The following is a 144,179-nucleotide window of genomic DNA, read 5'->3' as shown; positions in this document are numbered from 1 at the left end:
TTTCAGGGGGTTATGCCTCTAAGTTACAGTGAGGGGTAGTGTTAATGCTACAGCATAACAATGTTAGAACGTTTGCTATGGGTTGACTTAAAAAAGAGTTTCCAATTATGGGTAAAAAGACTCTATGTTGCAACTTACTGGTATTGACTTTTGTGTCCTTTTGTGCCCCTCTGACCCAAAAGATGTTAAAAAACACACTGCCATACTCATGTATCCTATTTAATAATTCCATCATTATCTATGTTAATTTTCAACAAATTATAAACCATCTTTTATTTACTATAGTTGCCTCTCAACATGCCACTTTTACAAAATCAATGTCGCAGAGCTGTAAGCCGAGATGGTTAATAGTCTTAATTCTGAACTTTTCATGACTGTTTGTTTAAACAGATGAAATAATGCTTGGTCATCTTTCAAAACGCTGTTACAATTTTTTTCTGCTTGAGTTGCATTCAACGTCCGTAAGTCAAAATGCTTAAGAGCAAAACTTTTTTTGTACATGGATCATTTATTGATTGTTGCATCTTTGTGATATTCTTTTGTCTATTCTGGCACAAATTCAAAGAAATTCATACCAGAAAACTATCAAAACTATAACTACACCAGGCATCCATAAATCACTCTGACTGCTGGAATCTAGATTTAAGAAACCTTAAAGGAATGGTATAATGTCCTGGAAGCTTCACCAAAACCATGCATATTAAAGTACTTTATGAGTACTTACCTTTCACTTACCTTAGAAAGAAGCCCCATGGCACGACAATTATCTTGAAGCAGCCAACAAATGTCAGGAAAGCGCTACCAATGAAATAGATGGGAGCATTTTCTACGCATGCACACGACGCTCTCAATAGACCCCACCCCCACATGCAGCTTTTGCCGAGCCAGCGATGAAGTTGACCCGAGCTATGTATGCCACGTGGAAGGAGATGTTATCAACCAAACACATCTTCTGCACAGAAGGCAGTGGAGGCAGAAAAAAGGGTAAATGCATATGGGGTGTATCTGCAGAATGTATGTGTTAAAGTGCATTAGATGGTTTGAGTATCCCTTTAAAATCCAAAGCAAAAGGTTCTTGGAGTATAAATTAAAAGGCGTGGCCAACATTAAACAGTAATTAACATTGAATTAGTTGTTTTGGATATTTATTTATAGCACATTGGAAATTATAGAGCATCCAAATATTACATTACTTTTTATTTATAAAAATACTTACATTTTTTTTTATTTATAATTTCCATACCACTATGACAATAGAGGGAGAGTTCAAATTAACAATAATATTAACACATGTTAAGGCATTCTGGTACAAAGTAAAATGAGGGCTCTGTTCTTGCAGCTTACAATCTATTAACAGATTGAGGAAGAATACGACAGAACTTTGAGTGAAGATGATTTGATTGCAGCAGGAGTGATGTGGAGAAGTTGGTCGTGTGGAGATCTCGAAAGTGGTGAGAACATATACATTAATTCTGGATGCAGGTTGTGTGTATTAGAAGGATAGATTGTATGTCCCTCTGAATAGTGGAGTAGTCAGTCAGTAGGGTAAATAGAGAAGAGTCTAACAGAGCTGGACAGGAAATTGCATGGATTATGTGCTGCACAGATAAAATCCTGGATAAGTGGAAGTGATATCAATTGAAGAGAGATAAGGAAGGGGCAAGCATACTGGGGTAACAGATGAAAAGCGAACTAATAAGAAAATTACCCCGACAGAAGTATTAAGAATGGAACATAATAGGAAACATAATGGAACATAATACTATTTCAGTAGCATTCAGTAGAAAATGATAAATTGAGATATATTTTGCAGTGACAGGGTTTGATGAGTGACTGAATATGAGAGATTAAAGAAACGGTGGAGTAAAATGTAACACTAAAACAACAAACCTATTGTGTAGATAGTGTAATAACTAACAGCTCAGTCTTTTGGATTTTGAGCTTCCTGTAGTGAGATACTTTTCTGGATGCAATTCCAGAAAGACAAGTAGTAAGACAAGTAGAGAGGGCAAGAGGTCTGAAGAGAAGAGGCAACTTACTGTCTCATTGGCATAGAGGTGGCACTAGAACCCAAAGGAAGAGGGTAGTTAGAAGAGTAGAGGCTCCTGAGCCCTGATGTACACCAACAGAGAGTGATAGGCAGAGAAACAAGTGGCAGAGAAGGAAAAGTTAAAGATTTGGTCAGAGAAGTAGGATTTAAGCCACAAGACAGCTGTGTTACGGATGTCATAAGAATGAACGGTTCCTCCTTAGCAGTGATGAAATGTTGTTAATTTTGGTGAGGGCTTTCCCAGTACAGAGTTTGCTATATATCTGTTATATTAAAGCCATTTGATCTATGAAGACATTAGGAAAATTGAAATCAGGAAACTTAAATACTGACATTGGATTAACAAGGTCCGTGTTAGATTTTGAGGAATCATTTAATGGCAAGTGGGCTACTGGAGCAAACCATGCACCGATAAGAGAAGAGAACCTGGAACTGATGGACTGCTACTACAACAGCAGGCCTAATTAGAGGGGATATATGAAGCATATGAGACAACTACAAATCGATAGAAGACCTAAATCTACACTATGTGAGAAACAGCTATTTACCCAACATTTCAACGTGGTGAAGAGGAAGCTACTCTCACAGCTTGAGATCCTGACTGCCAGCACCGCAAAACAACTAATCCACTAGCTCGTAATCTCCCGTCTAGACTACTGCAACAACCTACTTACCAGCCTCCCTCTCTACCGACTATCCCCCCTCCAGTCTGCCCTCAATGTCTCTGCCAGACTAATCGCTCTGCAGCTGCCGCACCCCTCTGTGAGTCCCTCCACTGGCTCCCCATCCATTGCAGAATTAAATTCAAAATACTCACTCTATCCTACAAAGCTCTCACTAACACCACTCCTCTCTACCTATCCTCCCTCATTAGCAAATATACTCCAGCCCGCCCTCTAAGATCTAACAACGACATGCTACTTACATCCTCACTCATCACCTCCTCCCATGCCTGCCTACAGGACTTCTCTCACGCAGCACCAACCCTCTGGAACTCTCTTCCCCATGCTGTCCGACTCTCACCAACTCTATCTTCCTTCATTCCTCTTCTGTCTTTATGTCAATTGCTGTATTGTACTTGTCCTTATCTGTAAAATGTTCATCTTGTACAGCGCTGCGGAATCTGTTGGTGCTTTATAAATAAAGTATAATAATAATAGTCAACTAACCCCACAGTACAAGGAGACCTAGAAGAACAACAGACTGTGCAGCTGACACCAGATACCTCTAGGGGGTCTGGTGTGACTCCTTCTTCCTATCTTCTCGCATCGGTTCAGAATTCTTTAGAAAGGGCCCTTCCGGCCTAGACCACACCAATACAGGTCAGAAGGGCACTTTCTAAAATATTTTCAACCAGCATGGTGAGACAGGAGTGGAAATCTTCCGGCACTCAGCATTACAAGCCGGCACCGAGACCGAACAGGAAGACTCGCCGCAGAGGAGAGAGAGAGGGGCGCCGAGCGGGTACTGACAGCTTGGTAAGCGAAAACCACTCGGCGCCCCTTTCTCTCTCTTTCGCTTTTAAAAAAAAAAAAAAAGGGCTTGGGGCGGCAAAGTGCCGCCCCTTCAAAAGTGTCGCCTGGAGCGGTTGCCCCACCTGGCTCCATTGTCGGGCCGGCCCTGGGTGAGAGGTAAGTGGGGGCGGGAGGTATATATATATGTGTGTGTATATATATATATATATATATATATATATATACTTGTGTGTGTGAGCATGGATGTGTACTTGTGTGTATGTGAGCATGGGTGTGTACTCGTGTGTATGTGAGAGCATGGATGTGTAATTGTATATGTGAGAGCATGGATGTGTACTTGTGTGTGTGTGTGTAAGCATGGATGTGTACTTGTGTGTATTTGAGAGCATGGATGTGTAATTGTATATGTGAGAGCATGGGTGTGTACTTGTGTGTGTGAGCATGGATGTGTAATTGTATATGTGAGAGCATGGGCGTGTACTTGTGTGTGTGTAAGCATGGATGTGTAATTGTGTGTGTGTGAGCATGGATATGTAAGTGGGGTGAGGTAAAGTATGTGTTAGTGAGTATAAGTGTGTGTAATTTGTGTAAGTGTGTTTACATATGTTATATGTTGGAAGGGGGCAAGGTACAAAGAAGGCACATGGGGTAATGATGACACATACTAGCTGTTGAAGTTGGGGGGCCAGGACAGTTTTTCAAACCAGGGCCCAGTGGTTTCTAGTTACACCCCTGAATAATGTCATGGATGAAAACCAATGTGGATAAATAAAAATGTAAAGGGGGCAATAAATGGCAAAAAAAAGGCATTTAAGCTACTAAAACAGGAAGGCAGTGAGGAAGCACTAAAAAGCTATCGGGAAAAAAATAAAATATGTAAAAATCAGATAAAAGCAGCAAAATTGGAGACAGAAAGACTCATTGCCAAAGAGAGTAAAACAAACCCCAAAATGTTCTTTAACTATATAAATAGTAAAAAGGTTAACAATGAAAGCGTTGGCCCCTTAAAAAGTAATGAGGGAGAAGTTATAGACGGGGATCAGGAAAAAGCTAATCTATTAAATATATTCTTCTCTGCTGTATTCACAGAGGAAAATGAAATGCCAGGTAATATACAGCAGGATGAGATAAATGCCCCAGTACATGTCGCCTGTCTAACCCAGGAAGAAGTGCAGTGCCGCCTAAAAAAAATCAAAATAGACAAATCACCAGGTCCAGATGGCATTCACCCCCGCGTTCTAAGGGAGTTAAGTAATGTAATAGACAGACCCCTATTTCTAATATTCAAGGACTCTATAGTGACAGGGTCTGTTCCCCAGGACTGGCGCATAGCAAATGTTGTGCCAATATTCAAAAAGGGGACAAAAAGTGACCCGGGGAATTATAGGCCTGTTAGTTTAACTTCTGTTGTGTGTAAACTGTTTGAGGGTTTCCTAAGAGATGCTATTTTGGAGTATCTCAATGAAAATAAGTGTATGACTCCATATCAGCATGGGTTTACAAGGGATCGGTCCTGTCAAACTAACCTGATCAGCTTTTATGAGGAGGTGAGCTCAAGACTGGATCAGGGTGAATCGCTGGATGTCATATATCTTGATTTTTCCAAAGCATTTGATACGGTGCCACATAAAAGGCTCGTACATAAAATGAGAATGCTTGGGCTGGGGGAGAATGTGTGTATGTGGGTAAGTAACTGGCTCAGTGATAGGAAACAGAGGGTGGTTATTAATGGTACATACTCTGAGTGGGTGACTGTTGCTAGTGGGGTACCACAGGGGTCAGTTTTGGGTCCTATTCTTTTTAATATATTTATTAATGACCTTGTAGAGGGATTGCATAGTAAAGTATCAATCTTTGCAGACGATACTAAGCTCTGTAACGTGGTTAACACAATAGAGGACAGCGCACGATTACAAATGGATCTGCATAGGTTGGAGGCTTGGGCTGGGATGTGGCAGATGAGGTTCAACACAGATAAATGTAAGGTTATGCACATGGGGAAGAAAAATCCAGGCTGGGAATATGTATTAAATGGGAAAACACTGGGGACGACTGACATGGAAAAGGACTTAGGAGTTTTAGTTAACAGTAAATTTACCTGTAGCGACCAGTGTCAGGCAGCTGCTGCTAAGGCAAATAAAATCATGGGGTGCATCAAAAGGGGCATAGATGCCCACGACAAGGAAATAATTCTACCCCTGTACAAGTCACTAGTCAGACCACACATGGAATACTGTGTACAGTACTGGGCACCAGTGTACAAGAAAGATATAGTGGAGCTGGAGAGGGTTCAAAGACGGGCAACCAGAGTAATAAGGGGAATGGGAGGACTACAGTACCCAGAAAGATTATCAGAATTGGGGTTATTTAGTTTGGAAAAAAGACGGCTTAGGGGGGACTTAATAACTATGTATAAATATATAAGGGGACAGTACAGAGATCACTCCCAGGACCTATTTATACCCAGGACTGTATCTATAACAAGGGGACATCCTCTACGGCTGGAGGAAAGAAGGTTTCTACACCAGCACAGACGGGGGTTCTTTACAGTAAGAGCGGTGAGATTATGGAACTCTCTGCCAGAGGAAGTGGTGATGGTAAACTCAATAAAAGAGTTCAAAAGGAGCCTGGACGTGTTTCTTGAAAGCAATAATATTACAAGTTATGGATATTAGATTAATAGGGACAGAACGTTGATCCAGGGATTTATTCTGATTGCCATATTTGGAGTCGGGAAGGAATTTTCCCCCTGGTATGGGGCAATTGGCATCTGCTTCATAAGGGTTTTTTGCCTTCCTCTGGATCAACACAGTAGGGACACAATATGTATATAGGTTGAACTTGATGGACTTTGGTCTTTTTTCAACCTTATGAACTATGTTACTATGTTACTATGTTACTATGATATATGCTACAGCTGTTGCAATCCTGCAAAGACTACACACTGAGAAAGGACAATATAAAATACCCTTTATGGAAAATGAAATTGGAAGCCAAGATCAAGGCAACCCAGAGAGAAGTTAGCCACCTGGTAGAACTACAAAATGGTGTAAAGATTAAAAACACGACTTGTCTGCTGGAAAAATACAAGTACCTAGTTCCATGTTAAGCTCTAGATACTGCTAAACAAAGGTTCACAATCACTCCCAACCAGACTAAAGAGATACACTAGAGAAGAAGTGGCCAAAAGAGGAGAAAGAAAAAAAACATAACATCAATGCAAAATGGCTGCAGGACCTGAGAACAGACCACAGCAATCTCACAGAACATCAACCAGTCACCAGCACAGTTCCAGACATTTAACAGCGAGTCAAAAACATGATACCTGGCCCAGACATGGTTCATATCTACTGACTGAAGTAAATGACAGTAGCAGTGCCTTGCAGCACAGATGAACCACCTGCTAGCATCAGGCCCACATCCAGACTGGCTAACACACAGGAGGACAGTGCTGATCATGAATAACCCTCATAAGGGTACAACATCCTCCAACTACCATCCTATAACCAGCTTCCCCAAAGTCCTATCAGGCATCATAGTCACCAAGCTACAGGACCACATGGGCCAGTACATGATCACAGCTTAGAAGGGCACTCAGAACAATACCAGAGGCTCCAAGCACCAGTATTCATAAACAAAGCAGTCGTCCAAGACTCAAAGTCTAGACAGACCAAAATGAGTACACCCTGAATTGACTACAGTAAACCCCACGACTCAATGCCACATACATGGATCTGTGAATGCCTGGTAATATACAAAGTCAAGAGGACATTTAAGACCTTCCTCAATGGGAGACTCAATGGGAGTGTGAAAGACAATACTGGAAACCAACTCAAGACCACTAGCACTAGTGACCATCAGGTGTGGAATTTACCAAGGTGATACACTGTTCCCTCTACTGTTCTGCATAGGCTTAGACTTGCTCAGCCAGATAATCACAAGGAATGGATATGGGTACAAGTTCAAGACGGGAACTACCATCAGCTACCTCCAATACATTGATGGCATCAAGCTGTATGTCAAGAGCCAGGATAGTGATCTGACCTAAGAAGACATGGAGGCTGTTGATGTAAAGACCCAGAGGCTTGGCAGAGTTTTCCACCCCAAGTCCAACACCTAAAGACTACACTAGCTGGAAAGAATGCCTGTGCAGTGTCAAAAGCCACCATCCTGGATGAAACCTAGAGCATCTAGGAGTACATTAGTAAGGTGACACTCAAAGATTGCGACTGCGGTGACGTCCTCCTTGATCCTCCAATCCTGCACACTGTAGTTTTATTGTACATATTGTAATACACTGTCAGCAGATAGAATGCAACAAAGGAAATTCTTGTTCTAATAAGGACTGAATGCCTTATTTTTAATTATCGGAATTTAAACATGCATGAAATAAGCAAAGGCTAGTCTGAATCTAAAATAAGGACTCATTACGGTCTGAGTCTCTACATCATAAAAGATGGGCCGAATGGTTATTATCTGCAGTAAAATTCTGTGTTCCTATGTTTATATGCATAGAACACTTATGAATCAAATGCCCAAGATGTGAATCTCTTAATGCAAACTTAACCATTGACATTACGACACATCCTTCCACAGATATTATATAATTATATAAAACAGGTTTGTGTATCTGTAGCTTTTCCTCAATAAAACAGTATATCTCAGTTTTGTTGCATGACTGCAACTGTGAGCCAGCTGTAATAACTGGAAAAAAAGCTAATTAGATAATTTGGCTCTGTAGCTGTTTTCCTTCATTTAGCACTAAATGGAAGACACTAAAGCAAATGAGAACCAAATGAAAGGATATCAAGGTGTTTGAATATATTAAAAGTTTAATAAGATGTTGCAAATGTGAAGCTGACTTACATTGTTCAATCAATTTTCCTAAGAATGCTCTAGAATACAATGATGCTATCTCAATTTGCATTTATATTGCACCCTCCAAATAGATTTTCCGTTTGGTTTACAGTTATAATTCAGGTGTATGTACGCAGCCTTTAATGAGGTGGAAAGGCTGCACATTTGTACTTTTTAGATCATCTGGGAAGAAAGAAACAGTATTATTTTTACTGCCCAGCTATTGCTTTTCTTGCCAGAATAAAATTAATATAATAATAGAGGATATTTGTGACTCACTGTAACAATCTCAAAGTTTATGTATGCACGTTTGGTCTAAGTCAACTAAGGGAACTCTGAGGGTGGAGGTCTTCAGTGACTTACCCCTTTTGTTTAACCCCCAGGTTCTGTGACTGAGAGGACATAGTGGTTGTGCTCTATGATCCAACAGCTAAGGGAAAACCTACGCAGAACTAAGAAAGCCAAAGGGTCGTTGCAGGAAGAATACTAGACTAGATAACAAGCCAAAATGATTAGGGCTGGCCAAGGTCAAGCAATGTCACAGGAAAAGCAGAGTTTGAAAATACTGGTAAAAGATCACCAAAAGGCTCACTACTCACGACGGCAGCACAATGTCATGATGGCAGCTTGCGTAAAGAATAAAGCATCTAGGCACCATGAATTAGATGCATACCCTCATAACGTGTAAGGACTAGATGTTAAGACACAACTAGAGAGGAGTTTTAGGTGCAGCAAGATGAGGCGACAAAGATGGTAGAGCAACCAAAGGTTTGATTCGGACACCCATTTTCTTAGTAAATCAAATCACTTTTCTTACATCTTTAGTTTAGGGTAGTCAGATTGCTAGCTTTTTGTTACATCATACCAGGGGAAATGCTGGCGCAGACTAGGACACTGTATCCCCGTAATATAAAGCCCGTTGATCTCAGAAATGCTTATGTTTCAGTGACCATGGGACTTTCTGATGATCATCTGAGACCAGGGACAGACTGTAAGTACGCACAGAAATGATATACAAGATGGGACGAAGTCAGGAAGATGGAGTTCAATAAAATCAACATATCTGAGCCGAGGTCAGGAAGCCATTGTTCGATGTAATCAATATATCAAAGCCAAGGTCAGAAAGCTAGAGCTCAGGATAATCAATATATCAGAGCCAAGGCCAGGAAGCCAGAAAACTGATAGTCAGGATCAAGCTGGATTAAATACACAGGAACAACAACAGATAATGCACATATTATATTATATTCAGAGGTTAAGGTGTAGTGGGTTGCTGAGGTTTATATAGGGCTAGGAATTTTATTCTGTATAGGATGTCCATTTGCGGACATCTTGAATGTAGCATGGCTGTGTGTGGGAAAGTGGATCAATGATGACCCTATGGCACCAGCAAGTGGCCTACCCCACAGGCATACTAGCGGGTATGTAACAGTACCCCCTCCAAAATAGTGACTCCTGCCAAGTTTCACTGGTCATTGGACCATGTGTGGACACGAGCAGAAGGAACCAAGGACCACTCCTTCCAGTGTATGAGGTACTGGAAGCTACCATGCTGAAAACAAGTATGGAGGATATAGTGATACACATATTCCTCCTTGTTCTCTAGTTGTACAGGAGCAGGAAATGGAATCAGTGTAGTAGAGCAGTTACAAACTAAAGGTTTCATGGTATGCATGGGAGAGCTCTGGGAAGGCACACTTTGTATTCCACGGGGCTAATCCTGCGGCTGATTGGAATGGGACTAATAAAGTGCGGGGGGAAGCTTCATAGATGGAACCTTACAACCTCGGGTACCTGGTGGACAATCACACACGGTCACCAGGCTATTAGGTAGGGTTCAGGGACTGCCTATGTCAGCTTGTCTCTTCTGTCATCTTGAAGCGTCCTCCAAAGCCTGACAGAAAGCCAGGTAGCTTGCAGAGTCCCCAGTTGATCCTCCAGAGCCAGAACTGAAGGAGTTTGAATACTAGGAGACGATTGTGGATAAAGCCGTACAGACAGTAGAATGGTGTTTTTCCTGTGGATCCTTGAACAGCATTGTTACAGGAAAACAATGGTACTTGTTAAAGCATTGTTACAGGCTGGTCTTGGTGCTCGTTGGTGAGCAGATGCAGGTACTGTTCCATATGCTGGTTGGCGCTCTTTGCTTCCACATTAGACTGGTGGCGATAAGCAGAAGAGAAGGTGAGTGAGATCTCGAGTGCCTTGGTGAATTTGCAACAGAAGCGTACATCAAATTGTACGCCCCTATCAGAGACTACTACTGCAGTAACAGTAGCAGAATGACAGAAGCAGAAACTTCTTGAGCGGAACTATGTGAGCCATTTTAGTGAATCGGTTCACAATCATAAAGGCCACTGTGTTTTCCTTGGAACAAGGGTGGTCAACTATGAGGTCCATCGCTATATGGACACATGGAGCGGTCGATTGTGGAAAAGGCTGAAGAAATCATGCTGGACGTACTCGGTGCACCTTGTTGGCTATATATGTAGCACGGGCTTGTACATACATCTTGAGATCCTTGCTCCATTCTGGCCACCCGGATGCCTTGCAGTCTTTGAGCCATGTGACAACTGCATATCTGCTCTTCTGTGCTCTGCAAGAACATATAGCCTCCCGGAAGGTAAGAAAGACGGCGCCTGGGCCTGTAATCTAACGATAGTCTCGAGAAGTGGGGTCTGTCCTCTGAAGATTACTGCCACCAACTGTTTAACTGGAACAATTGGTTTTGCTTCCTGGATCTCCTCTATTATATACATCCGTGAGAGGGTATCTGCCTTGGTATTTTTAGTTCCCAGGAGATAACAAATGGAAAACGGGACCAGAAGAGCTCGCTTGTTGTGGGGTTTAAACATTTAGCTTTCTCAATGTACTATAGGTTCTTGTGATCCGTGAGAATAAGGGTCAGAACTGGTGCCCCCTCCACAAGGTATCTCCACTACTCGATAGCAACAATTATGGCTCGTAGCTCTTTGTTGCCCACATGATAGTTTCCTTCGGCTGGCGAGAATCCATATGAAAATAACCCGCAAGGATGTAGAAGTCGACTCTGGGACAAGGTAGCTCCAACCACGTGGCTTATGGGTGCGTCCACCTCAAGAACAAAGGGTTATTGAGGGTCTTGGTGTTGCAATACTGGTGCATTAGTGAGCTTTTTGTTCAAACGTTGGAAGACTATACAGCCTCTGTTGGCCACAATTTGGCATCAGTTCCCTTTTCTGGTTAGGGTAGTCAAGGGAGCGGCGAGTAGTCGTGAATAATTTCCTGTAGTAGTTTGCAAAATCAAGGAACTGCTGTAAAGGGTTGAGCCCAATGGGTTATAACCAATCTAGGACAGCATGGAGTTTTGCTAGATTCACCTCAAACCATTTTGGGTATGTAAACAGGCAAGTACATTAAAGACATGCTTTCGCGGTTTGATACATTGGTGGAGGAGATGAGAACGTCATCCTGGTACACCATAACGAACTTAGTGTTCATTTTTATTTATATCTATATTTTTCACATCCTATTTTCACTTCCTCTTTTCGAATGTAACATTATGTATCACATAGAAGGTCTAATTTACCTATATTCATATGCATTAACACATACACAATGCCCTAACATATTTAAAATATAAAACATATTATGTAACACATAAGAATGCTATATTACTTTACACTTATATTTATATACACTTATTTTGAAGTACAAATTACTGTTATGATGATATCCTCAGAGTTAATATTTGATCCATGAATTAACTTATTAATATATCAACGATGCCTTCAGGGAGAAAAATAATTGTACATCTCGACTAGTATATATGAACCATACCATGATTTTATCTATGTGTATGCAAAAACCACCTCTTTTTATCTCCTGTGGACTGTTCTGTATCGATGGGAATATTGCCTCTGATGGACTAGACTTCACAATAATGTAGGATGAGATGATGATGTATGTGGAACAGAAGGGAAGCCAGAGATCAGGGTAATCAATATATCAAAGCCGAGGTCAGGAAGCCAGAAAACAGATAGTCAGAATCAAGCCAAATAAAATACACAAGATCAATAACAGATAATGTAATAGGATAGGATACACTATGACAGGCACAAATACGACCATCAGAAGGCAAGGTGTAGTGGTTTAAAAAAATTTGCCAAATTTGGAGGAAGCAGCTGCCAGAGGATCCCTCGCACTGTGTTGGACAGTGAATTGAGGACATCCCTGGCGGCGGATTGGATGAGTGGACCCCACAGCACTAGCAGGTGGCCTACCCCATTGGTTTACTAGCAGGTACTTAACAGTATTTTATGTATTTTTTGTTTCCTTTCTTCTCCCTTCTCATGCTTTCCTTCCTTTTAACACTATTTATTTTCCCTTCATATTCATACTCATTTGCATTTCTATCCTTTCCATACTTACTTTCTTTTCCTTCCTTGCCTTCCATTCATTATCTTCCTCACACCTCCCTTTTTGCGATCACCCTGCTACCCTCTGATTCATATGTCAGTTCTTGAGTAGCAGACTCATAAAATAAATACTTATAATTATATATTAAAGAAGTGAAATGAAAATGTTTACAAAATCAGAGAAGTGCTTTCTGTCAATTATAAACACTTTTTAGTATTACCCAGCACACCGTTCTTCCCTGTCCAGATGTAGTCTTAAACTAATGTTCAACTTTTGCATTAAAGCAGACACAATATGCTAGAGAGTTTAACTTTCAGTAGAGCTAAAGGAATTCCTAGTGTAAGTAATATCCACTGACAGTATATGCATATCGTGTTTACATGAGCCAGTGGGTGCACTAACAATTTCCACTGTACATCTGTAGATGGTGATAAGATTAGATTTCTCAAACAAACCATTATTGTTGTGGGGAGTTCTACAAAATTCAATTCTCTCTAATGAAATGTAAACTTAAACCTATTATATTTCCCCAGGTCCATTGTATTAAAATGGTACATTAACTCTTAGTTTCTATGGTTTTTGTTGTTTCTCAAATTCTATTGCCATTAGTCTGACAACAAGTAAAAATAAGTATTGTACCAAGGTATAACTTTCATATGCTTTAAATAATTTTCCGACTAAGATATTGGATTACTCAAGTGTATAGAAATACTTTGACAATGTTAATGGAAACAGCAAAACTATAGTCTAATGCACAGGATTTATGCTTTCTTTTCGAGTGACATGATTATGTAAGAGGATTGGTTGCCATGTTTCTGGGATCTACCAGCTCTTAAAACTTCAACGTCACTGGCTACATTCTATACCTTTCTGCTACAAATTCATTGTATAGTTTGTTCACTCTCTCTGTCCTTGTATTTAGCTAGTGTTTCCTATGATTTTACGCTATGGCTGCTGTGCCAGCACAGTACAGCTTCCATAGGCTTCATTTAAAGGCGTTGTGTAAATACATTACTGTATATACTGCGTTGTGTATCACTTTATATAGTGTGTCCAAGTCTTGAGAAATGTAGTCTGTTGAGCTTAAAAAATATAATATGTAATGACTCCCGCACAATCTATGCCAGAAGCAGCTGGGGGGTGTCTGGTGGGCCAGGGGCCGGCCATGCAGATGTCTATGCAGCCCCACAGTTTTAGTACAAGCTGTTTCTGGTTCTGGCAGCCTTAGAAGGAGAACTGAGGATAAAGAAGGTGAGTTCAGGACAGGGAAGTGATTAACTTAGCAGGTTTTGTGAAACCAGTGAAGTCAGTTTTGAAGTTAAACTAAATCTGTATCATGAACTGATTAAAAACAGATAACACATGATATAGACATTTTTTTCTGAATATATTTCATTCTTCACAGGTCTACTTTCTTTGAGTATTCTATTACAGGGCACATTCAACAATGCTCATTTTGTGTTCTTTGAAAATAAAATGTTATTATTTTATTTTATTTACTATGACTGTACATTCCTGCATAGAGAAAAGAGGGTTCTGAACTATATATTTAACCGAGATAATATTTTACAATGTGCACAGTACATACACTACATGAATATACTAGAAGACAACAAGTTAAAATAAAGCATGTGGCTGGTCTTATAACTGTGAAACAAAACATCTGTGGGCTTCCTCAGAGGTGATAATGAAAATTAAAAAAAAATAGATGGTAACCCTGGAAAGAAAAGAAAAAAGGAAGACAACAAATGCTTTTCTAAATTTAAGAATCTTATAATTATAAAATCATTGGTATTGTTTTTTTCCCTTTTTTCTTTTCTTTCCAGGGAAAATTTCTGCCAAAAACCTTGACATATACCTATACATTTTTTATCCCTTATTCCCATAATGTTATTTCTATATGCATAAGTCTAATTCAGCAAAGGGGTGGACTAATAATAATTATTCCAGATATTTAAACCAGAGTTAAGGCGTATGTACTGTATCTTATTTTCTGCACTATTGAATGTTTATTAATATATATAAAAACAATACATTCCCTTTACATTTAATGTCTTTTATTACATCATTAATTTTGACCAACTGAAAATGCAGTTCTGTACCATTTGATGGCGCTATATAAAACAATAAATAATAATAAAAACGCCATGATGTATGATGTTTGTCAGGTAGGCACAGACAGGATATGAGAAACACTCACTAGACTGGCTATAAGGAATAAAGTTTGTATTGGAATGTACAGGCTGGACTGGTAAATACATTCGGACTGGTGTGTATGAATAGGATAATGCAAGCAGAATACAGACTTCAGTACAAACAGGACTGGTTTACTCAAACAGCTATGAATGGATACCCCACAAGCAGGGCAGACGGTAGTAAGCCCCATATCAGGGCACAAGAAGACATAGTCAAGCAAGCCGGGTCAGTACCAGAACATGACAAACAGCAGGCCAAATCAGGAACCAAAGAGCAAAGTCAGAACAAGCCAGGTCACAATAGGTAGGATGTAAATAGGATGCAGAAACCAGTTTAGAAACAAGTAGAATCGCTTGACACATTTTCCCGCCTTTGTGCCTAGTCATAAGCTAGTGATATTATAACTGACATTACTTACATATTGGTTTGGCTAAACCCATAATTACCCTCAGGTGAGGTGCGAACGCGTGAAGTCATTCTATTTGTTTCTAAGTTGTATGCCTATACACTCCATGCGGATTTAGAGTAAAGCACTTGACAGAATTTGGGCTTATATTTGTGGGTTTCAGGTTTGCTCCCTTCTAGTTTAGGTACGGTCCTCCTATGGGAAATTCACAGACTGGGTATCGTTCGCCCCTTTCTCTACATAGAAATCTGGGACCCTCCTTTACTTATCTGTTATGTGTAGAGGAGCTGGTTCATAATTCATTGAGTATAGTTATTTTTGTTATCCTGTCCACCACATGGAGCAATATAATATATCTTAAATATGGTAGAGAATTGTCATGTTTTTTTTCTCTGGCAGAACTCCCAGTGCAGTATCACTCGATGTGCCAAGATTTATAAACATTTGCTACATGGATATAATCACAGATGCTTCAAGATTTTTTAATTTCAAAAACTGCTTTCCTGTAAATCCACAGGTTAGGGTCGTACTTCAAGTACAACATGTATTAATAATATATCGTACAACCGTCTGCAAGCTCGGCCTCGGCTCCCGCTCTGCCAAAAATCACAATAAAAAGACACATAGGCGCACAGGTTTGCTTGTGAAATAATCACAGTTTTATTTGCATGGAGAATGGACCTCAACACAAACCTCTTTCTCAATGTGCAAATGCTCCCAATCCCAACAAACAAGCTTAAATACAACAAATTTTATACACCCATTGCATAATACCACCCTCCTGACATCATCAAGGACTGACAAGGAATGCTACACCGATTAAAAACAAAATATCAACATACCTGTCATTTGTAATAATTTCCTAATCCTATCACCTGCTCAATCGAGGTACGTGTTCCAGAATCTGATATTTTAGGTGTGAAACACTGTGACCTGCCTCTCTGAAATGCCTAAGGTATCTGATTTGGAATTTCTAAGAGCTGTCTTGTGCTAGGACACTAAATCTCAATTGTATTGTTTTCTCTATCCCTGGGTGCATACATACATCAAATGTAATTATCTCATGGCAATGATTTCAATTTAAGCAATAATATGTCTATCATGTTGGAGGATATGCTAATTTCTCAATACGGTATCCCTTATCTTGTCTGAAAATAAATAAAATCTATTTACAAAGGGGATGCGTTGTTTCTTAGGCCTACTGGTATCCTGCGATACGTGTAACAATGCCCTCTGCTTAGCCTTGTGTAGACATTTCTCTGAAAACACATTCCCAGGCAGCAATTACCACTGCTACCCGGTCGGTGTCTTCACCGCATGGCGACCACGTGGCAAACTGGTAGCACAGCTCCACCGTGTGGTCAAAACTTAATAACCTCGGATGACCTCTTCATGCAAGACACGTCTCCACCTCTCCCTATTTTACCTGGACTTCCTCTTCTGGGTTATCCTTGGTTGGTGTATTTTGCTACTTGCTTGTGCATTTGATTGTGACTGACTGCTCCGTTTTGACGCCGCCTGTTGACCTCGTTCCTGTCTTTCTGATTCGGCTCCTGATTCCTGCTCATCTGGCATTGATTCTGCTTGTTGACCTTGTCTCTGGATTCTGATTCGGCTAATCCTGATTACCTGTTTGACCCAGCTGGTTCTCTGACTTTCTTTGTTACTGATTAGCCTGGCTCACTCCGCTATCCGGGGTCCTACCTCACCAAATCATTACAATGTTTTTGCAAAACAGCAGATAAAGTAAGGATACGTATATATTCAAAGCCTCTTAATGTGTTTCTTGTGATCAGGTAACAATTTTGCCAATGTTCTTCTAAAGAACCCGTGACCTGCTCCATGAAACATGTTAAGAGGCTGTGAATTTACTTATCCAATAAGAGAAAGGAATATTTATGGTTGCAGGAGGCCAGAGAGGGAAATAATCAGGAGGGGAGGAATGTGCGTTTGAAAAAGGTAAACAGTTGACCAAAAAGAAACAATGTTCCTAAATGTACCGATTTGGTATTTATACTGGAAGAAATGATTTTGTAAACTTGCAAGCGGATCTGCTAAAGTAATATTAGTAGTCCAAATGAGATTAAATACCTTTTTTGAAAATAGCCTGGGATTTTGGTGGCATGTTCTGTCTCTCCAAGTCATACAGTTGAATTGATATTTATCGTCAGGGCCGGCCCTACAATGGAGCCGAGTGGGGCAATTGCCCCAGGTGGCCCCTCTCTCTCCTCTGCGAGCCCTCTAGCTCGGTCTCGGTGCCGGCTTGTAATGCTGAGCGCCGGAAGTGACATCAATTTCCGGCGCTCAGCATTACAAGCCGGCACCGTGGCAGAGCAGGGAGACTCGCCGCAGGACTGTTTAAAGGTAAGTACAAAGGGGGGGGTAGATAATGACGTCAGCGAAGTTTAAAATGCCGCTCCCCCTCCCCAGCGTCGGCGGGGGGGGGCGCATTTTAAACTTCGCCCCAGGCGGCATTAAGTCTTGGGGACGGCCCTGTTTATCGTGCTCTGATTCCAAGATGGCACAGCTAATAGTCTAGATTGCTATTTTGTCCCTAGTATTTATTTATATTGAAACAATGAAAACAAAACAAAAAATACACACTGATTTTTAGACACCAATATGTTGTAGACGAAAGAAACATATGGGCTTTTTTTACAGTTTGTTTGAGGATGTGTGTGTTAAAAGCATATCACAGGGAGGTTTGATGATGAGCACTTTGAGAACCAAACTGTTGGCTGCAGTATAGACAGAAAGATCCAGGGCTATGTTTCTATAACATTTATTGTGCGGTTTGGGAGCACAAACATATGGAGCATATGTGATCTGTCCAATCAGACAACACTGCCTGCGTTCTTCGAATGTTGTAATGAACTGTTTAAATGCAATATGTACTAAAGGGAGTTAATGCACAAATGTGTCTGCACAGCTGTCCAACAGAAATAACTATTTTCAGATAATTAGGTAATTAGAAGTAATTATATGAACATTCCAAAAATAAATACTATTAACTCTTTTACTCCATGTGAAGTTCACTAAATATTTGTCTTACAGAAGAAAATTGAATAGTACTAACTGAATAACCCTTTCAGTATCGAATACCAGATAATTATGGGTAACAGTTCTTGCCTACTATAATAAAAAATCACTTACTCTTCAGTGCAGCTTCATAAATGTCAGGGTATAAGTTAAGGTCTTGCTTTATGACCCATCCTATGTGCAGCTCACATAAAGATCTTCTGTCCCTAGAGAGCTTACCCTATAAAATATGGAGCCTTTATTATAACTTCTGGAAATACACGCTTGTAAAGGAACTAGCAATGCTTTTGGGGCCAAGAAACATACTTTCATTTAAATAAGTAATGCTCCCTAAGAAAGCTTAATGGGATAATTTCATATGCTTACATATGTTGGCCTTGTAATAAACTGGAAAGAATCTTTAATGGTGTAACATTTTCCTTAACATTTAATGGCTGTTTTTAATTATTGTATTCTTTCTAGTTTTCTCATACAGAAAAACAATGTACCTTTCTGCAAACTGCTATGATGATGATTAAAGACCTGTAATGATCCTCTGGGCACAGCTCTACTGTTGAGCCTTTCCAAACCCATATGACAGAATGTAAGTGCTATACGGTAGATTGTCTCATCTAAAAACAGATTGCTGTGTTTTGATTACATTACATTTATTTATAAAGCGCCGGCCGATTCCGCAGCGCTGTTACATTCATTAGAAACATTTATAAACACATACGATAACAAACTGGTGCAAAGGAGAAGAGGGCCCTGCTCTTGCGAGCTTACAATCTGGTTGGTGGTTGAGGGGAGTAAGACAATAGGAGAGGACTGCTTGGATGGGGATGAGTTGATCTGGTTGCGATGATGTGTTGAAGCTGTTTGTTCAGATGGCTTTGATTAGGATGGTGGTTGGGAGCACTGTAAAAGAATGTTGTACGCTTCCCTGAACAAGTAGGTTTTCAGAGAGGTTTTGAAAGTCGAGGCAGAAAGTTTGACGGAATGGGGAAGGGAATTCCACAGGAGGGGAGCGGCGCAAGTGAAACCCGGAAAGGGGAGTGGGAAGAGGTAACAACAGTAGAAGAAAGCCGCAGGTCGCGAGAGGAGTGAAGAGGGCGGGTAGGGGTGTATTTGGATGGGAGGATAGAGATGTAAGGTGGTGCCGAGTTGTTGAGGGCTCTATAGGTCAGGGTTAGAAGTTTAAATTTGATTCTGAAGGGTATGGGGAGCCAATGAAGTGATTGGCATAGTGGAGCAGCGGATGAGGAGCAGCGGTTCTTTAGCATCAAATCTGCTCTCAATATATCCCAGTTTTTTTTTCTTTTAAAGACCAAAGTCCTGTTTGTTGTGTCTTAGAGTGAGCTGTAGTTGAAACAAAAGAAAAAAGTCCTTGGCTCCTCTGAGCACATACTATACATAGATTACTATGTACAGTGAAGCAGGTTGTCCGTTTATCCACACTGCCCAAACGAGTTATAAACAGCTTCTTAGCCTCTTGCCTTAGCTGCTAAGGTCCATAACTGGCTCAGAGCCCAGTGTCCTCTCCAAATATATAAGCTCTGTGTAATAGGTAACAGGTGAGCCTAATGACCTGTAACTCCTCAGGAGTTGGATAATAGAATAATCTCATGCTTGTGGGATGGAAAACAAGCCTATATATATTTGCACTCACCGGTCTCCAAATAATACTTTATTCAGCAAACAAAAAGCATGATAAGGAGAATCAAATCAACGTTTCTTTCGGACCACATCATGGTCCTTTATCAAATAAATTATACATAAATGGTATATATTTTTTTTTTCCCCAATACCTGAGGGTACACTGTTTGTCTTGCACTAAGCACTTATAACATGCGTAACTCCTATAAATGATACAGGTTTCCCTTATGTATAGTGTAAGTAGGTTATAAGGTTGTCACTTGAAAATATAGCAAACTGTAACAATTTGCCTGGCCTTTCAGGGGCAAACTGGTAACCACAGGGCCCTGGTGAAAAACTTAATCAAGCAACCTTTGCCCCAAACAGCTTGTTGGTTCCGCCTTGGCCTCCAAACAGCTTAGCAGTGCTACCTTTGCCCCAAGTAGCTTATTAGTGCCCCAAGTAGCTTATCAGTGCCCCAAACAGCTTCTCTATGCCCCAAAACATCTTATTTGTGCCATCATTGCCCCCATCCAGATTACACTATGGCACAGACACTTAAACACACACTTACGGTACTTATACTTATTAACACACACATACACTCTCTCTCACAGCCCTCATGCTAACACACACTCCATCTCACACCATTTACACATCCATGCTCACATTCATATTATTCATCCACATACATGGTCACATACACTTATACACAGACATCAATGCTCACATACATACAAACATACATACCCACTACCTCCCATGCCCCACTCATGTCTCCTGCAGCCTTGGTTTTACCGTGGGGTCACGTGATGTAATGTGACCCTGCTGTAAGCCTGTCTCTCTACGTGCAGGTTCAAAATTGTTTAGAAAGGGCACAGTCCATATTGGAAGGGCCCTTTCTGAATGATGAAGTGACACAGAGAGACAGGCATAAGGAGACAGGGAAAAGTGGTTGCAGGTGTCACCTAGGCTCTGTCACAGTTGCGACTGATGGAACTCCCATAGTTATGCTATTGCCGCTGATATTCAGGGGGTTGAAGGGTACATTTCATGGAATGAGAAATATTTATTATAGTGTTATATACAGTGATGTTGTGTAGTTCTTAAAATAAGATGTTCCTTTATTTTAAGATATGACAGTCACCATTGTAGGTAGTCATGTAATGTGTAGGTGACACATTCGATACACAGGTACCATACTGAGCTGACTTTTTTTACAATGCTAATAAAGTCAAGGTCCTACTGGGAAAGTAAGACTGAGATATTATATTGTTTACATGGAAGCTGTATGATAAACTCTTGGTGTGTTTGTCTAGCAGACTGACCTAGACAACCTGTAGCAAATGTACAGATGCCAAAAAAATATTATGTCAAAAATATATTTGTTTTGACAAAGACAATAACAGTATTTTACCAAGCATTTTGATTAATAAAATTAGTCTAAAAAACTGAAATGGGAGAAAGAAGCCAGTCTGCAGCCATTATTACACTGATAGTATGTGTTCTGAATTAGTGTGATCATACGTTAACACATTAATGTTTTACATTTAAGGCGGATCAACAGCAGGGCTTAACTTTATGATGGGCTTGCATCTTTTTTCAACCTAAATTACTGTTTTACTTTAGTGATGGAATTTTATTGACGTAATTATGTATGCATAGTTTTTTGAAGATTTTAATGTCGTTAAAACCTTCTTTAATATCTGTAGGACATCCATTACCAATGTAAGAAATGACAATTTAGTCTAATTTCTATATGCATAAGCTCTTTAAACAAAATGGATAGATCTGAACCTAGTGATTAGATTTTGTGACTTCCTCCTAAAGACTTCACTAAATGTTTCTTTTGTGGGTTTATTATTCATAGATTTGATGCACAAATTAGTAATCTTTTGGCAACCATAAACAAATTGATTCCCTTATAATTGAGATATTGGATTATTAGTTGGGTTTTCAATATAACTGTAAAATATGTATGGGTGGTTGGAGCATTTGGAACATATTCAGGAGGATGACCTTTGTGTCAGAAAAGGAACTGAATAATTTTCTGAATCTCATAGATGTGGTATTAATTTTATTGTGTTTTTTTCCCACACACAATATAGTTTAGGTAAGAATTTATAGCTCTTGGTATATGACAAACACCCCCCAATGTTCAGCAACATTCCCTGAGTACAGTGATACCACCCATGTATATGTTAGGTTCTTTGGGGGCTAAAAGGCCCCAGTTGAGAGGTGCAATTTTTTTTTTCATTTTCACATCTGGTCAGTATGTGTCCATGTCCTATTTTTGGGATATCTTTGACTTTTGTGTGGTTTTTTTTTTTACATTTTGTTGGAACTGGAAGGTTCCCCTGATGATGTCATCAGTGGGGAATTATTTTTACATGTTACCATTTTTTTAAATTATTATTTTTTTTAAATATATTTTAGTAATCACATTATGATTAAAAAGCTGGACTCCACTGACTTGCATAGTTGGATGCACCCCAGAGTTCTCAGTAGGGTCTGGAGAGAACCTCTTGGAAAATCTTGCGAGAGGTGAAATCTCACGCAGTAGCACTTGTGACACACTAACACCACATCCTTATATCCATGCACATACATACTACCATCCTTCCCTCTCACCTTGTGGAGACCTGCAGCACCGCTGCCTGTCTACAACTTTGAGGTCACCTAATTCATTTTACTTAGCCCTCTAGGGACCTCATGACACCCGGTTTGCTGTGCCTCTGCACCAAAGCAGAGGGCCGGAATTCCCTCCTCCTTGTCTTGCAAAAACCTGGGTACCAGAAAATGATTTCTAGTCACCATGGTGACCTAGCACCCAGGGTTTGTCAAGGCCTGATCTCTTGTATAAAGATGGAGGGGGGATGGTGACTAGTCTATTACTGAGGCAAAGTACATTCACATATGAAGCAAAATATTGTGGATTTTCTACTTGCTATTAATCAGACTTACAATTCAAAATCAAACTGGGCAAATCCAGGAGCTCAAGGAATAATGTCCCTAAAGATATAACAAATGCCAGCACCTCACTTCTGTGAGGTGTCATTTGTTACATTCACATGTGGAATAATACCATATCCATAAAATGTTTAACATCAATAAACATGATATGTATGATACTGTCTTATAGTTATTAATGTATTCTTTATCTGTTTTGTGATGTCTAAAAAGGAACTGCTGAAATTTGTAGAAAAATCTATTTCTATTTGTAGCTTCTAAATTCTAGGAACATGATTTTTAGTATAAAATGAAATTTCGCAGTTAAGTAGGTTTGTATCCTCAGATGACCACTTGATTGTGACCAAAGGGCAGTGACCCACATCCATATTCAAAGAATGAACAAAAATTTGATTGCTGACAATTAGTTCTTTGTTTCAGTGCCTAGTAGGGCTTTACTCAGCAGAAGTGACAAATAAATGTGCAAACCTATCATTTACCAGCAGCCAAAAAGTGTATGTGATCAAAGTTGATTCATACATAAAATGCAAATCTGGGATTTGTTTCCGAAAGCAGTTGTTTTTAGGAAAGTTGTGGACAAATTCCATTTTCTACCTGTTCATTTTGGAGGAAAATCCGGTGCATTTTAGTTTTGGAAACATAATTCATTGTCCAAAGCCACATTTACTCTCACTCACTAACTCACATTCTCATTTTTGTTCACTTTCTCTCTCTCATGCTCTCTGAATTTCTTACCATCCTACCTTCCCTACCGACCACTTCCGCTTCTATGCTGCCCAGTTCTGCTCGCGTATTATGCATGTGATTAAATAACACAAAACCTTTACTTTTCCTCTCACTGATTTCTGGGCCAAGAAAGTTTTGTTCTCTGAAGTGACTACAAATTTAGGAAGGTGTTTTATCTCTGGATAAGTAAAAATTACATAGTTAAATTTATTCCTACAATAAGTAAAAGTGCCAGGAAACAGATGACCAAACACACACTGACACCCAGACACACACACCAGGACAGGCTCTGCCACACCAACACCCAAATACACACACCAGGACAGGCTCTGCCACACTGACACCCGCATCTGGACGGGCTAAGCTAACCATTTTTTTTCCACACTGCTTATGTCTTTTGTGGTTTTAACCCCTTGTGTATCACCAACAAGGGTTTTGCAGCCAAGTACCATATTTCCCCATGTATAAGATCCACCTTTTTTAGAAATATTTGGGGTCTAAAAACCGGGTGCGTCTTATACAGTGGTGGTAGATTTATTTATTTTTTACTGGAAAGGGGACCTGCTGCTTACCTCTGTGTTGTTCAGCAGCGCCTCTTGATCAGTCGCGGCGACACAGGAACCCAGTGGAGTTACGTGAATATACACCACATCACATGACTCTGCTCCGTTCCGGTTCCTGTTCAAGCAGCGCAGAGGGAAACAGCGATCCCCACGGAAGTCTGCGAGCGGCACCAAAATATCTGCAGTTCAGGTAAGGGTGGGGGGAGTAAATTAATGAATATATATGTATGTGTGTGTGTGTCATAGCATGGATCCGTGTGTAGGGGTCACAGGGAGGGAGCACAGGAAGGCTGAAAGTGATATGCATGCACTGGCTGCCTGAGCATTACAGGAGTGTGATTGATAACAATTGCTAGCAGCTAACATCAATCACACTCATATCATGCCCAGGCAGCCAGTACAATAAATTTGTGATATATTTTTTTAAAATTTTCGGCCCCAAAATTAAGGTGCGTCTTATACTTGGGGAAAAAGGGTAAGTCATATTTTGCAAAGGGGTCAAATACTTATTTCATTGAGTAAAATGCAAATCAATTTATACTTTATTTGAAATGTGTTATTCTGGATTTTTTGTTGTACTGTCTCTCACTGTTCAAATAAAAGTATACAATTATAGACTGATCATGTCTTTGTCAGTGGACAAAAGTACAAAGTCAGCTGGGGATCAAATAATTTTTCCCTTCACTGTACACATGTGCCCATGCCATTTCTTTATAACATAACATGTATACTTACTTTTGAAGCATTCACCTCCATTACTAATATCACAGTGTGAAGAGGTTTTTGATTTAAAGAGAAATAAGCTGGATTGTGCAGAACAGCTACCCAGCTGCTGACCTTGTTGGCCATCAGTAAAATTGAAAGGCTTTTTGAAAATGAATTCACTGCTGCAGTAGAGGACTTCAATAAACTGAAGGATGAGAAGGAGATGCCTCGCTACCTTCTAGCATTAGAGAGTTCGGTAAAATAGAGAATTTTTCCTTTATCGTACAGTAGACAGTTAAAAAATAAATGCACATTTCAAGATGGCATTCTGAAATCCTTGAAGCTGTATGCTCTTGTTGAAAGTGCCATCTATTTGTCAAAATGCACTTTAAACACAGAGCGAGCTAAATGTCATTTGAGTCAATCTCAGCTTGGAATTGCTACACACACTTGCCAGGCAATGAAGATGTCATGTGCCAGACTATTGCCTATATTCTATCATTTTTTGTGCACTTACCCTAGTACTCAGATTACAAGATGGGTGTTATATATTTAAATTTTAATGCATTGCTATCCTTGTTTTGGAACAGATACAACTCAATTTGCAGCATTATTGCATTTAAGTTGGATTTTTATGTAGCTTTGGGCAACAAACTAATCAGGATCACAAAAAACACTGCGCAACTCACAACTCTACTTCCATCTTTCTTCTCTATACAAAATGGACTAGCAATCAAATATGTTTATTACAAAGATTTTTTTCCCCAACAGGAGCAAGATAAAACTACTTTTCTATGTTTGCAAAAATATATATTTTCTTTTTGATATGTAACCCCTTTGTTTAACCCCTTGATGACAATTGCCGGTCCGTGCACGTCACGGAAAAACATGTCGTTAACGACAAATGACGTGCCAGGACCGTCATTTGTTAAAACGGGTAAAAAAAAAAAAAAAAAAAATCGATCCGTGATCGATTTTTTTACCCAAACGGCGTTGCTGTAATGCCTCGACCTCGAGGCATTCAGCAACGCCATGATCGGAATCAGGGGCCATGTCTGGCCCCTCCCCGGGGCGTCAACATCCGCCATACAGTGTATGGCGGCAGACGCCCGTTTTAAAAGCGTTTAGGAGGCGATCAACGATCACCTCCTAAACTTAACTGGTGTCGCTGGAATGCCTCGATCAGGAGGCATCCAGCGACACCAAACACTTACCTCTTGATGGACTGTGACCGCTCCGGCTCTTCGCCATCAGCAAGTCTCCTGACCCTCTAGAGAACTCTGGCTCCACTTGCAGGTTGATTACAGGTACTGCATTCAACCATGCAAGTCAATGGAGCCCAGCTTTCTAATCACAGTGTGATTAGAAAAAATAAATTAAAAATAAAATAAAATTAATAATAATTAGAAAAAAAATAGTAAAAAACCAGTAAAATGTAAAAATAATTTCCCTCTGATGATCAGGGGAACCTTCAAGTTGAAAAAAAATGTTAAAAATGTTTTAAAAAAGGCAAAAAAAATTTAAAATATATATATAAAAAATATATTTTGTGAGCAAGTCCTAAAATTAGCACATTAGCTTAAAACAATTCTCGCATGGAAAGAGTTAAAATACTGGCATATTAAATGCCCATGGGGTGTCTACTTTTAAAAAATGTATGATTTGATGGGGTAAATTGAATTGGCCGGATTCAACAATGTCCCAATTAACACGGGGGGGGAAGGATGGCCACACATCTAATTTCCAATTAGAAAAATGCACACGTACCAAATGTGGCCTTTTAGTTCCCCCCAAAAAGGACAAACCCATGCATGTGGGGTATCACTGTACTCAGGAGATGTTGCTGAACACATATTGGGGTGTTGTGTGACAGCGGCATATACCAGGAGCTGTAAATTCATACATAAAGTAGGTGTGTGTGGGAAAAATACACACACAAAAATACTACTGCAAACTTTGAAAAAATGCTGGTGGTAAAATGTCTGCATGCAAAGAGTTAAAATACCAGCATTTAAAATACCCTGGGGTGTCTAGTTTTCAAAAATATATGGTTTTGTTGGGCACACTGAAATGGCCCGGCTCAAAGATGTACCAAATAGGGCATGGGCAGTGGATCCCCAAATGCCAAAGTTCAACATTGAAAATGCGCACGCCCCAAATGTGGCCCTTTTGCCCCCAAACAGCCAGGCAAAATCATTCATGTGAGGTATCACTGTACTCAGGATATGTTGCTAAACACATATTGGGGTGTTTTATGATAGTGACATATACCAGAACCTGTTTATTCATACCTAAAGTAAAATGTGTGTGAAAAAACAAATGCAAAAAAAATTACTACCATAAAGTTTGACAAAGGCTGATGGTAGAATTAGTGCTTGGAAAGGGTTAAAATACTAGCATTTGGAATACCCTGGGCTGTCTAGTTTTCAAAAATATATGACTTGATGGGGTAAATTGCATTGGCCGGCTTCAAAGATACCTGAAATGGCACATGGGGGGAAGAATTACCAGATTTGGAAAAAATGGCTTTGAAATAGCAAAACGCTACCTGTCCTTTTTGCCCCATAATGTGTAGAAAAAAGCAAAAAAAACATAAAAACATTGGGTATTTCTAAACTCAGGACAAATAGTAGAATCTATTTAGCAGGTTTTTTCATTACCTTTTATAGATGAGTAAAAGATATTTCAACTAAAAGTTAGAAACAGTCATTTTTTTCTAAATTTTTCACCATATTTTATACTTTTTTTAATAGTAAATAATATGATACAATCAAAACAATGTCATCTAAAGAAAGCCCTTCTTGTCCTGAAAAAAACAATATCTAATGTGTGTGGGTTCAGTAAACGGGAAAGAAGAAAATTACAGCTAAACACGAGCAGCGCAGAAATGTTAAAACGGCCATTGTCACGAAGGGTACAAAAAGTAAAATCAGCCTTTGTCACGAAGGGGTTAAAGAACCTGCACTTTAATCATGCTATCATGTTTACATTACATTTATCTAATATAGCACCAGCAGATTCCTTAGCGCTGTTATAATAAGGTACAGAGAAAATAATTATTATTTAAATATCAATAACAGACAAAACATACTGGTACAGAAGGAAACGAGGGAACTGTTCTTACAAACTATTTAGAGGTTGAGGAGACAATAAGAGAAGCCTCCTTACATGAGGATGAGTTGAAATTAATGTTGTCTCCTTTGCGAAGATAATAGTCCAGCTTCCTAATACATGCATTCTACACAATTTAAGACCATTGTTAGATGAGGTAGGCTACAGATAGACACGATAAGCTTTATGACTTAAAAATGATTTTATTATCTGACACAGTGACAGGCTAGTATAGGGGGAAATTGCCCCAGGGGCTGCTTTAAATGCTTCAAACAGGGTAAGTCACCCAGTCCACAATATGACCCTTAACTAGGGGCACGCGCTCTGTGGGAGGCAGGAGTTCAGTAAGGTCACATAAAGCAACATTAGGTTTCTCTGCAATGATAGCACAACAGTTTGCACAACGTGTGAGCAGAATGAAAGCCAGGAACGAGAGGTAAGCTGTTAAGTTAGTGTGTGTGGGTGAGAGCTGTATCTGTGTAGGATTAGATAGGGGCCGAAATAGAATAGTAAGGGGGCATTTGGCTGAACTCGCCTTTCAAGCCAGTAGGTGCCAGCCCTCCCTTGCTAACACAAGAGATATGTTACCCCTATATGACCCCTAATTTACAAAGAAAATCTCTGAGAATCCCACCCCCATTATCTGTGTGGTTATGTTGTTTGTTCTGTTCCTGTAGCACTCATTTGATATGTTATTAAGAATGTTTCCCTTATACTTACAATAAGGTAACATGAATCAAACAAATACTTACACATTACAGACCAACTTGTCTAATAAGACAGAACCATGTCATTCAGAACAATACCTTAATTTTCAACGGTTTTTCCAACAGTGGATGTTGATAAACACTACTTACACCTGTTACATTAAATAGACAGTTTTTTTTATTTAACAAGGCAATAGTCACAAACCTAAAATTTTAACAGCAGTAAAAACACAAAATGGTAAGCAAGTAAGAATGAGAACCTATTCTCAACCAGCAGGTACATTTACCCAGACACCTCACCCAGCGGCCTGAAAGGCAAGAAAATGGGCAATGGTAACACAACAGATGTGACAAAGACAGAGCATAGATGTTCGGGAAAAAAAATATATTGATTATAATGTAATCTGTTATGACATTCCTCCATGTAAATCTATCATTAAAAAATATAAAGACACTTGGGGTAATTTAGCTTTAATCTTAGTACAAGTTTGTACAAAATGTTTTAAGATGCTGTATTTTGGTAGAATTGGTTATAATATCATCAGCTCTTATTCCTAAAAAAAACATAACAGTCACGAGTTGGCTGAAATAAATAATGGATGTCTATGTCAGAATGACTAAATCATCCACTGAGGCATATACACACACTGTTGCCATAAAGTGAAACAAGCACACACCTTTAAATGAAGCCAATTGCTAAAATGCCCAACATGTCCAAATTACATCAAAAGGTTAAAAATACAATTGTGACTCTTTTGCGCCACTTCTGTATTTTGATTACGTTAATGAAATAGAATACTGACAATGCTTATGTTTGGTGCAATTTACAGGTGCTAGGTCAGATACCGAATAACCGAGTCACTGAATAACACTGAATCATTAAAGGTTAGATTTCCCTTTATTTTTTCATGATAAATTCACGTAACAGGTCAACAGAGCTGACACTACATTCTTTTCTACATGCCTATTTTTAAATATTATTGATAAGGGACTATTTTATTTTGAAAATATACATAATATTAATGAACTGCAAAATTACCTTCCTATGTCTTAGTGCAGGCCACTTAAAGATGACATATGACATCTAGGCAAAAAGTAGATTTCCCCACCCTAGAGATAAGATTTTGTGTGGAAGAGCTTATTTCCAGAATGCTGGCTACCCTCTGATTGTATATATATTTTTTTTTTGGGTTGGAGGATGTAAACACACATTAATGCAACATACAAACAATATTGGGTTCGATGTGTCATATGTACAGTCATCCGCCTTATTTTGATTAATTTTAATTTATTTTTCTGTGAGAGCATATGGCTAGAGTTTGTATATGATTTATTATATTCACAATTTCACTACTATTACAAGTTTTAAGTTTTCAATTGGTTGAGAATTTGGAATTTAATTCCCTTATGATTTGATATTTTGTGCCATAATATCATAATTGTTCCACTGCTTAAATGTGGGCAGAAATAGTCAGTTTACACTGCGATTTCAACTCCATCCCCCTGTGGTCACAATGCTGTGATGTATGCATTGGTGAAATCATATGGAAAGAAGTTTTTTCCTGCAAGAGTTTCCCCAAGGCTCAGGATCTTAACCCCAATAGACAGTCTTTATTTATTTACTTGACCATTGGTTAATTTGGGCATTTTAACTGTCACATAATAGCCTTGTAGTATGTAGACGTAGTAGCCATTGCTGCAGGTTATAATATTCAAATACAAACTTGTCAAATATAAGTGCCTGAAACTTGTCAAAATCTGTGCTGTTTCAGGGGTTTTATAAACTTTGTCTCAAAACATTTTAGTCTAAAAGTAATTATTCCCTTATTAACCTAGAAAAAAACAACAACAGCCAATTCCACAGATATTTGCATGTATTCTGTTGGTTTACTAGCCAAACACTGTTAATGCTGTTGCATTTTAGTAAACTGCTTAAGTCATATACTGTTAATGTTTTAAAGGGGGAAACATGAAAATTTCACAAGAGGATAACTGATAAGAATGAGGAAACTGACCCAACAAAATTACAATTGAACACAACAGATAAACTTGGCTTTTGAACACCTCCGCGTCTTGACCAGGGTGCAGTATTGCTATACATTGCAGAAATGATTTAATACATACAAATATTGCAAATGTACAATGTATTTTCTAGTTTTCCATCAGTGAATGAATGCGAGAGAAATATAGAGGAATAAAAACAAGGTTTTAATTTTAAATAACAAGCACTTCGAAGATCTAGTAGTATTGCAACACTTGGGACCCACAATCCCATCTTTACAGTTTGAGTTTAGTTAAACAGGCTCCAAAAATTAAGCCTGCTAAAATAGATTACTTTCTCATACCCATCATTTCTCAAAGTTAGTCTCTAGGCCTTCAGACCAGGATAACATTCAAGGACCTTGCCACATGTATGTTCTTTTAAGATATTGAATCTTGATCTGGAAGATTTACTGAACATCAGAAAGATCCATTTGTGGTTGTTGTTGAGGGTGGGGCATGGATGGACTTTGAGCATCTATAATGTTTTCTCTTATAACACATAAGAAGCTAAAAAAGCCAATGTGTACTTTACTGAATCCACTAAGTACCATCAATTAACTGTTTTTATACATGTCCTTACTTCAAATGTTGAGGGGGCATAGAAACGTTAAAGTTGGTCAGATTTCGGTAACACTTGGCATACCCTTGTGCAGATGTATTATCGTGACCATTCCGTGCCAACATCTTCTGAACAAAAAGATATCCCCCATATGGTAACACAAAAGCAATATTGAACCTTTCCTTAGTCTGTTGGGCGTCTGGTGGCATCCAGCAGCAGAGTGCTATAATGTCCGGATTGCAACTGGATACAGCAAAGACATATGTTCTGCTCCCTTTATTGGTAATTTGCGGCTGGAATAGTAATTGATGATTTCTGGCACAGTATCAAATGGTGGGCTGTTCTGTCCAAGAACATACTTGCTTTCTTTGGTACGAGAGAGCTTCATGTGCATGAATCCTTGACTGCTCCTGTTGAGGATTAGGATAATATTAAAAACAATTGATAACAGTGTTGATCAAATTTTACATGTAGGATATGTGGCATATATATAAAACAACAAACTGAAATAAAAGCTATTAAAATGTTATATTTCAACATGATAAAAGACAATTTCCCTCATAATTACATAATTAGTGAAAACTGGTCACTAGCACATTATTCAGGCTTAGACTGACTGGTCTGGAGGACAGCAAACCTGCTGCAAAACCGGGGACAGCTTGCCCACTTGGGGTGCAATAGTGTGCCACTGCCCAATGGTCTGGTTACAGGACAGATCTCTGATCTTCCTAACCAGAACATTTATACTATGGAGGACTGTGTCTAGCCTGCATAACACCATAGCATGCTGTATTCTGTCTCCGCACATCCTTAAGAGGTGAAGCTCTGTGATATGACATTTATCATTTTCTGAGCAGCTCCACCTTCCATAAGCTGCCACAAGTTCAGTGCCATCCTGAAAGGGCAAAGTTAGGACCTTTGCATGTAAGAAAATAATATGTACAAGACTGCTTCCTAAAGGCATCTCTAGTTGTTAGAAAAGCAAGACCCTGGTGTCTATAATAAGTTGTTAGTAGTAATTAGGATAAATATGCTACCCCTAAAAATGGCATGTTTTCTGTAGCCTCACTCACTACAAAGTTCTAAGCTTCCTCCAGGAGCAACATCAGCACAAGCACTGTGTGCCTGGAACTTCATGAAATGGGTTTCAATGGCTGAGCAACTGCCCACAATGATCACTATGTTCAATGCCAAGCATTGGCAGGAATTGAGGGAGGCACACCACCACTGGACTTTAGAGCAGTGGAAACATGTTCTCTGGAGCGATGGATAAAACTGGGTTTTAGGGAAAATGCTACCTACCAAAATGCACAGTGCCTACTATAAAGTGGTCAGGGGCTCGTTTTTAGGGTTTGGGCTAGGCCCTTTAGTTAAAGTAAATGGTGATGTTAATGCTTCACCATACAAAAACATTTTAGACAACTGTATGCCTCCAACATTATGGTATCAGTTTGGGGAAAGCCCTTTCCTGTTCCAGCATGACTTTCCCCTTGAGCACAAAGCAAGGTCCAAAAAAACATAATTTGACAACATTGATGTGGATGAACTCCAGTGGCTTGAGCAGAGTCCTTTTAATTAATTGAAATGTGTACATTAACACTAACATTTAGGGGTGCGGCCTATAATCGGGCATGGTCTATATTCAGGATAGTTCAATAGTTTTGGTCATATTGTATATGCAACGTTAATATATTGTGTATACTTTGTACGAAAAGACCTGTTGGCCAAAAAATATATTTCTTTCATAGTTTATTACACAAAAGGTATATGACGAATCATTTTAGCATACCAATCTTTGGTAGATCAAGATTTAATAAAAGATGATACGGATTTTCAAAGACTTGACGTGCCTGGAATATATGCAAATGTTAAGATATTTTTCAGAGCAAGCTGCTACATTTGATTGAGGGTCATCTGTAGTTCCATTTTGCTGCTTTTAATGTAGGATTTACTACTGTAAACATCCACATGGACTGACCTGTACTATATTTGGTTAAGGTCCAAGATATGGCATTTTAAATAATTCTACAGGGATTATATAATACGATTAACATGCCTGTTCTGCAAGCTGCTTTAACTACTTATAGTTTAGTGATATTGCCAATATATTATTCACAGTAGGTAAGATGTCAATGATGCTCTTACACTGAATAACTGGAGAAAGAATAGTGATTTTTGTGCCATGTTATTCTACCTTGACAACTGAACACAAGCTCTACGGAATTAAAACAAAATAATCTGCTACATGCCCTTCTTGAAAGGAGTTGGAGAAAGTTAAATATAGAGAGAGAGAGAGAGAGAGAATTTGACGGTAGACAAGAACCATTTGCTCCAACTTAGTCTGTCTATTCCAAGTGTTAAAGACACAATTCCATATGCCTATCCTATGTATGTTTATTTCTTGTCACTTTTTTAACCTCCACGAGATATACATTTAATTCTTCAAACCGAAGAAATTGTGCCTGATATTCTAGCTCTAATGTTGCCCAGCCTAATAACTACAATGAAATGCTTATACATAAAGATTTCAGGATACATAACCTTATATTTTCAGTAATTTCTTAGCTGTTATGCAATGCTGATGCAGACACACTTTAAGTGATCTAAGGTATACTATGCCAGCTATACTGTCATTTCTCATTAAACTCAGACAGGCTATCAGGAGAGCACTGTCCTGGCTTTCAAACCATCTGCTGAATATATGGCTCTCTAGGGAGCTGCTGGGAAGTGTTAGAGAGGATATGACTACAATGAGTTAATGTCTCACTAGTGTGAAGGGACAGTGACTGCATTAGTATTTAATTAACTAGTTCATTCCCGGTAACTAGAAATAAAATACTGGGCAGCAGCATGTTGGATAATGAGAATATCTAATACAAGCATCGTTTACTCAAATATTTTACACACCTATCTAAAATGTGTTTTGTTCTAAAAACAAAGAATATGATCCCAATATGTTTGCATGGTTATCCTAATGCTAGTAGCACGATTGGCTTTTTTGTACACATCAAAAGTAAAATTTGGAATGGTTTAATAGATAGGAGTAAAACAACAAGTCTAATTAAGAACAAAGTGGAAGTCAATATAGCTACAAAAGGGTCAATTTCCAATAACAGTTTCGGAGAACTAAATACTTACTCTAGATCAGAGATGTTGAACATCTGTCTTTGGGGGTCCCATACAGTTAAAAAATTCTGTACACATTTGCATGAACACAAATCAATCCTATTCAAACATTTTTTTATATAGAGTTACATATCCTTAAACAGGGAAATTCAAAACTCAAGCCCTGGATTTTGACCTGCAGTCAAGAGATCCTCATTTTGAAAATTAGCCACTAGGGGTGCATTGCTGCATGTAATATAGATATTCTATATCAACTGGAAGTAAGAATGACAACCCAAAAAGAACCCCAAAAACACAAACTTTCCATGTGTTGCAATGGAAATTATAAAAATAACTCTTAAAAATGAGCTAGTTACTTTTAAAATGTGCTGTCTCTTTAACCTGTGAAATTTAGTACATCCACCGTCTAGTTGTATGATTAGTGATACAACCCTACAATACTCAAGCATCAGGGCAAACCATTAATTATGTTTTCTTTGTGAATAAAGAAATCTATTCTGTTGCTCTATCAAAGCCTTTAAACCAGCAATGACAACTCTGTATACTTAAGAGTTATGGCAGCAAAGCTCATCTATATCTCTGTCTTACTGCATTGTTAACAGGGGACATTTATTTTAGTGCAGAGATAAATTTATCATGCTTCCCTACATCTGGTGTTTAATCAACTGGATTTAAACTAAACAGTACTTATAGAGCAACACTGGTGCCACTTCAAATCCATTTTGTTTGTCTCTGTTGAAGAGAGTCACAATTTAAAGCTATCTTTCCTACTTGAAAAGCCATTTTTTGCCTGCCACTAAATATGAAAGAAGAAAAGCAGACCATATCTTATCTTGTGAGCTGGTTGTTAATCTGCCAGAACCAAAGTAGAATTCTGCTCAGACACAAATGAGAATGTTTGTCATACCAAATGTATCTCTGCCATCATGAGGTTTTCATTTAAGGTATCTCCATAAAATTGTGGAAGAAAGTATCAGACATGATCTGGTCATGTCAATGCTGCCTTGGTACTTATTGAAGCTGGTTCTGTAAAGAGCTCAGCAGACATGATCTGTGAGTTGGAAAACACGACAGTACACATCAACATGTCTTATATTGCTAACAATACCGCAGCTGTTATTCGCACAAACATTGTGTGTGTTCGGAGAAAAATCTGCTGTAGTGACACATTTTTATTTCACCTCCACCTAGTGAGAATCTGATAATAAAGGAATTACATTGAAGGGTAATTAAGGGGCTTCTTTCACTTAGTCTCTTAAAATTGTTGTGCAAATGTTATTAAAAAACAAATTATATATATATATATATACACCAGTATATAGTATTTCAATAACTTACTTACTTACAATGGACTTAGCGTATGATTCACAAAACCTGGTGCTGTATGTAAGTTTCACTTAAGTAAATTAATAGAAATAAGAGAAAAAGATATAGGGACTTTGAATAGTGCTACAGAAGGTAAAAGAGCATTTCATTGTTTAAAAAAAAATGTGACTTGAAAATCACGTCCAATCATGTTTTCTAGCTGCAATGTGATTTTATCTGCGCAACAAATCATTTGTTTTTAGGAGAAAAAAAACCAACTAATTTAATCTGAAATAAACTGTAAAATAAATTTGGTAGTCTTCATGAGCTGGAAAAACAGATCCCAATACTTTCAGTTTATATTATAGACTTAGGTATGATTCATCATCAAAATGTGTCAAAAACTTCCTCCTGAAATATCATTTAGTGCTGATATATTTTCCATGGTTCTGTGATTCAGTGTATACCCCCCCAGATATCCGGCTCATTTTCTGCTGCTGACATTTCATGTCCTCTGCCTTTAATGAGCTCGTACAACTGGAACTTTTGGCATTTAACTGACATTTCCTCTTAAAAGAAAGATAAACCATCATGTAGCTGTAGCTGTTATGTGTTAAAGGGGATTTGTTATCACAATGCCATCTTTTTGAGAGAAGAGTATGTTATGTGTTTAACATTCCTTGTGTGATACTTTGTTTCTTCAATATATATTTATGTGTATACACACACACACACACATTAGATATATATATATATATATATATATATATATATATATATATATATATATATATATATATATATATATATACTTAAACACTACATAAAATACATGCAAGCAGCACCCCACATAATAAATAATAAAAAAGGAAAACAGGCTGACATTGAAAAGGTGTTCGGAGATCTCATGAAAAACAAACTGTTTGTCTGCTTAGTAGAAAATGAGATGTTAATATCATATTGTTTCAGTTTCTCCCCCCGCAACTAACACACACCAATACTAACATGCAAACTCACCCTAACACCATACACTAACATCACTCTAGACACTCACTCTTATACCATACACTTACACATACATACATTCTACTGCTCCCGCCTCTCTCTCTCTCTCTTCCCCTCCTTCAGGCACCACTAATCCAAAGCTTACCCATAACACTCCAACACCATACACTGTTATGCTAACAACATACACTAAAACTCACTCACACAGGGCAGATCAAGAACCTTCTACATACACAATGTTAATATTTTTATATCTGTAATTTATAGAAAAACAGAATGAATCTGACATCCAGCTTGTGTTCTTTCACTTCATTTTTCTTTCAGACACAGAATGTATCTTTAACCTACATATTTATATAGTATTCACTTCTTTACTTTGTCAATTATACCAATTTCATTTGGTTATCATTTCTATTTTACTTTTCTATTTGCAGCCCTTGTCCCTCCTTCCACTTCTCTTATAATGTTCTCTTTTTTTCCCAGCTTTTGTTGCTCCTCTAACCCATTGGCACTTATTCAGATTAATTCCATTAGATGTAATAACAATTCTTATAACTCAATGAGTAAGCACTATTTCAGCCTGTAGCGGCTAGAAGAACTCTGGAAGAGATAAAGAACTGACATAGTCTAATACCACCTCCACTAATTCCATCTGATGGGCTAATGGCCCCGTTGCTTTCAATTTGTTTCCACAAAGAGCCGCATGCTCTCCCTGCTTTTTTAATACAGCTTGAAACATTAGTAAAGTAAGCACGTGCTTGGTGAACAGCTAGTAAAGGTCACTGTTGGCTCTGTGCTACTTGGAATTAAAAATTAACAAATTCTACTGATTGCAAAGTACAGTAGACAAAGGATGTACAGTGAAAGAAATAACTGTACAATTAGATAACTAATTCACTGTACCTTTCATATTGACCAGCTGGGTAAGGTCAATATAATTTTTATCTACCAAAAAAGGTTGACTTCATAGATTTTATAACTGTTCCTGGAGCCCAACTGTGGGTCATTGAATCTGTATCGGATTAGCTTTTGCTAATCTAAGAGGGGACATGGTGGTTGTGCTCCTCACCTGATGAGCACTCTAGGCAGACAGTTGGTTTGCCTATATGCTAGGCAGATGTGCAAATGACTAAATCGGATGGTAATAGTCTATTGAATTTAAAGATATTAGTAAAATAATTACAGATGAAGCTGAAAGTCACCTAATATTAGGTAGTTTAGCTCCTTGGTTATTGAAATTGAAGGGTGCAGTAACATTTAAGCTTCGCCTATGTTATTCAGTAGCATATCAGGACAAACTAAGATGAGAGTTCTCTGTAAATGTTGTCATCACAGAGCAGCACAATGAAATACACTTATGAAAACTGTATGGGTTTTGTTATTCAGTGAGTGTAATTGTTTTGGGAATATTATACACAAAGAAGAGTTCCCCCATGAACATAAAAAGGACTGTACAACTCAGTTTGTAAAAAAATATACTGTAAAAAAAAAAAAAAATGTTATTGTTAAGTAATAGTAAAAACTATAGTATGACAGAAAACTATAGAAAAATCATATATAAATACTAACTTGGTAAAATAAATACAATATCATTAATTAGTTAAAACAGTGAGGTGAGCGACTCTAAGTTCCCTTAGTTTTGAAATCTATGACAATATATATATATATATATATATATATATATATATATATATATATATATATATATATACACACATATATTAACACATACACACACACACACACACACACACACTAGTATAAAAAATATATGAGTTTCCTGCACTTGTAATCACACACATTTCTATACATACATACTTCATATATACATGCACACACATATGCCAGGTTCATTTGATTAGTTATTACATCTGTACCAAATTAGTATTTACTAATTTACACACAAATGCACATAAACACATCACAAGCACACATAATATAGTTGAGTATGTTTGTTTGCGAAGATCATTCTTCCTACACACAAGAGAGAACCAAATAAAAATGATATTGTGGTCCTAGAACTGTATATGAAACATAGACCTTTATTATTAGCTATACTGAGCAAGATGAGAGGTAATTAAAATAAACCCTAGTTCTCAAACGTTTCATTTTTTTTCAGTAAATGAAAATGTGCTCATTGTCGTTTGCTACCAAATGATAATGAAAAGCTTTTACGTTTATTATGTATAAGCTGCTCTTCCGTTCGGTTTAAAGATTTTAATCTTGTACATTGGTTCTGCCAACGTATATTACTGAAAACCATGTTGTAATCATGTATAATTAATCTGGCTCAGTCTGAAAGGACAGCCTTTTTTCTAAAAGAAACCTCCAGGGAATTATTCTAAAAAGCTTTTAGCTGGAAACTAGCAAACAATTTAAATCGGCAATATTCTAGAAAAAAAATTCAGGACAAGGTTATTTGACATTGCATATACACATATTAATATCTAGAGGTCAAAGGTGAGTCTCACAAAAGTTAAATGCAATATTCCAAACATAAGAGACTACTAGTGTTGTATGTGTGTGTGTATATTATATATATATATATATATATATATATATATATATATATATATATATATATATACACACACACATACAATACACACACACACATTTATAACACCAAAAGAAAAAGCGCTCACAGGACTTGTTATAAATGTAAACACATTTTTAGTAACCGTCCATAGCGCGCGCACACACACACACACACACACACACACACATATATATATATATATATAAATTATATACACACAAATCCACAGTCTTTTGTAAAATAGCCCAGGTGCCATGTAGCCCATCAATAACAAATCATATTTGGAAGATTGCTTCATCAAGCATTACCGCCTGCAGCTTTCCGGTCTGGATGTTGCCAAGTTCAGTAGAAGAGTCTTGGAGTACATGGTTTCTTGCCCTCCCTAAGTGTCTTTTTTATATCTCCCGTGCTACCGGGAGTAACAAGGGAAATAATTTATTTTCGTTGTTACTTCCCGGTAGCAATTTTTTTGCCCTCCCTAAATAAAAGCGTTTTTGGAGGATTCCATATTTGGTCTTTTTGTATTCACTGTGGGTAAAGAGAGAGGTTCTGGGATTTTTATTCTTTCCTGTCTTATTCGGATAGGCGGAGCTGTCTCCTGTGCTACCGGAAAATAACAAAGGAATTCTCAGGTAAGAATCCAATGTTTCCCCCATGGGTTGCCCAAAGGCCTAAGGTCCTCCTTGCAAGTTGCTTTAATTCTAAACATATCTTCCTATTCAGGATAAAGATTTCATCCAATGCACTACAGCATCTAATCAGCACATCTGAATATTAATTAGAGGTAGATTTATAATATAGCCAAGTCTGTATTGGATTTGATAGTCCATATGCTGGAAAAAAACCCACTTCAGACTCAGTTTTGAAGTATTGATTGTGCCTGTTGTAGATGTTATATTGCATTATATAAGTAATTTTACACCCAAGACCACTTTTCTGAAGCATGTGAAATGCTTTCAGACAATGATGGATAGTTCTGAAAAATGTTCATATGTGCAAAGTTTTAGATAAAAATATAATTTGACAGCAATGAGCCATTAAGTCTATCTAGTCTGTCCATGATTTCTTGTGTACAGACTAAAACCTAAATTGAGGTTTTGTTCCTTATATTGGGATAGCCATATGTCTTAAATCAGGTGTGTTTAGCATAAAATCTATATTCCTTAATTGCTGCTTACAACTGCTTGGACAAATAATGAAAGCGCTATTACTGAGAGACATAGGTGTATGTATTTACGAATAACAGTATGATAGATTCTAAAGAACCATATGGTTATAGTTCTAATTCGGTATCTAATTATGGGCATCCATAGTATTTTTTCCAAAGTGGTAAAAAATTTGCATCTATTCACTAAAGAGGAAGTCTGGAAGATAGCTGAACATTTAAACCTGCTATAACTATGCATTATGAGGCACAAGCCCCAGGGAGCCTTTCACACAAGAAAGTATGAGTTGGCTCTACTTAATGCATAGGTAAAGCAGGTAGTTTCCTAAAGATCTCCTCAATGAGTCAGCTATGCATTATACAGGGCTAGCTCAGCCTGTTTTTCAGAAGAAGCTTGCTTTGTCTTCATAAAGAGATTCAAAGTATTTAAATTTTTTCACTTCCATACTGGCGGTTTGTCCTCTGTTCCCAGATTTGTTTAAATATATTGCATTCCCAAATCTTACGTTTTATAGGCCAGTACACTAAATGTGACCTGCTGTGATATAATGCTGTTAACAGACTCAGGGCCGGCCCGACAATGGAGCCGAGTGGGGCAACCGCTCCAGGCGGCACTTTTGAAGGGGCGGCACTTTGCCGCCCCAAGCCCTTTTTTTTTTTTTAAAGCGAAAGAGAGAGAGAAAGGGGCGCCGAGTGGTTTTCGCTTACCAAGCTGTTAGTACCCGCTCTGCGCCCCTCTCTCTCCTCTGCAGCGAGTCTCCCTGTTCGGTCTCGGTGCCAGCTTGTAATGCTGAGTGCCGGAAGATTACCTCATTTCCGGCGCTCAGCATTACAAGCCGGCACCGAGACCGAACAGGGAGACTCGCCGCAGGACTGCTGAAAGGGAAGTACAAGGGGGGGTAAGGGAAGATAATAGGGAGGGAGGGAGAGGAAGGGTAGATAAGGGGGGGGGCGGCATTTTAAAATTCGCACCAGGCGGCATTTTGCCTTGGGCCGGCCCTGAACAGACTGATAATAAATTGTGGTTTATATTGTTATATTCTGAAAGACAGTCGGTAATATACATTTCAGTTACGCATCACATCCCTTTCCAGAGCATTTAAAAATGAACCCCCTAGCTAATGAGAACTGATCAGTGCTGTAGTTGTAAACTAGTAGCCATCTATCTCAAGAGGCATTTAATTGCTTTAGTTTAAAAGGTTTAATCATTTGTGACGTCCTTTCCCAGTACATTGTATAGAGTCTTATTATACTGCCATTTTAAATTTAGAAATTATTTATTTAGAAAAACACATAAACAAAGTTGCCAAGAAAGATATATGATTCAAGAGAACAATGAACAAAAATCGCCTCTGGGCAGCCAGAATTTTTTTTTTTTTCACAGCTACACCCTATTAATTTTGCTTTATTTCATGTTTAATATCACACTTCTAAGTTTTTTTTATTATTATATTTTAGGTTATGCTGTTCTTTTCTTTTCTAGTTAGTTTCTTTATTATAAATGTGTTATCTCAGTCCTTACTTATTTCCATCTTATTGCATTTTTAGAAATGGTTTTCATATCAGGTCAATACCGATTTTTATCATTATATGCTTTTCTTGAATATATTTAAACCTTTTGTTAAAAAACCATGTCTGTCTTACTTATGGAGAGGCAGGGGGTACAGGCCATCCTTTGTTTAAAATAACTACACAGAGTTTACAACAATTTAATACTCACATTAACCGTTATAAGATGAACCCATACAGACAAAACTCATATTTGCTGATGAAGTAAAAAAAACAAACAAACCCATCTATAATAGAATGACTGAGGCTGCACACCTTAGACCTGTCAACTGTAATTCTTCTATAGCCATTGATCAGGTGCCTAAGGTTATTACAGGATGACACCTACCAGCTCCAGCGTGTTTTGATTGGTGTCAAGGACATTACTCAAGGTAAGAGATGTCATCTCGCCTCCAAGATGAAAAGCAATACTATAACTCAACCAAACATTTGAGGTGCAGACATATTTCAAGTAAACTGTTTTAAGAAAGACTAGGAACACGGTGTTATGTAATTACATTTGCTTTCATTTCTGCAAGCATTTTTAGTAATACATTAAAACATTGATTCAATGTTTCAGCTGTGATAAAGATTGGTGGCACAATAACAGCTTACAGCCCCTGAGTTAGTAACATTGCCCCTTAGTCAATTAGCCTAGGGTTCTTCACACTTAAGGGCAGAACATGGTATTGGGTAAAAAGATCTCTGTGTCATGACATGGCTCTCTGCCCTCAATGGACTGAGCACCAGGATGTTGTCACGTCTTTTAAAAGAGTGAGGGAACAAAGAGAACTTGCTCTTGATGCTGCAATAATGGTTGGGGAACCAAACAGGGGACATCCATTCAAGGCATTAACTATTCTTAGCTGGCTATACTAATTATAGTGGAAGTACGTGTGTTGTATAGGTAATAATGTGGATGCAAGGTATTTGGGGCAATGAAATACAAATAATAGATGTGCCTGACTACTGTCTTCTACATAGTTTTTAGGATCCACTTTATTACTGGGTCAATTGGCTGGGCTAGCCATGTGGGCCAAAAATAACATGTCCTCCCATGTAAGCACAAGAATAGAATAGTGAGGATATGTGATGTTAATGCATTGAGGTTTATTAACTTAAAAAAAAAAAAATAGTTTCAACTCCGTGGACAACACAGCTCTTCACGATGCAGAAACATGCTAGTGTTGGTCCGCATAATGTACAGGGAAAACGGTTAAAACAAAAGCTTTTAACTAAACTCTCCTGCTTAGGAGAGTAAATACAATTTTAGTAAATAAACTCCATTGGGCCATGGGAACCAGAAGAGGGACATTTGTCAAATATATACATGTTGCCCAATCCAAAGGCTCCAAGACAAATGTAGCATTCCCAGGAAGAGATGTACCACAGCATAGCATAGCTGCCAACAGCCCCAGTTTTATGTCCCAATTGATGTCTGTCTTTACAAATGACCAGTTTATGGAGATTGCTAGTAGTTTAGCATGCACAACGCCTGAACTGGAAAACTAGAGAAGATGGAAAGTTCCATAGGCAGAATACACTGTACGATCAAAATAATGAAGGCAGAGCCGCATCCGGTAGTAGGAAAAATAATTTTCCATAGTGTAGAAGAGAACAACCAAAAATTTTATAGATACTTAAATAAGATTGCTTTAATTTCATAAAAAGAGCAATTTTTGAAAATAAACAATTGCTTTACTGTGTGTTACTTGAAATAATACAGGAGTAGGGGGCTGCTTGGATAAAATCTTCTCAAATGAATCTTGGCTTAATTTGGTGTGATTACTGTTCTGCATTAATTTAATATTCTTAAATTATTATTCTATAACAAACATATCTGTAATTAAATCTGATCACAACTTTGTTATTCTGTTATCAGTGGAGCACATTAAATGGTACACAATGGTATACTAAATAGAAATGGTTTAACAGGAACTTATATGAATCATGTCGCACATGTTGCACTGCTTTAATTAAATGACTACACCCCTACTGAGTAATAATCACTATGTAAAAAATGCAATCACACTAGTTTTATGTATCCTTTAAGATAACACCCAGATAGCAGGTCATCAAGTTGCCTGAGAAACCTCACTGGCAATAAGATTCAATGCCATGTATACAGCGCGGTCGTATCCTAAGCATATGTATAGCCTACTGTGTTCCATAGAATGCAATTGGAGTTATTTAATTATACACATATGACCTTTTAAAAGATTTAAATGTACCTACACATACACATGCAGGTAAGTAATGTATGCTTCTTATGTTTGTGACTTTTTTGTATTTGTGCTTGTTTTAATGATGCTTAATATTTTGTATCTTTGTTGTCTTTTAATTATATTTGATATTGATAGGATTCACAGATGATGCAATGCAAAACAAAATATGGAGCTGCGCTACAGAAAATATCCAAGACAGTAAAAGGGGGTAAAAAAGGAAACGGAAAAACGGACATTGGAAGCGGACACAGCTGGTTCTTTAAGAAGGACAGTAATTTACACTGCCTTAAAGGGTCGCATGCTGCTTAGAAATGACTTGGAACTGAGAAATGAGCAAATGTAATCCTCATCTAACTGGCCTGAGGAGACAATGAGCATCTTTCTCATTTTAGTGGTTGAGTTGGCACAGTGGTAATAAATAATGTTAACCAGGTTGGTGAGAGAGAAAGAATGAATGGGTTTTTGAAAAACAGAAATAGACGCAAAACCATAGAAACCTGACATGAGATACTGAGATGCATGAGATACCAGACCATACTATATTGTACAACGTGCAGAATTAATCTAACAAATGGATATTAAAAAAAAAAGTGTCCAACAGTAATTCACATGTTTGCATAATCTTTATTTTATGAACTACTTATTGTGTTTGGCACAGCAAGCATAGTTGGCCCTACATAAATGACACATATATAAATGATATTGGGGAAATCAATTTCTAGTGAAGCTACTGAAGTGTACAAGACTCAACATTATAATATTTCCAACAGGATAATATTTGTCACTTAGCATTAAGGCCCACAATAATAATTGATTGTATTAACTACAGAAATCTTAAATCTCCATTGGGAGACAGGGTTTAAAATAAACCCTGCTGTCGGGACACATGGCCTTGTTCCCTGCAAGGCCAGCTTGTTTGCCAACACCAGCGATGGTGTCCCCAAGCCAGTTCAGCTCCCCATTGAGCCTTATAGGCCACTTATACAGTATGGCTACTCCAAATTCCTTTTGAAAAATACATATTTTTAAACACCTTAATTAATGGTAGCCACACTGCCAATGGTCAGCGTAAAATGAAAAATGCATCTACATGGGAGATTATGTACTTTTGCTTGTTGTATGTCTGTTAAAAAAAAAAAAAAGTACCTACTTCAGGGATAAGGAAAAGTCAATCTTGCTGGTCTCGCTGTTTCGAACCAGGTAGCTTGATTCTTTACACAGCCTGAGGAGGCTCTCTGCGTCTGTGCGGCTGATTGCACCATGGTACCAGCTGTGAGGAAACCGATTAACAAACTGTTTGTCTCGTATGGAGGCAATCTGGGTCATCCTTAAAAGCTCACTCCACTCTATGTACAATGAACTGTATGATTATATAAAAGCCTAGATTGAGTTGCTGACTGTCATAGAGAACAGGTTTCCATGGCTCTTTAAACCAGTGTATAGAAGCCTGCAGCATCTAAGTTATTGCTGGATTGCAAGTCCCATTAGCCTTATCAAAAATATCAGGTTAATTGGAATTTCTATCCGGCAACAAAGCAGAATGTGGGTAAGCAAGGCTGGTAGTAGGCTATAAGAGAACCTCTGGTGTTACAAGTATTTTAAGTATTAATTGGGGGAAATGACTGTGTCTAGGCTAGAACTGTATCAATATCATATGCACATAACACGACTGGAAAAGCCTGGTAATCTCAGAAGAGAAGTAGAAACATTCGAATGTTTAATCCCTTCTCTTTGCATTTAATAACCATGGTTAAATGAGATGGATTTTGATCTTAAATACTGTGGATTACTCACATAACTAATTTATCAGAGGAAACGGATTGTGCAGAAATAGCAAATAGTGGGCTGGATTCATTGTGGAAGAACATGTTTCCTATGCAATTGAACAGCAATCCTCACAGACACATTTTTGATTCTTTTTCTTTTTTGACCACACCTCATGCATATATCCGACACATTTGGTTTATACTGTAAACATTCTCCACTGTAAACTAACATGCAGCAGAAACAAAACACAGTGGACCAAGGAAGTTAAGTAAAAAATATTACGTAAATAAGGCCTTTTCGTAAGGTCCTGAATTGGTATTGATAGTAATTAGATCTTATTTTACAAACTGCTGGGCATCTTTATGCTGCACTAACTTTACCGTAGTTTCTTCAATATTGGAATAATCTAGAGGTGAATGTATGCCTATGACTATAGTATATATATACTATATAGGGAGTGAGTTGATGTGGATCCAGAGTTGGACTGAGCTAATTTGGTTTCCTTATGAAGGAAGATTTGGGATCCAAAAGAAAATCCTATGAAACTAAACATGGGAAGCAGAGTAAAAAAATGCTTTACAGAACCTTCAACAGACCTTTCTAGTTTGGAAATAGTATAATTATATATTTTTTAGTATACGTTTCAGAATGTACTGCAGGCTCTAAGTATAAATGCCATTTGTCTCTCTTTTCATCCTTTGGGGTTTCATACTAAAAGTAACAGTTATACTTACAATTGACTCTCTAACGGTAGTGAAGGATCTATTCTTTCTCCCACTGAGTTGGTGTGTTCTACACTTGGATGCTTGATTGCCTTCAAGTTTCCAGCTGAATGTCTGTGCGTGTGTCTGAGTTTGTCGTCTTTGGATGGTGACATGCCTGTTTTGTCAGCACCCTCAAACTGGGCTGAGGGAGAAAAGAGAGACCTATGACTATGCTGCTAAAGTAAAAAAAACAAAAAACAAATGGGATGAGAGGGTTCATTGCAAATTTGTGTATTATTGCTAGAGAACGTCACTGGTTTAGTACAACTAATATAGATGCACCTTTAATGTGATTGAGAGCCACTAGATGACTAGCAAGGAAGCAACAAACCCATGAGGGCCATTCATCAAAACATTTATTTTTCCTTTTAGAATTTAAACTTCAGCTATAGGCAAAATGGCATCGATATCATAAAAGATGAGGCCTAATTTTCCTCCATCTGAGGAATTTCTATGAAATCCCTTTTCCCAAAGTGCAAATTGTGCATTTGGCCACTATGTAAGTAGTTCAATTGGTTTCCCTTCAGGTAGGCAGTTGACAATTTGGTTGTTTCCACATCATGAAGTAGCCAACAGTATGGACCTTTGAAGGAATGTTGCCATTATACACCAATATGGATCACCTTCTTATTTCCAAAAGAGAGAAAATAGAATAGAATAGAAAACATGCTGCTGAGGGAGCATGTAGTGAATACTGTAAACTCTGATTACTATTTACAAGTATGAATTATAATAGGCTTAACAGATTACCGTATTTCCCCATGTATAAGACACTCCTTAATTTTGGGGCCCAAAATTTGAAAAAAATGTATTATCATAAAATTCATACTTATCATCCTCATCACTCCCATCCATTAACTGCCCCTAAATTAACCCTATAGATCCCATCAAGCATAACTGCCCCTAAATTAACCCTAAAGACCCCATCAACCATAACTGCCCCTAAATTAACCCTAAAGACCCCATCAACTATAACTGCCCCTAAATTAACCCTAAAGGCCCCGTTAACCATAACTGCCCCTAAATTAGCCTACAACCACTGTATAAGACGCACCTAGTTTTTAGACCCCAAATTTTTCAAAAAAAGGTGCGTTTTATACATGGGGAAATATGGTAAGAAAAAATGAACCGTCACTCATCCCTTTTGCATAACGGTCATACAAAAAATTAATTCTTAAAAAGAAGGTTATGCTTTATAACTGGTGCTATACAGCTGTAAAAAAACTAAGGGTGTTTTCAAAATACAGTTCCAAAAGATACCCTACAACTTTGTGGGGTAGTTTGGGGAATTATTCTATACTTATAGTACATATGTAACAATTACAATGTAAATAAGAAAGCATATGAAGACAAAAAAGCAATATTGATTGCTTAGACGATGGACTGAAGAGAAGTTAGACAGGTCTTAAAAGCCGGAAAAATACACAAAGGAACAAAAAAAAAATAAAGATAGATATAAAAAAGAGAAATGAAGAAAGGCAGGGAAATAGATTCTTCTCGTGCTGAATCCCAATACAATATCTTAGACACTAAAGGTTGTTATCTTGAAGTAAAATCTTTAATGTATCCTGAAATGTTGATGGGGGGGGGAAAGTCTATCAGTACAATGGTGACACCAGATGACAAAAATCAATAGTAAAGAGCTGGAGGGGGCAAGGGATTACTGTGTACATAGCACAGATCAAGAATGCATTACTGTTTAAAGGGCGATCAGATCAGTATTTCTGTCTGTTGGGATCCCTCTGGATACAGAGATATTGATGGCTTTAATGCAGTTTCACAACACATTGTATCACTTTTTATGCGTGTGGCTGGGTTTAGCCAGCAGTTAGAGTTAATACTGCTTAAGTGGTTCATTAACATTTACATTTTCATTGGTAATTTACTAAACACAACCATACATGAGAAGGCATGTTGTACTGAAAAAACTATAATGGGCATAGCATAAAATTTTCTGCATTGGAGTAATCTAGCAGATATTAGAAGTTAATTTCTTTATGAGATTTACATTTTATATCAACTACATATCTGAAGTACACTGTTTATACAAGAATATACAAAGAGCTGGATTGGGGCTGGGGGGAGCTGCAATGAGAGCTCCTTTACTTTACTATATATTATACAGGTCCGGTCCCAATGAGATTCCCTTGCAGAAACAGCCTGGCTTGCCCTGGCTTCAAAGTCTATTGATACATTGAATTGTGCGTTATGCAGGACCAGCCCTTTATGATGGAGAAGTAGTAGAGACTTATACTTCAATCACAATGTCATTCTAGGAAGCTGATTTTGTAACGTGTGTGAAGTTAGATTTCACAGGATAACCTGTTACATGGTGATTTTGAATAGGCTGCCTTTTGCGCTGCTCCTGATGATGTGCAAGAGCAGCCATATATAAACGCATTGCTACAGGACCACATAGCATCTCCAACTCATTTGAAGCTACCTGCTTATCCCAAGGACCATGTGGTTGATGAGCTAAAGCCCCCCCAAGGAACTGCTGAATGCAGTGTTGGACTACTAAACACTACCATGGCTGCTCTGCTTACATTGGTAAACTGTTTTATTTATTTTCTGGAGGGCACCTTGGGGGTTAGGGGTTTATTTTATAGAAAATAATGTTGATGCTGTCATTTTCTACAGTTTTTCTAGGTTGTCATTGATTTCTGTCTATTTCTGATTGGCTGATTTAATTTGAGGGTTTTTTTTAGAAAATATTATTTCATTAAAGGTTCAATTTAGTCCAAAAATTTTGCTTCACAAGCTAATTGTTTTTTTTTTTCCAATTAACTTCTTTATTAATACATTAAGTAAAAGTAGTTGATTTACCAAATTGTTTGTATGGTGAATACTACTAATAACTTCCCTACACATAACATTCCCCACTTATCAGCGCTAACCATCTGTGCTAAGCTTAACATTCTAAGATCTGAAAGTTTCTATGGTAAGTGTTTTGGTTTTTTTTAAAGACAAACACCATTGCTATTCAATACACAATTTATTACAATCATAAAAACTTTAGTTGGCCATTAACTGACTTAATCACCTATAATACAGAATAAGACAGCAGGTGGCAGCATTGAACTCTATTTGATGTAATATCACCATTTTTCATATAGTGTAGTCTTCATAGTGCTATTTTTATTTGAAGGGTTAAGATAAGAGCACACAATGATAATGTGCAAGTATTGAGATCAATAGTAAAAAATATTCCAAAAAACTCAAGCCTCAGTCATCTGTTACACCTATACCTAGCTCGTCCTTAAAGTATTCCTGACCGCAAAATTATTTGCACATCAGATTGCATGGTGCTTTTCTGGTTTACTTTAATCAATCCTTTATTTTTTATTGAAGAAGTTTTAATCTTTGACTTTATTTACAGTAAATGGCTTCACTGAAAGATCGGCCACAGGAACATCTTCAAAAGCAGAGTGTGATTTGAGAGTGCTTATAACACTATATGGATCATACATATATGCACCTCATTGGCAATGTATGAGTCTTACAACCATGGACGACTTGATTCTATTAGGCAGGGCGAATTTACCTGGCATTTTAAATCTAGACTACCTTTGCGGTTTTCAATACTCAAGCTCCTTTAGAGAGGAGATAAAACCATCTTACCCAGATGTGGCCAAGCTATGAGATGCGTTCTTACGTTGCTGTATGAGACATGCAGCTTGGATGTATTCCCAGACATCAATTCTATCACCTTTTCCACTTATCCCAAATTACACATCTCTCTCTCTCTCTTCCGAGTCTCTATTCCCTCATCTTCTCTAATTAAGGGAAGAAAAAAAAAAGCTCAAAATGATTATTGCATCTGGGCGGCCATTACGCCATCCTTTTAATACACCCTTTGGGTGCCAATAAGTTTTAGAAAAAGTCATTTAGCAAGGCATACATATCCCTGTTATACAGACATGTTAAGCTGGTCTTCATTTAAGGCTTCATGATGCAGAACGTGTACAAACCGTAAAAAACATTCTGAAGGGAAGATTACCTCCTATCTAATGGCGTAAAATAAAATCTTTTTCATTGGAAATTAAAACATATTTAATGGATCAACAAAGCGAATTGTTTTTAACTGCTTTCATATTATTTACTATGGTAACATGGCTTGGGTACAGTTCCTATCTACCTTTAGATTGAAGGCTTAAATATACGTGGCCATCCACACCTTTTTCCTATACAAACTCGTAGAGCTGTATAAACAAACATTTAAAAAAAAAAAAAAAACTCTACATAAGTGTGCATGCACAAGCATTTGGGGGCAGCATACCTTCCCCTGTGGTTCCAACACCGATTCCAGCTGTACCCCTGCTTGTATGCTTTACTCATATGCCAACTATTCTCAGAGAATAGCGAGGCGGTGTGTGGATCTGACATTTAAAAAATATTTTTAAAAAAATATTTAAATAGTTTTCCTATAAGGTTGGTAGAATCTGCAATTGGTTCTCTTGGGATTCATTTAGAGATGAATATTCCACTTACCACAGGTTCAGTGATCAAAAACAATAAGTGATGGTTCTACTGTAATGTGAAACACTTTGATTGCTATACTGCAACATAAGGCATTTGCAGTTAGTTACTTTAGTTGGTAATGGATATTATGTAATGATTTAATAAAAATTCATAAAAGCAGAATTTGACAACATAAGCTAATGTCTGTATGCCTTCCACAAAATGATGTTATGAGAGATATTACTAATTCTTTCGGTGATGTTACACAGTATTATACAGCAGCTATTCTCAAACAGATGCCATCCTAAATCTTGTCAGCCTAATTAACATGAAAAATCTCTAAAAGCAAATGACTTCAATGAATAGTTAGCAGCCTTACTTTACTGAGATTCGGTGTGTTTGAATTGTTAATCCTCTAAGCTTCTGCATTTTCATTAGAGAAACTGTGATGGGATTGCGGTTCATGAATTAGGCAAAACAGAAGATTCAAACTAATTGGTTAATCAGGCTGTGTAATAGACCTCTAGTGACCAAGATAAGCTAAACCAGTGGTGTTCTCATACTTGCAAAGTACCCTGTTCCCAAAACCTGTCAGATTCAGATATTAAACCTAACACTTTCAAAATACATATGGCATGATGGATCATATCTTCTTACAGGGGACACATGACTACGCGACGCCAAACGACCATCTGTGCTAGACTTTCAACTGTTTTAAAATTGAGAAGTAGATAACGTGTCAAGCCAAAAATGTACGCAGTAAGGGGTTTTATAATTATATTTTATTAGTATAAAAATATTTTGGCTTAATGTCAACATCAGTTGAGCTAATATTATGACCACTTACCCCTTGCAACTATCACTAAAGTTAGAAACAGAGAGCAACCCCATGTTTTATTCCAGAAGCCAGTTAGTAATTGGGGCCTACTAAACCCATCTTCTCAAAAAGCAAGTCATTTCTTTTAGGCTAGGTTTCCACTTGGTTTTTTTTTGCTAAAAACGCCCAAAAAAACGCCAATAGCGCCACCTGGAGTTTTTTTAGTGAAAAAACGTTGCAGCCAGATGTTAGCTGTTCTTCAATAGGAAATCGCAGAATGCCATATCCACTTGGCGTTTTTTTGTTTGGCGTTTTTTCAGTCCTCTTTGGCGTTTTTCTGCTTTTTTGGGCTCTGTGGCAGTTTTTCAAAATCGCAGCATGTTGACACTCTGGCGTTTTTTGCAAGGAAATCTTGGCGTTTTTCTCCAATAGAAGTCTATGGGAGAGAAAAAACGCCATGAAAAAGCCATGTGGGTTTATTGCCTTGGCGTTTTTTATGGCGTTTTTTCCACAGTTACAATGCAGAGGATGGACCCAGTATCTGTGCGTCCTACGAGAAATAGGCTGGAAACAAACAGTTTCACACAAAACAAAGTTCATATTGAATTCTACACCATTTGGAACAAACATACCATTAAAAACAAACCAACGGGATCCTGCCTGCCAAAAGCAACAGCAAACAATTTGCACCATCATTTGGGGCCAATCTTCCTAGAGGAGCAGACATTCGGAATAAAGCATGCCTTACAAACCACAGAAAAGTGACAAAAGGGTCCGCCGGGGCGTTTAAGTAGAACTCTACCAAGTAAATGACATCAGGGGGCAGATACTTGCCATTTATCCTAATCCCTTTTAGCTGGGTGAAACTTCTAACTTGTAAAGGCTGGAAAAACTGCCTAAGGTCAAAAAAAGCAATTTCCACAGAAAGGCTAAAACGCCAGAAAAAACTCCAGAAGAAAACGCCAAAACGCAGAAAAATGCAGTGGCAGTTTTCTTGGCGTTTTTCATCAAGAAAAAAAACGCAGGACAAAAACCCAAGTGGAAACCTAGCCTTACAGGTATTTATTGGGGATATGTTTCATTGCATTTATGTTCTTTTAGACTAGGTTTATAGTGAATCATATAAAGAAATGAGAAATTCACTCTTGTTATATTTAGTTTATCTATATATACACACATTATTAAATATAATGTATGCAAAAAATATTGGGAATATGGGATACACACGCAATAAACATTCACACATATATATAGTATGTACTGAGAATATAACATTCTGTCTTTATTTTCATGCAGTTCACGTGTGTTCTGTACAAATTATACAAAACTGAAATTTCCAGACATATTAGAACTTCATCTATTATTTTATCCTCCAAGGATGAATTCAGAAGTGATTATATTATTTTCATTCCAGTCAATTATTGTTTTAAGTCATAATTTCTGGAATGGCTTATTGATTTTTAAAAACAATTGCAAGTCTGAATTTCAGAGCTGATGGTAAAAATAGCTGTGCTACGAATCTCTATTGGGAAGCGTGACAGCGCAAGAAACACATTTTCTGCGTGGCTTGTTCTTCCACACTTTATAGCACACTATCATGGCAAAAGTGAAGTTAATTATCTATATTATATTGCTGAAATGAGTTGGAAATATCAAACTTGCAGGAGACCATTCTAAAGAATCCAGTGTGAATGCTTGACTTTTAAATCAGATGATGCACACTTAATTTGCTCCATGAAAACCTTCATGCCTAATTTTTTGGAATTCTCAGCCTGACGAGCTGCCTCTAATATGTGGAGGCTCATTACCAGAATCCTTATATCTGCATTTTAAACATGTTCTCATTGCTTAATGTTTTTTTTTCTTTTGCTGGCACAAAGTACTGTATATAAGAGGTAGTTTACCCTTGTCAAATATTATTAAGCTTACATGTTGTACTTTAATATGGATTCTTCTTTAATGGAAGTATCAGGGACAATAAACTGTGCCTTCAAGCATATTAATCTTAGCATAATCCCATAAAGTTCAACCAAATATACCAAACCTTTAAACAACCAGACAAATTATATGAAAAGGAAGTCAATCCAAGATATAGAACATCTTCTCTCTCTTTTTATATGCCAGCAATATGCCTGCATTTACGCAACTTATTATAAGTAGTATTTGAGGCTCAGTATTGTCGCTTGTTAACGTTAACAAATAATAGCATGTTTGCTCTTTAGGCTTCCTATTATAGCGCCTTCCTAATCAAGCTTCACAAATACTCATTGTGAAATGCAATGGTAGGTAGGGAGTACATCATAGCTGGAGATGAAGATTTTGTCAGACACAAGAATATATACTTGAGGCAGCTTGGACCTTACCGGATTCACCTCAGCATCACATATGCACAAAAAAGCTCAAAAATCCAGACAATGTATTCTCAAATGAAATCAAGTGTACATGTATCTTCTTTCTATACACACTTCATTTAATTGTATATATATGTGTAAAGGATACTTGTTAATTGCATGCATGAATTTTACATACTTTATACGATCAGCCACTGTAAAAGACAGAAGAAAGAACTTCCTTTCCATAAACAACAAAATTACTGTATATTTTGTTCCGGTGAAGAAATTAACACCTATACCTATTTGAACAATCCTGTCATACACCATGGCACCCAGACACCTCACTAGCTTTGAGCTATAGGCAGGATTTGTTGATCCAATTATATGTTTTCTTAACACAACTACAAAACACACACAGATTTAAATTAAGTTCAGTGAGAATAAGTACAAAAAGTAAAAAATATCCTCAAGTCATCCAAAATGTTACAGAATTATTTTATTGATGATTATACTTAGATTATCCAGTGCTAGAGGAATTCATGTCAGAATGGATAATGGGTTGATTCATCAACGTCTGTAACGGGTTATTATGACTGTTCCAGATGTAGCTGTCATTTAAATTATCAGGAGCTACAGGCTGATCAACTGCAGTAAACAGTTTTTTGGATTCATGAACCATCCCTATTTGCTGAAGAAATGACATCAGTCACGTTGCTTTTTACATGCACGAGGGGTAGCTTAATAATATGTGTAAGACAAAAACTAAAAATATATCTCTATATGCATATTTCATTTTATGTAGGCAGGCTAGGGATAGGCACCATACGGTATACTATTATATTACTCAGGACATTTCTTATTTGACTGAAAAATATTTTGAATTCAGTTTGTATCTTTTGTTTCTTATTCTTTAGCACCATGTGTAATTTTATTCAGGGAACATGAATGAAAATCCAGTAAGCACCCGCTTACAAATTGTTGGACCCTTTGGAGAGTTGTTCTTGCCATGTCTTTATGAGCCACAGTAAAAGGAAGAAAAATATGCTTGGGAGCGTTTTGTGTGCAATGGCAAAATTAAATCCAGCTGTCCTTCAATCTCATTCTTCAGGATAAGATCAGAGAACAGCTGTAGCTATTCACAAGTATATGAATAGCTGCTACTAGGTTGGGTAACATCAGGAGACCACTTTGCTTTTCTGGTCTCTCTTCTCACCATTCAAGCAAGCTTTTGGACCCACAAGAAGTCTTTCTATTTCATAACTGAGGTTAAGGAGAACAGTTAAAATTGTATTTTGGGTCCTGTAACTATACATTTAAAAAAAAAAGAAAGCAAGTATAATACAATGTATTATTTTTCCTGCAGTTTTTTGTTCATTCCATTGGAAATAAAAGGGAGAGATCTTATAACCTTAGTGCATTTTCTAAATGTACCCATCTATCATATTAACGTTTAATTTAGTGAAAACATATACACTTTAAAAGAAATGATCTTGTGTTTGCCAAATCATCAATGTATCATAGGCTTACACTTCCCAAATCACTCTGATATCTCATTTCCACTCAAAGAATATACAAATTTACAAGAAAAACAACTTACATGAACTTATGTAAACTGACACTGTAGTGAAATAACAGCATTGTGCAGTTTAACTATATATATGATTTTTTGGGGGGAGATTTTGAAGGTTTAAAAGGTCACCCCCAGAACAGCAACTCATTCCCTACATTACAAAATGTGCTTCACAACAATCATTAGTCACTGTGTCGATTCATCTACAGCATCTAAGTCTTATTTCTTAATGCTATCCTTTCTAATCTGCTTATGTCTTTTAGACTTAGATAAGTCACCATTTTTTTAAACTCCACTACGCATCATTAGGAGTATTTGAAAAGAATGGAAGTAAGAGCACATCTCATTTATCTTTCATAGCATGTACAGCTTCTAAGCAGTTTTAAAGTACACTTCGTCTTTCATCTCCCACATTTCATCCATTCTTGTATAAGCTGCAGTCATTTCGCTTTTCATGGGCCTTTCTGTCCTTTACCATCATAATGGATGGGGACACAAGCAAGGTTGCATTTACAGGCAAAAGAGCAGACTGCCGGGAGGAATAGCAGAGATTGATATATTTTGAGCAGCACAAAAAGATTACGTAAATATTTGATATTTGAGAACTGGGAACCATATCTATTTCTTATCTGTGGTATCACTTCTACAAAGCAGTGTTATAACCCTACATAACTCTTATAGTAGTACATTATTATAAAAATAATTACAAACCACTTATCAGAAAAAATGAGAAACCGCCAAGTACATGAACCCTTTCCTTCAATTCTTTCATTTCTGACATTGGAATTCGGTCTGAAATTTGGCACAATGAAAACACAACATTATTTTATGAGACCAAAGTTTGTGGAATCCATTTTGAAAGCAAATCTCTAAAACAACAACCACCACCTTACAGTATTTTATGCATTAGATTTTGTGAATACACTGCTTTCTTATAATGCTCTTCCAATCACTTTTCTTTTAGAATGAATTATAATGCTGCAGAATTTTTTTTTTCAGGAATTGCTGTTTAACAAAAGTTAGCGAGCCATGTGTTTTTAATTTACCCATTATTCCAAATTAACAATTTCAATCTTGGGCTGAAGGGGACAATAAAGGGGCTGGGGGGACATGACAGGGCTGGTGGAGACAATACAGGGGCTGGTGGGGACAATACATGGGTTCTGAAGGGGGTATGACAGGGGCTTGGGGGGGACCTGGTGGGGACATGGCAGAGGCTTGGTTTATGATTGGGGCTGACAGGGACAATAAAGAGTTAAATGATCTGATGGAAGAGAGATCATATGAAGCCAGGTGCTGGTTATTTGGTAGAAGAGGACATGATATGGAAGTTGGAGCATATGAATTGGTGAAAGGAAATGAAATATGGAGGTTGGTATAGATCAGGTCTACACATCTGTGGAGCGGCAGATTGAATTAGTGTTTGGCACTTTCAGCCAGCAGCCCATCTGCATATCTTTTCCTGGATATCTTAAAGTATTGACTTTACATAATGTGTGGTCATTAATTTACTTGCAAGGCATTGGCTGTTGATAGTATTTTGTGAGGCATACGTATAGTATATAGAATTATTATTTTGCTGTTGAGGATAGCCATGTTAGTTTATTGGCAAATCCACTTTAAGACAGAAACTAGATTAGATATGGATTTAGGATTCCTGACTACAACTTCGCATAAGATTTCCTACGTTTACTAACAGCTCACTATCATAACGGGACATTTTCTTCTGTCTTGGTGTCTAGTATTACATGCTTTCTTTTTGAATGCTTGTGTGGGATTCTCATTCTCTTCTCTGATGAAGCTTTTTATTAGTCACCTTCACCCTGCCTTCTTTCCCCAACACATACTTCTCTTATGGACCTAATTAGATCACAGAGACCTGTACCTTATCAGTCTATTTTTTTTTTCAGACAGTGACCTGGAAGTAATGTGTGACTTCTTCCGTTTAAGCCTACTAAGGCACAGTACACCCAGGCTTCCGTATAACCGAGGTGTACAGCTGGGTCACTTAACACAATGCTATGTCACCCTGCAATAGTAGCGTGGCAGCTTGCACAGAGTGTGATAGGCTTTATGCAAGCTAAGAGTGTGAGTATGTATGCTTTAAGAGCGTATAGGGGTGAGTTAACATATGTTATTAGAGTAAGTGTGTGTTAGCATATTGTGTATGTATATGATGTTAGTATGAGTTAGTGTGTGTAAGTATGTGTGTTACTTGTTGGGGGAAGCAAAAACAAAAAAAGGCACTCAGGCACCCCTGCTTGAAAGTCACACATTTCTATAGAGCCATAATGTGAACTTATTTCTCATATTTTTATTGAAATGTTGTCCCAAAAAGGCACAAATCAACTTCTTAAAAAGGGCATAGTATTAACCTTGTAGGGGGTTATCCAGTGAACCATAAGTTTGCGATAAAATGAAACATTTTCAGTTTTCAGAGTTCAACTGTTGTCACTTTCTTTGAAAAGAAAGGCTAAGATGGCCCTGTGCAATGCATAGTTCAATCAGTTAGTAACATTCATTAAGTCTTACTATTTATCTTGGACCCAAGATCACTGGGGATGGCTCTGCATATTGCCTAATGAAGTGTTATCTGACTGAACTCTAGTTAGAGCTTTAGAAAAGTACAATAATTGTTTTAAGTCTGAAACCCACCATTGGTGTCTTCAAGGCTGCCCTGGGATGGTAAGTATGGAGAAGATGGAGGCTGCTGCGAAAATGACGCATTGGTATCACTTTCTTGGTTGGCCATGTTGCTGTCCAGTTGTCCCACTGGTGGTGGCCAAGGAAGGTCTTGGATTACCTTCATTTCAACTGTTTGCAGAACCAGTAGTAGAAGAGACAGGAAGGAAGCCCAAAAGAAAGGACAAAGAAACAAGTACAGGTTGAGAATAGACAGAGAGTGCCACAATCTAGGTGTTAGAAGCAGAAAGTACAGAAATGAGGAAACATCCATCATACTAATGCACCAGAGAGATAGTGTTATTTAACAGAATTATATCACTTCTACATGGTTGCTTCGGACACTGCAATTACCGAGGGCCATGGCATGCCTGATTTACAATCAATATACTGATTTATTCATTGGCTACAAGGAGCAGTCATCTTGTTCTTCATACAAGCATGGTACTCTGACGTTTTTGTTAACACGGTTACTAGTAAAATGTTATATACTATGGGGATCCTTGACATCACTAGGTTCCTATTTATTAATTTAAATACCAACATTTTGGTTAAATCAGGGTAATTATTAAGGGACATTTGTCCATGTTCTAAGCTCTCCACAACAGCTCTCCTCTGTTATGAAGAGAAGACCAAGGAAGGGGAGGGCTGCTCAGAAGTGGGGTTTGTTGGAGGACATGTGAGTGGTCCACTTGAGAATGATTGTTCCAGGTCTCATTAACATTAAAGACACTGGTTAAAATCCATTAAAATTGTATTTTGTTGAATAAAATGATGTAATATACATAATGTAACACTACTTAATTAGGATAAATATTCATGTCTAAAGTGGGAAGAAACATGGTTAAGAGATGTAATTAAAAGGCTAGATTGCAAAGCAGGGATTTGGGGAAAATCTTTATATAAGCATACATCATTTAAAAGTAAATGAATAAACCAAAGAACTGATGCGGTTTTGAAGACAAATGGTAATCACACCAAATAATGATTTTATTTAGATTTTTCATGTTTGTTTACTCTGCATTTTGTTAAATGATAAAAGTAAACTAATAACATGTCTATTTTTAAAGCATTTCTTTTTTACTTTACAAGGATATTCTCACAAAATCTTTGCACAGCACTGTATATGCGAGTCCATCATTACAAAACCTCATATTATTTATACAGTTCAGAGGTAATAATCCCCAAAACATAAAATAATTGTGAGCATTAACTACATTTTCTCTGGATTTACTTTCCAGTCACTCCAGGCTACTAGCATCTCCCAGTGATCTAAAGGTGCAATTGTTGGAACTGGTGGCCAGCAGAACATGGGTTCCACTGTTAGGACTATCCTGACAAATTCAGCAGTACTAATGCCTCTAATTAGTAGGAAAAAGTACTGAAGATTGGAAAATTGGAAAAGGCAAGTTCAGTTTAATTTCAGGAAAAATACATTTCTGCAGAAGAACAATTTGACATACATTTTATAGATCACAGAGCTACTCTAAAACATTTGTTGTATACCCTGTGCTGTATATGGTAATATATGTAACTGTGTGTGTATATATGTATGTTCTCTGAAAAAGAAAAAAAGAAAAAAAGAAAAAAAAGACATTTTGTAGTTGTCCGTTATTAAAACTTAATGACCATTCGCTTCAGAAGCTTTTTGTGGTAATGTTATTTTAGTTACTCACACTTTAGCCTGGCTCAGGAACATTCTGATTAACTCATCTGGGAATATGTAATTAATATATGCAGAGCTGCCATTTCAACACCCTATCTGACAGAAGGAAACCTGATGACATCACCCCTCTGAATGCAGAGGACGAAGAATTCCATTACAGGTCCTTAAAAAGGTTAATGCCCATAAATATAACCTATGGAGTAATGTGCTGGGCTTATTCAACAGACGGTGTAATAAGAAGTAATTTAAGAAGCTGTGACTCATCCAAAATAATTTTCTAAAAAAATATAGAACCCCGTGATTACTACTCATAACTCTTTATCACAGGCAGAACATTTTTGTCAACTCCTTCCTCCCCAAATAATAATAAAATGAGCCAATCTAAGAGTAATGTAAATAATAATAATAATCAGTTGTCAGTATGTATGTGTAAATGAGTGAGTGTATGTATGTACATATAAATGTGAGGGAGCAGCTTTCTCCATTAGCCACCATTCTTACGGTGGAGAAAAGTAGAAAATGTAAGCCTCAATTGCAGCACTGCACATGATCAATAAGGACAGGAAAGGAGGAGGCCAAAGTTATTTATGATACTTTTGCCAGCTTTGTATCAAAGTTCCTTTTGTCACATTGAATATATATCTTCCAATTTACGACAATAAAAGCATGATGGTTATTAAGCATCAGCTTAATTTAAAAAAATTACAGTGATTAAAAGAAACTGTTAAGATGTGATGGAATCCAAATACTTTGGTTGTTGCGAGTATGCAATATTTTTAGAGGTGAAAGTGTAAAGTAGTTTTTCCTTCCGTTATTAATCTGCTTTAACAATTTCAGGTTCTGCCTCCTCATTGGAAATTAATCTATTTGTTCTTTTAGTTCTGTATGTAGAGCTAAAGGAAGAGGTCCATAGAGCATAGGATTTCAAAGAGATCAGGGACCTTGAAATCTATGTGCTTTTCATTTTGAAGAGCCTTAAACTGTTCTCTGAGGATATAGCAGCAGATGCTTGCTAGCTTTGAAGAACCCTAATCAGAGACAAACTCACCTATGCATCACTCATCAACAGCGGGTTAGCAAGATTTTAATGACCTCAGAATTAACTGCAATAGTCTCGTAGTCCCCATGAGGCTTGGCCCACGGTTTAGATTACATAAAACCTTCCGTGTTTCTGCAGCATTTATACTTTCAAAAAGACAAGGACTCTTATTGTACTGTGCATTGCAAAGTGATTCTGACAAGTCCTTCTTTCCATCACCCCTTCTCTGCTGGAGGCATCTGCTGTGGTTTAATGGTAGATACAACCCAAAGACTGGATTCTGTGACATTAACTACATGATCCATCACTTAATAATACACAGGCAGCTGCTGTCAGCCTGCATTTCTTAATCCCTCCCTTTAAGCACCACTGTTTCGTCAATATTTTTGGGTAGGCTGGTGTCATTTCCAAGAGAAGGTCACATACAGTATTAGAGTAATAATGGCATTCAACTTAATAGGCTTTGTCATTTGAAAGGCGGCCCTCGTACGTTTTTTTGCCACCAACCAGCAATGATCTTACATCTGTGATATTAAATAGCTGTATGCCTACTCATTAATGGGGAAGATTAGGAGATTTTTAAAAAGATTATAAAAATATAAGCAATTATAAGGATACTTTATTACACCTGTTAGAAAGACCAAACCTTTCCCTGTACTGTAATTACTATTAATGCTCTCAAACATGAAATGTTTAGGCATGTAAGAGTACTAGCAATGATGACATTTCTAAACCTGAATGAATAAAGTGTTAAATTAGTGCATCTGCATTAACACCCCTCACAGCTTGCCACTCATTTGTCTTAGGCATTATCATGCCCTTGCTGCTGGAACCCATACAGCCTTTGGAAGATGGATATACCAAAAGCGAATCATTTATCCCAACTCCTATTATTTAATACTATAGAAAACCTATATAAAAGGCACTTACATTTATACCATTTATACGTTGCTTAATTTAAACTGTTTGTATTAGCATACCTGGAAACTCTCCACTTCCCTTCCTACAATAGCATGTGTCCCACGATGTCAGCAGGAGCACCCTCGGACATCAGTGGGACATTATTCCCGCATCTTAAACACAGCTTTTTCTCTATATGCCCCAGAACCAGCGTGTCTGCGCTACCTTTGACAAACAGTACACCTTTTTATTTGGTCTCTTTTTCAGGATTTTTCTGTCTGCTACACTGAAACCCCATACATGAACTGTAAGATCTGAACTTTTGAAAAGCCACAAGCACTAATAATTGTTGCATCACAGTTTGGAGTACACTTTGTGTGCACACACATTTGTGTTCATCTCATTCTGTAGCAGTGTTACACAATCCCGATCACTGCAGCTATTGTAGCTGTGTGGTATAGATACTGTTTTTTTCTGTTTATAGTGGATAGTGGTGTACTGTTAATATCACTGCTTATTTTAGGACTAAATTCTCCAATTGTTGTATGTGTAATATCCCTTTCCAATTAGTTGGGAAAATGATTATCATAAAAGTGACACTGTGTACCTAAACCTGCCAACCTTCTGTCCTCAGGACCACCATCATTATTGCTCCCCATTACATTTTGTTCCAAGATACTTAATTGTTGTTGATTTGCTCAATGAGACTTTGTAAATGTTGTTACTATTTTTATCACATTAATAAGGTTCATTTGGTTCAGAGTTTAAGCATTCCTTCTTCCGCCCTACCCCACAACTCCCATACCGATTTAAGACATCTGGGACTAGCCCATCCCTATATAGAGTGAACCCTGCCCCTTGGGCATCTAGCGCCACCCAAAAATATTGTCATCACCAGTGACTACACCACAGTACCTCCAAATGAAACTTTAAATAAATAAATAAAAAGTAATCTTATCTAAAAGAGGTAAACAAAAATGTGCTTGCAAATTTAATAAAAAATATATAAGGAAGAAAGTCTTCTCAGCTCAGCACATTTTCAAAACCTTTGCTACGGCAAATGAAATATTAAAAAAGGTCTACAAATATCCAAAGCTGGATAAACATTATGTGGCTTAATGTGCAGAAAATTTCCCTCTGGTATATAGATACTTTCAAGATTAATTTCACTCATGAAGCAGAGAAGGCAAGCATGAAAAAGACTGAGTGGCCTATATAAGGCTGGCACAAGCACAGTCTACAAAACAAACAAAAAAGGAAAAAAAGTTATTTTTGGCATTATATAGTCTGCAACATATTTATTCATGGGATTTCTATAAGTTTGACCTCAAGTCTGAATTCCTGATTCCCTAGGTCAATTTCTTTTTTTTTCTGGTCTTGAGAGCAGCATATGGCCACATCCACTCTTGTAAAATAACTCGACCACAGGAGAGATAGCTCCGGGTAGCCTACTCTGGGAAGTTCCCAAATAATCTCATCCTTTTCTATGTTAACATGTCTTTCTACAGTGGCTGGATAGGCCTAACCTTGCCTCAAAGCTCCTCCACGTAGAGAGAGCATAGAGTCATGTAATGCACTCCTGCTTAGCAGATTTCAACCAGCGCCAGGATATTCATCTAACCGTTTCGCCCAGAATGAAGTAACTTAAATGTTGGTTTAGTCAACATACTTGTAGCTAATTTCTGCAAGAGTGAAGGATGGGGGTTTTTTAATTACATTGTATAATCACACTCTTTAATGTGAATACAAAGGTGCCATATGACATATTCTGTTATTATTAGGTTGCATGGTAACAACAACTTATGTTTGTAAAAGCTGAGTGTTTTAGCTGATATAATACATTTATGTCAAGGTTCTGTAGGCCAGAAAATTCCCTTGAGTGCTTATGTATAATTTCACTTTTTTCCTGAAAATAGGTCTAACTCCATTACACATTTTAATTACATACCTAAATACACATGAATTACAAAATGCTGTCAAAACTGGTTTGGAATAACAAAAATAGGTGTAATGTTTAAAAGAACAAGGTGTGTAATTATATGACAAAGTAGGGGGTTTCAAGGCAATTCCTTGCATTTTATTTTCCTATAAAGTCTATAGAAAACACACCATTTTTTTTATTTAATTTCAATTTTACATCTTACTTGCCAATAGTCAAAGTAGGTGGTCACCTTTGATGTGCACCCTTGTGTTAATGTACAACAACATTTGAAATGGTCAAGGAGACACACATTTGTTATAGGTTAGAAGCAAGCGTTAGGGCTTTGAATATTTGCGACCTATTTATGTGCTGCCGTATTAAGAATAATAAAAATATATTTTAAAATTTTTCCTTATACTTGACTAAATTATTTCCTGCTCCATCTTGATAGAATGCCAATGACCTAATGTCGGCATTGTATTACTTTTATTATATGGTACTGGTGCTGTACAGCAGCCACTAAATGATGCCCTTGCACTTACTCAGCCTGCAGTTGTGTATATCAAGCCGCACATTAAAAGCCCGTGCAAGAGTAAAGCCACACCAACATATGGCTTCCCGCACTATACCAGGGTAGAAAAATCTAAAACCGGCTGTCACATAACAACCCATGGGTAGGGAGAGAAACTTGTCAGCTGTTATTGAAAAGGTGGTAGTTCTCACCTCTCCTAACTTAAATAGGGTATAACATCCCCTCCCATCCTCAAGCCTCCAGAACCAGCCCAGTATATGAGGGCTAATCAGTTTGCCCAGAGCCATGCATCCCTTCACATGAGACATTCTGGACTGCTTCAACCATTTTGAAACACCTGAATGACAGTTGTAGACATGTGTCTACATTAGGAAATTGTAAATGGAATTAGCAATTTTAGATTTCTAAAAGTAATAGAAAATTATTTCCCATACTAACTTTTTTAGGCACAAGGTTGTGGCCTCTACTGACTACACTGCATACACTGATACTTAGTAGTGTACCTTATCTACTACAAGACAGACACCAATGCAGAGCTCAAGGCATATAGTATATACAGCATATTGTGCACAGCATACAGGTGCATAGGAACAGCTGCTCAAACGGTGCGGTGAGACCAAAGTATAATACAAAAGCAGGCTGGACTGCAAATAAAAAATCCATAATATTTCTTCCATTTCTAAAATACAGAGGTACAGAAATCTACTCCCTTATCTACTGCTCATGCGGTGTCTAACCTCTTTTCATTACAACATGCTAATAATGAGCAAGTGCTTAGTCCAGTTTATGATGCACACATACCACCACGCATTTCAAGGAAGAACACTTGCTGTAAGGGCTGACCCTAGAAGACCGATGTCTTGGGCAGTGCATAACCCGTGACATCATTAATACCTACAGCTGTTAATTAATTTGGCCAAACGACACACTAAATTACATAGGCATACACATTAACACTGGGCTGTATTTTTGTGGATCTTTGTTCTGTGATTATGCACCTCAAATACTTTGACTAAAAAGATGAACAGATGGGGCTATAGTATATTGTAAAACGTCTATATACCATCTGGGCACATTTTCAAACAAAATCTGTAAGGTTGGGAGTGCATCTGGTAACTCTCTCCGGACATCATATAATTGTCCTCTTTAGTCCACATGGTGACCACTGCTTTAAATGTGAAGAAAGCTTTTTAAGTGGGTATTTTCATGTATCGTAGAATGTTCAGACGTTTAAAATGATTTACAGATGTTATCCATTCCATATGTTCAAGTAAACAGAACTTGAAACACAATGTATCTGGGTAGACACAGTTCCAGTAGCAAAATTACAACTATATACATTATCTTATATCACTATTGAATTTAGTGCAACAAGATATTCTGATGCTTCTTCACCGCTCTAGGTGCACTTTTAGCAATCCTTTTGGCAGCAAACACCTTTCCTTTTTTTGCATTTAAACTATAAAGAAACACAATGTATCTACTTGACCTTGACTGAGGGCATGCTAGCGCATGGCACACATGCACGGTATCACTTTTAGCTCAGTAATACTTAATTAAGATTGTTTGCATAATTTAAATATTTATGCATATATTCAAAATGTTATACAGCACGGTGAATAACACAGTTACATGACTGAGAACACTGCTTACACCTGATTTGAGATTACAAAATATTTAAATTAGATATATACCAGAGCAGCAACATCTCCCCTGACTAATCAGAGAAACTCCAAGACACAACAGGGGAACTAGAAACATATCACATATATAAATAATCTTCAATGACCTTACACTCAGCCACACAAATATTAGATGGCTGGATGATGCAGCAACCAAAATCATAAAAAAGATGGAGCACACCCACAGGTCTTCTTATCTGAAAAAAACATCAATGTTTCACTCCACTGCATGAAAGCTTTTTAAATCAAGTTCATAAATATACAGTACTGTGCAAAGGTTTTAGGCAGGTGTGAAAAAATGCAGTAACCTAAGAATGCTTTCAAAAATAGACACATTCATAGTCTATTTTTTATCAAATATTTAACAAAAATATTTAACAAAAATGCAAAGTAAGTTAACAGAAGAAAAATCTAAATCAAATTATTATTTGGCGTTTGCCTTCAAATTAGCATCAATTCTTCTAGGTACATTTGCACACAGGTTTTTAAGGAACATGGCAGGTAGGACGTTCCAAACATCTTGGAGAATGATTTACATTTTTTGTGGATTTAGGCAACCTCAGGTGCCTCTTTCTTCATGTAATCCCATGCAGACCCGATGATGTCCATATCATCATTTCCAGGACCTCTTCTTGATGTTCTTAATGATTTTGGCCGTATATTTGCAGTCAAATTTGGGGCCAATCAGATGCCTCCCTTATAGTATTGCATGATGAATAAGTATCTGCGTGTACTTCTCAACATTGAGGAGACCATTAATTCTTACCAAATCCCCAGAAATGCAGCCCCAAACCTGCTAGCAAACCACTCATTCTTGTACCGCTCTCCAGCCCTTCTATTAACAAACTGCCTTTTGCCACAGCCAAATATTTCAGTTCAGAGCATTTGCTGCCATTTTTATGCAACCCCAGTTCCTGAGTTGCTTGTCCTTGGTTCTGCTTACAAGGTATGGCTTTTTAGCAGCAAGTCATCCACTTCTGACCAGTCTTCTCACTGATGGACGTCTTCTGATTGCGAAGGGAGGTAAGCATGGTGTGTCTTTCATCTGCACTGTTTCCTTGGACGACTACTGCACCTACAGTGCTCAACATTGCCTGTTTCTTTAAGTTTCTTCAAAAGAGCTTGGACAGAACATCAGGAAACCCATGTCTGCCTTGAAATTTCTGCTCGGGAGAGACTTTGTTTCTTGTTGCTGGCCTGAGTCTTGCAATGGTGTATGACTTTTGATATTAAACTCCTCAGCAAAACCTCGCTGGTACTCAACCAGTTTTACTCCTCCTAAACAGCTGTTTTAGTTAATGATTATGTTACAACCTACATTTTAAATTGATGAACATTAGCACCGCTTTGTTTAATCATACCTCTGACTATATGCCTACAAAATTTCTGATTTTGTGCAAGTGTAAGATGAATTGATGCTGTTGTGAAGGCAAAGGGTGATCACACCAAATAGTGATTTGATTTAGATTTTTAATTTCTGCATCCACTCTGCATTTTGTTAAATGATAAAAGAAAACTATTAACATGTCTGTTTTGAATGCATTCTCACTTTACCGCCTTTTTTCACACCTGCATAGTACTTGTATATGTGTGCAAATATATAAAACACACACAGAACATGGATTTCTTAGCTCCGAAAGAATACATATTAGATGATACAGTGAATTATTTTGATCAAATTCAGTATTCACTGTGAAAACTTACAGGAAGAGTCAGATGATGGCCACATCCTAAAGGTAGTAGGTAAGGCTGCAGACATAATGATAGTCAACCATCCACTATTAAGTTAACAAACTAATAGTTATTTCCTTTCAACCTACAAATAATAATTCCTCCTAGGCCATTCCTGTGTCATCAAATGATTGTAATATATAGTATTTTATATATAGTATTTAGTATATAGTATTTTACTGTTATTGTTCGTCGTATTACACAAAAAGCTGCATGGTAAAGGAAAAATATAACTACAGTTATTAAACAAATAAACTTTAAAGCAAAATCTTATAAATATATAAAAATTATGTGATTTGGATCCCTAGGAAACGTAATCCCATCCAGACGATGAGTCTACTACATACTAAATTGGCTATTACAAATGAGGAATACTTCTTATTAACTGTGTCTCTAGGAATTAGTCAGTTTAATGAGAGCTAATGATATTTCCTCATTCTGCGGGAGTCTGAATGCCGGAATTTAACTGGCCAGAACATGTTATTGTCATTTCTGTCAATGACAATTAGACACAAGTTTAATAAGCGCACAACGGCTTTAGTCAGAAAAAGTTCTTATTCCAATCACGTGGCTTTCTATGTCCTCTAGCGATGAACTTTGCAATGTAGTTTCTCTTCTTGATTGTGCCGTTAAGGCACTGGTTTAAACATACCAACATCTAAGGCAGGGGCGTCCAACATGCGGCCTCGAGGTGCGGCCCGTGTAAGATCGGCAGCCAGGGCCGTACCTCGACCCCTGTTACAACAAGAGCCCTGCTACTTACCAGTGGGAGGGTCTTTTGTACTGCAAAGAGGAAGTGGAACCCAGCAGAGTTCACGCGACATCACATGACTCTGCTCCAGTCCTGCTTCCTCTGTGCAGTACCAGAGAACGCAGAGGGAGGCCGCGCCCCCTGCCGAAGTCTGTGAGCGGCATCGAGGAGCTGCAGTGCAGGTAAGGGGGTGGGGAGGGTGTTTGAATGAGTATGCGTGATTGAGGGAATTAATCTATGAATGAATGAGTATATGAATAAATGAGTGTGTGTGTGATAGCATGGATGTGTAAGTGCTGGAACCTAGGCATGATGGGACTGTAATTGCTGTTAGCAATCACACTCCTATCATGCCAAGTCAGCCAGTACATGCTGAAACCTAGCTAGCTGCCCCCCTTGTGTATTGATGCTGCCAGCAGTATGGGGTCTGCACATCACTTACAGCCACCGTGTACCAGCATGTACTGGCTGACTTGGCATGATAGGAGTGTGATTGCTAACAGCAATCACAGCAAGCACAGTCCCATCATGCCTAGGTACCAGCATTTACTCGTTACCTGTGTATGATAGGAGTGTGATTGCTGTTAACAATCACACTCCTATCATAACAAGTGATTTGCTAATTTTTTTTGTCCAATTGTGGTGTGTTACCTACTTTCATTTAAAATGTGAGTTTTTATTATTATTTTTAAAGGTGGGGGGTCATTTTCGGTTTTGGCTAAGTGAATGTTTTGGTCCAGAAGTTTCATTTTGGTGCATCCCTAGAATAAATAGAACTATTTCATTTTTAATTATCCTGAATTTGTAGTCAGAAAACTTTCTAGGCCCAGAAATCAGTGAGAGGAAAAGTAAAGGTTTTGCGTCATTTAATTTATTTTAATCTGCATATTTTATTAAAGGCCATATTTTCCCACAGTGAAAAATGAGTGCGGCCCGCGCACGTATACAATTCTGATGAAGTGGCCCACTGCAGAAAAAAACTTGGACACCCCTGATCTAAGGGATACTTGTCCAGTTAAACTGGTGTTAACACTTTGACACATTAACCAAAACAAATAGTGTCAACATAATCCAATATCAGATGATTTTCGATCTCCCTCCTACTATCTTTATGCCCCAAGAGACTGTGAAAGGCTTGGCAGAGAAAGGATTCTTATGAGTTATTGATAATTTTCTACAATATCCCTAAATATACACTTATTTTAGATTTTTTTTCTTTTTTTGTACAAGTAATTAACAATGTAGTGTAGAATGACTTGTCCCCACATTTTACCCTTTCAATCATATGTATATTACTAAAATCAACATTGTTGCATACTGAATAAATTACAATAAAGTAAAAAAATAAAAACAAACGATTCTGTAAATAGATTTCCAAATTCCTGGACCTCTGAAACAGATTGTCCTAAATTATGGAGGGATGACTACAACATCCCAACTACAACTCGACATTTGTAAAACAGGAGCACAAAAATCCATCTGTAAAAGGAATCTGTGGGGCAGGAGGGAATTCAATTTTGGGTTGCGTCAAAAATTAAATAAAATATAAATTGACACAACTGTTTATTTAAAATGAAATCAGTGTCAGCTTGAATATCACTGTCGTAATTTTTTATTATTTTAAAAACTGGTAAACATGCAACACTGTAATGGGTCAGTAAAAAAAAAAACTATGTACACAGCTCATACGAAAAGGGATGGTATCCTTCAGCTGTTACTCTAGCATAATCATCCCTAGAAGTAACTATATTAGGAGAAAAAATATATTGGGACTTCGCCTTTAAAAATGAAAAGATTGTTCATTACAAAACAGCATTCACACTAGCCAGTCCTAACCATATTTTATTTACTATTCTGTGCTTCATGAAGGCAGCCGTAATTAGATTGTAAAATGTGTCTCTTTACTGCAATGCAGGGTAGCTCAACAATATATATTTTCACATAAATATCATATATGCATAAAAGTGATTTATGAATATAAGAAAAAAAAAATCAGATGTGCCAAAGTAGATATTATACTTTCTTGTCTCTATTTAATTAATCCAAAGTGAATTATAATTAGAAATGCAATTCTAAAATCTTTTTTTTCTCACTGGATTGTTATATTTCAGGTTAATAGTGCATTTTAATTGTTACATTTTAGTATGCTGTAAATATTATTAATAGAAACAAACAAAAACAGAAGTAGTGTAATGGATTTACTCCCACATCTGATAAAGGCTCAGATTTTTTATAATGAAACAATTAGCAAAATAATAAAAATAATAATAAAAACTGTGAGAATAAAAATAATTCCCATGACAGCTGAAGTGACAAAAAAAAATGCAAAATGTACAAGATTAGAAGACATTTACAAGACTAGTCTCATGTTAACATATGCAAAAATCTACTATTTTGGCTAATTGCAAGCATATTTAACTGGAGCTTGGAGGTGAATGCCCAATTTACCATAGGGGCTTTATCATTAACCCAATGTCCTGGTATGTGCACTTTTCACCTTCCCTTTGCATACAGTGTCTCAGATAGCTAACTAAAGAAAACAATTATTGCCACTGAAATAACATACAATGTAGTTATTAACATACAATGTACTCATGTGAACAAAGCATGTGTTAATTGTGTAACTGTATACCTGTGTACACAATACGAAATACAGGAGTAAGGCAGGAAGATGTACTCAGTTCAAGTATGATGGGAAATAACAACAAATCCAACATGCACTAAAACATTATCATGGTTTTCCCTTTCGGCCATTATTCATTCTGTATTAAATACAACACAGTGTCCTTTGTATCCCTGTGCCACCATGTTGGTTGTTTATGTTCATATGTTTAAGACAAATGTTGACTGACCTGCAAAGGCTTTTGAGATTCGATCTTTCTTCCATTCCCAAGGTTGGTCGTACTCTTCGGGAGGCCTCTCATCATCTTGTGGCAATCTAGATTCACGCGGCCGTTGGCTTGCTGATATTTCTCCTTCTGAATCAAATCCATTTTCATTGGGCTCATACGGAGTATCATACAAATGTAATGGTTTACAGGGCAGCTCCTTGGATTCTCTTCTACGAATTTCTAAAATAAATAAATAAAAAAAAAAGTACATTATATATATATATATATATATATATATATATATATATATATTATTCAGGGCATTGTCAACACAACTACAAAATATAACAGGATATGGACTCATTTATACATCTCAATATAATTTCACAGTGGAACAATTCCTATCATCCATGTACCAAAAGTGACTTTGATAGACATAGTGGAATTCATCATATGACAGAAAGGGCAAAAGAGCCAACTTTCCCGTTATATGACACATACTAATCATAAATGGAATATATTTTCTAATAAAATGTAAAGGTCATCATCCAGGTTCTATTGCTCTGGTAAGGAAAAAAAATGTGAAAGTACCTGACTGCTGTAAATGATAAAGTGTCTCCAAGCCGGTTAGCATTGATCCCTTAATTTCTATATCGGGATCTTTGGTACTTGTACAGATTTACATGCAGTGATTCTTTCCATGCTATATTTAGATCTGCCCATAGCTCTTAAATTCTCCTTCAAGGTATTTCATGTAAGAAGAAGATCTTTCTAGCATTAAGCTTTTAAGAACATAAGCTAAAAATGTGTGTAAGAGTAAGTCCCAGCAGGAGTTAAGTATCTTGTTTTTATGCCCTTAATATAACTGTGAAAAGCTCCATTACCAGATTAGGAAAAAATAAATAGCCTGGAATTTTACATGAATAATTCCACACACGTTCATGATCTATGTATCTATTATTGTTTTTATTCCAGCTATTGAATATCATGTAATGTTAATCAGCTACATCCAACAGATAATGTTAGATTTTAGCTGGAAAATGGTTTTATGTTTAGCTATCTGCATTTATATTACAGCATCGCCTACTATCAAGAGTTTCTACTTTTTGTTTTGTAAAACTATTATATACCCTGGCCGTAATCTTACATTGTATAGCTCACATCTTGTACTGTATGTTTTTTTGCTTTACCACAATAACTTTCAGTATTTTTCCCTAAAAACATTCTGGGAAACCCACCCTGTGGGGCTCATCCCAGTGGATGACTGGCTTGGTCAGTCTAAACTTGTCCCAATCTATCTTTTGCTTTGCGTTACTGGAGGAGCTTCCTCTTCTTTATGGTGGTCTAGTGGAAGATGGGGAGAGCCTCCAATGATCTGCACGTTAAAACCTCTGCATAGTGCATTATATAGATTTGTGCCTGAAGAGGTACACATTTCCTTCATGAACCTCCCTTCTAAATGCATTGTGCGGGCCTACACCTGAATATATTATGAATGCCTTGCAGACAGTGGAAACTGCCTAGGTAAGCAGAATGTGCTAGGTAAGAATGGGAACATTTTTGGAAAAGTGTCTGCTATATTGCACATATACAGTATATAATACGCCCAATAAGAATATACAGAAATTGTGTTACACAAAAGATTTTACATTACTAAAATGTTCTGCTTAATGAACTTAAATATATATAATATCATACAATTTTATAATTATTTTTTCTTAAAATAATACAACTGATTACAGAGTGTGTTTACATCCAAATGAACCTGAAAAGGCCAAATACATGAAATTACAGTGCTGTTCTAACTGAATATTAATTCTTTACCTAGATCTGTTCCTAGCCATCTCCATTAGAGGAGGTCTAGACTCTAGCCAATGATGATCTATTTGTGTGTTATCTTTAATCCTTAGAAGTCTGGTATATTCCTATGGTGCTAAAAACAAAATATCAATAATGACACAATTGCTCAGACAATCAGTTGTATATCGTAGCACAGAGGTTTGCTTGTTTTTTTGTCTAAACAAATGATGGATGAACTGGCTATGACCACAGTGGATCAATAGCATCATGACCTGATTCATCTTCTTCTGTAGTTCTAGTAGAACTCTATCACTAGCCACGCTGAATTTCTGCAGCCATATGCAAGAAGAGGCTGTCCACTGTACTTTTCCACTCATGTAAATGCCATTTAAATGCACTTTGTTTTCTCACAGTAACAAACAGAGAACTGAAAAACCCATTTATACCTTTTGTTATCCCCATGATACTATGACCAAATTATTTTAGTAAATTTATATTTTTGTTATTTAAAACAAATTACTTGCAGATGCTTTTCAGTGTTTCTATGTATCACTTTTAGTCATCATAGTCATAAACAATGTGGACATTTGCAAAACTGTATTATTACAGGACCATGGATCTCATAGACAAAGTTTTGTTACTCTGCTACAGTTTTCTAAACACTTTTAAAGACCTTTTCAAAGAATAAATAAACTAATAAAATGGCTGGATCCTATGTGAACTGGGTTGAAATAGAGAATGGTTGGTTTCCAACTAGAATTGAGAACCTTTCAAAGACTCACTTTCCATTGACTTGCATAGCCAGAACTTTTATTGGATCTTTATTTCCATTGACCAAAATCAAGTTATATAGTTCTTGCCAGCCTCTACCTTCAAATTGTGCAGTGTTAAAATATCTGTAGAATAAGCACCACATATTTTTTTTTAGAAATTGGGTTTGTGATTAAATCCGCTGGTCCCAAGTCAGCAGTTTCTCTCATTGCTTTACTTGTTGATTATAGCCCCATCTAATTATAGATGAAATCATTATGCTTAACAGCGGGCTGATGGACAGTGGTCTGTAACCAAGGCTTTTAATCACTTAGTGAAATAAAACAGCCACTCCAATTAAGCGACTCTTGATTACATAGAGAAAAACATGCTATCCCTGAGGTGCAGAGAAGATTCACCAATTCAATTTCCAGCAAATATATTGTCAGAGGGGGCCCTCCTCAGTGAGTATTAATGAATCATCAATAGTTACATATTTTGTGTACAGCTAGGGACTACCATTTCATTTAGTTTAAAATCCAACACCCTCTCTTTGGGACAGATAACTAATACCCAGGGCTTGCACATGAACACGTTTCCACATGCAAGCCCTGACCTGGAACACCCAACCAAAAAGATCATTCACCAAAACTATGACGGGATGCTGTTGTAAGACAAGTTACAGGGATGTATACCTCTGAAATGTCAGAAATTGTCACGTTTTCACCCTTCGCTGGCTGGACTTGTTCATACTTTGTGTGGCTCATTCCCGTTTTCAACCACTAGTGGCCACCCTTGCCACTCAGGACCACTCTGGCTGATTATCATGTCCAGGTGCACCTTGCTACCTAATTATCACAGCTTTTATAAGCCTGCCTAGCCCTGCAGTCAGGGCCTTTGCATTGTAGTGTTATTACCGCTCTGCTTTGGCCTTGTACCTGAGCTACCTGCCTGTACCTGAGCTACCTGCCTGTACCTGAGCTACCTGCCTGTACCTGAGCTACCTGCCTGTACCTGAGCTACCTGCCTGTACCTGCCGTCAGCCCTGCCAGTGGGCCTCCGTACCCGTCAGCCCTGCCAGTGGGCCTCCGTACCCGTCAGCCCTGCCAGTGGGCCTCCGTACCCGTCAACCCGGCCAGTGGGCTTCCTGCCATCAGCCCATCCAGTGGGCCTCCGTATCCGTCAGCCCTGCCAGTGGGCATCCTGCTTTTACTTGCTGGTCATATCACCTATATTAATACAGTACCTTTCCACGTATTCTGTTTGTACTGTGTTTTATTGCGCCTGTCCGCCCCACCCCACTTACCGTCATGCATCGTGGGGTACAAACGGAACCCTTTGTATCCCCTGCTACTGGGCTCCTACCCGACCTGCTTACCTGGGTCGTGACAGAAATACTGGCACAGTGAAATAAAATGTGTTTGCTTCAATAAACCCTAAACTATTAAAATATTTCTGCCCTTCTAATAATAGAATCTAGTTTAAATGTATCATGCATATTAGGCTAGTGCTTTATTGTTTTTTTCTCTTTTCTAAATATAGCTTGTATGCTGTTTATTTACATAGCCTATTTTGTCCTATGAGTGAATAGTCTTAGATTAAAAAAAATAACAAAATGGGACCAAATTATTATTATTATTATTATGGAGACACATGACCAGCTTTACGGAATTCTTAAACATGTTCTTTGCTCCTCAAATTGTGCATGATATGTTCCAAAAACTGCAGAATAATTTTCAGATACCCAATAATGACGGGACCGAAAGGGTAAGTACCAGTGAGAGCGTTATTCTCCAGATTAGGTACCCTTACCTTATGTATTAAATACACTAGTCTTTTTCATAAAATATTGTAATATACTTTTGATTTAGGTATACATGTTTTTTTTATACAAAACTTGTGCATTCTCTTACATCCATTTTTTTGTTAGTTCTGACAAAAGTATATATCATTTTTTTATTTCTTTGAAGCTCATGTAGGTAGATATAAGGGTTGTCAATGACCCTCAATACTTAAAATACTTAAGGAAAAGCTGTTCCAGATCTTTTAGATATTTCCCTTTAGCTTCAGATTGCTACTCTCTACCTACATATAGTATCGCATTATGTTCCAGCACTGGCAGTCTCTAACTGCCTGCTGAGTAACCTGCAGAACACACAGAGGACCAATATGCTTGCATTGCCTTCCTTCTATGCTCTGTTAATCCTTTATCGCATCCTATATTTGACAATGTGTTATTATATATTAGAAATTCCTATGCAGTTTGTCACTGTTCTTTATGCCCAATGCTTCGCTGCACTGCAGAATAAGTTAGGTGATTTCAAAAAGGATGTACAGAAAGTCCCAGTTATGCCATTGGCAGTAAAATGAGAAAAAAAGCTGGCAAGTAAAGAAATGTAGGACAAGGGTGCATGCCATGTCTGTCTGGTCGACAGCAGTGAGCTGGAACGAGTGGCGTTGCCCAGTGTTCACACAACATCTGCTGAAAAAAATCTCAGGGTGGTAATGGAGAGGAAATCATGAATACAACAAACAGATCATTGTTCCACTGAGACATACTGTACAGTTTAAGAAGAAGAATATTTACGTAAACCTGCAGCATTTAATGTGATAATTTTGCATAACAATGCATCTAGGAAAGAAAACATTACAGCATTTGCAATTGGTGTTTTTTTGAATTCATCCAAAATAATATTCCTTTGTAAAAATGCATTCCTCCAATACAGCCCACAGTTCAGGTCAAATGCTGCTTTAAATGTAGGTCACATAAATAGGTGTCTCTCTAATAGTATAACATAGTATAGTATTTGAATTTTTGTTTCCTTTTATTTTATTTGTTTTTTTAGAAAAAATATGGCAAATCAGCTGGGAAAACTGTAATTTCAGTTACACTAGTCCTTTAAGACTTTTCTCAAGTCCTTGCATTTACAACCTTGCTTGCCCCATTATTCTTGATGTCCCAATCATGTCTCTCAAATTACTCCCTGTCCTTATTCTAATGCGACAATAGGCATGTTCCATGACTCCAATAGCAGATACAGATGGTTTATTGGAATGACATCATATCTTGGAAATACAGATACATAGGAGAAAGAGAGATCTGGAATGTTTGGAAAACTGAATAAAGAATAGCACTCATATAGCCAACTTCATTTTTTTAGACTTTTTTATGAATCTCTATAACACATTATTTATATACAAGATTCCAGAACAGCAAACAACAAAAATCTCTCTTGGTTCCTGGAAAAAAAATGTCCGTCACTGAAAGATGAATTTGTCCATTAAATTCTAAACAAGGTCACACGTAGAACATCTACGGAGCTTGTTTTATGACCCAGCATTTTTTTTTTTAACTTGCAATTCTTTGCCAAAAAGCTGCAAGAAAATGGAAGTGTTCATGGCTGTTTTGCCTGTAGTAGATCATTTCTGGTTGTTTTCCCGCTCTGCAGATATCACTGGGTTTATGATGCTTAAACAAGCTCTAGTCTGCAAATTCTGTTAGACAATCCTGTGCTCTGGTGGTGTATTTTCTGCTCACCAACAGGGTTTTCTCCACACACAACACTTCATAAAGACGAGACACAAAAACAGATTTTTGAATACTGAACAATTGCTCTGTTCACAGCCTCCTTTAGTAAACGCATTCATAAACGTTAAGCCAAGTGACATACACAATGTGTATGTACTGAAAGGCAAGATGAGCACAGAAGGCACGGATTCCCCAAGAATTTCATATGTTTGTTTTTATAGCTACAATGCACCCTTCTATATTATAATAATAATAACTGTATGAGTGACACATTTCTTGTCAAATCTTTGGTAAGAGTTTGGGTGGGCTGAATAAACATACAAATAATATATTTTAGTTTACATTGGCTAACAATGAAAAATATAAACAACAATGGCAATTTTTATATTATATGACATTTAACAATTTTTTATTTTTTTTTACATTAAACCTTGATGTGATCTGTCGTTGGCAAAGCAGAACCATTCGTTATTGGTAAATTCACTTTCGTCTTAACCACCCCCTATTTCTGAAGGTCTCAATTGGCAGGTTGCCCCAGTGTGAAGGGATGAGTCAACCCTGTATAATCCATAATAATAACAGGAAAGGAGACTGACGCAATCTGACCAATTTAATGATGCATTATACAAGGGAAGCTGTTCCTGCAGCAGAGGCTCATTGGGGTTGCACCTTTATAACGTATAATGAAGTCAAGAACTTGAGTCAACATCTCTCTTGAACACTCTCCCTTTAGTGAACAGACCCTAGGAGCAGTACTAGCCTGAGTTTACACCAATCACTTTCCATGAAACCAGAATATTGTTGCAAATAAAGATTAATGTAGCTATTTTTGTGACAATGTGTGGTTATTCACAGCATAAACATGAACAAAAATAACATAAGCCTGTGTCTTGAGTGATGCAATTGGTGCAAGTTTTTCAACTTCCAAGAGACTTGCAAGTCATAAGAACTAGACTTGTGCAAATGGACTAAAAACAATGCAACCAACAATTGTTTTTGTTTCATTTTTGGTTCATTCATTTTTTGGACAACAAATTTGTTTCCTGCCCTTTCAATTCGAATAAAACTCAGAGGGCTTTTTTGTTTGGAAGCAAAATTTGTTATCACCCTCAGAAGGTAGGAAGACGCCGAGAGAGGGTGTAAGAGCGTGTAAACGAAAACCCCCAAAAATTGCAAATGAAAATTCAGAGTTCTCTGCTTCGTTTGTTTCATTAGGATCCCTCTTCATTTTCGGACATTTGTATACACTAATTAAATTTGCAAACTTTGTTAAAATTCATATGAATCCAAATGCACAAGTCTAGTAAGAACTACCTTCACTGTGTGCCTATGTTACTTAAAAAGATGGACATTTCATACTATAAAAATCACACACAGAATATTCGTATAGCATGTGTATATAACGTTTTCCTGCAACTTTAGTTCTGAATTAAGCACTCATATTATACATGAGTGCATACTTTTACAGTAGGTAGATATTGTTATGTATTTATAGATCAAATATGCACACATATTAGGCAATAACAAACCATTACAATTCATAGAATTTACAAAACATAACCTGGATAACCTCCTAAAAAAGATACCTATTTTGCAAATAGATGATGTTACTTTAAGGAACATAGATGTCTCTCCTCTGTCTGTGTTTTTGGACTGAATACAAATCAGAGACAGATCAACCAAAATTTTTTCTCAAAATTAGATCAGACTACTCAAGGACAAGCACAGAGCAACAATAATGTCTCTCTGGTCTTGATTGGCAACCTGTTACACTTACTTCTGAATTTCCAGATGGCTTATTTGTGCTTGGGAACAGAGGGGACTGTGTTAACCACTTCGGCAGTCAGGGGAACCGCAGACTTCTTTTAGCTTCTCTCATGTCAATTTTATTTTAGAAACATTCATTTGTTCAGCACATTGTCAAAACCATTAACATACATATAAGTGATGATATTTATTTGTGTTATTTTGAATAAGGGTATTCCGTTTATAAGATATATTTCACTTTACTAAAAAGCAACACAATATTTCGAGCTTGTCTCTAAATAGCCATTTAAAAAAATGCTATTTGGTCTAACAATAGATTATATAGGGCCAACTTGCAGGTAAAACTCCTCATTGCTGGATTTGTATACTGATTTGCTAATTGGATAAGATAGCATTTTAGATCTCACCACAACTCACCATTTAGTATATAAACTCTATTAAGTCATAACAGAATAAAAGTTTCAAAAAAAACCAGGGCAGTAAGGTCCAAAAAAGAAGGGAAACACCTGTCCTTGGGCAACAAGCAATGACTTCATATTTATCTGCTAGGGGACACAGAAAAGGCAACATAGAAAAGGCATGTCAAGATGCCCCTATTATATCAACTGATCACAAAAAAATCAAGAATAATTATTTACATTATTGTCAAAAAGAATGCAATATGTTGGAAAAAGATGCACACAGGGTCCGTAAGGTAATATATCTATTGGTAGATGATTTTTAATCATAAATCATAAGCATCATTTTTATTTGTATATATTTCTCAGGAATAATTTTGAGGAAGAAGCCCACTTCAAATGATCTTTCCAGGTCCATCTTTCAACCATTTAAGAGCTTTAAGACACAAACAGATTTGCAATACTGTAGCTAAATTTAAATTGGCTATCCTTTGAGAGATCTGCTTTGTAGCCACCTGAACCTACCCTCATGGGACTGCAGCTCTGTGAAAGAAAAATATGGCTGGCTAGTATTAGAGCCCAAAATAGCTTTCATGCTGGGGTATTTGAAACAAACAATACACATTATATTTAAGGGATATTCCTATACCTAACCACATTTTTAATGCAAAACAGAAAGGGTTTGCCTTTTTTTTTTTAAATAAACATAGCATGAAAGCAAGACTTCTGGGTATAGCTTTACATGGGTACGCTGCTAATACATGCATACGTTTTCATATCCGATCAACTCTCGTAGTGGGTTTATTCATATAGGACAAGTTTCATAGGTTTGCAGAAGAGCAGCAGTTTGAACTGTACACTATATTATGTAAAACCAGCATTGGCAAGTTTCTTCTGGAAGAATGACTAAGCAGGCTATGCAGAATATGAAGAAATCTCACCGATGTAACCATTGACTGATGGACCAACCAGGCTCAACGTCGGTGGTACTTTATAAAATACATACTGAAGTCACAAAGCTAAAATGTTCAACTAACCCGCCATACATTTCTTACTCAATGACATAAAATGTAAATTAAATACTCATCTAAAGAGCTAAAGAATAAGGTCGGTCTGGTTTCTTCCTTTAAAGTGCACAATTTCATGGGTGAAGCCACTAACCCAGATAGGGAAAGAGCTCCTAGTTAAGGTGGTATGAAATCGAATTCAGTATAACTACTTGGTATTTTTCTTATTATCTTAGTAAACTATGAATTTATATTAGTACAGGAGTAAATATATTCTACATGGATGTCCAGTTACTGGGATATCTAATTTCTGCTTGCAAACAACACCAACTAGGTTTGTGTTTCTATCTTACTTTTCAAAGCCTTCCCATGGAATCTGGATCTGAGGAAATTACTGGTTTAGTAATAGAATGAGGGCCTGCTGTTTGGAATCCAGCTGGTATAGATTAACTTTGTTCAAAGACTTCTGAAATTAACAGCTCTGATGAAGGTGCTCAGTGAACACCTGTGGACATTATTAGATTGGTTAATTTATTTAAGAACCTACTTCTAAATGTGTGTGCAGAGATGAAGGTCTCCATAAGGCTAGGTTTCCACTTGGTTTTTTTATGCTAAAAACGCCCATAAAAACGCCAATAGCGCTACCTGGCGTTTTTTTAGTGGAAAAACGCAGCAGCCAGATGTTAGCTGTTTTTCAATAGGAAATCGCAAAATGCCATTTCCACTTGGCGTTTTTCTGTCTGCCATTTTTTCAGTCCCCTTTGGCGTTTTTCTGCTTTTTTGGGCTCTGTGGCAGTTTTTCAAAATCGCAGCATGTTCACACTCTGGCGTTTTTTCAAGGAAATCTTGGCGTTTTTCTCCAATAGAAGTCTATGGGAGAGAAAAAACGCCATGAAAAAGCCATGTGGGTTTATTGCCTTGGCGTTTTTTATGGCGTTTTTTCCACAGTTACAATGCAGAGGATGGACCCAGTATCTGTGTGTCCTACGAGATATAGGCTGAAAACAAACAGTTTCACACAAAACAAAGTCCTGGACTGGTTCATATTGAATTTTACACCATTTGGAACAAACATGCCATTACAAAGAAACATACCCGACGCATCAACTGGATCCTGCGTGCCAAAAGCAACAGCAAACAATTTGCACCATCATTTGGGGGCAATCTTCCTAGAGGAGCAGACATTCGGAATAAAGCATGCCTTACAAACCACAGAAAAGAGACAAAGGGGTCTACCAAGTAAATGACATCGGGGGCAGATACTTGCCATTTATCCTAATCCCTTTTAGCTGGGTGAAACTGCTAACTTGTAAAGGCTGGAAAAACTGCCTAAGGTCAAAAAAAGCAATTTCCACAGAAAGGCTAAAACGCCAGAAAAAACTCCAGAAAAAAACGCCAAAACGCAGGAAAATGCAGTGGCAGTTTTCTTGGCGTTTTTCATCAAGAAAAAAAACGCAGGACAAAAACCCAAGTGGAAACCTAGCCTAAAACCATTTTAATCCCTGGAGCGGCTGACCGTCTCCAATTAAAGCTCACTGAGATTTTGTTTTCTGTGGCAGACACCCTATGTTGTGGTAATCAATACATCTGTCAAGGTGTATATACACATTTATAGACATATTTCATGGCAAATAAAACAAATTAACTATTTGGAAAAAGCATTCAAATATCTCCTCATCACAATAACTGTACATTTGTTTGCTTAAACAAAAAGTTAAGTCTTGTAGGTGACAATATATTGAGTTGCATGACTTCTTGTCTAAATAAACACTTATTGTTTTCACTACCTGTGTATTTTTAAACATTATTATACGGCATTAAATCGTTGAATTCAGGTGTCTCAATTAGACCCACTGCCACAGGTGTATAAAATCTAACACCAACTACGCAGTCAAACGTTTATGAAAAAATAGGTTGTGATAGCATGAGACCTTTGGAATAAGTGATTTTGTGAAATGTCATCCCTATAGATATTCCACGGTCAACTGTAAGCGGCATTATTGTAAAGTGAAAGTGTTTAAGAACAGCAGCAACTCAGCCACAAAGCGGAATACCACATAAAGTCACAGAGCGAGGTCATCAAGTGCTGAGGTAAAAGTCGCCAATGATCTGCTGATTCCATAGCTGAAGAGTTCCAAACTTCCACTGGCATTAATATCAGCACAAAAACAGTGAGGTGGGAGCCTCATGGAAAGGGTTTCCATGGCCGAACAGCTGCATGCAAGCCCCATATCACCAAGTACAAAGCCAAGCATCAAATTGAGTGGTGTAAAGCACGCTGCCACTGGACTCTCGTGTAGTGGAAAGTGAGAATTCTTACCTGGGAATTCCTTTTCCTTGTCCATTTCCAAGGTGGCACAGGAGAAGAGAAGGCTCCGCCTACCAGGTAGGGCAGGAAATAGACAAGCAAAAGTAAATTTAATGGGCGGGAGTAAAAGTGTGCCACCTTGGAAATGGACAAGGAAAAGGAATTCCCAGGTAAGAATTCTCACTTTCCTTGCCATTCCAGGTGGCACAGGAGAAGAATTAGCGAGATAGGGAGGGAAGGAATCCAGTCTGCAGAACACGACGACCAAATTGAGACTCGTCAGAGAGATGAAGATTCAGTAGTGCCTTAAGAACGTATGAATCGACCTCCAGGTCGCTGCCTTGCAAATGAGAGACGGATTCACCCCGGAGAGTTCAGCCCAGGAAGTCGAGACGGATCTGGTCGAGTGTGCCTTCAGGCCGGAGGGAGGTACTCTTCCCGCGGAGATGTAACATAAGGTGATTGCGTCCTTCAGCCAGCGGCTTATGGAAGCCCTGGATACTGCTCTGCCCTTGCGGGTCCCCGCAAAGGACAGGAAGAGAGTGTTGGATTTCTTCCAGGCAGACGTACGCAAGAGATAAGACAGGATACACCTCCGCAGGTCTAGCGAGTGGAGTTCCAGCTCTATGGGATTCTTGGACATAAAGTAGGTAAGACAATCTCCTGATCTGAATGGAAAGGTGAGACTACTTTAGGGAGAAACTCTGGTGGTAAACGGAGGATAATGCAGTCCGGGAGAATCCTGAGAAAAGGTTCCACTCTGGAGAGAGCCTAGAGCTCACTCACCCTCCTAGCGGAAGTGAGGGCTACTAGAAGGACCACCTTGTAGGTGAGTAGCTTTAGAGAGGTATCCTCTAGAGGCTCAAAAGAAGATGTGGTGAGTTGGTGCAACACGAGGTTAAGGTCCCAAGGTGGAACCGACGGACGGAGCCTAGGGCGAAGTCTGCACATCCCCTTAGAAAATCTGGAGATCCAGGGATGGGAAGCCAGATTGGAGTCCAAGAAGTTGCTGAGAGCTGAGATCTGGACCTTGATAGTAGCAGGTTGTAACCCCTTATCAAAGCCGTCTTGTAAAAAGCGCAACACCTCACGGATGGATGGAGAGGATACTTTGTGCCCATTGCACCAGGTGATGAACGTTTCCCAAACCTTCTGGTATTTAGCAGCCGTAGTCTTCTTGCGGCTGGAGAGAATAGTTTCCAGCACTAATGAAGTTAATCCCTTTGATGTCAGGATCTCCCTTTCAGAAGCCATGCTGAGAGGTTGAACCGGGAGGGATCTGGGTGGAGAACAGGGCCTTGAACGAGAATATCCTTCACCTGAGGAAGAAGCATGGGCTCGTCTATGGCAAGGTTGGTAAGGTCAGAAAACCAGATTTTTCGAGGCCAGAAAGGAACAACCAGGATGACTCTTTGAGGGTTTTCCCGAATCTTTCGGAGCACTCTGGAGATAAGGGGAAGTGGAGGAAAAACATATGCGAGATCGAAGTCCCAGGTCTGTGAGTGCGCTTCCAGGGCTCGGGGACGGCCGACTGGTGAGAGAGAGAAAAACTCCTTTACCTGTTTGTTCAGATGCGTGGCCATCAGGTCTATCTGAGGAGTACCCCATTTCTGTGAGATGAAGGCGAAGACCCCTCTGTTTAAGGACCATTCTCCCAGAAGTACTGCGTTCCTGCTGAGGTAATCCGCCTCCTGATTCAGTGAACCCTTGAGATGAACCGCGGAGAGAGTGCAGTGACTGAACTCCCCCCATCGGCAGATCTGAGCGGTCAGGGTCTGCAGGCGCCTGCTTCTGGTGCCACCTTGTTTGGAAAGATAGGCCACAACGGTGACGTTGTCTGAAAGGATCCTGATGGACTTGTGCCGCAGGATTGGAGACCAGAACCTTAGAGCCCTCCAGACCGCTAACAGTTAGAAAATTGATGTGCCGGTCTGACTCCTGAGGAGACCAAGTTCCCTGGGTAATATTGCTTCCCATAGCCCCCCAGCCTCTCAAACTGGCGTCGGTGGAAATTACCACCCAGTCTCTCGTCTGCCAAGAGAGTCCCTGTGAAAGATTCTTGGCTGTCAGCCACCATCGGAGTGACTCCCGAACGAAGGGAGAAAGTCGGACCTTCTTGCGAAAGGACATCCTGGAGCGATCCCAGTGATCCAGTAGGAACTGTTGAAGAGGTCTTGCGTGAGCAAGTGCCCAGGTAACCGCTGAAATGGAGGAGGTCATTAGACCGAGCAATGACATGATGGCTCTGATGGACACTGACTTGTTCTTTAGGACCGCATGCGTGAATTCCCTCAATCTTAAGATCTTGTCCCGAGGGAGAAACGTCTTCTGTACGTGTGAGTCGAGGATCATTCCCAGAAAGGTACGACGTCTGTTTGGAAGCAACTATGACTTGAGTATATTTACTAGCCATCCTAGGTTGTGGAGGGTCCTGAGAGAAACCGCCAGCTGGGATTGGAGCAAAGTTGCTGAGGCCGCTACGAGGAGCCAATCGTCCAGATATGGGACCACCTTTATGCCTTTTTGCCTCAAGAAGGCCACGACCACCGACATAAGCTTCGTGAAGATCCGAGGTGCTGAAGCAATTCCAAAAGGAAGAGCCCAAAACTGAAAATGTCGAATACCTTGAGGTAATGGAACGGCCAGACGTTCATGTAAATGTAAATAGCCATCCCGAAAGTCTATGGTGACCATGAAGTCCCCCGAAGAAATGATCTCTGTGGCGGACTTCAGGGATTCCATCCGGAACCTGTTGTATCTTATTGTACATCTTATTGTGTTAACCACCTGTAGGTTGATTATTAGCCTGAATTTCCCGGATGGTTTTGGCACGACAAAGACGTGGGAGTAGGTTCCCTCTCCTATCTCCTGATGAGGGACCGGGACCAGAGCCCTTTCGTGAATTAGGTTGTTGAGAGTGGAGAAGAAGCCCGATCTTTTCCAAGGATCTGCGGGGGGCCTGGACGGCAGGTAGGTGAGTAAGTTCCAGAGCATAGCCTTGCTCGATGATGCGAAGGACCCAGGGGTCTGAGGTGATCTCTTCCCAGGCATGAATGAAACCGGTCAACCTGCCCCCTACCTGAAGCCTGCTGGCGTCAGAACATAGTAACATAGTAACATAGTTCATAAGGTTGAAAAAAGACCAAAGTCCATCAAGTTCAACCTATATACATATTGTGTCCCTACTGTGTTGATCCAGAGGAAGGCAAAAAAACCCTTATGAAGCAGATGCCAATTGCCCCATACCAGGGGGAAAATTCCTTCCCGACTCCAAATATGGCAATCAGAATAAATCCCTGGATCAACGTTCTGTCCCTATTAATCTAATATCCATAACTTGTAATATTATTGCTTTCAAGAAACACGTCCAGGCTCCTTTTGAACTCTTTTATTGAGTTTACCATAACCACTTCCTCTGGCAGAGAGTTCCATAATCTCACCGCTCTTACTGTAAAGAACCCCCGTCTGTGCTGGTGTAGAAACCTTCTTTCCTCCAACCGTAGAGGATGTCCCCTTGTTATAGATACAGTCCTGGGTATAAATAGGTCCTGGGAGTGATCTCTGTACTGTCCCCTTATATATTTATACATAGTTATTAAATCCCCCCTAAGCCGTCTTTTTTCCAAACTAAATAACCCTAATTCTGATAATCTTTCTGGGTATTGTAGTCCTCCCATTCCCCTTATTACTCTGGTTGCCCGTCTTTGAACCCTCTCCAGCTCCACTATATCTTTCTTGTACACTGGTGCCCAGTACTGTACACAGTATTCCATGTGTGGTCTGACTAGTGACTTGTACAGTGGTAGAATTATTTCCTTGTCGTGGGCATCTATGCCCCTTTTGATGCACCCCATGATTTTATTTGCCTTAGCAGCAGCTGCCTGACACTGGTCGCTACAGGTAAATTTACTGTTAACTAAAACTCCTAAGTCCTTTTCCATGTCAGTCGTCCCCAGTGTTTTCCCATTTAATACATATTCCCAGCCTGGATTTTTCTTCCCCATGTGCATAACCTTACATTTATCTGTGTTGAACCTCATCTGCCACATCCATCCTGCTTTACCGTCCCTGCCTCTTCCTCTTCCTCTCTGGAATCTTCCTCTTGCGTAGGGTTTACCCCTAAAGGACTGGTAGTCTTGATTGGAGGTTGAGGGCCTGTAGGACTCTCTGTCTCTTGGAGCTCTGTAATAATTTGACCTGAAACGAGGTGGTCTTCTCCTCTGAGGTAACCAGTGCTTGTCCCCCGTGGTGGATTCTAGAATCGTGTTTAGATTGCTGCCGAAGAGGTGGCTCCCCTGGAACGGAATGCTGCACAGCTTGTGTTTAGAGGCGTTATCTGCAGACCATGACTTAAGCCAGAGAGCTCGCCTAGAAACCGCTGAAAGCACAGTGGCTTTAGCAGACGTACGGACTGATTCAATGGAGGCATTGGAGATGAAATCAACTGCTAGGCAGGTGTCGGACAGGTTTCTTGCGACCTGCTCAGTCCCTGGAATAGCTGCAAGGTCTTCCACTGCCTGTTGGAGCTCTAGAAGTTGACGCCATAGCAATAGCTGGATGAAAGTTCGCCGCTGCTGCTTCAAAAGACCTTTTGGCGGCACTCTCAGCCCTCCGGTCCATGGGGTCCTTGAAATGGGACGCGTCCTCCAACGGAATGGCTGATTTTTTCGTGGCCTTGGCGACTGCGGTGTCGACTTTTGGGACCTCCCAGGCCTCAGAATTCTTATTATCGAAGGGAAAAAGCTTCTTGATTCTGGAGGATGTGAAGAATCTCCTGTCAGGATATTTCCACTGCTCCGTGATAATGGCAGAAAGTGAATCGTGGACTGGAAAGGTCTGCGGTTTCCTAGAGTGACCCTGAAAAGGATCTGGTTTTGCAACTGGTATGTCATCCTCTAGATTCAAAGTAGATCTGACTGCAGAGATGAGTTTCCCTGTTTCTTTGACTGGAAAGAAAAAGGTTTCTTCTTTAATCTCCCCGTCCTCATCCGAAGACTGTGGGTCATTCGACTGGTAGTCATATTCAGAAAAAGGAGCAGAATAATCTTCCGGGTTATCAGGGAGATAATTTGGTGGACCCTGCTGGTAAGGTTGTTGCTGGGGTACAGGCGCCTGAGAGGAGCTAGCCATGGCTCGAAAACAGTCAAAGGTAGACTGAAGTTCCCCCTTCAACCAGGAGGTAAATTCTGTCGTGGAAACTTCTTTAGGCCGAGAGCAGGAGCTGCACGTTTTGGCCGAAGGGCCATGCAGGGTCTTTTTGCAGGATGAGCAGGTTTTGTGTTTAGTCTTTCAATAGTAGAGAAGTAGATACAATACTACAGCACAGAAACGAGGAGCAAGGAAAGATCTTACCCATTCTGGCATTTTATACAGAGGCATTTAGGTGCCCAGAAACCTCACATCCGGAAATTCCCAGCCAATTGACCTCTCGTGACGCCGGGCCGCTACACCGGAAGTGATGCGGAATTTGAGAGTGAACAAACGAGTGCCGAGAAACCGGCACAGCCGGTTAGAGATCTCCTCCTGCCGTGCCGCACTCTGAGGATTCCCCGGGACAGAGTGAACCGGAACACGAGGATACACATCCCAGTGAGCCCCCTGGGCTGTGGGCAGAGGCGAACGAGGGCTGAGCCTCGTGTGCGTTGCCGCGATGAACGCGGAGTGGCAGCCTCCGAGGCTGCCGCACGAACCCTGGATCCACACGGGACCGCTGCCGGGTATGAGAAAAGGACTCCCCCCCCGGGGCTCCGAGAAAACAAAAAAGGAAGGAAAGGTAAGCTTCAGCCTAACCACTACCTGAGTAGGGCAGGAAACAACACTTGGGAGGAAGGGGGAGGTCTCCTTTTTTTTTTTTTTATAGTATTTCCTGCCCTACCTGATAGGCCGAGCCTTCTCTTCTCCTGTGCCACCTGGAATGGCAAGGAAATATGTTGTATAGTGATGAATCATGCTTCTCTGTTTGGTAGTCTGATGGGCAAGTCTGGGTTTGGTGGATGCTGGGAGAAGGTGTCACGACCTGGGTACAGGTTCTGGATCCGCGCTGCAGAATCAGCGCCCTCAGGAGGAGAGAGGACGTACTGCCACCAGGCACAGGAGACAGATCGTACACCACCAAGAATAATGAAAGGTGGAACTCAGGAACAAAAAAATAAATAAATAATAATAACGGTATCCGAGGGGTCAGGCAAAAGAGTAGTCGGGGTCACAAGCAAAGGTCAGGGCAGGCAGCAATATAACAGAGGTCAGGTTCAAGCAGGAGTCAATACCAGAAAGCTAAATCAGGATTCAAACGCTAGTGAAAGGCAAAAAGGCACTAACACAGGCAATGGTGTAGTGCCAAATGAGGGTTTAAATATCCCTCCAACAATATGGATCCTCCTACCCTCCTAATTAGGGGGAGGAGGAAAAAGAATAAATGTCGCTTTAAGAGCAACATGAATATTCATTAGATTAGCCGTTCGCGCATGCGACGTAGAGGCGCGCGCCCCTGAATTATCCCTCGAACTCGCCGGGGACGCGCGTCTCGCAGGAGAACGGACCCGGCGGCAGCTCACCGTGACGGCACGAGCAGGGAGCCGATTGCGCGGGCTGCGTCTCGGCGTCCCTGCCGGCAGCCCGACGGAGGAGGTAACAGAAGGTTACCCTGCCTGACTGAATTGTGCCAACTGTAAAGCTTGGTGGAGGAGGGATAGTGGTATGGGGCTGTTTCAGTGGTTGGGCTGGACCCCTTACTTCCAGTGAAGGAAAGTCTTAATGCTCCAGCATACCAAGACATGTTGGGCAATGCTATGTTTCCAACTTTGTGAGAACAAAGCAAGGTGCATAAAGAGATGGTTGGGTGAAGTTTGGTGTGGAAGAACTTGACTGGCCCACACAGAGCCCTGACCTTAACCCTCAACCTTTGGGATTAACTGGAATGTAGATTATGAGCCAGGCCTTCTCATCCAGTGCCTGACCTTAAAATGCTCTACTAGGTAAATGGGCAAAGAATCCCACAGAAACATTTCAAAATCTTGTGGAAAACCTTCCCAAAAGAACAGAAGCTGCTATAGCTGCAAAAGGGGGGGACCAACTACACATTAATGTCTATATATTTAGAATACGATGTCATAAAAATCCCTGTTGGTGTAACGGTCAGGTGCCCCAATACTTTTGTCTATACAGTGTATATTCTGCATATAACACTGCTTTAACACTGAGTAACAACCACAATGGAATCATTGAATGTAAAATAAATGTGTCATGTGTTTTCATACTTAGATTTTCATATCCACTAAATCGAATAATAATTCTCTTTTAATCTTTTAGAGAAAAGGTTCAGTTATATTCACTGCAGTGTTGGTCAAAGGAATGTATGCCAGAATTTTAACACGGCATAATTCCTTGAGAAGGGCATGGTGCAGAGGTGACCTCATAGATGGGATTGTCATCCACTAAACATCAGAGCTTTCCCTGAAGAAATCACACAGAATGCCGGTAGCTTGGGGAATACACAATGCTTTGACCTCAAGCCTGACACTTTCCACGCTGAGCTTATGAAAGTAATGAAAATACCTCAACAGGGGATATCACTTGTGAAGGCTTGTTCTAATACTGTTCTGCTCATGTAAATCATTCAGATATTTGTAAAAATGCTGAAAAAAAATGAACACAATATTTTGTACAATGCCCTGCATGCCACTTTTTTAATTATTAAAAGTTGCACTACTTAATGTCTTGTATAATATGTCTAAGTATGTTTCTATTATCTTTCACACAATGATAGACTGGGAATCATAAAATAATTTAAATCTCCTAGCCTGCCCCACAGTAAAGCTGAATGAGAAACAGAATGCTTTTTTATCTATGTCCCTACCCTTTGGAGATACTCCAGCCTGCATTGCAGGCACCTATGCTAAAAGCCCTCGCCTGTCTCCAATGGGACATGTGCAGTTAACTGAGTAGTGTTTTCTCATCAAACTACTGCTCAGATGGCAAAGAAACAGGGATAAGTGAGAAAAATAGAAAGATACAGTCATTCATCAACGCTACTAAATAAATGTTTTAGTTTGGCTGTGACAACACAATCTCATCCAAGCTTTGCACTTTTCGTATACATCTGGCAAGATGGTGGGAAACCTAGCAAAAAAGAAACCTCTTGGCAATAAGCGCACGTGAAGTGATGAACTTGTATTGATTATGATAGAGTTAGTGTCCAGAGGAGATGACCTTTACATCCTGTGATGTATGGATACATTTTAGAGGGGGTTGGGCAAAACAATGGAATACTTTAAATTGCCTAAGACTCGAAACATAAAAGTAATTATGGAAAGCCATTCAATTTATACCACCATGCTGCCATGTTCATGATTATTTATTATTTCTAAACCATTTTGCTTTAATTATACAAAACAGTTAATTCTAATTATGAATACATTGCCTTAAATGGAAACTATTACGCAAGATCATTTTTGTGTACGTTTAATTGCATGCTAGTGTAATTCATGTTAAGTATATGGTTAAAGTGACCGTTTATTTTCCCAGGTGGCCTCACAAAAAAGTATATGAAATTACTTTGTGAGCATTTTAAAATAAATTCTTCAAAATGTAAAAGTAAATAAAATATTTAGCGTAAAGAGAAGCTGGAGCTCGGGAATGCCTCATCCATGGTCCATCAGTACATGCATTCAGCTAAACCAAATCTGCAGAATCTCCACATTAATTTGCAGAGGAAGGTGACACAATGTAGGTTTAAAGGGACCACTCAGCTATATATATATATATATATATATATATATATATATATTTTACACCTCTTTATCAGCGTAAATGAGAACCATTCTCAAAGCATTTAGCGTAACTTAAACACCTTACCTTTTACGATTTGGTTGGAATTTATAGGTAAATCATTTTTTATTTGTTTTACCACTATATGTGACTGAATGCACGGTTTGCCTTAAACTAGGTTGCACTTTATATAAATAGTTTCATTAGATTCCCGCTCAACAGAAGTTGTGTATTATTTACACTTACTATGCAACAATGGGATCAAAACCAAAAGATTTTAATATACTATTTATAAACTGAATTAAGCATGCAGAATAAATAAAATAATTAAATAAAAGAAGAAGGCCTTTACAGCAAATATGAAAAGAAAATAGACCAAACAGTTCCTGTTAGCCTACAGATCTGTCTCTTTTTTTATCATGTGAACAGGACAATATATATATTATATATACATACATGGCTAATGCAAATCAAGGTTCTGGGTCACACCTGAGATCAGTAACTCAACCAGTACATTAAAACACATGTATGTAATCCACAGCAGTAAGGCAAAGCACATTGAGATAACCTCGCAGAGAGGATCCTGCAAGTATACTGAAAGAATGTGGGTGTATGGGAGCTATTTGAGTTTGAGCAACAATAATAATTATATTAATATTTCTGTTTATCAACTTTTCGCGCTGATGCTAAAAATTCAGCAATGCGGTTATAGTTTAACTTTAATATCCAATACATACACACACATTGTCATGTAGTTGACCACAAAATACTTTGCACCCCGACACTTTGGGCATACAGTAGAGTTGCCCACTTTATCTGCTATGCAGAATGAGCATATACAGCTATGATTAACTCAAGACACACAAGGGCACTTCATGTCATCAGAAAATATTCCTCTTACTTAAAATAATTCATTCAGGAGTATTTGTTTTTTTATAAAAATATTATATCTTTGTTCAAGATATTCAAAAATATAAAAACGTAGAAAAATCATCACACCATCAGATTAACTGCCATATTATTGTGTCCATGTTGGACATGGTGCATTTAATCCAAAATAAAACAAAACAGTTTAGCAATATTTTACAGAAATCAATCTAAAACATTTATATTATTTTGCACATATTGTAATACACAAATCGTTTGTCTTCCTTTTTGAACAAAGAAAATATTTTAATCAAAACCGAATACTTCTGAAATAAATATTTTAAGCACTGAAAATTAATACTTGGGTGAAATACTTCACAGTGCAGGCTGGTTAACCTACCATTGCTCATATCTTTCCCACCAACACTGAAATAACATTTATACAGTTTTCTAAATAATTAAATTAATAATTAAATAATTAATGAATTAATAAATAATAATTAATTAAATAAATAATTTATACAGTTTTCTAAATAATCAGAATACTTAAAGTCCCAAAAGCGGTAATGAAATTAATGTTATTCAGCAGAAGCTGCTAATAATAACTAAAGACTCTAGCTCCAGAACCTTGTTTTTTTCTTTAGTATAGAAAAATTCCGGCGAATCATTTTTTCTCTAATTTCTTATTTTCCTCTTCTGCTTTATTTAATTCCCACTTACAGTCAATTGGGATTGTAGTTTTTTTAATGCACTACTTTGGGACATCAAGAAAGAAAATCCCAACTGCTCCATAAACAACTATAACCTGTTTTTCATCCACACAGATCAGGAATCCAGGTAGTTTGTGCAAAATACACTCGGACAACAAAGTAAGCATGCATTATTGCGCAGACTCCTTTTAACTTAGCCATGTTTAATTATTTATTTGTAAAATTATTCAGTAGGCAGCCAAGATAAACAAGCAGAAGCAATATCCCATGTCAAGGTCAAGTGATTTTTAAAGGGGCAGAACTCTTACCAACAATAAGGCTGAAGGACTATGCGATTAAAAACTATGATCAATTAATACAATCTTTCTGTGAACAAGTCAGCAGGGTACGAATAGTGGAATACACTAGGACTTCACTTAATAAATAAGAAAATGTAATGTTCTAATACACCAGTGGAGTAATAAACAGATCTCTCCTTTAAGCGGTCTTAAAATAAATGCATAACAATTATGTTAATGAAACATTATGAAACGTGAATTACGGTAGACCCCACCTTAGTAAAGAAAAGCCAGAGATGACACCAACAAAACATTAAAATTGATCTATGAAACGTTGTATTATTTTTTTAATCAATCAGTGTTTAACAATGTATAGAAGTCTTGATTTATGAAAGTCTGTAATAAATACAAATGGACAGTCTCAAACCCTAGCCAAAAGAGCCCAACCGATAATGGCAGCTACTTTTAGAATGCTATAAATATTGATCTGGAATTCTTAATTTTAAGCAATTTTAAAAACATGCTTTACAGATATTTTCTGCAAACATCTTTAAAATGTCAAATGCATAACTGAAGTGATTAATTATATGAAGGGAAGGCTGTATTTATAAAAGGTGCACTTTTTTGATAATATGCTGAAAAGATTTTTGTACATTTTTATGTTTTATGTTTTGGCCCAATCAGGCCCTGACTGGCCACCTGGCACACTGGAAAAATGGCAGACATTGGTCCATGTATTCCCAATCTGCTGCTCCTTCGGCAGATCGGGTGCTATAATGTGCAGCAACTAGCTATATATGCCCACCTGCACACTGCATAAGCATAAAAACATAACAAGTGTCCTGTCATATCCAACTGTCAGCCTTGCTTACTTTACTAGGCAGCAGCCAGTCTTAAAGTACCTGGGTTGCCAGTCTGGCTCTGGCCCCAATGAAGAACCAGTGAAGTGTACTTGAATTCATTGAAATAGCCTGTCCCTCTAAAAAAAATAAGAAATGACTCTAAAAGTCTTATTATGTACCTGATGGCTCAATAATCATAGCATCATGCTCTGGTTCCCAAAAATATATTATATTAGAGTTTATGATGATGTATTCTATTGTTGGGCTTGGATGAAATATTTTTCGATGGCATCCACTTTTTATAGGTTATATGCCAACACAATTAGTCTACCAGTATGTCCCAAGGGGACTGAATAGGATAAAGTAAGAAAAAAAAAATATTACTGTAGACCCGGCTTTCAGGTATTAAAATAAAAGCTTAGTGAGCAACACAAGGAACTTAAACCAAACCAGCAATAGTGAATAGTGTTTTGTGTTCAGGCACCCTAATAGAAAACATATAGGGGAATGTATGTGTGTTTTCTTTTTTTCTGTTGAAGTCTTAAGCTTTAAAAGAACATATAAAACATGTCAAGCTGGGGGACAAAATATATGGAAATAAAGATCTACTTTTGCTGCTTTAAAGCAAGAACAAGGAAAAGGCTATTACATCGTCAGCTCCAAGCTAAACACTAAAACAGCAGGCATTTTCCTGCTCTTTCATTCAACTCTCCTCCCCCACTGCTTTCTACCCAAGTCTGTCATTTATTTATAGATCAGCCTGTCAGTGCTGGTGTGCTAGTGTCTTTGTGACCTATGGCAATACAATCTACTAGTGTTGTACCTCTACATCCATCCTGTGGCTTCTGGAAAAAAATTACAAACACATCCCGTAGCTGAAATTCTACTAACGGTATAAACTAAAATGCATCTTTTTTTACCTGTTCCTAGTACAATTCTTATAAAGGCATTCTTATAAAGACAAGTAGTGTCTTATTTGTTATGCAGGAACAACCAAATTACTACTGGACATGGTCAGACTCTCAGCAATCCTTTAAATTTTGACCCTCTCAATTTTCAGGCTGTACACCAAGCCACCCTTTTCCCCTTCTTTCTTGTATCATCTTCCAGCCTTTTCCCCTAACCCTGCAGCTTCCCCCACTTGCCCATCCTCAGCTTTTTTACTCAACTCATGCCAGCCTTTCATTAAGACTGTGTCCCTACCTCAATTCCCACTTTCCTTAGCATGTGTTCCCTATGTCATCATACTGGCACATCAAATGTTTTATCAGTTCATACTTCTGCTAGTAAGTCTGACCCAAATATTGGTGTGTATACAGGTACTATTTTCTTTTCTACATGGTGAGAGCCATTATAATGGACAGTGTCATTATATCATATGTTCACCAAACCACACATACCCCCAATATAGTAAGACTAATACCTACAAAAAACCTGCTTTGTCTGTTTTACAGGTACCTGAGAGCTCCTATTGGTGTCACTGTGACACCAACTTCCAGAATGGGGTATAAAATAGAAAACCTATAAAATAAGCATTTTTTATTTTTACACATTGTTTTTTCCCATAATACTAATTTTATTCTTGAAAACATGAATATGGTTTATATATTTTAGCTCCAGAGTTGAGTCATGAGTGCCAGAAACTGACCCAGAGACCTGGGGAAGCAGTAATCTGTCATTAACTCTGGCTCAAACCAAAAGGGCTCCCATGTATGCTGATTGCAGTGATACAACAGACCCCAGCTGTGCTCAGTGGGATATCCAAACACTTGCAGATGATTTATTAAATTTTCTGATCTATGATATTTGGATGGACAAATGAAATAACAAATGTAAAATGCTGCTTGGTCTTCTCTTTTTCTGTGGATCCACAGATTGACCACTTTTTCCTAAATAATTTTACCGGTTTAACATTATACAATTCTAACATCACATATGCCACCTCCAAAGGCTGCCTTTGGGAGACCCAATCAGGAAGTTGTAACATACTTCTGTCAGAGTTAACATGTGTTAATGTTATTGGCAGTTTTGCATCTTGTCAATTTCAATTATTAATTTTCACTTCCCTCTTGTAATAGCACTGTGGAATAACCCATTATTAAAAATACCTTAGGCAGGTACAGCCATTAAAAATAAAATAAAAGGACATTTATTTAATGATTAAATGAAATAAAAAAGGTTTTGTGCAGAAACACGTTAACAATGGGGAAAGTCAGGCATTTGACTGTTTACTTTTAAGTTGTTACTTTATTTAACAATGGTTATATTATTAAAATTACTTAATAGTTTTGGTCTAAAGTGAACCAAAAACAAACACATATAAACACACCTGCTAGTGACCTTCAATTAAATAATATTGTGTCATCTCGTATGAAAACATTACCAGAGCAGTCAATTAAATATGAAATGCCATATGTTGCATCAGTGAGTCGGAAGATCATTAGCTGTATGTTTTTTTGTGCTCTTTTGCAGATACAATCTGCAACAATGTATAATAACTTGGTTCAGAATATGTGTGTTGTAAAAGTATTGAGGTCCCTTACCAATGTTCTATCAACAATGAATCACTATACTATTTATAAATGTACAGCTGCATACCATAAAACAATTATATACATGCTATATCATTTTTCAAGTATTGTATCACTTTTACATAGTTCACATACAGTAATTCTTATAATACATACCACAAAATGACAAAAGAAACAAAAAGACAGACCCTGCGGGACAACCCCAACATTTCTGTTATCGCCCTGCTAGCTTTCTCATGGAATGGATCTGAATCTGGGATGGATCGAAATTACTAACGGTACCTTGGGATTTTGTTCCTTAGGCTATTTTATTTTAGAAAACTGAAACTCAAAATCAGTTACAGAAAGGCAACATTGGTTTATTTTGGTAAAAATATGCTGCTTTCCTACATATCCAACACTAACACATTAATAATTGGTAGAGCCATCTCTCGCTACAGTCTTTTGGAAGTATGTATCAGCTTTGCACACAGTGTCAGAGTGATTTTGGAAAATGCTTCTAAGAATTTTTACTCCAGGTTGTTAAGGTTGGTTGGATGGAGTTTGTGGACTGAATTTTTCAAATAGTGCCACAGATTTGAAACGGGAATGAGACCAGAACTTTTTGTTCTACAACCACGCCAATGTTACATTGGACTTGTGCTTGGAAGTGCCGCCAGCTTAATTTCCTCTCAGACTTCATGTTTTTTTTTTTTAAAGCAGGTTCATTCATTATTTTACTCTGTCTATTTTTCTTCAGTTTTAACTCCTGTAAAACTTCTGTAAAATGTTCAGTTTCCTTCAGGTCTATATTCCTAATTCCTATTCCTAGTGAGGCACACCAAGTTGTGGGCAAAAGTAAGCTAGCAGCGTCCTATGTAGAGCAATTCCTTTCAACTGTATAAACCTGGAGCTTTCGGAGAATAGAGGTTGAATACATATGGAAGCATTTCCAATTTAGTAATATGAGAAAACTGACATGAGTCTGAATTTAAATTACAATTATCTTGGTTTCAATTCAACCTGTGTAACTCCACTATTATTCCTTGAAGATGGTGTCTAAAAGGGGCATGAGAAATATTTAGTTACCATGCTTGAAACCTCTTTAGTAATTATACTGCTATAAATACCTATAAACTGAAGTCTATGTGTAGGTGTATACTAACAGATGTGGGGAATATACAGACAGCATATATCAAAATCAAACATCAATTAAAATGCACATAGAAGATATTCTTGTAATGGAAATGCCCTCTGAAGAATTTCAAGAAACAGATGATAGTACAAAATATTCAGAAGCTCTCTTAATGGCAGGAAATGTAATAACCAGATGGGAAAATCAAGAAGGAGCAGCCAAGTCAGTGAAGTAACATTTTAAGTAGAAAAAAATGTTATGATAAAAATCCTTCTAAGAAAAGAAAAAAAAAAAAAAGGAAATAAAAATACAAAGTCACTAGCCGAGTAAAGAATAAATGCTCTGTTTTTTGTAATTAAAATGGTTTTGTGTTACAATATGGGCCAGTTTGTAAAGACGGGGGATGTTTGAAACAGAACACCAAAAATAATGTTGCTATTGAAAAAAGAGAACTATATATTTATGTCTGGATTTTTCTGCCTCATCATGGAATCCAAGCAGCAAGTGAGCCCTGCAACGTGTTTGACCCTGGTATTCCTGATTCCCACCTGATGAATTTGTCTGCTGCCAGCCATGACTTCAGATTTGTTTGACCATCCTTCTTAACAAATTTGCAACCTAGTTTGTGTATGGTCTATTTCAATACCTCTGTCAAGAGGGCATGTACTCGTGAGTGCAGAAGTTGTATTTAAATTGGGTGAACTGAATTTATACCAGGGTAGCTTGCATTTTAATTAGACAAGGTATATATTGAATAATTAAGAACAGTGTTGTATATTTAGGTTAAGGGAAGAAATTTTGGGCTCAACAGAATTATACCGGACTGTGACTACAGTGCTGTGAAATGTATTTGTCGCCTTCCTGATTTAAACACTTCAAAGTTTCGGCCATCAAACTAGTTTTAATACTAGACAATAATAACCAGAGCAATGGTGACTCTAGGAACAATATATGTGGTGGGGGCACACATAAGATACCACAGTCAAAAGTGGGGGGCACTAATAAGCCACCACTAAGTCATACCACTGAAAAAAAAATAAAAAAAAAAAATAAAAAAAAAAAAATATATATATATATATATAGAAATAAGATACCAAAACACCAGAGTAATGTGGTATGCAATGATACGTTAGTCCAATAACAAAGGTAATACTTAAAAGTTAATGTTTCAATAGTTTCCTCTTGTCCTCAGGTCTGAAGCAGTGCCTTTGCTTCTTTATGTGGCTATATTCAGTATCTGCCAAAGTAATGTAGATTGTAATAGCTGTATTAGTCCAGTAGACAAGATGCCAGAGAAAGGGTTACAAAGCCATTTCTAATGCTCTGGGAGTCTAGCGAACCACAGTGAGCATTAGGCTAGGTTTCCACTTGGTTTTTTTTAGCTAAAAACGCCCATAAAAACGCCAATAGCGCCACCTGGCGTTTTTTTTGTGAAAAAACGCAGCAGCCAGATGTTAGCTGTTCTTCAATAGGAAATCGCAGAATGCCATATCCACTTGGCGTTTTTTTGTTTGGCGTTTTTTCAGTCCTCTTTGGCGTTTTTCTGCTTTTTTGGGCTCTGTGGCAGTTTTTCAAAATCGCAGCATGTTGACACTCTGGCGTTTTTTGCAAGGAAATCTTGGCGTTTTTCTCCAATAGAAGTCTATGGGAGAGAAAAAACGCCATGAAAAAGCCATGTGGGTTTATTGCCTTGGCGTTTTTTATGGCGTTTTTTCCACAGTTACAATGCAGAGGATGGACCCAGTATCTGTGTGTCCTACGAGAAATAGGCTGGAAACAAACAGTTTCACACAAAACAAAGTTCATATTGAATTCTACACCATTTGGAACAAACATGCCATTACAAACAAACATACGCGACGCATCAACTGGACCCTGCGTGCCAAAAGCAACAGCAAACAATTTGCACCATCATTTGGGGCCAATCTTCCTAGAGGAGCAGACATTCGCAATAAAGCATGCCTTACAAACCACAGAAAAGTGACAAAAGGGTCAGCCGGGGCGTTTAAGTAGAACTCTACCAAGTAAATGACATCAGGGGGCAGATACTTGCCATTTATCCTAATCCCTTTTAGCTGGGTGAAACCTCTAACTTGTAAAGGCTGGAAAAACTGCCTAAGGTCAAAAAAAGCAATTTCCACAGAAAGGCTAAAACGCCAGAAAAAACTCCAGAAAAAAACGCCAAAACGCAGGAAAATGCAGTGGCAGTTTTCTTGGCGTTTTTCATCAAGAAAAAAAACGCAGGACAAAAACCCAAGTGGAAACCTAGCCTTATGAAAAAATGCAAAAAACTTGGAACAATTGTGAACCTTCCCAGGAATGGCCGGCCTACCAAAATGATTCAGAGGCCACAAAATAACCTATACTAACGAATGTAAAGAACTGCAGGCCCCACTTGCCAGTGTTCATGATTCCTCACAAAGAGACTGTGTTGTTTTTGGTCAGCAGTGGTTTTCGCCTTGCAACTCTTCCACGGATTACATTTTTGCACAAAGGTTCGTCTCACGTTTGGCGTAAAACATCTTGATGACCCCCAAGAGATTTGGTATAATATTCTGTGGATTGATGAGACAAAAGTGGAACTTTTTGAAAGACATATGTCCTGATACATCTGGCATAAAGCTAATATAGGATTCCACAATAAGATCATAGCAACAGTCAAACACAGTAGTGGTAGTGTATGTTCTGGGCATCCTTTGTTGCTTTAGAACCTGGGCGACTTGCCATAATTGATGGAACCATGAATTCTGCTCTCTACCAGAAAAACAGGAAGGAGAATGTCTGGCAGAGTGCAGTTTAGTTATGCAGTAAGACAATGATCCAAAGCATACAAGCAAGTCTACCTCTGAATGGCTCAAAAGAAACAAAATGAAGGTTATGGAGCAGCCTAGATAAAATCCTGACTTGAAGCTGATTGAGATTCTGTAGTATGACCTTAAAAAGGCAGTTCATGCTCAAAAAAACCTTCCAATGTGGTTGAAATAAAACAATTCTGCCAATAAGAGTTCGCCAAAATTCCTCCACAGTGATGTAAAGAGCTATCACTGCCGTCATTGCCATTTTAAATTGTAAGCTCACGGGCGGGCCCTCAAATGCCCACCATTTCTGCCAGGAACTATAACTGTTATGTATATGTTAACGGGTGCTTAATAAAGATAATTATAATAATAATATCCATCAACGTAATTCTGTTTCCAAATAAACCAGTATTATTCCTTATAGGGGAACATTGCATAAACTGTAGCGCTTTTATTTTCATGGGCAGCTATATTTTTCTATATTCTTTTGTGAGAAAGGTATGGTCACATCATAATGAAATAAATATGAAAAGGCATGATCCTATTTATGTAAACAATTTCTTTCACAACGCTGTAAGACGAGATTCAAATGAATGTCCCCTGGGCATTTATATTATGTAGAAAGGTGATAGGTTAAGAACGATTTCTCTTTTAATCTGGCACTTACTCCAGCCTGTTGTGGGAAGATAAGACAAAATAAAAAGGTCCTGCTTTAACCCTGTGAAGGTTAATCTTGGAATCCACTTCCAACAGCACTGAAAAGCATTTTGTCCAGAACCCAATTTATAAAATAGCTACAGGGTATTTAAAATACATTTCCACATGTTTGTCATACCAGTTATTTTCTCAAGAATTCTCAGTCTTTTAGGAAATCATGCCTTTAAGTGGTTGATAGTTCAGTCATATCAGCAGAGTGCTGAGGATAACAGCGTAACCCTTTTATCATATAGAATATGAAAAATATTGACCTAAGCACTCTAGGATACACAGTCCCTCTTTTTAGTCATCCTATTCCACTTTCCTCCATTAGATGTTACATAAAAATGTAAACAAATAAATAATGCAATAGGTCACAGCTTCACATAAAAATTCTTTGTAAAGCCTGGCCCCATAGCAATACTCTAGGCTGGCGCTACCTATCAGCAAGGTAGGCCTGGAGCACATATAGCTTGGGGGCACCTCCTATGCGTTGGGCTGGTCTGTCTGCTGCTAGGGGAGAAGGGCCTGTTGGGGAGATTATTGATCTCCCTCTAACTGGCAGTACATTCAATCTTACTGCCGAATGCTGAGATAGGACATCATAGGTCAGGCACACCATGATGGAGGCCTGCAAGAAGAAGGACTTCAGAAAGGAGAAATGTAAGTGATGGATAGAGATAGTATAGAATAAATAGAAAAAAAGGGAGAGATAAAGAAAAAGATGTAACGGAGAGATATGTATGATGTGGTCACATGACCCACCCCCAAGGGCATGGCATTAAGGGGCAGGGCACCAGGAGTGTAGCAAAATAAGGTTTTGCCTAAGGTGACAAAAATCCTAGCACCAGCCCAGGTCATACTCCATAAAGTGTTCATTTGAATTGTTGGGAGGTATGCCTAACTAGCAGAAGATATCGACCATTCTTTATTGTCCTCCCTCCTGTTTTCTTGGGACTTTGGGGTGAAGCCAAATGATCTAAAAAATGAACAGACGCAGAAAGTCCAAAATTTCAATGAAGTGGCAGAGGCCTACACATCTTCCTAAAATCGTTGGAAAGGGGTGTCCAATTTTGTTTTTATATCATATTAACAATTTTACAAGCAACAATAATTTTGTTACATTCCAAAGCTTTTCAGACCTTGGATAAAGTTGTGTTAATGCTTTAAGGGCAAAAGGTTTGTAACTACAAATTAAAAAGAATAGTTTTCCATTGCTTTTATATGATTGCAACAATAAAGAAAACAAGGTGATACAGGGGTGACTTATAGGACCCTTGAAGTTTTTACAACCAAAGACTGTATAATATGCCTAGGGATATGCCTTTCTCCTATTGTTTTATTAATTGATTTTGAAACACACCTTGTCCTTGTGTCCATTCTTATTGACTTCAATTTAAGTGGATTTTGTGCAACAGATGACAGATTGAAACACATGCATTAGATAGATAGAAGAAGTTTGAATTCATATGCCCAAAAACTATTTTTGCTACACAACATTTCAGAAACCGCCCCCCCCATTTTCATGTTATACAATTCCAGCACTTTCAAAAAGAACCTTTGTTCATGCTGCTTTAGAAGACAACAGATGAAAACAAAAGGCAAATTATTTAAACATTCCTACTTTCGCGATATATGGGTGAAACTGACATGGTTTTGTTTTCACTGCAAATATTGCCTACACCACGTTTTATAAGAAGAAATACAGGTATTTTGGCAGTAAAACTCTCAGTTGATAGGTTGTCATGGAATGAGATAGGAATCTCCAGGGGATAGAGCAAAGAGTAATCAGATGCCGTTTGTGGGTAGAATAAGTGCATGATAATTGTGGTATTCAAATAATCATCTTTCACAGAAATGTGCAAAATTATGATTGCCAGCCGTTTTCATTATGCAATTTCCTCTTTCCATTCTCTTGTTACGGTTATGCATGTTTTGCAAACTTTGCTTCTTTTTGTTTTACAGTATTTAACTTATATGTGAGTGACCTACCTTCATAATTTATGACTAAAACGATCAGGGCCCAACCACAGATGAGGAAAAGGCCTGGGCATTTTAAGGCTGGCGGGTGATGGCTGGGTACATCATTAAGGCAGAGAAAACTATTAATGTCCCATTATCTCTTACTTGGGGGTTATTGTCTTATCTCTCAAATACAAAGGGCTAAACGGAATATATTCTACCACACCTTAAAGAAAATGAAGAAAAATACATTTTGCTGTCTTTGTACGTAGTTGGTATCAATAGTGGCCAAGGTGCACAAAAATACTGCGTATCCCTTATACTGTAGTGTGCACTACAATTTGGAATTACGATACACATACTATGCAATAGAATACTGTACCTATAATGGTGTAAATAATGAACCCACACTTACTCCATTTCTCTTCCAGGATTCTTGTTCAAAGACACATTGAATTTTGTCAAAATTATACCCACAAAGAAATATATACAAAAAGACAACAGTGCTCACTGAGGCAAAAAAAGATTAAAATATAATTTCAGTTTTAATAAGGATCACTCTCACAGACACAAAGTAACGCACTGCTCTAGTGTTAACAGGCTAAATAGGAAGAGGACTGGCAGTTGTTAGAGAAAATCCACACTTTGATATATTGTATCCAGCTTTCGGCATTCTAATAACAGGATGCGACAGTACCAATCAGCATATAAGAAATACTGTATATAAGAAATATATAAGAAAAGAATTGCGAGTATCATCAGACAATAAAAGATTTATAAAAAGCAACTGAGGCTTACTTGAACATATATGTGAGATTGCATATACAAGAGCTCACAATAAGGCACTATAAAAGTATTAGGTACCCCGAGACAGCGTCTCTGTGTACTACAACAATACCACTGGAGCTACATATTAGGGGATTGTTAGAAACCTGTAGCGCCTAACCACATCGACTTTGGTTTTCTGTTGATTATATGGCCATTACCTGATGATGACGGCCACCCGAGGATCATAATCTAACAAAATGTTAATATATAGACAATGTTTAATCATTGAGAGCTGTATTTTGCACAAGATAACCTAGGTGTCTGCTTAGGACCTGAGGTGCTTGGAGGGGGCCAGCCCCACACCTATTGTATTGTGTAAGGGGTCCAGCCATGTCACTCAAGCGGGTTTTGTCTGTGAGTTTAAAGCGATTTGATTCAAATACTTAGTATGGGAAATACATTTCAGAACCTAGAGAAAAGTTATGTATCTATCAGATTACCAACAAGGTTACTTGGCACCTTTCACTACTAAACTATTCAGGTAAATTGATAACATAAAGCACCATCCTATATAGTAACTCAAGTCCATAACACTTGCTAATTGTAATTTTTTCATGGATCAATTATATTGACTGAAGACAGTTGTTTAGACACTACAAACTTGAATAATTTAATCTCTCTCAGTAATTTATTGACATAAGCAAGTAAGATTTTGTAGGCGTGCGGGAAAGGTGATTTCCAAGTACCAGGGTTTTTCCGTAAAGAGAGGGTAATGGTTAAACAGTTATTTATAAACTAAACTTTAAGCATTCATACAAAAAACACTTTACCTACATATATCGGAATTAAATACAAAATATCATGTAGGTTCACTACCACATAAAACTTACATGACCTGTAAGTGTTATAGCTGCACTGCTTCCAACAGACACAGATTTGCCAAGATCATCACCAGCTACTGGCTGCCCTGACAAGTGTCCCGATGTGGCTGGGTCAAGACACATCCCATTGCTTAAGTGACCCCTGTCTAAAGCCCGAAACTACCAGACTATAGAAAGCGTATGGTTTGTTAATTACCTTGATCATAGAGGCACAGACCAAATTTCCAAGTTTAGAAACCAATATATTAAATGTCAATTGTCTCCATAATAGAGCAAATTTGGTGAAGATGATTCCTTTATTGGCTAACAAAACTTGAAATCTATTAAACTTCAGAGACCATCTACATCTCTTCTTCAGGTATATTAGAGAGCTTGATAGCCTTAAAAGCTTACACTCTATTACACTTCAATTGGCCAATAAAGGTTTCATCTTCAACAAATTAACGTTTTCTTTCAAACGTAGTACAATGCTATACAGGTCTCTTCAAATGCACAAAAGCGTACACGAAACATGAAAATCCAGATTTTTGCTATTCCTATTTTGCTTCTTTGTTCAAGCCCACACCCTATTAGATCAAGTCAATTTAACCATTAAAGCACCTAAAACACATGATTTTTGATCTTCTATATATTTTTTTTTACTCAAACAATCATAGGGTTAAAGCACACATCACTATTTAATGTCATAAGGGAGTATTCCACCTTTGACACTACTTAGCCAAGCATCACAAAATGGTCCACTGAAATGGGAAGATTAAGATTCACTGAATTGCCTGAGAAAACAGTTTTACTGAGGCAGAACAACCTAATATGTTAAAACACCAACCAAAATTGATGAGCAGCTTTGAGCAAATCAATACGAGTTAATGAATTGAAGACTTATCTTGATAGGCTAGTGGAGATTAATTTGAATAGACCTTGAAAAAAGTTAAGGAATATTACAGTCAAAGTCGGATTTTTTTAGCCGTCAGAAATGAATCAATTAACCTTATTAGTTGTTACATAGGAAACCTCACTATTCAGCATTATGGGTTTTGCTTTGCAAGGAGCAGAGGTTACTGTTAATACTGTACACAGCTGGTGTCCTCTCGCTATGCAGCTGAACACATGTCCTATGAGATCGCTAAAAGAAAGCCAGCAAATGGAGGGGACACTAATGAGAAGGCATTGGGCAGTACAGGGACTTTATTCAGACACAAAAGAAACATTTCTAACTAATTAGAAGTTGCAGTAGCATTCTACTGGGAGAATTTACAAAATTGTGAATCTAGAACCTCATATCAAAATAAGTTCAGAATGAAAACAGCGCTTATTAAATATTTCATATTTTATTTGGTTGGGCTTCACTTTTCTGTATTTTACCAATGTTACTAAGAGCTCACAAACAAACTGCCATATTCAGCACCTACTTTATCAATCTTCCAAGGGTTCATTTACTACAATGAGTTGGGTGACAATCTGATGTAAAATTAAGCAATTCAAATTATTTATTCGACCTGTGCATAATGAAGAATCAACCCTAGCAAGTTTCTGGTGCATCAAGGGCCAAAACACAACTATGCATTATGCATTACAAGCTCAGCCCTTATAAGCAAGGAATACTACCCAAAGTAAACCACTATTATTCATAGTTAAATGTGTCAATGTTCAGTCTGTTTCAAGCAAGTAACACATTTTTTCAGATATTCGACCAAGTTGCCATGTAGCAAATATGTTTTATCTATCAGTATTCAAAGTGAATGCCAGCTCTTCTGGCTAGGCTGTATGCTTAAATCCGCAGTATCTGATCAAGTATGTATAAAAAAAAAAATACATGACTTATTTCACAACTTTAAGGGAAAAGCTATAAGTCAGGTGGGGGTAGTTTAAGAGACAGGGAAATGATTCATGTAAGTAAAATTAAGATTTGTTACTTGCCTCTAATAGTCACAACAGCAATGAATAGAATGTAGATAGGGCCCTCCAGCAGGAGTGCAGCCGGTGCCCTATTAACATTAAGCCAGCCATGTCTGCAGTGCCACTCATCACTTAGCTGTCGGGAAAGCCTTTATCTACTGAGCATTTCCAATTCCCACCAGGACAAGTAGAATATATTAAAACTAAACCTGATGTGTAGCAAGTGACACACTAAAATAACTACTACTAAATGTTACAAACTGACAGCATTCATTTATCACTTCATGTTTATGTTTCAATTTGTTGTAATAAATACAATGAAAGAGGCAATTTAACATTCCGAAGGAAAAAATAAATAAAAACATTCTGATGAGCATTTGCCGGTTCCTCCTAGTCATGAGAATGTTAGAATACTACTTTAAGATATTTTCAATTAAGCGGTGTCTAATTTGTAACATTAGCCGTTTCTACTGTACAAACATTTTCGGCATCTATGAACTCAAAGAGCAATCTGTCACAGACAATGACACGCATATTAATAGGAAGTTGAAGAGAAACCAGTTTTGTAAACACATTTATCTAGCTTGTCACACTTTGTGGCTGTAAAACATTAATTATGTTGCAGGATATATATTAGTTTCCCCAATTTCTTTCTTGGCATAAGATACTAATGAAAACGTCTTTGCAGAGTACAAGGCTTTTACCTAACAGAGATGCTTCATGTCAGAAAACTTAACCCTAGAGAGTTTTCACAGACTGCTCTTTAACAGCAAGGGTATGCCCAACCGTAAAGACAGGAGTTTGTTTTATTTATTTTTGCAATATAATGAACCACAGGACAACGGGAATCTTGCTTGTAAACCAGATGTTATCCCTTATGATGTCATGATGACTTCACAGGGTTCATATATAAATGTTTTTATTTTAAAGAAATTGATATTTTTTAAATAACAATATTTATTTCCTCTGGGAGAAACTCTCCCATTTGACAATGTGATTCCCACTGCAACCAGCAGACCTGCATTGCTGATCACTGTGATCAAACAGCAGAGAGGGGTCATTAGAGATTCCAAGGCCTAGACAGACCCTCTGAAATCTCTTTTGCTTTTCACAGTATTTGTGGCCCTGTCACCATTGATATCATTGGTAGAGAAATGAAGTATAATGCTGAGCACTTATTATTATTTATTGTTTTATAAAGCTCTATCATATTCCATAGCGCTGTACAATGGGTAGGCAGGACATAAGTAGTATATGACAACATTTTGACTTGCCGAATTATACCTCATTTGTCATCATAGAGCCAGAGATGTTGGTTTCTGCTAACCTGGGAGATGACGGGCCATCATGAGACATACTTACCACCCAGGTGGGAAAATGTCTTCTCTGGTGCAAAATATAAAGGATGTAACACTAGGTTCTAGTGGTTGTTTAAGCAACTTTAAACAGGGTGTGATAGTATGTTGTTACAATATGAAGGGGTTACTAGATGCTGATGCTAAAGGAGTAAGTAACTGAAATATGGATTCCTGTAGCCACAAGTAGAAAGAATTAAAAAAAAAGCTAAATTACCATCTAAATTATGTACTAGGTACAAAGCTTTGACCATGTATATTATCAAATTAAGCCGCAATAGATGGAACCTTTAAATATACATGGTAACTCTCAGTAGCCAACAGAACAAGATTTACACTCACATGTAATCAAAGACCCAAGAAGTCACATCAGTTGATGTAAGCAAGACCCTGTTACCTCATAGCTTTAATAAGAATGAGTTACCTGCCATCATCTTCTGGGCTTCATATGGTTCCATGTAACCATCATTTTCAGCTACTTTCTCAGGGGCCACCTGATTGCCAGGTACCTGTTTAGCATCAAATGGATCTGCATAGTCTTCAAGAATTATAACCTAGTTGAAGAAGAAAAACAATTTTTAAGGATGTTAAGGCAGCTTTAAGGCATATGTATCATATTTGGGTTCCTATGGTCTCATGGATTTCTTCTCCTTGGCATTTTCAGCCAAGTAAAATAATACATAATCAAACTTGACAAGTTTAACGGGAAGCCCTCACCAATTCTCTTTCTTACTAGTATCAAATTAAACATTTTTTTTTTTTAGAGGAAATGTGCTTTTTTGTTTTGTATTTTCTTTTTGTTTCAAGTTCTAGATTCTAGATTTTGCATAATTTCACCTTGACCCCTTATCATAGTACCTTGCAGTGAACAATATAAGTCTTATTCACATAGTCAGACATTGTGACTAATGAAATGGAGAAAAGAATTTCATTGGGGGAGATTTTTTTTTTTTTTGTCAAGAATCTACAAACAGCAAATCTACAACAGAAAAAGAAAATAATCAAGGTGTTGCAATGACCCAGTCAAAGTCCAGACCTCAACCCGATTGAAATGCTGTGGTGGCACCATAAGAGAGCTGTGCATTAACAACCACTCACAAACCTCAATGAACTGAAGCAATGTCGTAAAGAGCAGTGGGACAAAATTCCTCCACAAAGGGACTGTTAGACATATAAATGCCATACATTTTAAAATTTGAATTGAATTATTAAAGTTGGTAATAAAAAAAATAACAGTAACAAAAAAAGACTACTGATAGAAAAGAACATTAATATTTTATAATATATGATTTTGAAGTAATCTGATAAGAAATATCTTTATATTCACATTTTTTGGTTCGAATGTCTAGATCTACTTTTGAGACGTATGTAGCTCGTTCTTTATCACTGTAAAAGTAGCTAAAAGCAGTGCACAGACAAGCCACTTTTATCATTAATCAAACAACCTATCTTTATCAGTCTCATAATATCATTGCCCGCAGGTTTTATAGACTTTCTGTTCGGTTTTCACCTTTACTACTAAGTGAAACATTGGAAGTATGTAAAAAAAGAAAATGTATGTTGAAGAGCAATAACACTTTAATACTGTAAGGATGTATGCAGGGCTGGACTGGGGATATTGAGGTGACCCTGGCACTTTAGTAAACTAAGTGTGGCTGAGGCTGAATATTGCAGTCTTGTGCTAACGTAGCATGGCAAATCCACCCGGGAAACGCACACTGCATCAGCCAGTATTACACTGGAGTGGCAGATCAGTTGATTATGGGTCATTTGTGGCCAGCCGCCCATTGGGCATTTCACCATTGTGAGAGATTGCCAATATGGGCATGCTATATGCCAAAAGCTCCAACAATCTTGCATAACTATAATGGGCAGGGGCTTCCCCAGGGTTTTAGCTCCCTAGGCAAAATATATCCATGGTGCCCCCATCCTTGCATCCATGCTTTCTTGGTGGTTCCTCTTGCCAGTTTAGCATCTTAATCACTTACCCCAATAAAACAGCATACTAATTACAGAGGACATAATGTCAAAATATTCATTTTAAATTAATGGACACATGAATTTAACAATTTTTAAATCATTTTCTGCAACAGATAGCTGCTAATTTTTTGCCCATTATAAAGAAATACAGGTGGTCTTCCTCTTCTTTTGCCTTATAGAACATAAGTCTGATTTATTTATGAATTAGCACTGCCCTCCAGAAAGCAATATGACCACCAGGTTTTCCACGATGCAGGAAACAAAAGGTTTGTACAAATTAGAGTAGCAAGAACGTATTCAAAAGATAAATGCACTTTATTTAGACCCTCCTGTTATATGAAAATATATATATTCTCTATATTATGACATTTTGAGTATTTTAAAGGAAACCACATCTCATCAAATTTTGAAAATATTATTTTTCCCTGCTAAAATATTTATTCTTATGTTATTGTTTATTAGCTTTAACAGTTTCTCCTTGTTCATTATAATTAGATCTCAAGTAAACATACTCTATTATCATATTATACTCTAAGCATGTAAATACTATAAAAAATAGTTAATTGAAAGTAATGTATTAGTGACCATGCCACCTACCTATAGCTGCATCTTAGCAAGCCAACTGATTTTGAAAGTATCTAAACTGTTGTATTTTCATTTCCACATTTTTATACCAGAAATTATGTAAAATTAGGAATTCAGCAAATTAATTGTTGAGAAAGCAGACATTTCTGTAAAAGATTAAACACATTGAGTTAGAAAAATGTGGTCTGTATTGACATCCGCAAACAGAGCTTAGAAGGACAGTATTTTCTAAGGCTTGTGATGCTTTCAAGGCAAAAAAAAAGCCTTTGGGCACATGGCTGCAAGGGTGAATATAATATATATATTTTTTTCTTCTTCAATAAAGAGATAACATATTGTGTCAAGCTGGACTACAAAACACAAATAAAAGCTCTAAAGCTAATGTATTCATATCAGACCAATATCTATATCTGCATCTCTTTCATACTAGTACTAACATTCTGTATTTATTAACCTGACTTCTGCTAGCTCAGCCTGCACAAGGCAGCCAACTGTGTAAAAGTGCAGATTTCTAATGAGAGTCTATGACCTACTGGAGGACTCCGAGGAACATATCAATCCTTTAAACAGTGGAGAGCAAGCAATTAAACACTTTAATGTATTGGATAGCAGCGTCCTGTTTAAATTAACACTTTACCCCCTTGTAAATGCATTAAGGGTTCCAGAAAAACACCTTATTCCTCTGACATCTTTCCCTGCTCCATAGCTCCTTGTCTCACAGGATATGTTTTCAGCCACATGCCTGCTATACTCACCATCATCCAGCTTCACCACTGGCCATAAGACTTTCACAGATCCCCACACACAACTGTATTAACCCGTAAATTTAATAGAACCCTCTGAATACTCTTGCTCTGCAGTTTGCTTCCACTTGATGTGTCGAAATGCTATTCTGATCTGCAGGTTAGCATTTCTACATTCTTTAGTCCTCTATGTTTATGGAGATATTTATTTTTGGGCATCTGAAGGTGAGAAATCTGTTTGCTTACAAGAAAGTTTTCAAGAGAGAAAAAGTACAGTTAAATATGTTTAGACCTTAGCAGGTCCAAAAAAAAATAGGTAAATACAACCTTGAACAACAACACATGACATATTACAACGTGTCATGGTTTATTCAATGAAATAAATCCAAAATGGAGAAGCCATATGTGAAAAACTAAGTACACTCTTACTGCTTTCATAGGAATTAAGATGCTAAGTAGCAGTCAGGTGCTGCTAATCAAATAGCTTTGATTAATTGATCATCAGCAATTGTGACCACCAAGCCGAAGTTTTAGCAGATTCATCCCAAGGGGCAATGCTCGGAGAAATTGCAAAAAACCCAAGACCTACATATCAGACTCTAAAGGATTCAGTATGTTAAATGTTCATGACAGTACAATTAGAAAAAGACTGAACAAGTATGGTTTGTTAGCAGGGCCGGACCGACAATGGAGCCCAGTGGGGCAACCGCTCCAGGCAGAAAGGGGCTCTCTCCTCTGCGGCGAGTCTTCCTGTTCGGTCTCGGTGCCGGCTTGTAATGCTGAGTGCCGGAAGACGGAGGGAGAGGAAGGGTAGATCATGGGGGGGGGCGGCAGGGACGGAGGGAGAGGAAGGATAGATAAAGGGGGGCGGCATTTTAAAATTCGCCCCAGGCGGCATTTTGCCTTTGTTAGGAAGAGTTGCCAGAGAGTTTCTCTCTAAAAAGAACATGGCAGTACGGCTTAGATGTGCAAAGTTTCATCTGAATAAACCACAAGACTTCTGGAACAATGTCCTTTGGGCAGATGAGACCAAAAAGGAAATATCTGCCCATAATGCATAGTACCACGTTTGGCAAAAAACAAACATAGTATATCAGCACAAACATACAAACTGTCAAGCACGGTGGTGGAAGGGTGATAATTTGGGCTTGTTTTGCAGCCACAGGACCTGGGAAGCTTGCAGTCATTGAGTCGACCATGAACTCCTCTGCATACCAAAGTATTCTAGAGTCAAATATGAGGCCATTTGTCTGACAGCTAAAGCTTGGCAGCAATTGGGTCATGCAACAGAACAATGATTCCAAGCACACCAGCAAATCTACAAAAAACGGCTGAAAAAGAAAAGAATCAAGGCGTTGCAATGACACGGTCATTCAACCAGACCTCATCCCAATTAAAATGCTGCGGTGGGACCATAAGAGAGCTGTGCATAAACAAATGCCCACAAACCTCACTAAACTGAAGCAACGTAAAGAGGAGTGGGTAAAAATTCCTCCACAAGGATGTGAGAGACTGATTACTTCAGTGACAGAAAATGATTACTTCAAGTTATTGCTGCTAAAGGTGGTTCTACAAGCTATTGAATCATAAGGTGTATTTATTTTTTACATATGGCTTCTCCATTTTGGCTTTATTTTTGTTGAATATATGACGACACTGTGAAATATGTTGTGTTGTTCATCTGGAGTTGCATTTACCTAATTTGTAGACCTGCTAAGGAACAGATGATTGTTATAATGTCCTGATATGCAAAACTATAGAATTTAAAGAGGGTGTACTTTCTTTTTCACACGACTGTATACTATATGATAACACCTAAGACCCTGTGACAAATCTGCAAATCTAACAGCTATAGGGTTTATTCACTAAAAGAAAGAGCTGGTAGTAGAGTATACAGAAGAGTTGTGGTTTCACTATTCATTATGAAGGGCCAAAACAAGCAAGTTTCTCCAGCATGGTAGGCTGCACTGGCCCTGTATAATGTATCATTTAGTGTATACAGAGACTTAGAAGAAACCTTGCTGACTTAACTATACATTATAAAGGACAACCAAGCTCTTCCTGCTGCAGAAGCTCACAGGGGTTGGTTGTTCAATATATATATATATATATATATATATATATATATATATATATATGAAACAGCTTAAACGCAATCATCCTGCACTCTGCTATCAACTCTACGTTTAGTGAATACATGCTTATGTATATTGTTCATTATAGAAAAAAAATAAGTAAACACACCAGTACAAATGTGTTTATTTATTCCATGGATTTCTGTGAAAATTTAACCAGATCTCATTGGAAAAGAAAAAAAGATATCCTTGTTGCAGTGTTATTTGCTGTTGAACTGTTACGTATCCTTCCTTACGTTACGTATCTAATTTTCTCTTTTCCATTTCTCAAATGCCATTTATGTGTTGAGTAATTCAATATTAGGGTTAGAAATTCACTAAAAATGCAATATCATCTGCAAGTCTTAGACAGTAAGTAAACAATATTAATTTGAAAGCATCTAAAAAAAAGCTACAAGAAAAATGAACTGTCTGTTCTCTAGCAAAGATGTCAGCAGACTGAATCAAATTGGTGGCAACTAAAATGGCATTTTAATAAAAGGTCTTCTCACATTATGTTGAAGTCTATTAAACCTCCAAGTGCTAGGAATCATCAAGATTCACTAAGCATGAGTGAGCTGACATGTTTTCCCTAGGGATATGAAAAAAGTAAAAATCTTATTTAGCAGTGCCACGCTTCAGTACAGGAGGGTAAGGTATGGAAAACGTGCCTTAAAGGAGATCCTTTGCCAGAACTCCCCAAAAACAGTTTATTTAAAATAATGTATATTGCTTTATTTAATATATCAATAAACTGTCTTTGCAATTATGTTTTTGGCCTGACTTATTAAGGATTTAAAAGGTAATGTCAAGAAGTATATAAATATTAAGACTTTTTTTCGAACACAAAAAAAAAATAAAAAATTGAAACTCAAAAGAAACAAATTCTACACCTTTCAGGATAAACACCAAACATGAAATAATAATAAGCATTTTTTTAATTCATGGTAAAAATAATACTAAAAGTTCATTCATTTGATCTATGGAATTCAGCTTCTCGTGGCGATAATTACACTGCATGTATTTTACTTAACAACTTAAGATACCAAACACGTAAATTATTATATTTTGCAAAAGGCTATGGCAGATGTGAATTTGATGCTTTTGTTCAAAATTCTATTGCTGATTCTTATCTCTGGAATGGAACATTAACATTGATTTTCTTTGGCGTGCAAACAGGTTAATACAGTGTTTCATATAAGTCAGGATTCACTTATTTAAAGGGAAATTTTTGCCTTTCTGCAGTCAAGGAATATTTCTTGACTGGTGCATCTCTTGGGGCTTGTTTCATGTATGTGGGTTGTTTTATAGTGCTAATTCTGCCATTTACTTTCCATGCCTTGTAAGAGAACAAAACTGTCTTATGGCTTCTGTTCAGAACATTCAAAAGCCCTTCTGTTAAGTCAAAGGCTTTTGCTTAAGCAATTATTTTGCCCTACAACATTTATGCACATAAATGTATTTATTTTCTTCTGCCTAAACGTGAGTGACATTCTGAAGGGCAAATCTTAAAACATAATTTTTTGTAAGATGGGAGAACAAGTTTAATCTCCTATAATATAAAGCGGTACATATACACTACTAACCTAAACAAAAAATAACTACTGAACATATGAAACTTTAAAAGGTATGTTGCTCATCATAGCCTGCAGCGTCTATCCAGATTATTGCAGCCATTGTTCTTTTTTTTTATTTCCAAGATGTTTAGAAGTAACAATGTTTAGACCCTTTTAAACCCTAGAAAGAGTATAAATCAACCTCAAACATTATTCATATTCTGACATTTATCAAAATCTATAGGAAATAGGGTATACTGACCACAAAGAGTACATTTATCCAGAAACATTAAAGGGACATTCCAGCCATCATATGCATGTGCATGCGTATACAGTGGTGACTCTAGAAACAATATATAGGGGGGCACATTAGATACCACAGTCAAAATTGGGGGGGGGCATTAATAGTTCCCCCCATTAGATCATACCACTGAAAAAAACACACACACACACACTAATATATATATATATATATATATATATATATACACACACACATACATACACATACAGTATAGATATTGTCAAAAGAAATGTGCTATGGAATCACACTTTTGTTATTGGACTAACATAATACTTGGTCATTCAACATGGGAAGCCTGAAGCCAAAATTTAGTGCGACTAATCCTTGAAATAAATATTATAGAGTAAATAACACAATACCTTAACTTTTCCACTAAATGATTTCTGAAAGTTTTGTCCCCTTTAGTCATTACAGATTCAGGAGGGCATTTTATCGCTGGATAAGTAAAAATGAAAAATAGTTCCTATTGTAGTGCCAGGAAACAGATGACCAAACACACATACACCAGGACAGGCTCTGCCACACCGACACCCAGACACACACACCAAGACAGGCTCTGCCACACTGAAGCATAAAAAATGTGACGTCTGTCGTAGTGGTTGCGACCATCTGGGGTAAAATGTGTGGATTTATGTACTTTCCCCATATATGTGGTGTTTATTTGTGTATACTGTGTTCTCCTTCATGTCCTACTCTGTGCCACATGTCCTGCCCCAGACTTTTAACCCTGTATAACCCGGACACCATCAGCCCGACCACAGCACTATCATATGGAGATACCCAACGGGTGGTGGGAGTGCCGACCAGGGGTGTTCTGGGGAGTGAGCCGCCTTTAGATTCTCGCTCGACGGGACTCCAGGAGAGTGGGGGTTAACTGAACCCGCGCCCGGCTACCTCGCGGCTCGCGTTGCTTTTTGGACAGAATATCCTCCGGACCACGAACTATCCATCGGTACTCTGGGATCGCCGCCGCCCCTTCGGGATCACCCTGAAAATGATGGTTGAAAGCTGTATGGACATTGCGGGGGTTGGTGGCTTAAGTGTGGCGCTGGACTGTCTGGGCTGGGCGGGGCTATGTGGACATGGTTTATGGCCTTTTTCCTGTGTTGGATTGTATACAAGCCTGTGTGTTTCCCAAATAAAGAGTTCCTGTTTTACCTCACTATGAATCTCATCTTGTTATTGAGGTAAGCCTCGGCGCTGCTCTTATCGGGGCGGTAGAGCGCTGTATGGCTATACTTCTGTATACTACAGCGCCGCCAAGGTTCCTGAAGAGCTGTGTGCCCTGCTATGATCACGTTGTCAGGATTCCACCCTGCTAGCCCGGACCATGTATGATTACTTTTGCCGTTATGTCCGGCTGCTACCACTAGTGGCCACCCTCTCCCTCTCTCTGCAGTGCTCAGGATCAGATTACCAGGTCAGCTGGGTCTGATCACCTGAGTGGGACCTGCCTTTATTAACCTGCCCTGCCCTGTAGTCAGGGCCTTTGCATTGAAGTGCATGGACCGCTCTGCTTTGGCCCTGTACCGTGAGCTACCTGCTAGTTCCTGAGCTACCTGCCTGTACCTGCTGCCAACCCACCCAGTGGGCCTCTGTACCCGTCAGCCCTGCCAGTGGGCTTCCTGCCGTCAGCCCACCCAGTGGGCTTCCTGCCGTCAGCCCACCCAGTGGGCCTCCGTACCAGTCAGCCCTGCCAGTGGGCTTCCTGCCGTCAGCTCACCCAGTGGGCTTCCTGCCGTCAGCCCACCCAGTGGGCTTCCTGCCGTCAGCCCACCCAGTGGGCCTCCGTACCAGTCAGCCCACCCAGTGGGCCTGCGTACCCGTCAGCCCTGCCAGTGGGCTTCCTGCCGTCAGCCCACCCAGTGGGCCTCCGTACCAGTCAGCCCACCCAGTGGGCCTCCGTACCAGTCAGCCCACCCAGTGGGCCTGCGTACCCGTCAGCCCTGCCAGTGGGCTTCCTGCCGTCAGCCCACCCAGTGGGTCTCCGTACCCATCAGCCCTGCCAGTGGGCTTCCTGCCGTCAGCCCTGACAGTAGGCATCCTGCCTAGAAACTACTGCCTTTTCTTGCTGGTGATATCCTTCATCAATACAGTACCTTTCCTCGTATTCTGTTGTGCCGTGTGTTATTTCGCCTGTCCGTACCACATCACATACCGTCATGCATCGTGGGGTGCAAACAGAACCCCTTGTATCCCCTGCTACTGGGCTCCTACCCGACCTGCTTACCAGGGTCCTGACAGAATGCAAAGGCCAATACAAGGAGTCCGCGGGGATACCTGCAGTACTGGAATTGCTGGCGGAATGTCTTCTCCAGATATGTATATCCGTACGGACTGTTTTAAAACCCGACCATGGTGAGACCAAGACAGAGACCAAAAGCAAGAAGGCTCCTAAGAAGAGCTACAAGCGTGAGCCACTCACCAAAGAGGAAAAACAAAGAAGGCAAGTAGATAACCTATGCTATTATTGTGGAGAGACTGGTCATAGGATTTCATATTGTCCATTGAAACCAGCCAAACCATCTGCTACCCACATCGAGAAACCCCATGCCCAGGAACCTGCATATGACGCCAGCGATGTCACAAAGCAGGAGCATTCCCTGTCGCGATCACAGACAGGTAATGCAGGGGTTAACCAGTCCTCAGCACCTGAGAATCCTACGCCCTCCATCGTAATGTCAGATGACCTCCAGACCTTGTCTGACGCCCCCGAGTGGTCTGATATGGACAGTATGTCATCTGAGGCAGAGGTAACAGACACATCAATGGATATGAACCCCCCGGCTGTTTGTGCGGTCAGGAACACCACTCCTACCGCTCACAGAAGTAGGAACGGGAGACTCCAAACCGCAAGACACTCCCTTGGGGCTCCTGGTTATGTCCTAGCAACCAATGGGACAATCGTGCACAGAAAGGAGCTGGAAGATTATGAGCAACATCTGCGTGATCAAACGGCTGGTAGGCGTTCCTCCATTCCTGTCTCCACCCAGTCCAGTCCCGGTATTGGTCAACACCACTCAGAGGGATACAGTGTACAGGGGGTATTCCTATCCCCTGGCGAATGCTTGCCTTGTCCGACTTCTGTCCTTACCGCGACGTTCGCATCTGTGCCACCAGTGGCTAAGGTCCGGAACACCCAGGCCAGCACACCTGAGGCGCTGCCACCAGACCGTGTAGTGGCTTCCAATGGAACTGTCATACGCCGTGAAGATCAGCATGTGTTTGAGGAAGCGCTACGTGCCAGAACTAGGTTGTCCCGCCACAGACGGTGACACTACTGCCATACACAGTCCTACGAGCACCCAGAGGTTGCTCCTTGCGGTGGGCATCTGTCAGGATTCCACCCTGCTAGCCCGGACCATGTATGATTACTTTTGCCGTTATGTCCGGCTGCTACCACTAGTGGCCACCCTCTCCCTCTCTCTGCAGTGCTCAGGATCAGATTACCAGGTCAGCTGGGTCTGATCACCTGAGTGGGACCTGCCTTTATTAACCTGCCCTGCCCTGTTGTCAGGGCCTTTGCATTGAAGTGCATGGACCGCTCTGCTTTGGCCCTGTACCGTGAGCTACCTGCTAGTTCCTGAGCTACCTGCCTGTACCTGCTGCCAACCCACCCAGTGGGCCTCTGTACCCGTCAGCCCTGCCAGTGGGCTTCCTGCCGTCAGCTCACCCAGTGGGCTTCCTGCCGTCAGCTCACCCAGTGGGCTTCCTGCCGTCAGCTCACCCAGTGGGCTTCCTGCCGTCAGCCCACCCAGTGGGCCTCCGTACCAGTCAGCCCACCCAGTGGGCCTGCGTACCCGTCAGCCCTGCCAGTGGGCTTCCTGCCGTCAGCCCACCCAGTGGGCCTCCGTACCAGTCAGCCCACCCAGTGGGCCTGCGTACCCGTCAGCCCCGCCAGTGGGCTTCCTGCCGTCAGCCCACCCAGTGGGCCTCCGTACCAGTCAGCCCACCCAGTGGGCCTCCGTACCAGTCAGCCCACCCAGTGGGCCTCCGTACCAGTCAGCCCACCCAGTGGGTCTCCGTACCCATCAGCCCTGCCAGTGGGCTTCCTGCCGTCAGCCCTGACAGTAGGCATCCTGCCTAGAAACTACTGCCTTTTCTTGCTGGTGAGATCCTTCATCAATACAGTACCTTTCCTCGTATTCTGTTGTGCCGTGTGTTATTTCGCCTGTCCGTACCACATCACATACCGTCATGCATCGTGGGGTGCAAACAGAACCCCTTGTATCCCCTGCTACTGGGCTCCTACCCGACCTGCTTACCAGGGTCCTGACACACGTAATTGTCCTTACAGGACAATAGCCCCACGGTGTAGCTCAGCTTCGGCTAGCCACAGTGGTAAGGCAGCCCCTTCTCTCTGCACGCTGGTTCTGTATGGCCAGTGAAGGTCCCGGTGGCCATGGGGTGGAGGAAACGTTTGGCGGGCATACCCAGTCAGGTCCCCCTTTAGTATTGATTACAGTCTTCTCCCCCACGACACAACCTTGTGTATTGCCCCCTTTGTGCATTTATTCCCCCACACCCTTGTATATTGCCCCCCCAGCATTTATTTATATGATGCCCCCACCACTTTTGTATTGATTCATGTGATGGCCAAGCAGACTCTTTTGCTGATGCCCCCACTGCCATGTGTATTACCCCCAGCCACACACCCTCTGTTTATATTGATTTTGTGATGCCACAACCCAGCCACCCCCCCTTTTGTATTTAATTTTTAATGATGTCCCAAGGCAATCCCCCCTCCCTTGAATATGGGTCTGCTTTTCTTTAACCTCCTATTTTTTGGTAATACTTACATTTTTGTGGGGTTTTTTTCCCTGCTCTCCTCCGTCGTGACGATCCTCTCCCTGTCACGAGGAACTCTTGACAGCCGCTGGCCTACCAGGAAATTTTCCCGTATCCCGGTGGGCCAGTCCGGCCCTGGATGGACGGTTCCAAATTCGGTGGTGGTGGGGGGGATTGGTCAAGGAATAACCCGGGGGGAGCCCTGTAGCGACGCCACTATGCATATAATAGCCGAGAGGACCCTTTAAATGCAAGTATGTTAGTGGCGTCGCCTTGCAAATGCATGGGGGGATTCTGCAGAACCTCCCCATACACATTTTAACCTTTCCTCACCCCCTGCTAGTTACTGTGCAGAAGATGTGTAACAGGTTTAGATGTAATGTAAGAATATTTAACTTCATGTGCACTGTAGGCATAAGGCTGTATCGTATATATAAGAGAAGATCAAACACCAAATGAGGTTTGAAGTATTTACAGGAGAAAATGGGCAGATGAGATTATTATTATTTTATGTTCCTAAGAAATCAGTCTATTACCACATGGTTTTATGGCCGCAGTAGTTTTTTTTTTTTTAAATATCTCATTTATGTGCTTTTCCATTTGAAGTCCCACACATAGTACTGAGCATTTACTTACAGAACCAAGTAAAAAAAAAATATAAATTTCTAAATAATAAAATGATCTATATAAGTCAATGGCAAAAACTTTTTAATAGGCAAGTATTTCCCTGCATTCTAGTGAGGTAATTTTAAATATTTAAATTATACAAACTAGGATGTTAAGATCTATCTGTTACACATGGTTATTCTTGCCGTATACATGAGTGAAAAACTATACATGAAAAACTGTTTCAAAACCTTCGTAGGACAATTTAGTGTCCCATACAGCCTTATCAACAATGAATGCAAACGTTGTAAGTACTTTGATATCCAATATTCAATCTGTTAAATAAATTACAAGTAGGAGTACCAGAGCCCCACAGTGGGTCTATTTTCATGCCACTGACTGGTGCTCCCATTGAAATCAGTTTTGTGTGTGTATAGCTATTAAATAGGTAATTTCCACCTGTAAACCAAGAATATATACCAAAAATTATGTTGTCAAGTAAAATAATTTATTGCTGTAAAATGATTCTGCTCTTTTGAGAAAAAAACAAACTGTAATGCTTATCTTTAACTGAGGTGTCGTGAAGAACAAAGGGAAGTTAATTTAGCCTTCAAAAAAAGAGTGGCAAGGTTATAAGCATAGGCTTAACTCAAGTGTAAAATTACATTATAGCTGCTACTTGAATTAATAAGCCAGGAGCAAGAAACTGAACTTGGCTAGGAATGTATGATGAATACTGGTGCCAAATTAAAGAAAGGTACACAGTTTCCACCTGCTGTGCCTTTGGGCTCAAAGGCAGCTCTAAATTATTAGGGGATTTCTGCGCGCATTATTTTTTCCAGCCTTTAACTCCTTCTTTAACTACCTTAAACCTGGAACTTGTTTTCCACCACGTTACCATAGGTTTAGAAAACCATAATTCTGCTTTTTTATATTTAGTGTATCCATACACATTATACATCATTTTTTACCAGGACAGAGAGGGCTTTCTTTTGTTATCACATTCAGATAGTATAGTCCAACAGTAATATGAATAATATTTAAAAAAAAAACAAAAAAACCCCCACATTTTTCATGTGGCTTACCTCTGACAATTGTTACTTAACTAGTCAAGTTAACTGTGTCTTGATTTTGAAAATACCATGGGTATTTTACTAGGAGGATTTAACACTTGTCATGGGTGGCCACCAACCTCTGCCAAAGTTAGCCGTTAATATTCATTTTCTGTGTTTTTTTCATCAGAGAAATCCACCAACATTTATTCAGCTGCATCTCCAGATTATAAAAATATCCAGCATGTGTATTTTTATATAATATTTATTATGTTTTTGGTAGTTGGAGGGCACGACACAAAACATGCCTGTTTCCGATTCCTAACCATGAATTTGTTTATTCTGCAGGGCCTATATCTCATTTGCCACAAATCTCTGACAAATATAGCCATCATATAGATTTTCTCTACCCTTTTTCACCAACACATTTGCATTGATTAGAATTGTGCACATTAAATGCAGCTGCATGGAAAGGCAAAACATTTCCTACTACATAATTACATAAATACCCCACATACATAGATGGTTTTTTTTTGGTAGTTAGAGTACTTTGTCTTGGCTTCGCATAATCCACTCATTTTAGCAGGTGACAAGACACCTGACATGGATGGTAATTTAAAATAGAAAAAGGCTCCAGGCACTCAAGGGTTCCACTCAGGCAGGTTTATTTGAAGGAGAAGAACAACAACGTTTCAACCTCACGATGAGGTCTTTATCAAGTTGGCAATTTAGGCACATATAACATAAGGTTAAATAGCATGAATATACTTACACAATTTAGGGGAAATACATATTTTGCACCTCTGGTGTACCTGCTTTTGTAGACTACAGCTTCCACCATTAGCCTGGCTAAAGGTGATGGGCGTTATAGGCTGCAACATTTTACCTTCCAATTTCTTGGAATTTTTTTTTCATTGAGGAGATCAGATATGTTGGAGGGGTGGGCAGTTGGTATGCCATAATATCCGACCACCCCATGATAGATCTAAGTATATATCAGATGGTAGTATGCAGACAAAGCTTTTTTCCAATATTATTGACAAAGAAGCAAGTAGCCATCTTAGGCTGCCTGCTCTATTAACCAATGACTAGTCAGCAGCACTCAACCCACCACGGCCAGACAGGGGATGACTAAGAGGCCCTGGCAGTTTAAAGAGACCGTCAAATGACATGGCCACCAGCTCAATACGAGTAGCCGCTGCCCACTGGGTAGCAATGTGGTACAGATGAACACACTGCTATTTAAGACACAACTTTACATACTATCCTTATGTGTTTTAAGGCATACATATTCAACATATCTATTCAGCCTGGTCCCAGCAGTCTCAGAATTCTTTGGCTCCTGTTTAATGTAATTATATTTATATTGATTGAGAATATGATTCAAAAAATTTCACAAGAGTGCAAAATTAAATGCCATGTTTCCAAACCTAACACCCCTATTAAAACTATACTATATTTACTAAAAAAAAGTAATGCTCACAGCACCAGATTATGTTTTCTTAGAAGTGTTGAAGGTGAAAAACATCACACACACTTTCTTAAGTGACACACATGATACATCACTGTACCAGTAGGGGTTCCTCTACAGTCTAACACCATCTGTCTTATCATTTCATGTAGAATTAAAAATGTGTGGTTCTTTTGCTCTTTAAGGATAATTATTACACAGCAGTTGCTATTAATGAAGGTCTAGCTCAGTTTCTAAAATGGAAGGGTGCTGCTAAGTTTTTTGGGGTTTTTTTGTTGTTTTTTTTAGGTATGTGGATTCAGAGCAGACATACCTGTGATATCTTTTGGAGATGCGAGTACCCATTCAACCTATTTTCATCAGGGATGAAAGTAGCATAACTTGATGTGCATTGAGTGTTCTCATGGAGTGCTACTTGTGAGAAAACAAGCGGACTGGGTCTGCATCAACGAGTAGATGTAGGTCATATTGAGAAAATTAATATATCACAAGCATATTCACCATGTTTCTCTTTAATTTAAAAAATATATATATATCGATATATCGATTTCTGTGATTGTGTTGATTTAATAACTGATAGAACATTTTATACTCTGGACAATTGAAGTACACCAATTATTTGGGGCCCTTCATAACAACCTGGTTATAGCTGCCAACTATCATGGCCAGTGTCACAATTACTGCCATTGATTTCAGCTTTTGGAGCACCATGCCCAAATAAAGCTTTGCAAGGCCGGAGTCTCCAGGTGAAGCCTGGCTTCTACGAGTCTTTTAATGCCCTTTGTCTTTTGCCAGGCAGACAGGTGGCATTTGGCCTACTCCCCATTCATGTCCTGCCTACTCATAACCCACTCTCCCTGCTCCCTTCTGGAAAAAACTCCCAGACTCGGGACAGCTCTGGATTGGTCCTAGGTATAGGTATGGTGTATCTTACAAAAGAGATAGAAACAAGTTGTTCTATGGGTGGACCTATGCGTGACATTGTATGTACTTGAGTCTCCCAGAAAACCAGTGTTTAGGCTTGTGCAAAAATAAAAAGTGAAATCTATGGGACAAAGAAATAAATACCTGCTTTTGTCAGTAGGACAGAGATGGTTTGAAATGGTCAGTTAAAACTTTAGTTTTACAAAAATTGCGTTGAATATTCCTTTAGATTAGGCTTTGGTTTATCGCTGTAAAATGGCCAGTAAACGGAACGCTCATGCAAACAAAAAGTGCTTTTTTTAACTAATAAAGAAAATCTAAAAAGGTTGGAAAATGGAAACAAGGGTAAATTGATATGCTTAAGTGTTATATCTATAAACAAGGCTATCAATAGATAAACAGCATGATACTGTATTTTCCTCTCCAGAGCGCATTCAGAAGAGACAAAGTGTTTATTGTAATTGGGGCTGCAATAAAAGGCAACGGTTTCTTTATTGAAAATCTGACAGCTTTTATATTTCCAAGAATGTCAGGTTTCTGCACCACCACACCCCATAACACGAACACAGCTGAAAACAAAGAGATATTGAATTTGACTAGTCTTTTATTACTGTTTGCTTCGTCCACACAGATTTGTTTGTCCTCTCTCTACAAAGCACCGGTCTGATAAGCCAAGATTCTGCCTTGCAGTACCTATATGCAGCATCTTGTCATGTGTATATTTTAAACTAAGTCCGATAACAAGACCAGATTAAGACCGGAAAAAGGAACACATACTTATTATTATTATTATTATACTTTATTTATAAAGCGCCAACAGATTCCATAGCACTGTACAAGATGAACATTTTCCAGATAACGACAAGTACAATACAGCGATTGACATATAGATACAAGACTAATGAAGGGCCCTGTTCCCGCATGAACTATGTTGGTCTTCATTTTTGTTGATTATATTAGTTTGTTAAAATAGTTTGTTTTATATATACTCAAAACAACCTACGCTCCTGGAGCAGGATACCATTAGGCTAGGTTTCCACTTGGGTTTTTGTCCTGCGTTTTTTTTCTTGATGAAAAACGCCAAGAAAACTGCCACTGCATTTTTCTGCGTTTTGGCGTTTTTTTCTGGCGTTTTAGCCTTTCTGTGGAAATTGCTTTTTTTGACCTTAGGCAGTTTTTCCAGCCTTTACAAGTTAGAAGTTTCACCCAGCTAAAAGGGATTAGGATAAATGGCAAGTATCTGCCCCCTGATGTCATTTACTTGGTAGAGTTCTACTTAAACGCCCCGGCGGACCCTTTTGTCACTTTTCTGTGGTTTGTAAGGCATGCTTTATTCCGAATGTCTGCTCCTCTAGGAAGATTGGCCCCAAATGATGGTGCAACTTGTTTGCTGTTGCTTTTGGCATGCAGGATCCAGTTGATGCGTCGCGTATGTTTGTTTGTAATGGCATGTTTGTTCCAAATGGTGTAGAATTCAATATGAACTTTGTTTTGTGTGAAACTGTTTGTTTCCAGCCTATTTCTCGTAGGACACACAGATACTGGGTCCATCCTCTGCATTGTAACTGTGGAAAAAACGCCATAAAAAACGCCAAGGCAATAAATCCACATGGCTTTTTCATGGCGTTTTTTCTCTCCCATAGACTTCTATTGGAGAAAAACGCCAAGATTTCCTTGCAAAAAACGCTGAAGTGTGTCAACATGCTGCGATTTTGAAAAACTGCCACAGAGCCCCAAAAAGCAGAAAAACGCCAAAGAGGACTGAAAAAACGCCAAACAAAAAAACGCCAAGTGGATATGGCATTCTGCGATTTCCTATTGAAGAACAGCTAACATCTGGCTGCTGTTGGTGGCGCTATTGGCGTTTTTATGGGCGTTTTTAGCTAAAAAAAAACCAAGTGGAAACCTAGCCTTAGAGAAAAAAGGGGCAGATGGAGGTAAGTTGTAAAGGACCTACTCAAATAGGGACATTCTTACTTTAGAAAGCTTTAGAGGCTGTGGTAGAGAAGTGGTAGAGACTAAAACAGTGAGGCAATTTAAACATGCATGGGATAGGCATAAACCTAGCCTGAATCTAACAGAAGTCCAAGGACAGAAATCCAAGGACTGATTAAGCGCTGAGTCCTATTTACCATCACACTCTGTGTTTCATTTTGGGGGGTATGTAACATAAAACCAGTCACTACAAATCAGCAATTGATCTTCATGCTGCATCTAAGATGAGACATGCTGCCCATACTGCCTCTCTAATGGGTAAGAAAATGGAACTATCATTTATTTTTTATTTAAAGGATACATGTCAAAAACAGTAGTCAGAAGAGAAGACCATCTGAAAAGGGGGAATGCAAATGTCAAAAAAATAAATAAATAAAAAAATCTATGAATGAATACTCTAGTTGGTCTTGTCTCCGGTAGCACCACATATAATGTAAATCACTCGTCTAGGGTACTGAAATATTATGTGGATTTAACCCTTGATTATAATGACGATAAAACTCTCAGACTCTCAACTGGCTTGTGGCTACATAATATCTACTTTGCTTTCATGCACAAGCCTGGTTTCAATAGCTACTCTTCATTATTGTCAAGTGAACACGAGGGAAAACGGCACCTCCAGACAGTTCTTATGTAAGTATTTGGAGAAATAAATACGTGCACGTATTTTCTGACGTGCTTTCTATTTTTCCAATGTCAGTTTCTGCAACCAGTCTGATTATTTTTCTGAACATGCAATTTATTTACCTGTAGTGCCCTTGGGCTGTGAGAAACTCTCAATATAGAGCATATTTCCCTTTTCCATGCTTAGTTTAATGCCCCTGTCACTTTGCTGTCAATATGCAATCAGCTCAAAAATCTGAATAGAGTATATATAAGAAAATATTCGCGCTCATTTTTAACCTATTACTTAATGACTGCAACCTACCTCATTATTAGGGGCATCTTAATGTACATCCAATTTACTAAAAGCAAATTTACTTAATCCAAGTGATCTGAAAGCACTGAAAATTTTCATTAAGCAAGATGTGTATTTGTGAACAGAGACTGTGTTAATAATCTGTGTCTTGCATGTGGGTACTACCTTTACCACCTACACAAAGGCTAGCTACAGCCTAAAATCACAGCTTCTGTATATTCCAATTAAAACACAGTGTGAATGCATTAAGAGATAGCACTGACAATTACAAAACGAATAAAAATGTCAATAGAAATTAAGGAGAGTTTAATTAAGTTCAGTTTAACATTGAATTAATCATGTATTTAAACCCCTGGACAATACTGCCAAAAGTAGCCTAGAGAAATGCGAATGATTCTGTTTCAAACAGGAAAGGGACAAAGAATACTTGCTTCAACAACATGTTTTATGTCAGATGAATGCTGCCCTGTTACAGTCACTAAAATAGGTTAAGCAGGTTGTTAGAATATTTAGTTCCAGTGTATTTCTTGGAAGACTCAAAATATAAGAAAACAGAAAGCAGGATTTTTTTAAAGGTTAAATGTCCACATGCTTTTAAGAGAAAATTGACAAATCCATATTGGTGTCATGTTCATTTAACAAACGGTATTTAGTACATCATTTAATTGGGGTTGTATATACCCAAAAGCATTTTAGGTTTAAGATAATGAATCCAGCCTCTAGTTATATTAAGAAAAAACTCTATGGTCATATACAGTATCTCACAAAAGTGAGTACACCCCTCACATTTTTGTAAATATTTTATTATATTTTTTCATGCGACAACACTTAAGAAGTGACACTCTGCTACAATGTAAAGTAGTGCGTGTACAGCCTGTGTAACAGTGTAACTTTGCTGTCCTCTCAATATAACTCAACACACAGCCATTAAATTGGGCCCAATTAGCCATTTCCTTTCCCCGGAGTCATGTAACTTATTAGTGTTACAAGGTCTCAGGTGGGAATGGGAAGCAGGTGTGTTAAATTTGGTATTATCCCTCTCACACTCTTTCATACTGGTTACTGCAAGTTCAACATGGCACCTCATGGCAAAGAACTCTGAATCTGAAAAAAAGAATTCTTGCTCTACATAAAAATGGCCTAGGCTATAGGAATACCATAGGCAAGACCATACAGCGATTTCACAGGACAGGTTCCACTCAGAACAGGCCTCGCCATTGGTCAAACAAAGAAGTTGAGTGCACATGTTCAGCATCATATATATATATATATATATATATATATATATATATATATATATATATATATATATATATATATATATATATATATATATGATATCAAATTGGTCTGCCTGGCTGTCGTTCCAGAAGGAAGGCTCTTCTAAAGAAAGCCCGCAAACAGTTTGCTTAAGACAAGCAGACTAAGGACATGGGTTACTGGAACCATGTCCTGTGGTCCGATGAGACCAAGATAAGCTTATTTTGTTCAGATGGTGTCAAGCGTGTGTGTGGCGGCAACCAGGTGAGGAGTACAAAGACAAGTGTGTCTTACCTACAGTCAAGCATGGTGGTGGGATTGTCATGGTCTGGGCCTGCATGAGTGCTGCTGGCACTGAGGAGCTACAGTTCATTAAGGGAACCATGAATGCCAACATGAACGGTGACATACTGAAGCAGAGCATGATCCCCTCCCTTCGGGGACTGGGCTGCAGGGCAGTATTCCAACATGATTACGAGCTCAAACACACCTCCAAGACGACCACTGCCTTGCTAAAGAAGCTGAGGGTAAAGGTGATGGACTGGCTAAGCATGTCTCCAGACCTAAACCCTATTTATCTGTGGGGCATCCTCAACGGAAGGTGGGGGGAGCGCAAGGTCTATAACATCCACCAGTTGTGCGATGTTGTCATGGAGAAGGGGAAGAGGACTCCAGTGGTAACGTGTGAAGCTCTGGTGAATTCCATGCACAAAAGGGTTAAGGCAGTGCGGGAAAATAATGGTGGCTACACAAGATAGACATTTTGGGCCAGATTTAGACATTTTCACTCAGGGGTGCACTTCTGTTGCCAAGGTTTAGACATTAATGGCTGTGTGTTGAGTTATATTTGAGGGGACAGCAAATTTACACTGTTATACAGGCTGTACACTCACTATTTTACATTGTAGCAGAGTGTCATTTCTTCAGTGTTGTCACATGAAAAGATATAATAAAATACTTACAAAAATGTGAGGGGTTTACTCACTTGTGAGATACTGTTTAAACAATATGAATCATAGAAGTCAAACTAAAATGAAGCCTATCCCACACATTTGAGAGGTGGCACTTTTAAAACTGAAAATGTAATAAAATGATGCTTCTCCTTTCCTTTAAAAGAAGCATACCCAATTTTAAAAGCCCATGTTTCAACCCCACCCTTGTAGAGAGATATTAAAAACTAAATATTTAACACTTGATTAAGGTTAAAATGATATACAAGTTTTGAAGCATATTTGAGCTCATAATTTAATGAAACATTATCTGCTGCCAAGTTACTGACCAAGGTCTGCAGATATTGCACATAAGCAGTAACATTTCCTAATATACTTTTGAAAAGATGAATTATTTGTTGAAACAAAATTCTAAATGTGTGAACTATAAGACCGCACGGTAGCTTTTATTGTTTAAATATAAAACTAAATTCAATACTCCCTCAGCTGGCATCTATAGTTCTTTACTATAGTTCATAGAACAGCCAGGAAAATATGTCAAAATATTAGGTTACTCACTCTAAAGCTACAAATTATGCCAAGGCCATCAAGCCCATAGGCAAAAGACTCAAAGTACTAGTGCTGATTTAAATCCTTAGTTTTGCCCACTCAGTATATAAAATATTTTGTTATACAGTTTCTGAAAGGAAGTTTTGATATAACCCATGTTACATATTAGAAGAGTATACAAGAATGTCACAATATAATGAAAATTATTTTTCAGAATTTAAATGCTGAGCAAAATATAACATTAACCTCACAGTGACTTCAGTGCAGGAAAATACAATACACTTCCTAGTGGTTTCAGCATGTCAATTCAGCATATTATTTCCATAGGAAAGGAAGCTGTAAGTGGGTTACACCCAATCGTATGTCATTACCTGGTTTGTTTCACAGGGTAAACACAAGCCTGCAGCAAAGTTATTGCATGGGGAGACAATATATGGGGTCTAAAATGTTTTCTGGGGGATATGCCCGTAATGACATCAGTGGACTATGGAAATACAGGCATTGTGATTATAGTTAGTGTCATTAATAGAATGCAACAATTTACCCAGATATTTACACACTAAAACTGGCAAACCGATACAAAACATAAAGAAGGCCTTTGCCAGCTTGTAATGTAAAGATCACATACAAAAATGGCTTACATTTCTACTAAATTCTACCCTAAACTCTTCACGAGCAGGTGTCTGAAAACTTTCTTATGCCATCCTACACATATGTACCCCATTAAAGTCTTAGTCAAGGTTATCTACCTTATCAAATTCAAGACAGAAGCACCTTAACAATACATAGTAAAAAGAATGACGACTGTATGATGGCATTAAAAGATGTTGAGTAAGAGTTTACTATCTGTAAAATATGAAGCTCTCCCACCCCTAGAGATTTGCCAAGGGTTTCATTTTTAATGTTTTCTAATCAACTGAATGACAATCATTGGCTTAACCTCAAGAAATGTTAGGAATACAGGTAAATACACATGGGATGGGATAAGGGATAATACAAGCAGTGGTAGAAGGGAATCAAACAATGTTTCAGAATGGGACCCCCATGACTTCTGTTTATGAACGAACTGGCCTTCATCACCTTACTGCACACACGTCTGATACAATTTCAAGCCTCTTGAATGTTATAATGTTAATTATACATTTTTACTTTGTTGCACAAAAATCCTGAATTTCTGTGTCACTAATATTTCTCTCTGATGTATGACTGATAGACTCATTAAAAACAGATAAAGAAAACTTTGTATCTCAGATACTAATTATATTATCATTAAGGCTTTTATTGCAGAGGCTCCAGCAGGAAGTAACTGCCTTATAAATGCCAGATGTCCTTTCTATAAACTTGCAGCTACAGCCGTTTGCCCTAACATGCTGGATTATTTCTGTTTCAAACTCCACACCTTAAAATAAAAAAAAATAAAAAAAGCATAATACTAGATATTCTATATAACAAGGACGGGCAGCATCAGTTAGCGTTAAAGCCTCAGGGCAGGAAGCTACACCCTATTGCAGCAAAAAGACAAGTAAAGGGAACAAAAAGGCTAGACAATAAAGTAATTGGACTAGTACATCACTTGCAAGAACAGCCACAGCTAAGTCTAAATGAGTGTCTAGATGGGATTTTCATTTGCGTTCTAAATAAATTGAGTATTAATTATCAGTATTCCTTGTGTTTTCTTCGTAATAAGAGTGTTGCTAAGTTGTGTTAACGACTTCCATGGTGTTACAATGATGTTGTGGTGTTTCACTATCACACATAGCATTTATTCAATGAATTGAAGGTCGTTGTAAATCCTCAGTATCCAAGGACTCTGCTGTTTGTCTATCTTGGCCACTTGTACCACAAATAAACAAACACACTTTCTAGTGCAACGTATATCCTTTTAAAGCGCAAATGCAAAGGCATCCAGCAAATTCCCTCAATCATTTAGTTAGAAGAAGAAGAAAAGAAAAAAACCAGTACATTCCTTAAATCATAAGTCCCTAAGCGATTTCACAAATCTGTAGTGTGGGTGGCATTTGAACATTCCTGCTAACATTGAACCATTCCTGCTAAACCGGTCTTAAAAGCCTGAATGAAAATGTTGTATATATGTATATGCAGACAGGTCTTGGTATTTGTAAATATTCATCCAGGAGGCCACAGCCCAGTTTCTCTTTACGTCATAGTGTTTTAATGATGATGCATACCAGTTAATTTGCTGTACCCACAATACATGTAACTGTTTGTAGGGTTTCTTTTCCTTCTGCCTTCAGATTTCAGTTCTACACAATACACATTATTTAATGCCCTCTCTCCTGTTATAGAACTTAATTTTCAAGTTGTTTTACATAAAACGATACAGTAGTGAAACATTCTGCAACAGATGCTACTTTCACACCTGAGATCTTTCCAGGGTGGACTCCCTGGCTTTTCCCCTCTCTTGGTGGTGAGGCAGTGAGCAGGGCTAGCTGCGTGTGGGAGCCAGGGTAGCCCAGTTGGCCTTTAAAAGGGCAGGAAGTAAGTGGAAGTGGGTATGATCAAAAACGGTTCCCCTGTGGCGTGAATTAGGATAGTAATTAATATACTCCTGGTAAAACCAGGCCCTCTGAGGTCAGGCCACCAATCAGTGTTGTAAATACTTTGGTTCCCCCTGATCTCTGATCCCCCAAAAGCACTAAGGACCGAAGCATGCAGAGGAACACATAGAAATATTTAGCTGGGTCGCAAGCAGAGCAAAAGATACCCTTCAAATTGCCAGATTGTACGTTTATTTGAGCAGGGCCCTCCTTACCTTTTGTTTCTGAAAAGTAATTATTCTTACAGCATAAGAACCAGATGCTTAACCTGGTGTGACCCTGCTCAAAAAATATCTATAATCTTAAACCTGGCTGAATTATTGAGTCTACAAGCATGCATTCTTCATGAAAATGAATCCTCAGTATGCAACATATTTAAATTTGTTTAATTTAGAAAACGTGTTGTGCCTATAAACAATATAACATTTAAATAATGAGAAAATCAGGCTACAAATAAACAAAAGAAATTAGAGAAAAACTTGATGTACAAGTTAACTGTAATTATTAATTCTGTGGAGTACCATAATGTTTTTTGTTTTTTTTCTTTACCTGGGATAGGCATAAAGCTATCTTGTATCTAAGTTGAGACCAACTGATTAAGGTCTGAGTCTCTACATCAGGAAAACAGGTAGACAGGATGGGTTGAATGATTCTTATCTGCCGTCACATTCTATGTTTCTACGGATCAGTGAGTGACTGTTGGAAACCAGTTACTACTTGCAAGTGGACAGAGGCAGTGGCCCAGAGTGAACACCATTTAAAAAAATTATGCACCCATAAAAACTCAGCATTGGCATTAAAAGAATAATATGAATTCTGTTCTTCAGATAATAAAATGTCACACTCAAGATTGAAAATGAGTTAACAAATAAAGAGAATACTGTTTTATATGTGTTAGTGCCCCACATAACATTTGTGTAACCTTGGTTATTATCCATAAGCAAACTTCAGAGCATTAAAATTGTATTCAAACAGTAACAACTGAATCCTTCCACAGAATCTGTGACCATACTCCTACTTGTGTCTTTTTATATTGCATATGTGCATTACTTTGGCAAGAAAACCAGAATGTAAACATTATATATTATACTTTAATTATGAGTTTAGTGACTGGTTTTTACAACCGTTAATTATTTTGACCTCAATATTTATTTCACGTAATATGACAGATGGAAAATGCCATTTCAGAATGATATATGCTATTACTATGTGCATAACAATGTTAGAAACTAGTGTTAAGCAAGCAAATGGGATGCAACACAGAACAGACACAGAATATCTAATCATGTCAAAGCATTCATGTTTACAATATCCTACTGTCAAAGAACAAAATGCATCACTCATTAGAGGTTTCCGATTTCCAGCTAGTAAAAGGGTAACAGGGTGTGTATTAAAAGCCATTACTTTCACACCCTGTTCTTTTACTTGCAAGGCGGAGATCAGTTCTCATCAATAAAACTATTTTATAAAGAATAAAGCTAGCTGGGAAAATCTTTGGTCAACTTCCAAAAGGCACTTAAAAATTTGAGACTAGTAATTGAACAAACACTGGTAATAACTCGGTTCTCATTCCCATACCAGTATTAGTCAATGTCAGTTCGCTATGTTATGAATTGTTGGGTTTTTTTATTATTAGAGTTTTGTATTAATTCTTCTCGATATAGATATATATGAAAAAAATCAAATGTCAGCTAAGAGCATTATATATAGAAAGCATATTATAATAGTATCTGTGTTTGATTTTCCCAGTATAATAAAGGAGAAGATTTGGGGGAAAAAGCTAGTGCACATTAAAAAAAAATCTTGTTGGTACACATACTTGGTTCCAGACACATGAAATATCACATGATTCAACCCATATAATGACCTTGATCAGATTAGTTTGTGCTCTTGCAAGGCCCACAACAGAATGGTGCAGCTGCTTAGAAAATAATACAGCTCTATAGCAAGAGTATACTTTAGGTCCTGTTTACAAGACTGCCAATCAGAAATGTCAGAAAAAGTGATAAGTTATGGGGTGACAAAGCACTCAATTGTTTATTTAAAACATATGTATATGTTGGGTCAATAATCACAATAATGTGTTTGTAAAGTTGCTGTAACTGTATCAAACTGTAGTCAAATACTTGATTTTTATAGTAAATGATTTTTTAAAGACTCGAGAAGGGTGAATGGAACATATGCGTAAGTGCATTGAACAGATTATATAGCACTCCTCTAGATAAGATAAGAGAGAGATAAAATCATCTCGCTTTGGAAGACTGATTGAGTTGTAAGAAGGCACCACCAACATCAGAGAGTCCAACAATTTTCCCATACTCCTATGCAGAGAAAGTGGGAAAAAAAAAAAAGAAAAACTAAGTAAGACTTATTATTTTATTTATAAGCCAGTTGTTGGGTAGGGTAACGTTTATTATAACATGTACAGCTATATACCTAATAACTTACTGTTTGCACGTTTGTGTGTGTATATCACATTGCATACACACATATAGGGTACTTTAACATGGCAATCTAAGCAATACATGACCAGATAGGTTGACAGAATCTTAAATATTTATGCTTCAGATAACTGACTTTAAAAAAAGTATTTACTGGGTATGTGTGGGTTCTTTGCTTTGTTATATACTGTATATTGGTTAAAAGCAAATATATATATATATATATATTAAAATGAGAATAATTGCCTTTATTTGCCAGCTTTGTTAGATCACTAGGAGCCCCCCCCCCCCATCCAATTAGCCTTCTAGCTTAACCACCTTCATGTAGTTTCCTAAGGTGTTAATCCTTTGGGCATCTGTCTAATTTAAGATTCAAAGTGATTTACAATTTTAAAAAAAGTACTTATATCTGCATGAAAATATACAGTGAAGCTATCAGTTTGTTCAGATGCATTGTTTGTTGCTTCACAATTTAAAAACATCTAATGCGTTCCTTCTGTGTAAGCGAGACATTATCTCCCTTTGCCAACATTTTATCTCCTTTGACTGCGCAGAGTGCATTACTCTGAAACCTAACACCAGCAAGTGCTGGCGCATGGATAAATCCCAGGTCATTATATTATTTAGTGTAACAAATAAAATATTGAGATTAAATTAGGTTTATTCACAAATGCATTCAGAATTATAGAATTTGGCAGCAGATAATCATTTGACCCACCTAGTCTGCCCATTTTTCCCTAATGTAAAGTCTCAGGCCTTAATCAGACCTTGGCCTGGTCTTAGATTATTATAGTAATTTAAATACCATTATTTTTCTTTATCAGTGATCTGGTTTCATAAAGTTCAGCATAGATACAGTTTATTTCCTTGGGAAACAAGTAAAAACTTTTGAATCTGTTTATTGTTTCAACGATTAGTTGAAACAAGTAAAAAAGAAAAAGTAGGCCTCTGGTTTTATTTTGTGGTTAACTGCATGGGTTCAAAGACAGAGAGTTCCAAAGTGGAAAAAACAAACACTGGTTTAAAAGACTAAATTTAAAATTTGTAAAGATCTTGAACTTTAACAAGTCTATTTTACAAGCAGTTTTTTATTTTTTCCCCCCAGTTCTTATGTTGCATTGCGTTATTGTGATATCGAACATATTACATCTTATCCTCCAGACTATTTCATTTTATACCTGCTTGAATATAATGCCGGGTGAGAAAATGATGAATAAAAATATATATCATTTTAATTTTTAAACCTCATATCAATAACGCTGTTGCTTAAAGCAGATGGACTCCTGTTTACCACATTCATTGGCAGGTACCAAATCTGCAATAAAGAAAGATATAATTGGCACCTTGCATACCATTAATGTGTGATACTTGTTAACTCACCTCCACCATTTAATTATGGTAATATTGTGTATGACTACATCATATGTGACATGACCATATTGCTTACCAGAAAGGCAGAAGGCATTCATAGTGTGTTGTTAATATGTGGTTTTTGGAGTGTTTGGAGAAATAAAGGTATCATTCTAAAACTAAGCTTTAGCTTTGCAAGACATCAATAAGACAATGTCTATGTTAGGCATGGTACTTGTAGCTAATGGGTGACTGTATGGATATAGAGAAGTCTGAAAAATCTATACAGTAAGTCTCTAAAGTAGTAAGAAGAATTGTAACAGAATTCCAGGGCTTCTTCCAGCAGAGAAGTGCCGTTTAATTCTGTGGGTATGCAAATTGCACAACAGTGGAGGGATTAATTAAAGCGGCTCTGCGTGTCTCTTTAGCAATAAAAGAGTTCATTACTACAGCTCTGTGGGTCTCTTCAGCAATGAAGAGTTTAATTCTGACTGCTTTGGGGTTCTCTGGAAGATAGGATGTTAAAAGGAATGGTGCTGTGGTTATTGTTAACATCAGTGGACACCTCATAAGCGATGAGTGCTAAGCTATGATAACTAAAAGCCGAGAATAGAATATCTAAGAGTCAACAGTGCTTTTCTGGTTTGGCGTGGAATGCCTTAACATTCAAGAAATAATTAACAACTGCATATACTAGAAAGGTTGTTTCCCATAATAATTGTATTAAGGGAAACTGTTTTGTGCCTATTTAAACTATGTTGCCTATGAAGCTCAAATACGTTTTGCTAAGCTAAACATACAATAAACAAGAAACAAATCACAATAACGGACAAAGATCTATTTGATGAAAATATACAAATCTATACCAAACTGGTTATAAAGCTGGGAGTATATAAAATTACATTAATGTGAACATGATTAAGAATGGTTATTATAACATGTAAAGTTTTCACACTTAATTTGAACACTGCAAAATTATTGTGAAAATTGTTGTAGTGTAGCAGTCGAGGAGGTATCACGTAAACCGTAGGTTTGATTTTAGCTGGAGGCCATTTGTAGCTGGCCCAAAACACAACCAATTTCCACAATAAATTAGTCCTGGAACAAAAGATCCCCCAGAGGAAGGCCAGATGGGGAGAATTCTGTTTTGTTGTGAACAGCTGCACCTTCAAAATGAATGTTAGCCTTTTTGCTGGTAGCTATTACCTAGTTATAGCATTTCAATTGGGTCCTTTTTTCCAGTGTTAAGATCTTGAACTGGTTATTTTATAGTACGATTTGTAGATAAGCAGTAATTACAATGCAAGTGTTTTTATGAGTATTTCAGATGCCACAAATGAATGAGGAGTTAATACGTATCTATCCTAGTTTAATCAGTAGAACAGGATGCAATTTGGAAATCAACATGGCACACCTGGTATGGTCTCTATGGGTTGGATACACCTCTAGTATTAAATATGTATGTACGGTATAATCTGAATCAGGTTTTCAGTATAGTGCCTTTAGGATCAGGAGAGCTTTCAACAGGTTTTTAAGGCTCTCAATAAGAGCTCCAATATAACAAAATATTTACATTTTAAAAATAAAAAGAACATTGTAAGATCATATGATCTACTCCATGAAAAATTGCCACTGTTTTTCTGTATATTTGGAAGTTCCAGATGCAACATCCTTTAGAACAATGCTGTCGAAAGAAGGATGGCAAGGAACATGGCAGAACTTCATTCACAATATTCAAGTCAGAAAAATTAAATATTTATACATTTATCATGTTAACAGTCAAAAGGTCAGTACATAATCAAACCAGTTAAGTTTTATTACCTTAGACCAACACTAAAACTCATAGAAATAAAACAAATACTTCTTCTTACTATTAAGCTCACTGCGTATTTTATGTATATGAGTTAGCTGTATAGTCTGGGCTTCATTTAGTCCTTCCTTAATGCTTATGACCATGGTCAATCCTTTGTTGGATGGCTCCTTAAATCGTTTGAAAGCTGTTCTGTTCCGATAGCTCACAATTTAAATGTGGAAAAACACTATGCCAATCATCTTCATCCATCTCCATGTTACAATATGTGCTTCTTCCAGGGTATTTCAGAACCAGGATGGTGCCTACCACACTGTTGAAAACATGGCCTTATTCTAAAGTGTGCCACATAATGTGTTATTTCCATCACATGTGTTGGAATGTACCATAAGTTAGGAGTTATGACAACTGATCATTTCACATGGGCCCAAAACCACATGTATGTCACATCAAATAAACACTACATTCTTCTTGCATGTGTTAGAGAGAGAGAGAGTGTGTTTACAGTTTGATCAGCAGAAATGCATGACTTGGGTATCAGAAAGTTAACTTACATGACATCATACCAAATCAAGAGAAAAAAAACCTTGCAAGATAAATACATCTGCAGGCATAAAATCATTAGGTGGTGTCATTGTAGAACATCAAGTACATCAGGTTAAAAGGCAAGTCCGAGTAGCAATTGTGTTAAGAGGAAGAGAACTTTGGTGGGGGGGTCTGTGATATTTTAATAATGTAATATCTTTCCAAGCTCTTGGTAAGTGGAAGCTGTTAGCAGTGTTTCAAACAAAGCAGCTGCAGACAAGTCAAGTGAGTGGGTTACTAGCAGACTTCTTGGGGAATTGTGGACTAGTTTGACAGAGTATTTGGGGAACATGTCCCTCCCTAGCTGTTGCTTAACAACAAGTGGCGTGAAACCTAGCGAGTTACCGGCAGCAAAAGGCAATCTTTGGAGAGCTCCAGATGCTCTGAGTGGCTTGGAACAGCGTAAATGTTAGATATAGTTCAGAACAGCTAAACTGTTAGAGGTTACCTTACCCTTGCACAAGGCATGAATATCAATATGAGTAGGTAGATCAACATGTAGGGGGGCCTTGAAATTAAATTAGTAGAATTTATAAATTACTACAGAAAAAAAAAAGATATAAAAAAGACAGACCTAGACATAATATAATGGGGGTTATGGATAAAATGATTTTGGTAGAGAGAAAAGAATCAAATTCAGCATTAAAATAAGCAACAGCAGTTAATTGGTTTTTATAGAGATACAATCACTCAACAGCAGTGTGTGTGTGTGTGTGTGTGTGTGTGTGTGTGTGTGTGTGTACACACACAAACATATATAACACTTAATGTCCTGCAGGATGAGCCAATATTGCTCATTTCTTTTCCTTAAGGGTGTGTGATTAAGATATGAATCTATTTAATAGGTTTTCAAATTCACCAAATGTGTCTAAAATGTGAATCTGTTTGACAAATGGGATCCCTTAGTGCCCCTTTATACATGAAGGCTTTTCTACAATAATTAGGCACATGCATTATTTTAAAGCCTGGTCGGAATTAAATAGTAAAGTCTAAGTCACCAAAATACCGTATTCACAAATATATATCGTAAGCTTGCGAGCAGGGCTCTCTCCACCTAATGTATCGGTTTGTCTTAGTCTGTCAATTCTCGTCTTGTCATACCCCTTAAATATATGTATTGTCTTAAGCGCTGTGTAAATTGTTGGCGCTATATAAAATAAAATATAATAACAATAATAATCATTGCTTTAAAGTTGTCTTAATGTTACATACGCAAACAGTTAGAAAAAGAAAAAGAAAAGAAAATCATCATACTAAATCTGCGATACACGGGCAATATCACTCATTGACACTCAGATAATGGTAACACATTTCTTTCCCCCTTAAAAGATCAGTCACACATTGCAGGCTCAACAAAGGTTATCTGACACACTGTCTAGCATCTCGTGGGTTATCCCACCATGTTGCATCCCATCATATCCTGAGACATTCCAGTAAGCCTCCATAGAGTAATATTCTGGCAAATAATTTATTATAAATTCACATTTAAGTGATAAAATCAATGGCACCCTTGAAAATGTCAGTGATAACGCACTGTTTCTATATATTCCACTGTTTCACAGCAATTTCTATTATTAATCTGGTTTTCGATTAGAAGAGAGAATATAAATGTTTTCTCTAATTCATTAAGATCAAAGATAATAAATGAAGTGGCTTTTGTCCAACTGAAACTGATCTAGAGAATATTAAAATGCCATATCATTAAACATCTCCTGTAGAGATTTTTGGAATTAGCCTATATGCAGAATTAACCCTTTATAAAAACAGTCAATTTAAGACATTAATTTACAAGCTAGATTCAGGCTAGCTGTGTACAGATTCATTTCGATATTCCGTCCCCTTAATTAGTAATTTTTATACTGTCTGTCCTTATTTTAAATTCCCTGTTCTAAACAATGTTGTACAGATACCATACATATTATTCAACCCTTGGCTCATGAAAATGAATAACACTTGATATCTTTATGTCACCAAGGAAATCCAAGGCATTCCGATACAAGGAAGTCAAACTTGCTGATTAAAATGTGGTTGGCAGAAGGTATTAGTCACACATGACAGTTGGATGTATTAATTCAGCATCTCATTTCCAGTTCTCTGAATACAAGGCAAATTTACCAAGGCGACCTCTTCTTACAATTCAGTGTCTTCAAAACAAAATGCTAACCCTATTTCATATCAACTAATGTGCAAGGAGATGCAGCCTATTGACATTCCTGCTGCTAAGAAAAGCAACACAAATCATGCTTAACCAAGACAAAGCTGAATGGGTGTAATGGGAGTTTTAGTCCAATTGGTTGTCTAAATCTGCATTCACATCTACTCATGCAGGTATGGAAGAGTAAAGCTTTGTTGAAGGCTTCTGTTAGCATTTAATGTCCCTAGCACTAGCTTTAGATTGCAAGCTCTATGGGGGAGGCATAATATTTGCATACAGGCACAAAATACATAATTGATATCAGAACAGATACAATTTGTAGAACCTGTACCATTGCCAAGTCAGACCTATAAACTTTACACCGTATGACCGTAATGATCAGTGGGAGGACAACATGTAGAAAGAATCCTGACCTAAAGACAATCTGCTTAGTAGTTGTATTCACAGGATTATAAATCAGTTTTTTTTTGGGGGGGGGGGTTACAAAAGAGGGTGCCACAAGGGCAAAGCATCTAAGGGATCATGGATGCCCCCTCTGTAGTACTGCAGAGGTGAAAGAGAAGGAGCAGCAATGAGGAACAGCCAGGGACAAGAAGAAAGAAGGAATGGCAGAAAATGGGAGAGAAGTATATGCAAGACCCCCCCTCCTCTCCACTAAATGGGAACAAAAAGACCAGAGAGAATGGTGAGAGACAAAGGACCTAACATGTCAAAAGAAAACAATGACCCATTCAGACTGCAGTACCTTCATACATTCCTACCCCTATATTATTCTCCCAGGTTGTGCCATTTTCCTTTAGGCTTTATTTGGGGTCATATATGTCCTTGTATTCCCCGTCTTCATTGACGGTTAAAGTTTGCATCATACACTTTAGAGGTAGTAGTATATATACGCGATGTTAACACATGGGTAAGGAAAGAGTGCCAGGTGTGTAATGAGCTGTAGCAGAGCCTACTGATGAAACGTAACCCTTTTAGTGCTTAGAAGTGTGCGAAACGTATTGCTTATGCCACTGACGGGGAAAGGGTTAAAATGATATCGCATATATAAGACGTATAAGCAGCGTGAGAAATGTCTTCTAGATTTCTGTGGACCAATAAAGTGTGTATAATATACATGTATTTATATGCACATATACACACCATAGAAATGAACCGTAGCCTGATGAAAAGTAAACAATAATAGTTTGTGGGATGGTTCACAAAATATCTTTGCACCCACTTGATTCAGCTCACAACAATAACAATCAACAGAAGCAAAAGAGCTCTGTTATACGTCAGACTTACTTTATCCTGCTTGCAGTCTTCAGATTGGGAGACAACTGATGTGGCAGGGGGAGACTTGATCCCTGGTGTTCCCATGTTGGACACCGCAGAGGGCTGCTGTCCTGGGTTAGAGGCTCCCGGGTTAGTGCTACTGGTGGGACTTGAGCCCCCTTTGTCCCCAGTGTCCACTTTAATGAGCCTGTGTTTGGGAGACACATACTTGACGTCAGGTGAAGGACATGGTGATGAAGGCGACTGAGCTGTATTAGCAGCAGGCACTGATGTAGGGGCTGTGGAGGAGTTTTGAGAGGTACTTGAACCTGTGGCACTCGCAGGAGTATAGGGGTCCTCAAAGTCCCTATCTTTCTGCAGCTTGTATGCAGCCAAAATATCCGGTTGTCCTGCTGGAGCTACTGGGAATTGAGGTCCAGTGGAGTGAAGATGATGATGGTGGTGGTGATGATGAATAGGGGCTCCCCCAGCTAGGCATTGCCGGTAATCCGGTTTAGGAGGGGCTGGAGGCGGTGGCTTGGAGCTCTTGAACCCTAGGTGCTCCTTGATCCATTTGGCCATGCTGCCTGCACATTGCTGTCCCGTGCTGGCTGTTGGTGGGGGGCTCCCTCTGGTAGTAATGGTGGTGTCCGCTCGGACACTTCTTGAGGAGTCTGCTGCCTGCTGCTGAGCACTGCTGGCTGAAGCCGAGGAGTGTCCGCTCAGCAGCATGAGAAACACGGGACAGAGAGAAAAGGAATCCAAGCAAACAATCAGGCACTGGAAGCAGCGTGGTGAGCAGCTGACACAATCTGTATGAATGAGCTTGTGAGAATGTTCAGAGCACGCTATATACATATACACACATTCTAGTGCACTAGGGAAGGGGGCAACTGCGCCACCTAGTGGGAGGAACATTAGCTGGCTCACCAATTGGCTCTCGCTCTTCTACAATAGAATGCACACGCAGCCTGCACTGTAAGTAGAGAGTTAAGAATTTGGTGTATTTCCGAAAATACTCGAGCTGCATTGTGTAAATGTTTACACACAATTCCACTGAGCTGCCTGCAGGAAAACACATCAAGTACCCATCGTTCAAAAAGAGATAAGACCTTTCCAGGGCCAGGAAGTTTTCTTAAGATAAAATATTTGAGGTCTCAGAAAATACATTTATGAGTAAAATAAAACAAAAACAACCGCATAATCCTAATATTTATAGCATATGTTTTCTCATTAAGGGTTAGAGTGTCTCATCAAAATTACCTAAAGTCCTAAACTAATAACTTTGTTGCTAGGATGTTTTGGCTACTATTATGAAAGACTTGTTGCTACTGTTTTAGTATCGCTAGGAAGGACAGTCTCTATGTTATTTTCATTTCCTGAAATGATTTAGCAGTTTCCTCGATCCATTATTTACCAATGTTG

At 38.3% G+C, this 144,179-nt stretch overlaps 1 protein-coding gene across 1 annotated transcript; it reads right to left on the bottom strand.

The window, feature by feature from the left end:
• Window positions 1-31,642: 31,642 nt before the first annotated feature.
• Window positions 31,643-143,153, bottom strand: SHF (Src homology 2 domain containing F). Its single transcript, XM_089488264.1, has 9 exons — window positions 143,093-143,153; window positions 142,879-143,041; window positions 135,913-135,929; window positions 120,860-120,912; window positions 109,227-109,356; window positions 71,801-72,019; window positions 46,834-47,005; window positions 45,483-45,602; window positions 31,643-31,829 (listed from the first exon to the last, which is right to left on the bottom strand). Exons 5-9 carry the CDS (start codon window positions 109,258-109,260, stop codon window positions 31,643-31,645), a joined length of 732 nt encoding a protein of 243 aa, XP_089344390.1. The 5' UTR covers window positions 109,261-109,356; window positions 120,860-120,912; window positions 135,913-135,929; window positions 142,879-143,041; window positions 143,093-143,153.
• Window positions 143,154-144,179: the final 1,026 nt, after the last annotated feature.

Source organism: Sceloporus occidentalis, unplaced genomic scaffold (assembly GCF_023333645.1).
Source record: "Sceloporus occidentalis isolate IW3139 unplaced genomic scaffold, rSceOcc1.0.p SCAF_37, whole genome shotgun sequence".
Lineage (NCBI taxonomy): Eukaryota > Metazoa > Chordata > Lepidosauria > Squamata > Phrynosomatidae > Sceloporus > Sceloporus occidentalis.
The sequence above is the reverse complement of the archived record's forward strand: the minus strand, read 5'-3'. Positions and strand labels throughout refer to the sequence as shown.

Bases quoted from the DNA above. Each gene is read 5' to 3' on its own strand.
- SHF (XM_089488264.1), bottom strand. From the start codon at position 109,260: ATGGAACCATATGAAGCCCAGAAGATGATGGCAG. The intron at 47,006-71,800 runs GTCAGTCAACAT...TTTCTCCCTCAG, and splicing joins AATCTCAAAAGCCTTTGCAG to CCCAGTTTGAGGGTGCTGAC. The intron at 45,603-46,833 runs GTAAGTATAACT...GTTTCCTCACAG, and splicing joins CTACCGTTAGAGAGTCAATT to CTGGTACCATGGTGCAATCA.